Source organism: Bactrocera dorsalis, chromosome 2 (assembly GCF_023373825.1).
Source record: "Bactrocera dorsalis isolate Fly_Bdor chromosome 2, ASM2337382v1, whole genome shotgun sequence".
Lineage (NCBI taxonomy): Eukaryota > Metazoa > Arthropoda > Insecta > Diptera > Tephritidae > Bactrocera > Bactrocera dorsalis.
In genome coordinates, this window is record NC_064304.1 from 67,656,412 (window position 1) to 67,800,590 (window position 144,179).

Sequence of the window (144,179 nt, forward strand, 5' to 3'; positions counted from 1 at the left end):
TTTAGGTGGCCTTGGGGGAGGATAGTTTGGTTGCTGGTTATATGGATATCTAGAGTGGTTATAGGAGTTTTGTTGTTGGTAGCTATTGTGGGGATTCGAATTTGAATTTTGATATTGCTGGGAGCTATGAGGACTCAAATTTGGTTGGCGATAAGTTTGCTGAGGGTGAGGTATATGGGCTAATTCGGAATAGAATCTTGATTCGGGAAATCGTGAGTTTAATGGTTGTACCTGCCTTGCCATGAGGGGTTGTTGTCTAGGAATGAAAGAGTTGAAACTTTTATGTCTGGGGACTGATGGTGCATTTAACACTTGTTTGTTGACATCGTGTGCTCTAAAGCTTTGATTTTCTAGCTTTAGACAAAGGTGTAGTGCCTCTGGTAAAGTCTTGGGTTCTTTTATACCCAGAAGCCTCAGGAGGTCACCGGAAAGTCCTCTCACAAAGGTATCCAGTGCCTTGGGACGGTAGTTGTCCGTTAGTAGATGGACTGCCTCCTCGCCAATTTCCATGCATCCTATTTTGTTAAGTATTAGGGATAATCGACTATAAACCTTCTGATAAAATTCGTTTATAGACCTCCTTCCCTGAATAAGGCACGTCATTTGATATTCTAGAGTGCCTATGTCACGTTTATCGGCATAGTGGGTGGTCAGACAACGGGAGATGGCTGTCCAATCCAAGGGGGTGTTATATGATTCTAACGCTATGTCCGCTTTTCCAACAATTTTGTTCCGGATTACGTTTAGAATTCCGAAAAATTTTGGGGTGCCCTTTGAGGGTTCATATATCTTCATAATTCGCTCGACACTTTTTTTCCATGAGCTGAGAATTCTCTCAATTTCTGAGAATTCTCTCAAGGATCGTACGACATCTGGGACTTTATCCATTTCAGCCATATTATTCCTATTTTGCTGTTCTATAGTCTGATCTTATATAATAGGGTTATTGTTATTGCCTAGAGTAGTCCTGACTAGCTCTGGTCCACTGGCTTCTATAGCCTGGGAAACCATAGCTCGTATCATGTTTGCCAAGTCTGGGGAAATTTGTTGGGCAGGTGGGGGAGTTGTGTTATTCCCTAACACGGGTGGTCTGATTAAATTATTTGGATTTGCCATTTCCTTTTGTTGTTATTATCTGCTTTTTATTTTTTATAATTAATTTATCCTTTTAGATTTTTGTTTAGTTGATAAATCACTGGAGGGTCCCTTGGGTGGTGAATCGCAGTGTTTTTTTTTATGTTATAAGCTGGAGGGTCCCCCCGAGGGTGGTGAATCGCAGCCTCAGTAATATTTAATTTTATAGGCTGTACAAGCCAATTTGTTATTTCTAGATTTTAGCTATGAACCTATTTTTCAAAAACTTCCTTTATTTAGAAAAATTTTTTACTACTTATTTTTCTTTGTTTAAATTTTCCACTATTTTCTATTTTTTTCATAAAAACTTTTCTTTATTTAAATTTTTCACTTTTCTGACGTATATCTAAATTCCTTCTCTAACTATTTTTATTTCATTAAATTTAGTTAAGAATGGGGTTTATATGGTATAATTAGTACTTATAATATATTTTCTTACATTAGTAGCAGCTGCATTGTTGATAGATATGCCGGTAAGTGTGCTGATATCCTTTTTTCTTTACGGTACTCGGGAACACTTGCTTACTTTTTGCTGTTTTACTCCGGGTCGGCTGGTGTCGTGCTGTCGTTGGGGCGTCAAGGAAGTTCCACGTTCCTCTTCACGCCACTTTATGCTGATTTTATGTTGTTTTCAACAATTTCTTTGTAGTGTTATTACCTCAATTTTTGTGTGGAGCCATTTTTATTGTGGCACACTTTTTCAATGTCTTTCTTTCTTCGGTGCTTTTTTTTGTGGCACTTTTTTTAAAGTCTTTATTTGTTTTTGGCACTTTATTATGGCAAATTTCTTTTAAAGTCTTTAGTTTGTGGCACTTTATTGTTGCACGTTAAAAAAAGAAGGGTCTTTATTTATTTCTGACACTTTCAAGGCTCTTAACACTTTCAACGACTAGACTCCGCCGTGCTTATTTGACTCGGGCGCCAGTTATCGAGACTTGTATTGTACAAGTCTAAAAAAAGATTTTTTCGTTGGTCGCAAGACCTTTATTGAATCACCAAAACATTAATACTAAAACTTAATTCTACTTATTCTCTCTTAAATATACCCTATTTCTACCTGTGTCAGCAATTGGTGTTGGTCGGCGCATGCCGGATGTTGTTGCAAGTGTTTTATTTTGCTTATTCCTTTTTTAGGTCGATCCAGAATTTTGATCGGCGCATGCCGGATATTGCGCTGCTGATATTGACAATTTTGCTGAGCGCACGTCTGGGCTATTTCCCAGTTCTTTGTAATTGTTGACTTAGCGCAATAGTGTTGGTGTCAGCTTTATTTTCAACTTAGTAGTAGTAATATCTAGGTTTATATATCTGGTTAACTGCTTTATAGTTCTTCACAAATTCATCTTGTTCAGTATTTTTAAGTATCCCCTATTTTCGTTTCATTTCTGAATAATTTTTAGTTCTAAGACGGAATTCAATAAAGGAACCTAGCTTCTAAGAATATTTTTTTAATAAGAAACGAAAGAAAAGTTTTGTAACTTGCATCATATTTTTAGCATATTTTCCTTCAACTACATATATTGGGTAGACCTCTTGAATATCTAATGAAACATATTTTTTATATATTAATATTGAACTTTAATGAACCAAATTTGTACCATTTTGGTCGACCACTTTTTGCTAATTTTCCGCTAAAGATATTATTCCATCAGTGTAAAAACTTTCTGGTTTCTCGGATAGATATTATTCCATCAGTGTAAAAACTTTCTGGTTTCTCGGCGAAAAACAAGATATTTCACAGGCTTCTCTAGCCAACTTTACTCCATTAAGAGAGTTCTGTATTGACCAAAGCAAATGGTAGTCCGATGGTGCAACGGCAGGGTGGATGCATCAAAACTTCCCAGCCAAGCTCTCTCAGTTTTTGCCAAGTCATTTAAGATGTGTGTGGTCTAGCGTAGTTTTGATGGAAGACTAAGCCCTTTCTGTTTGCTTCAATCTCATCAGTTGCTGAAAGTAAAATGTAGAATCAATCGTTCGACCAGGCTGAAGCAGCTTATAGCTCATGAACTGTTGAGCTTCACCACGCTTCGATCAGAATCTTTTTCGCATATTATTGTCGACAAAAACTGGATCAACACTTTTTGTCTCCTGTTACCATTTGCTTCAAAAATGGTTCGATTTCATTTCGTTTCAGGAGAGAATCGCAAATGTTAATTCGGTCCACTGAATTTTTCACAGCGAATTCATGTCGTACCCAAACATCGGACTTCTTTTTGTAGCTAGCCTTTTTTAAATGGTTCAGAACCATTTGATGGTGAATGTGAAGCTCCTTAGCGATGTCATGGCTGCTTATGTTACGGTCCTGGTCAATCTTTCCATAATTTCATCGATTTTTTCAACGAAGAGCATCTTTCACATCAAAATTTCCAGAACTCAAACGATTGAACCATTGTTGCCGAACTGATACTGCATTGTCTCTGTAAACTTCACAAATTTGGTGGCTTGCGTGGCATTTTTCCTTTTACTTTTGCGACTACCCAATAGCTATTGGCTTTGCTCTTGATGTCGAGTATTATACCATTTAATACATTGAAGATATTTTTTCTCGATTGTCAAGCAAGGTTTCTTAGTTTCCAATACTCTCACTTTCTAAATAATTGAACTATGAAATCGTTTTAAATCTGATTAGCTTTGCCCGCTGTTAATTAGGAATAATTAATTATGTAAAAAGAGTAAAAATAATTACGAACACGACGAATATTTAATTTTATAGGCTGTACAAGCCAATTTGTTATTTCTAGATTTTAGCTATGAACCTATTTTTCAAAAACTTCCTTTATTTAAAAAAATTTTTTACTACTTATTTTTCTTTGTTTAAATTTTCCACTATTTTCTATTTTTTCACAAAAACTTTTCTTTATTTAAATTTTTCACTTTTCTGACGTATATCTAAATTCCTTCTCTAACTATTTTTATTTCATTAAATTTAGTTAAGAATGGGGTTTATATGGTATAATTAGTACTTATAATATATTTTCTTACATTAGTAGCAGCTGCATTGTTGATAGATATGCCGGTAAGTGTGCTGATATCCTTTTTTCTTTACGGTACTCGGGAACACTTGCTTACTTTTTGCTGTTTTACTCCGGGTCGGCTGGTGTCGTGCTGTCGTTGGGGCGTCAAGGAAGTTCCACGTTCCTCTTCACGCCACTTTATGCTGATTTTATGTTGTTTTCAACAATTTCTTTGTAGTGTTATTACCTCAATTTTTGTGTGGAGCCATTTTTATTGTGGCACACTTTTTCAATGTCTTTCTTTCTTCGGTGCTTTTTTTAAAGTCTTTATTTGTTTTTGGCACTTTATTATGGCAAATTTCTTTTAAAGTCTTTAGTTTGTGGCACTTTATTGTTGCACGTTAAAAAAAGAAGGGTCTTTATTTATTTCTGACACTTTCAAGGCTCTTAACACTTTCAACGACTAGACTCCGCCGTGCTTATTTGACTCGGGCGCCAGTTATCGAGACTTGTATTGTACAAGTCTAAAAAAAGATTTTTTCGTTGGTCGCAAGACCTTTATTGAATCACCAAAACATTAATACTAAAACTTAATTCTACTTATTCTCTCTTAAATATACCCTATTTCTACCTGTGTCAGCAATTGGTGTTGGTCGGCGCATGCCGGATGTTGTTGCAAGTGTTTTATTTTGCTTATTCCTTTTTTAGGTCGATCCAGAATTTTGATCGGCGCATGCCGGATATTGCGCTGCTGATATTGACAATTTTGCTGAGCGCACGTCTGGGCTATTTCCCAGTTCTTTGTAATTGTTGACTTAGCGCAATAGTGTTGGTGTCAGCTTTATTTTCAACTTAGTAGTAGTAATATCTAGGTTTATATATCTGGTTAACTGCTTTATAGTTCTTCACAAATTCATCTTGTTCAGTATTTTTAAGTATCCCCTATTTTCGTTTCATTTCTGAATAATTTTTAGTTCTAAGACGGAATTCAATAAAGGAACCTAGCTTCTAAGAATATTTTTTTAATAAGAAACGAAAGAAAAGTTTTGTAACTTGCATCATATTTTTAGCATATTTTCCTTCAACTATATTGGGTAGACCTCTTGAATATCTAATGAAACATATTTTTTATATATTAATATTGAACTTTAATGAACCAAATTTGTACCATTTTGGTCGACCACTTTTTGCTAATTTTCCGCTAAAGATATTATTCCATCAGTGTAAAAACTTTCTGGTTTCTCGGATAGATATTATTCCATCAGTGTAAAAACTTTCTGGTTTCTCGGCGAAAAACAAGATATTTCACAGGCTTCTCTAGCCAACTTTACTCCATTAAGAGAGTTCTGTATTGACCAAAGCAAATGGTAGTCCGATGGTGCAACGGCAGGGTGGATGCATCAAAACTTCCCAGCCAAGCTCTCTCAGTTTTTGCCAAGTCATTTAAGATGTGTGTGGTCTAGCGTAGTTTTGATGGAAGACTAAGCCCTTTCTGTTTGCTTCAATCTCATCAGTTGCTGAAAGTAAAATGTAGAATCAATCGTTCGACCAGGCTGAAGCAGCTTATAGCTCATGAACTGTTGAGCTTCACCACGCTTCGATCAGAATCTTTTTCGCATATTATTGTCGACAAAAACTGGATCAACACTTTTTGTCTCCTGTTACCATTTGCTTCAAAAATGGTTCGATTTCATTTCGTTTCAGGAGAGAATCGCAAATGTTAATTCGGTCCACTGAATTTTTCACAGCGAATTCATGTCGTACCCAAACATCGGACTTCTTTTTGTAGCTAGCCTTTTTTAAATGGTTCAGAACCATTTGATGGTGAATGTGAAGCTCCTTAGCGATGTCATGGCTGCTTATGTTACGGTCCTGGTCAATCTTTCCATAATTTCATCGATTTTTTCAACGAAGAGCATCTTTCACATCAAAATTTCCAGAACTCAAACGATTGAACCATTGTTGCCGAACTGATACTGCATTGTCTCTGTAAACTTCACAAATTTGGTGGCTTGCGTGGCATTTTTCCTTTTACTTTTGCGACTACCCAATAGCTATTGGCTTTGCTCTTGATGTCGAGTATTATACCATTTAATACATTGAAGATATTTTTTCTCGATTGTCAAGCAAGGTTTCTTAGTTTCCAATACTCTCACTTTCTAAATAATTGAACTATGAAATCGTTTTAAATCTGATTAGCTTTGCCCGCTGTTAATTAGGAATAATTAATTATGTAAAAAGAGTAAAAATAATTACGAACACGACGAATATTTAATTTTATAGGCTGTACAAGCCAATTTGTTATTTCTAGATTTTAGCTTTGAACCTATTTTTCAAAAACTTCCTTTATTTAAAAAAATTTTTTACTACTTATTTTTCTTTGTTTAAATTTTCCACTATTTTCTATTTTTTCACAAAAACTTTTCTTTATTTAAATTTTTCACTTTTCTGACGTATATCTAAATTCCTTCTCTAACTATTTTTATTTCATTAAATTTAGTTAAGAATGGGGTTTATATGGTATAATTAGTACTTATAATATATTTTCTTACATTAGTAGCAGCTGCATTGTTGATAGATATGCCGGTAAGTGTGCTGATATCCTTTTTTCTTTACGGTACTCGGGAACACTTGCTTACTTTTTGCTGTTTTACTCCGGGTCGGCTGGTGTCGTGCTGTCGTTGGGGCGTCAAGGAAGTTCCACGTTCCTCTTCACGCCACTTTATGCTGATTTTATGTTGTTTTCAACAATTTCTTTGTAGTGTTATTACCTCAATTTTTGTGTGGAGCCATTTTTATTGTGGCACACTTTTTCAATGTCTTTCTTTCTTCGGTGCTTTTTTTTGTGGCACTTTTTTTAAAGTCTTTATTTGTTTTTGGCACTTTATTATGGCAAATTTCTTTTAAAGTCTTTAGTTTGTGGCACTTTATTGTTGCACGTTAAAAAAAGAAGGGTCTTTATTTATTTCTGACACTTTCAAGGCTCTTAACACTTTCAACGACTAGACTCCGCCGTGCTTATTTGACTCGGGAGCCAGTTATCGAGACTTGTATTGTACAAGTCTAAAAAAAGATTTTTTCGTTGGTCGCAAGACCTTTATTGAATCACCAAAACATTAATACTAAAACTTAATTCTACTTATTCTCTCTTAAATATACCCTATTTCTACCTGTGTCAGCAATTGGTGTTGGTCGGCGCATGCCGGATGTTGTTGCAAGTGTTTTATTTTGCTTATTCCTTTTTTAGGTCGATCCAGAATTTTGATCGGCGCATGCCGGATATTGCGCTGCTGATATTGACAATTTTGCTGAGCGCACGTCTGGGCTATTTCCCAGTTCTTTGTAATTGTTGACTTAGCGCAATAGTGTTGGTGTCAGCTTTATTTTCAACTTAGTAGTAGTAATATCTAGGTTTATATATCTGGTTAACTGCTTTATAGTTCTTCACAAATTCATCTTGTTCAGTATTTTTAAGTATCCCCTATTTTCGTTTCATTTCTGAATAATTTTTAGTTCTAAGACGGAATTCAATAAAGGAACCTAGCTTCTAAGAATATTTTTTTAATAAGAAACGAAAGAAAAGTTTTGTAACTTGCATCATATTTTTAGCATATTTTCCTTCAACTATATTGGGTAGACCTCTTGAATATCTAATGAAACATATTTTTTATATATTAATATTGAACTTTAATGAACCAAATTTGTACCATTTTGGTCGACCACTTTTTGCTAATTTTCCGCTAAAGATATTATTCCATCAGTGTAAAAACTTTCTGGTTTCTCGGCGAAAAACAAGATATTTCACAGGCTTCTCTTGGAGCCAACTTTACTCCATTAAGAGAGTTCTGTATTGACCAAAGCAAATGGTAGTCCGATGGTGCAACGGCAGGGTGGATGCATCAAAACTTCCCAGCCAAGCTCTCTCAGTTTTTGCCAAGTCATTTAAGATGTGTGTGGTCTAGCGTAGTTTTGATGGAAGACTAAGCCCTTTCTGTTTGCTTCAATCTCATCAGTTGCTGAAAGTAAAATGTAGAATCAATCGTTCGACCAGGCTGAAGCAGCTTATAGCTCATGAACTGTTGAGCTTCACCACGCTTCGACCAGAATCTTTTTCGCATATTATTGTCGACAAAAACTGGATCAACACTTTTTGTCTCCTGTTACCATTTGCTTCAAAAATGGTTCGATTTCATTTCGCTTCAGGAGAGAATCGCAAATGTTAATTCGGTCCACTGAATTTTTCACAGCGAATTCATGTCGTACCCAAACATCGGACTTCTTTTTGTAGCTAGCCTTTTTTAAATGGTTCAGAACCATTTGATGGTGAATGTGAAGCTCCTTAGCGATGTCATGGCTGCTTATGTTACGGTCCTGGTCAATCTTTCCATAATTTCATCGATTTTTTCAACGAAGAGCATCTTTCACATCAAAATTTCCAGAACTCAAACGATTGAACCATTGTTGCCGAACTGATACTGCATTGTCTCTGTAAACTTCACAAATTTGGTGGCTTGCGTGGCATTTTTCCTTTTACTTTTGCGACTACCCAATAGCTATTGGCTTTGCTCTTGATGGCGAGTATTATACCATTTAATACATTGAAGATATTTTTTCTCGATTGTCAAGCAAGGTTTCTTAGTTTCCAATACTCTCACTTTCTAAATAATTGAACTATGAAATCGTTTTAAATCTGATTAGCTTTGCCCGCTGTTAATTAGGAATAATTAATTATGTAAAAAGAGTAAAAATAATTACGAACACGAAGATAACAAGTATTAACAGAAGCATATTAATTTAAATTTAAGCATCGGAAATATCAATTTACAGAAGTTGATGACTGGCAAAACGGGAGAGTTGATTATGCTTATGTAGATATTTTTTTCCCGGGGCGTAGAGAGACGGATTTAATTTTACTGCATCATATCCTGGTAAGCAACGTTGCGAGGCTTATTGTTTTCTGCGTAAATAAAAAGATTTCTTACTCTCTATACACGGCAGCAACCCACGTTCAGTTTTTCATGGGGAAAGCAAGTCGTGTCCAGGCGAATGTGGGCTACTTTTAGAATTTGTCCTTCTTATTTCTTTATTGTAATAGCGAAAGCCAATTTTATAGAAAATTGTAGGTGCTCGAACTGGAAGGGTAAGTTTTTACCGCCTCCTAGCCCATACTCTCTGAACCCTCATGTTAGTATTAAGCTGTAACCTTAACCCTCAGCGGCTAAAAGTGGAGGCAGGCGTTTATCTAATCTTACGCAGTACCTCGCTCGATCATCGGCAACGCCTGCAGAAATCAGCTTCCAGGAAGACGACCGCTCCGCCGATTAAGATAAGATTGCGCCGAAGTTCTTTCGAGCTACGATCCAGTGCTTCATTTTGCATTCATCCCACATGATCAATTTGCTCCATTGCATTAGACCACCGCGACTACTATGTAAGTTGCTGATGTTGCAAATTAACGCTTCTTCCCTTGCAAGGTTCAGCGGGAGCTTGAATACTGAGTGTAGTCACCATTTAGAAAGGTTGCGGCTATTCCTTAGAATGCGACAGCCAGAGTAACAACTTTTTCTTTGCGCAACTGTGTCATGTGCACCAAGGTGCGACCACAAAAATAGAAAGTTTGCCTTGTTCCGGTAGTAACAGGGGCTCTGTTTGACTGATTTGAAATCCCAAAGCCACAGTGTCATAATTAAGTCTCTGACTAAACCAATGAACAGCTATTCTTATTTTCTTCTTTCTTTTTAGGGCAGGCAACGCAAAAATTTTATCCTCAATAAGTTTTAGCGCAAAACCTCTCTGATGTAATCGTATTCTAGTCAACATAAACCAGAAGTAACAAAAGCACACACTTACAAACTTTCGCCTTTATAATAGTAGTGTGATTACAAGTATGGCTGTTTGGTTTCGTTAAATGAGTCTGTAAATCCTTTTCGTTTAAATATTTCTTAAAGTTGAAAGAATTATCTAAAATCATTAGTTGTAGTCGTCCTCTAATCGATATCTACTGTCTTAGTTTTACTACAATAGTTATACTGCTCCTGTCTTTATGAGTGAAAGCAATTGCTTACTATCGCAATTGTTCAATGACTGCTAAGAAGCTATGTTTCTTATTTACTTATTTATATACATATCCACATCTACAATTTGATAAACATCCTTCGGTTTCTGTTATTTAAAATTTAGGTTTCAGTGGTTTTCTCCAATATTTAGCTTTGTTACATATGTCACAGTTATTTATGTATTTTTAATTTCGGAAAGTAAATGAATTTCCTGAGTTCTTCATAAAATCCATTAATTCCTATATGACCTGTTCTTATGATATTTGCGTAACTGTTTGAGAGTTTTGTCTTCACTCTTCGTATCTTTTGATTGAATACTACATTTGACAGAATTAGTTTTTTTGCTCTGAATATTTATACTTTTTTTCTGACAATCTTTTATATTGATTATCATTTCCATTTTTTCCAGATTTAACAATTCGTTTTAAAATAAATAATTTTATTATCATTTCTTATTTCAAACTCTTTTTCTTATTGTTTGTTTCAATATTATTTGCGTCTTGAATCGATTTACAACTGCTTCAAATATGGTACAGTAGAATCCCGATTATCCGAACATCGATTATCCGAATATACGATTATCCGGACTCATTCTTCTCGGCTCTAAAATCAATCAAATCTCATTTAGTTGTTACAACTGAAACGCATTAGGGGCTTGGCCGCAATAAAACGATGTGATTCTTTACGTCAAAGACCAATAACAAGTTATTTCCAACCAAAATTTTAAACTACATAGGCATTATGTAATACATTATTTATCGTTATAGGTCGGTTTTTATATATCGTACATATTATCTAAACTACACTTGTTAAACTTATTACATAGTAAAACTTTATTATATGTAATTTAAATATTGTTTGATTTGCTTTGAGATCGATTATCCGGATTTTCGATTATACGGAATACCCCTGGTTTTATTTGATCCGAATAATCGGGATTCTACTGTAATGTCCTAATAAACATAATGGCAAGCGTTTTGTAAATTAAGATTGCAGCAAGCTTGCATAAATAAGAGTTGTCGTTGAGAATTTACTTACAAATGCAAGTGTATTGCGAACGTCGCTGACAATTTGCTTGCAAATGCAAGTGTTTAGCGAACGTCGTTGAGAATTTACTTGCAAATACAAGTGTTTCATAAATGTAAACAAAACGGAACGGTGCGACTGTAATTTCTGGAAGTATCCAGAATGAATTTGTGGAAGCGGAGGTTGTGCCTCAAGCTCAAAATAATTTCGATTCCTGCCATTCGTCGTAAGTTAAATACGTTTAATAGGTCTCTAGCAACATTTTTTTATTCATATTTAAATTCAATTGCAGAAGCTTTGGCTGAAAGTGGAGGCAAGGAAGAGGAATTTGGTTTTTGCCTGTAAGTCATATTTCCAGTACGCAAAAAATCGTATTAGAATTAAATTTACATTTAAATTTAATATTATTATATTAAAAACAAAATTAATATTAAAAATGATTTTTTAAATGTATCAATAAAAAAACATGTCCAAAACAAAGTAAATGTTTAAAACGCTTACTAATTTCATTAGAAATACGTGTTTTTTAAGCATGTAAAAAACGTGTAATTACGTCACTTAAAATCGATTATAAACCCCTTGATTTGATGTCTTTCGTAAAGGTCACATCAGCGTTTTATATTTATTATTTTTGGCCCGAATTAGATTATACGGGCTTGCACAATGCGGTTCAAACAGAACGGCGCCAAAAGCCACACGGCGAATGTCACAATCGATTTATTGAAAACCAAGTGTGGTGAACGTGTAATCTCACGAATAGCTCAGTTTTTTTCAGTAGCAGTATCCGTCGATTTAAGCTCGAAGAGTGTGCCGTGCAAAAATAGACGAGTTTCATACATAACCATAAACCATTTTTGTTATAATTTTTTTGTAGCGCTCTTATTGAAAAACTCGTTACATACGTCTGTTTTTGGATGTAACCATTTACCATGGTTGGAGATCAGATTGCCAATTGAACTGTACGCCGTAGACAAATATGTATGCTAAGAAACATGTTACTGTCGAAATAATGGCTCTTCTTCGGTGATTGAGTAATTTCTGTAGTGATCACTTAATGCCCTACTTGCATAGCAGAGTGGATGATTATTAATTCTGAAGAACCGCAGCGATTGCAAAATTACTAGCATCTGTTGTCAAATAAAATTTATTTTTGAAATTTAGTTTTTTTAAAATTGGCGCTTCATTTAGCAATAGCTTTACTTTCTCAAATGAATTTATATAACATCAGTCCTTCATGTTAACTTAGGTATCCTATTTTAAATATTGGGAGATAGATCCTTTTACTTTGGCATAATTTTTGACACATTTACGGTAATAGCTCATAGCTACTAAGAACGATTAAATTTGTTTGTATTTTTAGTAACTTAGTTTCAATACGCTTTTCCCTGGAATTACATTAAAACCTTTGGTCGTAAATATATGTCCTAAGGAGTTTGTTTCTTTCCAGAAAAAACTTCATTTATTTAACTGTTTTTTTCCAATTCAGCTTGGTGGATTATCTCTCTCCGGAATCTGGTTTTAAAGAGTTCTTTGTCATTATAAACAAAATTATGTACAAAATTTGCACTGCCTTTTATGCAACAGATTTTACAAGGACCCGCCTTCTTACGTCCTTTTCCGTACATTGCACTTCATAGAAGACGGTGATGTCAGTCTTTACTCAAACGAGGACATCAACCAGCTGGGCAGCGGCACCTACCGAATTGGCGGAGTCGACATTTCAGATACACGCCCTCAAATCATTACCCTTAAAACGTCTTCAGGGTTCATCATCAAATGAGAGCTTATCACTCTTAACACTTTCAACGACTAGACTCCGCCGTGCTTATTTGACTCGGGCGCCAGTTATCGAGACTTGTATTGTACAAGTCTAAAAAAAGATTTTTTCGTTGGTCGCAAGACCTTTATTGAATCACCAAAACATTAATACTAAAACTTAATTCTACTTATTCTCTCTTAAATATACCCTATTTCTACCTGTGTCAGCAATTGGTGTTGGTCGGCGCATGCCGGATGTTGTTGCAAGTGTTTTATTTTGCTTATTCCTTTTTTAGGTCGATCCAGAATTTTGATCGGCGCATGCCGGATATTGCGCTGCTGATATTGACAATTTTGCTGAGCGCACGTCTGGGCTATTTCCCAGTTCTTTGTAATTGTTGACTTAGCGCAATAGTGTTGGTGTCAGCTTTATTTTCAACTTAGTAGTAGTAATATCTAGGTTTATATATCTGGTTAACTGCTTTATAGTTCTTCACAAATTCATCTTGTTCAGTATTTTTAAGTATCCCCTATTTTCGTTTCATTTCTGAATAATTTTTAGTTCTAAGACGGAATTCAATAAAGGAACCTAGCTTCTAAGAATATTTTTTTAATAAGAAACGAAAGAAAAGTTTTGTAACTTGCATCATATTTTTAGCATATTTTCCTTCAACTATATTGGGTAGACCTCTTGAATATCTAATGAAACATATTTTTTATATATTAATATTGAACTTTAATGAACCAAATTTGTACCATTTTGGTCGACCACTTTTTGCTAATTTTCCGCTAAAGATATTATTCCATCAGTGTAAAAACTTTCTGGTTTCTCGGCGAAAAACAAGATATTTCACAGGCTTCTCTTGGAGCCAACTTTACTCCATTAAGAGAGTTCTGTATTGACCAAAGCAAATGGTAGTCCGATGGTGCAACGGCAGGGTGGATGCATCAAAACTTCCCAGCCAAGCTCTCTCAGTTTTTGCCAAGTCATTTAAGATGTGTGTGGTCTAGCGTAGTTTTGATGGAAGACTAAGCCCTTTCTGTTTGCTTCAATCTCATCAGTTGCTGAAAGTAAAATGTAGAATCAATCGTTCGACCAGGCTGAAGCAGCTTATAGCTCATGAACTGTTGAGCTTCACCACGCTTCGACCAGAATCTTTTTCGCATATTATTGTCGACAAAAACTGGATCAACACTTTTTGTCTCCTGTTACCATTTGCTTCAAAAATGGTTCGATTTCATTTCGCTTCAGGAGAGAATCGCAAATGTTAATTCGGTCCACTGAATTTTTCACAGCGAATTCATGTCGTACCCAAACATCGGACTTCTTTTTGTAGCTAGCCTTTTTTAAATGGTTCAGAACCATTTGATGGTGAATGTGAAGCTCCTTAGCGATGTCATGGCTGCTTATGTTACGGTCCTGGTCAATCTTTCCATAATTTCATCGATTTTTTCAACGAAGAGCATCTTTCACATCAAAATTTCCAGAACTCAAACGATTGAACCATTGTTGCCGAACTGATACTGCATTGTCTCTGTAAACTTCACAAATTTGGTGGCTTGCGTGGCATTTTTCCTTTTACTTTTGCGACTACCCAATAGCTATTGGCTTTGCTCTTGATGGCGAGTATTATACCATTTAATACATTGAAGATATTTTTTCTCGATTGTCAAGCAAGGTTTCTTAGTTTCCAATACTCTCACTTTCTAAATAATTGAACTATGAAATCGTTTTAAATCTGATTAGCTTTGCCCGCTGTTAATTAGGAATAATTAATTATGTAAAAAGAGTAAAAATAATTACGAACACGAAGATAACAAGTATTAACAGAAGCATATTAATTTAAATTTAAGCATCGGAAATATCAATTTACAGAAGTTGATGACTGGCAAAACGGGAGAGTTGATTATGCTTATGTAGATATTTTTTTTCCCGGGGCGTAGAGAGACGGATTTAATTTTACTGCATCATATCCTGGTAAGCAACGTTGCGAGGCTTATTGTTTTCTGCGTAAATAAAAAGATTTCTTACTCTCTATACACGGCAGCAACCCACGTTCAGTTTTTCATGGGGAAAGCAAGTCGTGTCCAGGCGAATGTGGGCTACTTTTAGAATTTGTCCTTCTTATTTCTTTATTGTAATAGCGAAAGCCAATTTTATAGAAAATTGTAGGTGCTCGAACTGGAAGGGTAAGTTTTTACCGCCTCCTAGCCCATACTCTCTGAACCCTCATGTTAGTATTAAGCTGTAACCTTAACCCTCAGCGGCTAAAAGTGGAGGCAGGCGTTTATCTAATCTTACGCAGTACCTCGCTCGATCATCGGCAACGCCTGCAGAAATCAGCTTCCAGGAAGACGACCGCTCCGCCGATTAAGATAAGATTGCGCCGAAGTTCTTTCGAGCTACGATCCAGTGCTTCATTTTGCATTCATCCCACATGATCAATTTGCTCCATTGCATTAGACCACCGCGACTACTATGTAAGTTGCTGATGTTGCAAATTAACGCTTCTTCCCTTGCAAGGTTCAGCGGGAGCTTGAATACTGAGTGTAGTCACCATTTAGAAAGGTTGCGGCTATTCCTTAGAATGCGACAGCCAGCGTAACAACTTTGTCTTTGCGCAACTGTGTCATGTGCACCAAGGTGCGACCACAAAAATAGAAAGTTTGCCTTGTTCCGGTAGTAACAGGGGCTCTGTTTGACTGATTTGAAATCCCAAAGCCACAGTGTCATAATTAAGTCTCTGACTAAACCAATGAACAGCTATTCTTATTTTCTTCTTTCTTTTTAGGGCAGGCAACGCAAAAATTTTATCCTCAATAAGTTTTAGCGCAAAACCTCTCTGATGTAATCGTATTCTAGTCAACATAAACCAGAAGTAACAAAAGCACACACTTACAAACTTTCGCCTTTATAATAGTAGTGTGATTACAAGTATGGCTGTTTGGTTTCGTTAAATGAGTCTGTAAATCCTTTTCGTTTAAATATTTCTTAAAGTTGAAAGAATTATCTAAAATCATTAGTTGTAGTCGTCCTCTAATCGATATCTACTGTCTTAGTTTTACTACAATAGTTATACTGCTCCTGTCTTTATGAGTGAAAGCAATTGCTTACTATCGCAATTGTTCAATGACTGCTAAGAAGCTATGTTTCTTATTTACTTATTTATATACATATCCACATCTACAATTTGATAAACATCCTTCGGTTTCTGTTATTTAAAATTTAGGTTTCAGTGGTTTTCTCCAATATTTAGCTTTGTTACATATGTCACAGTTATTTATGTATTTTTAATTTCGGAAAGTAAATGAATTTCCTGAGTTCTTCATAAAATCCATTAATTCCTATATGACCTGTTCTTATGATATTTGCGTAACTGTTTGAGAGTTTTGTCTTCACTCTTCGTATCTTTTGATTGAATACTACATTTGACAGAATTAGTTTTTTTGCTCTGAATATTTATACTTTTTTTCTGACAATCTTTTATATTGATTATCATTTCCATTTTTTCCAGATTTAACAATTCGTTTTAAAATAAATAATTTTATTATCATTTCTTATTTCAAACTCTTTTTCTTATTGTTTGTTTCAATATTATTTGCGTCTTGAATCGATTTACAACTGCTTCAAATATGGTACAGTAGAATCCCGATTATCCGAACATCGATTATCCGAATATACGATTATCCGGACTCATTCTTCTCGGCTCTAAAATCAATCAAATCTCATTTAGTTGTTACAACTGAAACGCATTAGGGGCTTGGCCGCAATAAAACGATGTGATTCTTTACGTCAAAGACCAATAACAAGTTATTTCCAACCAAAATTTTAAACTACATAGGCATTATGTAATACATTATTTATCGTTATAGGTCGGTTTTTATATATCGTACATATTATCTAAACTACACTTGTTAAACTTATTACATAATAAAACTTTATTATATGTAATTTAAATATTGTTTGATTTGCTTTGAGATCGATTATCCGGATTTTCGATTATACGGAATACCCCTGGTTTTATTTGATCCGAATAATCGGGATTCTACTGTAATGTCCTAATAAACATAATGGCAAGCGTTTTGTAAATTAAGATTGCAGCAAGCTTGCATAAATAAGAGTTGTCGTTGAGAATTTACTTACAAATGCAAGTGTATTGCGAACGTCGCTGACAATTTGCTTGCAAATGCAAGTGTTTAGCGAACGTCGTTGAGAATTTACTTGCAAATACAAGTGTTTCATAAATGTAAACAAAACGGAACGGTGCGACTGTAATTTCTGGAAGTATCCAGAATGAATTTGTGGAACCGGAGGTTGTGCCTCAAGCTCAAAATAATTTCGATTCCTGCCATTCGTCGTAAGTTAAATACGTTTAATAGGTCTCTAGCAACATTTTTTTATTCATATTTAAATTCAATTGCAGAAGCTTTGGCTGAAAGTGGAGGCAAGGAAGAGGAATTTGGTTTTTGCCTGTAAGTCATATTTCCAGTACGCAAAAAATCGTATTAGAATTAAATTTACATTTAAATTTAATATTATTATATTAAAAACAAAATTAATATTAAAAATGATTTTTTAAATGTATCAATAAAAAAACATGTCCAAAACAAAGTAAATGTTTAAAACGCTTACTAATTTCATTAGAAATACGTGTTTTTTAAGCATGTAAAAAACGTGTAATTACGTCACTTAAAATCGATTATAAACCCCTTGATTTGATGTCTTTCGTAAAGGTCACATCAGCGTTTTATATTTATTATTTTTGGCCCGAATTAGATTATACGGGCTTGCACAATGCGGTTCAAACAGAACGGCGCCAAAAGCCACACGGCGAATGTCACAATCGATTTATTGAAAACCAAGTGTGGTGAACGTGTAATCTCACGAATAGCTCAGTTTTTTTCAGTAGCAGTATCCGTCGATTTAAGCTCGAAGAGTGTGCCGTGCAAAAATAGACGAGTTTCATACATAACCATAAACCATTTTTGTTATAATTTTTTTGTAGCGCTCTTATTGAAAAACTCGTTACATACGTCTGTTTTTGGATGTAACCATTTACCATGGTTGGAGATCAGATTGCCAATTGAACTGTACGCCGTAGACAAATATGTATGCTAAGAAACATGTTACTGTCGAAATAATGGCTCTTCTTCGGTGATTGAGTAATTTCTGTAGTGATCACTTAATGCCCTACTTGCATAGCAGAGTGGATGATTATTAATTCTGAAGAACCGCAGCGATTGCAAAATTACTAGCATCTGTTGTCAAATAAAATTTATTTTTGAAATTTAGTTTTTTTAAAATTGGCGCTTCATTTAGCAATAGCTTTACTTTCTCAAATGAATTTATATAACATCAGTCCTTCATGTTAACTTAGGTATCCTATTTTAAATATTGGGAGATAGATCCTTTTACTTTGGCATAATTTTTGACACATTTACGGTAATAGCTCATAGCTACTAAGAACGATTAAATTTGTTTGTATTTTTAGTAACTTAGTTTCAATACGCTTTTCCCTGGAATTACATTAAAACCTTTGGTCGTAAATATATGTCCTAAGGAGTTTGTTTCTTTCCAGAAAAAACTTCATTTATTTAACTGTTTTTTTCCAATTCAGCTTGGTGGATTATCTCTCTCCGGAATCTGGTTTTAAAGAGTTCTTTGTCATTATAAACAAAATTATGTACAAAATTTGCACTGCCTTTTATGCAACAGATTTTACAAGGACCCGCCTTCTTACGTCCTTTTCCGTACATTGCACTTCATAGAAGACGGTGATGTCAGTCTTTACTCAAACGAGGACATCAATCAGCTGGGCAGCGGCACCTACCGAATTGGCGGAGTCGACATTTCAGATACACGCCCTCAAATCATTACCCTTAAAACGTCTTCAGGGTTCATCATCAAATGAGAGCTTATCACTCACAGTTCATTTTTACTTTTATAAATAAACACCTAAGATAAAATTTCAGTGAATGTATTATATAAAGTGTGTGTATATTTATACTCTTGCAACTAGTTGCTACAGAGTATTATAATTTTAGTTTTACCTAACGGTTGTACGTATCACCTAAAAGCAATGATGACGACAAATCCTGTTTGTCTGTCCGACCATCCGTGCAAGCTGTAACTTGACAAAAATAGAGATATCTTAATGAAACTTGGAAAGATTTCGAATTCGTAGATGGACGTAAATAACCCACGACCACGCCCACAAATCGCCATTAACCGAAAACATATAAAATGCCATAACTAAGCGCTAAATTAAGATATAAAGCTGTAATTACAATGGTACAGAGAATTGCAGTAGCAAGAATCATCTGTGGGTAAACTTTTTTGATAAAGAAGGCCCTGCCCTCTAACAAGTTTAATGTACATATCTCCTAAACCATTTAAGCTCCAAAAACCAAATTTGCTGAGTACAAATCTCATACGAAGTTTTACCGACAGTGTGAAAATGGATGAAAGAGGAGATTAACCCAGCTCACTCCCCATATAACGATACTTTTAAAAACTACTAAAAACGCGATAAGTTAGTAATTAAATACGCCAGAGACATTAAATTTTAACACCGAGCTGATATGAGAGAGCTTTATGGGAGCCGGTGTGAAAATTGGCAGTTGACTTATGATCGAAATTGTCGGTAAGTGTGTGATATTATATACACATATTACTAGAATTAGAGAATAATCGTTCTCTTTTAATGGTATGTCTGTTTGTCAAAAATGGGTTGAATCGGGCCAATACTGCCCGTAGCCCTCATATACCTAATATAAAAATTTTCAAACTTGCGGTTGGCTTCGTATCCCATATATCGGCCAATTTGTGAATTATTCTAATACAAATAAGAAAGCTTATTTTACTTATAAATGTGTATCTTTGTGCTTAAAATAGATGAATTTGAGCGAAAACTTATTCCAGCCCCTATAAGTATAACTAATATCAGAATTTTCGAACATCCGGCTGATTTTACTCTTTATGATTGGTTTTACTCCTTAAAGTATTTTCCTTCCTTACTTGTTTTAATTTATTAATATCCACGCGAAGACGTAACCATGCGTCCCTACTCGTTTGTGGTATCGGGAAAAAGAAGATAATGGGTCCCTTAAGGTGTGGTGACCTCATGTGTGATGTGATTGTGATAATACTGTATTGCTAGTGATGTGGAATGTAAGTACGACGTGGTGAATGTGAAATGTAATTAAGATGAAAATCTTACAGACTCGTGGTCACTCGTGAGTCGGATGCGTATACGCCAGAATATTCAAGCAATGCCAATGTGCTTGGGCAATTTGCTGTCATCGCAAACCCATAAAAATGCTTCAATTTTGCGAACGGTGTGGGCGATGCCATAAAGTGCCTCTTCTGCGACTTACTTCCGTAAGATTGGGCGATAACGTTGGTTTTGGCCCGTGGCACAAATACATGCGCGTGCTAGTGCAGTTCAGAGCGTTGGGGTAGGCCGGGGCGTAGCCCGTTGCTAGCCGAAATCCAATCAGATCCGGAACTAAAAGTGCTACATTTGAAACGACGCGGCTTGATAGAGAACTTGAAATAGATGTTGCATTCAGCTCCATCTGTGATCTGCTCAATTGATACATTTTTCGCGGTTTATCCTCCAAGTTTTCCAATATAAACAAATAAACACAGACTAAGTTCGGATGCGACTGAACATTTTATATTCTGGCAATTTGCAAGAATCAAAGACAGGGAAACATTTTAAGGTGTAAAAGAAGTAAGAGTGAAGTCAGCCGGATGTTCGAAAATGCAGATATTAGTTATGTAGGGGCTAGGCCAAGTTTTCGATCAGTGGTCCGATTACGCCCGTCTACGAATTCGATTTTTTTTTAAGGAATCTACGTTGCAAGTTTCATCAAGATATCTCTATTTCTACTGATGTTACAGCTTGCACTACGGACGGACGAACAGACAGGCAGACATTCAACCGGATTTCAACTTTTCTCGTCATTCTGATCATTTATATATAATAATATATAATCCAGGGTTTGCCTTCTGCATCGATGCAGCGCTGCCAGCGCGATTTTCAAGCATTGAAGGCGTCACGAAAGGCATTCGCCGGAATAGCTTTGCGCACGCGAGTCTCATTGTCGGTGTTTGTGGAAGTCGCAGGTCTCGCTTCGTGGCCTCCATCAGCGGCCCGGGCTTCAAAAAAGGCCTGGTACCACCGAAACACACCATTCCTTGCTTGATCATATCAAACGTCTCTGTCGCAGATTTACCGCGTTTCATTTAATCGCGTTCCTCTACTCCAACGAACTTGCACCACTCACAGAAACACATCGCGCGAAAATGTTTGTCCGGATTCTCCAGGTGTTCGGAAACAACTGACCAGCCGCTCGTTTGTAAGCTAGGAACACCCTCTACCGAATCCTGTCGGTGCTCGCATGATCCGAAGTATAGTCGCGGCGGAAGAAAATCAGTCTTATTACTTTCCGAACAAACCCTGAATAGACACAACAACAAATGTACGATGAGAGACGCGCATACTTCATTTGCTCTGGTTTATATACAATTCTTTGTAGACTGCAGTGGTGGTGTGCTGTAGTTCTCTGATTGGTCAATGCTCGTGGTAAAAGATAAGCATGTTATGTTAGATTATCTGAAGGTTGAGTATGACGTGTGCATAAGTCTGAAGGTTAAGTGGTTGTCACTGCCATGCCCACAAATCCGACAGTGTAAAAATGGATTAAATCGGAGTATAACCCGCTCACTCTCCACACAATGGTACTGTTAAAAACTACTAAAAGCGCGATAAAGCATTAACTAAATACGATAAGGACATTAAATTTTACCAACGAAATGGTATGAGAAAGTCTTACAGGAGCCACTGTGAAAATTGGACGTGGGTGTGGCCCCGCCCAACTTGTGGACCCCGGTACCTGTAGTTGACTTTTGATCGAAAATGTCGATGAATGTGTGATATATAATATATAGCTGAAATTAAGGGAAACCCCTTCTCTTATAATAGTATGTCTGTGTGTCAAAAATGGAATCGGACCAATACTTCCCTAGCCTCCATATACTTAATATAGAAATTTTCGAACTTTCGGATGCCTTTATATCACATAAATCGACCAATATGTGAGTTGTCTCAATGAAAATAAGAGAGCGTGTTTTATTTATTACAGTGTATCTTTGTGCTTAAAATAAATAAATTTGAGCGACAACTTGGTCTAGTCCCTACATTACTAATATCAGGGTTTTCGAATATCTGGCTGACTTTATTCTATATGATTGGTTTTACACTTTTAAGTATTTCCTTGTATATGTTTCCATTTTCCCCTCTCTAATGGATGATCAAAGGTTTGCAAGTGGTGCGAACTTTTTAATAAATTATAATTAACATCCATCAGTATCTTCTTTTTTCTTTGGGTCGACTGTAATCCTTCCGTTTTGTATTTTGTGGCCTAAAATAAGAAGAGGGATTTTTCGTTCGAGTTTTTTATATTGGTGTTGTATAGCATTGTTATTATATTGGTAATGTCTTTCATATGTTGTTCAGGTGGTTCCCGAAAGGTCTAAATATATATCTACATCTCGGGAAAATTAAGGGAGCATTCTTAAGACCAAATGGTAAACGAATGGAAACCATTAATTGAAAATGCTGTTTTCCCCTATCTTGTTTCCTAATCCTGATCTAATGAAATCTGGATTTCATCTTTCTCAAACCTTCCATTCCTAATAGAAGATCAAAATCGTTCAGTTTATCAATCTCCAAGAAATCTAGCTAGAAGGATTTTAATTTAAATCCTTTTGTCGCTGGTGCCCCACGTTAGGCCTCAGTTAAATATTCTATATCCTTTGAGAATAAAAAAACATTTTTATTTAGTTTACTTAGAGGTGAACTTTCTTTTATTAATATGTTTCTTTTTTGATACAATGTTTACAAACTTGAATATTTAGTTAAGTTTAGACACAACAGCGAATGTACGATAAAAGACGCACATTCTTCATTTGCTCTGGATTATATACAATTCCTCGTAGACTGCAGTAGTGGCGTGCTGTAGTTCTCTGATTTGTCAATGCTCGTTGTAAAAGATAAGCTTGTTATGTTAGCTTATCTGAATGTCGAGTATGACCCTGTGCATAAGTCTGAAGATTAAGTGGTTTGTTTATTGAAGAAGAATTGTTATCGTATGTCTGAAGGATGATTGAATGACGTCTGAGTGCAGATAAGATACAGTGCATCACTAAAGTAAGTATACACTATGATTAACAGCCAAATATGTGAATTTATTTCCAAAATAATTCGAAATTTTTTTATCAAAATATGTATGCAAGTTCTATGCTAGATCTCTTACAAGAATATAAAAGACACGATGCCGACAAATTGTTCCGCAGAATAATTGTACGAAAGGCACAGAAAAACCCCAAAACAAGTGCCCCTAAAATACAGGCCGAAATGGAAAAAGAAACTGGCAAGACTTCTAACCCCCAAACCATTCGTCGTGCTTTGTATACTGCTGGTTTCCATGGTCGGAACATCCGTAAAAAGACATATGTAAATATTACTAACAGAAAGAAAAGACTTGAATTTGTAAAAAACTTTTGGAATACCATTATTTTCTCTGACGAGAGTAAATTTAATATTTTTGTTTCCGACAGACGTGAAAAAGTGTGGAGAAAAGCAAATTCAGAGCTCGATCTTCAAAACATGACCGGCACAGTTAAACATGGTGGTGGCTCAATAATGGTGTGGAGCTGTATGGCGGCTTCAGGTGTAGGAAATCTGGTTGTGATTGAAAGGATAATGGATAAAACTTTTTATCTCAACATTTTGAAGGATAATTTAAAGCAAAGTGCCTTAAAATTGAGCGATCATTTGTCTTCCAACAGTACAATGACCCCAAGCATACAGCTCTAGTTGTCAAAGAATGGCTGCTGCATAACACACCTCAATCGGCAGATTTGAATGTTATTGAACACTTGTGGGAACATCTTGACAGACAAATAACGAAACATGAAATAAATGGCAAAGATGACTTAAAGAAAGCACTTATGGAGTAATGGTGAAAGATTCCAATTTCTTTATACCATCGCGGTTAAAAGCTGTCAAAAAGAGTAAAGGCTATCCAACGAAATATTAACAGTTCATCATAATTTTAAAAAATGTTCATGAATTCGGTTTTTGATTGAATGCATACTTACTTTTGTGATGTGATTTTAACACTTTTTATATTAGCCGATCTGGCTAAAATAAGAATTACTTTTGTAGTATTTTTTGTTGTAAATATGTAGATAAGACTTTGAAAAATAAAATTTTATTTTGTTTTCGTATTGTTACTTTTGACTTTTATTTCTTTTGTACCATGGTGAAATCATCGCTGCTTACTTACATGTGCATTAACTCGAGCGGTCAGTGCAAAAAGAGTTCCACACAAATATCTAGTGATTTAACCCTCTGATGCCCGAATTAAAATGGGCGTGGCTAAAATTTTTTTGAGTAGACATATAAGCTAGAGTTGATCGCAATATCAACTGACAAAAATTTCAATGTCCTAGGTGTCCTGGTTCAAGAGCTACAGGATGTTGCGTATATGCAACATTGGGCAATGCGGTTATATATTTAAAGTCAAGTTGATTTTTTTTTCAAATGCCTTTTATTTATATTTATGTATGATAGGACACGAAACAATTTTTTTGGGGATTGGAGCACAAATGCACATTACATTTGCTGCATTTACAGCTTGGAAACCCAGTGCTGCATACTCTACATCTTCCTCTTGTTCCCCATTCCGGCCAATGATTATAACCATCAAGTCGTATTGAATTTGCTGGGTCTGCAACATAAGCTCTTTTACAGTTTGATTCGGAGCCCGTAGAAGGAGCTGGTGATGATGGAACTGGTGATGATGGAGCTGGTGATGATGGAGCTGGTGATGATGGAGCTGGTGGTGATGGAGCTGGTGATGATGGGGATAAATTCATTGTCAAAAGGAGTGATGATGGACGACCTCTCTTTTTGGCGACAACTGTAGTTTGACTTGCGTTCAAAAGCTCGGAAGCAACATCCAATTGGAAATTTATGAGCGGCATATGCTTCAATTCGCCGTCTGTATGTGTGATGTCTCTGCGGTACAACCACCAACTGTTTACTAAACTTGAATTTATGCACCAGTATATTATCCGCATGTACCATTTATTTGAGCGGTGGTTGATTTTGTACAATTCAAGCAGCATGTCCGCAAGATCAACCCCTCCCATGTGTTTGTTGTAACATTCAACTATTACTGGATGAGGTATAGTTATAAACTTCTTCTCTTTGCGGCACCATCTGATGCATTCACACATGGGCTTCTTACCTGCATAATTTGAAACTAATTGTACGCTTTTATTATCATACCAACGACAAGCAATCAAGTTGTGCGTTGCTTCATATTTGAAATCGCTTGATCCTCGTCCTCGTTTTTGAAGGTCTTTCTCACTGATTAGTGCACAATTTTTCAATTGGTTGCATCTAAATCAGAAATGTATTCACAAATAATAAGTTACCTTTATATGCAATCATTTGCTCATCTATACTTTGGAATTCTTCCTGCGAAATTTCATTGAATTTTTTTTTTATGGCGACCAACAGAGGCCGAACCTTGTACAACTTGTCATATTCAGGTGTTCCCTTCTGAGGCTGTTTAGAATTATCGTTCAAATGGAAAAACTGTTTAATTTTTTCGAATCTGTTTCTCGGTAATGCATTTGCAACGGCCGCTAGTTTGAAATTAGCCGCCCACGCCATTCTATAAGCTGGTATTTTCACTACTGCAAGGTAAAGAAGTATGCCAACAAACCTTTTTATTTCTGGCACAGTGCATTTCAATTCTATGCTCTTCGTTTGTATGGAATATAAATTCGTTTCCTCGCATATTTTCTGCCACAGTTCATCCGCAAAGAAAGTACTAAAATATTCTATGGGGGTTTTCACCTCATTGTTGCATAATTCACTTTTCCAAGTGGTCTCGCTTTCCATAAACTCTGCACTCCTCCACTTCAAACTCTTCAAATCAATTTTTTCCATCACCTCCTGTACAACGTTTTCATTTTCATTCAAATCTCCATCATTTTCGCTTCTAATAAATTGGTCAATCAAACCAACTTCCACATTTTCAGCTCTTTTATCCAAATTTTTCAAAGTTTCTTCCATAATTTCGTCTATATTTCGATCTTCTTCTTCTTCATTTTCCTCGTCAGCCGAATCATCCCAATCAAAGTTGGCAAATTTTTCAATCTCAGCTTGAGTCAGACCCTTTGGGCGCATCTTAGAATGTGCATACAAAAAAGTTTTATTTTTCGAAAATTACCACAATAGACCAATGTTGCATATACGCAACACGACATTTACAAAATTATTACAGACAAACTAAATAATATTTTCATGCGGGGTTTTTTTTTAAATAGTCACTTACCTTTCTTTATTTAGTTGTTGAACTCGTTTTTAGGATGAAGTAATTATTTTAATGTTTTTTTCACTTTTTTAAAACCACGTTTTTTTGCGCAATGAATTTGTCAACTACGCTCTCGGGAGAAGAGGTACTAACTGAACGCGTGTGGAGCTGACTACCGAACAATTAGCTGTAAGCTCACTCAACACATGCAGCTATATTTCTCCGAAAGGTTCAAAACAAAAAATTTAAAATAACGGTAGTTAGAAGCTCATAAATACAATGTTGCGTATACGCAACATCGGGCATGAGAGGGTTAAAGAAACTGAATAACATATTAAGAAGAACACGTTACAACTAGAAAAAACCTGCGAATATAAGCATACTTCAAACAAAGCGTTATATAAAGCAATTGGTAAAAAAAAATTCAAAAATGTCAGCCGTAGATATCACGAAGCATTTTAAAGAATGTAATATTTTTAGCATGAAAAGACAAACAGTGCGAAATTTTTTTTTCGAATGGAGGGCTTTAAAGCTTTTACACCTAGAAGGAAACTCCTTCTAAATAAATATGTGAATCAAAATTCAATTTATTTGGGTTCGATGGACGTCGTTTTGTCTGGCGAAGAGGAGGTACAGCGCTAGAGGCGTGTAACGTTATACCCACAGCGAAACATGGTGGGGTAGTATTACGGTTGGGGTGCAATGGCAGCTAAAAGGCCAGGAACTTTGTGTATGTTGAATGAAATCTTGACTAAATAACGGTATTTACATATTTTTCCATAATTGACGCCAAAGGTAACTGTTTTTAATTTAAACTTGAGTAGTTAATTAGTTGTCCATACATTTTTTAACGTCCCCATTGAATACAAATTTGAATATATGCCAATTTAATATGAGTATAAGAGTATACGCACGTGACAAAAAATTTGTGCAAATTTTTTTGGATCTCACAAAATTGTTTCTATCGGGTTTATTATTTTTTTTTTAATCTTTCAAGTTTTAAGCTTATGCTCTCCTGTGTATATTTCATATGATTTTTGTTTGTACTATTCGGATGAACGTTTGATTTTTGAAAACCCTTCTATTTATGTTGTTGTTGCTACTGGCTGAGGATCTATTAAACTTCTATTGAGGTCGGTTTGAACGTCTTTCGTTCCAACTAGTTTTTCTACCCTTTCTGCAATTTCATATTGGGTAGTAAGGAATTCTTTCATTTGTGTTGGACATTTGCTTCGCGATGAGGGCGACTGCTCCCACAAAAGTAATAATTTTTCTGGGAATTCTGCGGTGCATATACAGTGAACCAATAAAGTTTACATACACCTAGTTCTATTAAATTACGACACGCGTATTTGTTATAAAATGAATAAATTTTTAGTTTTTTTCTATCCCTTTTAAATATGTATATTTATCATACATATGCTATATATCAAAATATTTTTTTGTTTACACAAATAAAAAAAATAAATGCTAAAGCTTAATGATTATTTATATATGTAATTTAAAAGTAATTACAATAGTTTAGCGGTTTTTGGCCTATATTTTGTTGCAATTATTGTCCCTAGACGTCAACGCATGCTCCCAACCGATCTAAGTCAGTGATCCACTTTTTTTGGCTTTATTTTGATGAAATTCGATGTTTTCGAATACGCTTTTCAAAAAAGTTCCAGATATTTAGAATAGGATTAATAGACTGTGCCAAATAAAAAAAATTTTTTTTTTCGGTCCCATATCAAAATTTCGTTCAGAGTCACGAAAACGAAATTGTGTCAAAATTTGAGCCCTTTATCTTCATTTTTCATCTAGCGCTCGCAAAAATAAGAATTTTTGTCAAAAAATGTTTTTTTTTTATTCATTTTTTGGTTATAGATAATTTAACATACCAAATATTAAAAAACCCTTGGTATGGTTTTGTAAGAAATTAAATTCTCTACAAAAATTATCCTTTCTCGAATTTATAGAATCAACACGGTTTTTTTTATTGCTCATTCAATTACAATTCGTTCTATGATTTTTATTTTCAATTATTGATAAACACTAATTAAACTTCTTTCCAACGAAAAAAACAAACTAAATCAATTTTTCTAGGAATGTTTATGATCTAAACAAGCAGTTTTTATACTTTAATTTAATGTTATATGGTACAGTAAAAGATAAAAATAATTTTATTAACAAATATAATGAAGACAAAAAGATTAATATTTTTACAATTTTTATTTATAAAGCATTTTTTTTCGTTTCCAACACCCGTCCTGCGCACCACAGTAAGCTTTTGGTCAACAGCGATCTGACGCGCCATCCACATACGCTCGTTTATGCTGGAAAAAAAATTTTCCGAAGCTGCATCAATTAAATTTCTTAGACATCAATCAATCAAGACAAAAATGGTTCAAGCAATAACAAATCAATTAAGTATGACAGAAAATACGAGGAAGTTATGTTTAAAACAAGACGATTTAAAATCATTTGGCTCAAAAGATACTAGTGATTTTATTACTCAAAAATCGATGATTTTGTTTGAGAATTTCGGTTTATCTACAAGTTTTCTAGATTTACCTGTTGATCAATGGGAGTTCGATGACGGGTACCAGACTTCTTTAGAAACTGTTCGATCAATTAAAGTCGTAAATGATATTGCCGAAAGAGCTGTAGCGTTAATTGATAAATATAATGATAATCTCACTTGTGATGAAGAACAGAAGCAGTTTTTATTACAAGTTGTTGCGGAATATCGCAAAAAATATCCAATTGTAATAAACGAAATCTATGTGAGTAATATGTTTACTTGAATTTCATAATTGACTTTAAAGTCATTCGAGTAAAGATCTTATCAGCCTCTTTTATTACAAGATCAAAAATATGTTTGCCATTATAATTTTATGTCAAAGGACATAAGATCTTTTAGAGAAAATATGTAAGATCTTAAAAATGAAACATGTGAATAAAAATAATAAAATATAATAGCTCATTATTTCTTTACTTAATGTAATCTTTTTAAGATATTTTGTTTGTAGTAACTATCTAATTCTAACATACCAATGATTTTTCATAAAATCGAAGATTTGTGGAATTCTGACTCTAAACATGAATTTAACTAAGCTTTGACACAATAATAAGTACAAAAGCAAAAAAAGATAAAATTAGCATAAAATTCATTATTTTAAAAATAAAACATATTAACAGCTTAAGAGTATTCACATTTATTAAAGTATAGAAACTGCTTGTTTAGATCATAAACATTCCTAGAAAAATTGATTTAGTTTGTTTTTTTCGTTGGAAAAAAGTTTAATTAATGTTTATCAATAATTGAAAATAAAAATCATAGAACAAATTGTAATTGAATGAGCAATAAAAAAAAACGGTGTTGATTCTATAAATTCGAGAAAGGATCATTTTTGTAGAGAATTTAATTTCCTACAAACCCATACCAAGGGTTTTTTTATATTTGGTATTTTAAATTATCTATAACCAAAAAATGAATGAAAAAAACATTTTTTGACGAAAATTCTTATTTTTGCGAGCGCTAGCTGAAAAATAAAGATAAAGGGCTCAACAATTTCTTTTTCGTGACTCTCAACGAGATTTTGATATGGGACCGAAAAAAAATTTTTTTTTTTATGTGGCACAGTCTAAGGATAATAAGGATTAATGTCTAGTGATCGTGGGATCTATGCGGTTGTTTTTAATTCCATAACAGCCATTCACGTACAAGATACAATGTGTATTTTGGTTCGGTTTCCTGTTGTAAATAGAAGCGGCTGCTATTAACAGCCGATTTAAGCACACTTAAAATTTAATTTTTTTTTTCTTAAAATGGGCAGCAGAAAGCTTCGTCGCGAGCAGATACCCTGCGAATCGTATAATATCAAGAAGGCATTTAGCACGGAAATTACAGATCTCATGTGGTTAGACAACGTGTCCAAGAAGCAAAGAAGCAGAGTCTGAGAGTAAACCACATAGGCACCAGGCGGGAGATTCGTAAGCACATAACTACACTGGCAGCCAAGGCGCACGAAGACCCGAAATACAATTCCCACGACAGCCGGTTTTACGCACCGGAATTGACTCGGATTTAATCCGTCCAAGAGCTGTTTGATCGGTGAGTGTTAATCTGTGCTTGTCGTCATTGGAGCAATGCCTTGCAGCAGGGTTGCTCCGTATCCTCCTGACTCGTGCTGGCCAACCCAGGCCCGGAGGAATTTTTCTGCTGCGTTTGCGCAAAAAGGCTCCATCCAAACTCCACCTCAGTCTGGTATAATACATGCAATGGATATAGCCATATTAAGACCTGCTCGGGCCTTAAGACTCACAGAAAGTGGACCACGAGTTACGTGGCCCCATGCTGCCTACGCAATACTGCGACATTAGCATCTACGGCCGTGCAAACTGCACATAGTTCGCGCGCCGCGCCGCCACTCGTCCCAAGTGGCCGACAGAGGACCTCCACGGTCCCCAGGACCTCAAACAGACAACATAGCTCCCACTCTGCCTTGCCAAACTAAACATTCACTCAGAGCTTCTGAGTTGTGCCGGTTTCAACGTAATACATAAAGATCGCGAGCGAGATAATGGTGGTGGCCTAGCCTTCATATTGCACAACACCGTGCAGTATCGTCTAATCGATGAAGGCATCGACCGCAGGGATACTACACTAGAATGTCAGGGTATAGCTATCCGGTTAGGCGATGTAATAGCTCGCCCGATATTACTAATGCTAGTAGTGGTTTGATAAATAGCATAACCTGGCCACATATGCTAACTCTCGCATCAGACCATCTGCCCATAATTATCTCGATCGAGAAATCTCCTGATTTTTTTCAGTGGACAACCGTACCTTCGTAACTTTAACAAAGCTAACTGGGTCGCCTTCTCAGAGTTTCCTGGGAGCACCTTCAACGCTCTACCATTCCTACGAAAGTATGCGTTAGCGAACGTCGATTCCTCAAGGTGATCGCAGCAGCTACCACTCGCTTCATCCCGGCTGGAAGAATAGCGGAAATCCGCCCCAATTTTCCAGCCGAAGCAGCCGTTTTAGCTAACGGTCGCGACATCTTACGTCGGCATGGCGGGGATCCCCGAATAAGAGAACTCAATTTGGAGATTCGGCGAATGGTAAATCATCATAAGCGACGAAATGGATAGAGCACCTGAAGCCCTGCAACCTCTCCACCGGTGTGAGTAAGCTTTGGGCTACTGTCAAGGCTTTGTCTAACCCGAAGAGACATGACGACCGAATTAAAGTTTAATTCAATGGTCATGCCTCTTTGGACCCGAAGAAGTGCGCGAGCTATTTTAGCCGGCAGTATACATGCAAATGCGCAAAATGCCAAACGACTGCGCGCCACTTACTTTCACCAATGAGGAGGTTCAGAATGTCACCAACAAATCAAAATCTTCTAAGTCCATTGGCCCTGATGGAATCAACATGCTTATGCTAAAGCATCTAGGCTCGATGGAAGTAAGCTATCTCACCAAGGTCCTCAACCTGTCGCTGACCACTCTTCAAAAACCCGATGGGTGGAAAGTGGAAGAAATCTGGGAAACCCGCTAAGAAAGGGGAGTCCTATCGTCCGGTAACTCTCCTCTCCCCAGTAGTGAAGACACTTGAGACCTTGATACTACCGACCTTCACTCACCATCTGAGCCTAGCCAGCCACCAGCATGGTTTCCGAAAAGTGCACCACTACAGCACTTAGTGTTATAAACGCTCAGATAGTTCGTAAACCTCAACCAGAAATTACCCTGTGAGAGAACGATCCTCGTAGCGTTGGACTTGTCAAAAGCTTTTGGCACAGTCAACCACAAAACGCTACTGCAGGACATTGAGAATACTACGCTTCCTCCAGGACTGAAGAGGTGGACCATGAACTACCTGAGCGGTCGTCAATCATTCGTACTATTTCGAGGTGAAACATCTAGACTGAGAAGAATTAAACGGGGGGTTCCGCAGGGTGGTGTCCTCTCCCCGTTACTGTTGAACTTCTACATCTCGAAACTCCCACAGCCACCAGGGGATGGCATATGTTGGAAAGTAAACAACTACCTCTCCGACCTTTCTCGTTTCCTCACTGCACGGAACCTAACACTTTCCCCCACCAAATCCACATCGACCATTTTTACGAACGGGACGAAGGAGTATAGACTTGAACTTATTATTGCAGTCGATGGCGTCAAAACTCCGACTGTCAATAACCATAAGACTTTAGGTGTAACTTTTGATAGTCTATGCTCCTTCACTCCTCATACGACCGCGATTATCGCCAAGGTACAGACCCGCAACAAAATCTTCAAGTCACTAGCCGACAGCACATGGGGTAAAGACAAAGAAACGCTGTTGGCAACATACAAGGCAATCGGCCGGCCCTCAATTACGCAGTACCAATATGGTCGCCTAGATGCAGTGGTACGCAGATAAGGAAACACCAGACCTGTCAAAATACTGCACTCCGGACCACGACGGAATGCCTTTTGATATCTCCCATAGAACACCAACATAGTGAGACGCTTATGCTCCTAGTTAAGAAGCATAATGAACTCCTCTCCAAGCAGTTCCTGCTGGGATGTTTTCGTAAAATCACCCTTGCAGTCACCTGCTTGGAGCGGAACCGCTTCCTGGAAGCATCAAGAGGTCTTTTCTTGACTACGTCGACGACATCGTACAGTACGCCGACCGGACTTCGGACGCAACTGACTTCCGACAGGTACTGACCGACATTCACAGTGGAGCCATCAACACCTTTACCGCCTCCCTTCCCGTGAATGGCGGTTTGGAGTCAAACCACAACCCATCGCAGACGAAGAGCTAGAGTTGCCGCGAGAAACGCGAGTGACCCTAGCGCAGCTTCGTTCTGGATATTGTAGCAGGTTAAACTCCTACTTATCCAGAATAGACCCCGACGTACCCTACTCATCTAACACCCTTTTCCCTTTGGTCCGACCCCGCCGAAACAGCACGTTTCCTGAGCCTGCCGCTAGATGACGTTGACGACAACACAGATAACCCTTACCATTCGAACGGGGATTGAGAAACCGTTAAAACAAGAACAACAAGACCCCGAAATTCAGGAAAAAATGTAAAAAGTGGAAACTGCATACAAAAGTAAGTATATTTTTTGCCAAAGCCTCTGAATTTAATGCAAAATTTAGTAATCAATAAGAAAGCTTATTAAACTGACGTCATCGTTGTATATTTAAATGTCAAAAAGCATCAACTTTATTTGTGATCCGCGAACTCTATCACTGGGCATCGACTACCAGGGTAATGTGTTAGAAAACATGATGCAATGTAACAAATATTCCGGGCCCATTACAGAACATTATACATTGTTTGTATGCATTACAATCGACTTTTTGGATGCTAGCTGATATGCCGTAATACAAAAACTCGATAATGTCGGGTTAATATTGTATATCCCCTAGCCACGGTATATGTGGTCGATCTACATATATCGATCCATATGTAAGACAACTTGGCAAATTCAGTGAACGTCTAATATTGGATATACTACAGTTTAAGGCGGAAAATGTGAAAAATCCACGAATTACCTCAGCTCCAATGTACTGCATATACATATGTATGTATGTAAATATAGGTTTTCGTTCGCTAGCAGACTTTATGCCCAATGTCTCGGTCAGAGTGTGAACTACCTTCATTAAATTGTGTAATAGAGAGTTCTTGAGTATACTTGAGTAATGCCAAGCGTTAATGTATGTTGTCACTTCGAATCTTCCCCCAGCCCCGATATACGCGATATATGTAGTTATTTCCACCAATATTTACTTTAAGGCGCTAATAACGCTGAATATGTTATTTGTGATATTTTATTGAAATTAAGTGGAACATTTTTCTTAAAAAAAAATTAAATCAATCTTGGTCTATATACCTACTGATTCACGATCTCTGGTTGATGTTATTCTCATATACCCATATCTTAAATTTAGCAATTTGGTTGATTTTATATCACAAATGTACATCATTAGTTAAAATAAAAAATTTGGTTGTAATTAATTCGGTTTCCTCAAATAATGCATGTTTATGTCTTATACCTGTGTAAGACATGTAGTAACAATACCAGAGTAAAAGTATCATGGTATTCTATTTACTATGTTGCTGACACATGACAATGTAGTAATCTCAAATACTAGCTTTGTTTCAGGCATTAAATATTTAAAAAAATTTTAAACAATAAATATGTAATTGTGTGTTATAGAGAAAATAAGTATTAAAAATAATCTAATCTAAATACATTAAATTTTCATCGCAAAAAAACGATTTGAAAGGCTCCCTACAACCTGACATAAAATAAGGCTTGCTTTTCCGGAAAAAAATTGTAAAAATGTTTTGTTTTCCATTTCATTTATTAATTTTTTAAGTAGTTTTACGGAATATTTCATAGAGCTTTTGTGTAAAAGCTTTTAGCTAAGTTTGTTACCTGTTTTTTAGCTGTGTTTATACAAACACCACAATGATATATCATAGTATTGTTACCAGCAAACATTGCTCATATGTTATTTTGCTAGTATTTGGTGACACACATACGGTATTTGTACCATATATGGTACACTACTTAATAGTTGCAACATCGAATTTGATTTTTGGAAATTGCAAAAATATAAAATGTTTGTCTACACTCGAGCCTAGCATTTCCTTAAATTTAAAACAGAATAGTAAACTGAGTATCAAGTATAAACTTTTAACAATAGAGCGGAGATCGACCGAAAAAAGATACCCTAGTGGTATAAAAGTACAGTGTGCTCAGATATTGAGTGTTGCCATGTATGATCATCATGTATATGTTGTGGTGGGTGTTGTAAGTCAGTGTTGTGCATTGTGTCGTAGGTAGTTGTGCACGGACGCACCGGGAATGACGTTAGAAAACGGCGTTTCGAATATTTTTTGATAAATAAATGATAAGGAAATAAAACAATAAAAATTTTAAGAAAACATTTTATTATTATATTATTTCTTGACCGCAGAGTGGTAATTAAATATTTTTATTTGCCGCTATTATGGAATAGAGGTAAAGATTAAGAAGAGATATGAAGCTTAAATGTAAAAGTAAAAAAAAATAAACAATTCTTAAAGCAAAATTTAAATTTGTTTTTATTTTTTAAATTCTTTTGTTTACGAATATATATCTTAAAAAAAAATAAAGTAAAATTTGTTTTACTTGAGAATACATAATTTAAATTTTATAACTTCAATATATAAATATATAATATAATTATTTATTTACATATAAATAATTATTTATACACTTATGTTATATTTATATTATATATAAATATATAATACAACCATTAATTTATACATTGATGTCATTTTTATATATTCACTTATGTATTAATTTGCTTACGTATTATGAAATTATGTACATTTGAATTTAAAAAAACGAGGATATATGAATATTAATACATATTATATATTTGGCATATATATGTACATGTGCTTGTATACATACCCACCGACATGCCTCGAATGAGGAAATTAAAAATAAACTAATCTTTCAACACTTTCTGTGCCTACATATGAAACTTTTGACTGCAGCAATTAGAGCTAATCAATTGTCTTCTATGATAGAACGTTATTGAGTGAAGTTAAGATAGCTAAGGCTGTTAATATCCTCACAAAAAGAATTTTATTGAACACCTTAAAGTTTTCAACCAGACCGTAATAGCTTAATCAACAGATGGTAAAAAGTATTTGAAATGTTTGTACATTTTGTATTTCCACCTAAAAACCTTAGTCAATATAAATTTCTGTGTGAAGCGCTCCCCTGAGAAAAAACTAAACGATTTAATAAGATAGTATATCTTATTCTAATTTATGATATAAAAATAATAATATAAAAAAGCGAAAAGCGACTTTGTACACTGATTTAACATTAATTACATGAAAATTTCTTAAAACGATTCAATTAAATACTAAATACTGCAACTGATATCTCGCCAATTAGAACCTGTATATTGTAGTTATCAGAAATTAATGAATTGACAAGTAAAAAATTGTTTTATATATCCTAATGAAAATATCGGTATTCATTATTCGGGCTACAACTTTCTAACTCTTACTACAAAAATAACATTAGAAAGTATGCAATAGCTTGAGTTCCTTTCAACCAAAACAATTTTGATCACAATAAGTTATTAAGAGATATCAGTACCCTTCAGTGTTAAAAGTAATAACTTTTAATAGTATCTTCCCCATTATTTTTCCTGTTAATAATAACGTAGGTGTGCTTTTTATTTAAACAACGTAAGCCTAACGCTATTAGTGGTATCAATAATTTAATTAAAAAAAATAGTATTACACATAACACTTCTACTGGAAATGTAAATTAGTGGACAAAATTATGTGCATTTTGGAATAAAGAAGTTTCGACTTATCCTTAAGTACTTCTCTAACTTTCTGTAAGATTTATATAAAATAAAATACATATTACATTACTTCGTAATCTAAAGATTCAATATTACTTGCCTTTCAAACTGGCTGGGCAGTGTTAGCCTTTAGTTTTATTGATTAATTTGTATTTTTAAGGTAAAGAGATCAGGCATTGTATTGCCCTCAAAGTTCTTAATAGATGAAAACGCTTTATGTTTACTATGAACTTTTAGTATCAATTTTCTAAAGATACAGATGTGCGAAAAATTCTGTATTCAAAACGCTGTTAGAATCACTGCCTACCAATATTTTATCATTAGTGGTTTCCTTGTGTTTCATAAAAATATGCATACAAGGGGGAAGACGGCATTTGATTAATTTAGATTAGGTCCCCGGCTTTCTCTTATAAACAACTATGGAAATCCATGGAAAATGTTCGAGCATTTAATTTGAGAAAGATAAGAACCCATGTTTTTTCGCTAAAGAAATTTTTCAATTGAAGGTTTGGTTGATATGGAACTTGACGTGGAAGCTAGAAACAAAAAAAATATAATCACTAAATAGGACGTCACTCATTACAGTATTAACTTTAGATAAACCTGCTTCACATTCATTAAAAGTTATATTTATAATCGAAAACAATGAATACTGCCTCACCTAAAAATCTAAATGGAATATACATATGACATATAAGTTAAATGTGTAAATGCATATAATTATTAAATATTTAATGTAAGAATGACCCCTGGTAAAATACGAAACTGAGTTTGAGAAATTCAACAATAATTACATTTTAAGTTTTAGAAAACACATAAATTTAAAATAAGGCAAATGTGAACTGAAACTCTTTTTTTTCCTATTATAAAACCAAACAATAATGTTTTTTCCTATCGTAAAACAAAACAACAAACCCATATTAGAATTAATGATATTCATAACAAATTTTCATCGCTTTCAAATCTGATTCCGACAACTATCAAATTCCAAAACAACCCTGAATGTTTTGTTGGATAAGCAGGCTTATCTACAGTAATTTAATACCTTCATTACCTTCAATGTCGTCTTTTAAATTGTTTTCTTGGCAGCTTAGGCCTGAAGAATTGGAAATGTTAGGATCTTCTAGGTTTTTTTTATTCACTAACGATGACGTCGGCGGTAATTCGTTAGATGATACTACTGGTACAGAATTATTGTGTCCCACGTCATGCTGATTCTTTAATTGTCATTTCACCAATTCAATAGTTAAAAATCTTTTAAGCCGCTCAAAGTATTGCGAATGCAATTCCACGTCATTATGGCCAGCACCCTATAAAAAATAAAGTTTATTAAATTATATGGTAGTTATTAAACAAAATTTTTGGTAAGCATACAATATAACTTTTGCCTTAACCTTTAACTGTGGATGGCATATATAGAGATACGCGGCTGATATTGATATATGCACGACCAGAACACCATAAGATAGATATTCCCGAAGGAGGAAATGACGGTAAAAGAAAAGAGCAGTAAGCATCTGCGTTGTGGCAAGATAAACTGCTCCTAAGAGGGGCCAATGTGAGTCCTTTTGCAAACGGGGAGTGCAGAACAGACCTGATCGAATTGCATACATCAATAACCATTCTATTTATATATTTATATTTTTCCAAGATGTTGGTACAGAGTATAATAATGGGTGATCCAAGTAGAGGTACTTTTTTCAATAGCCTTTTTTGAAATGTTACTGTCGATGTTTTTCGGCAATATTTTGTTTTTGGAGTATCCCTTAACAATGTCCAGCAGTCTTGGTGGAACCGTTTCCCAAGTTCGTCACTTACGGCCTCTAAATTTTCGGGGAAAAAATCCAGAAGAGTTCAGAAAGTGAATTTTAAGGGACATGTTGCAACTCATTTTTTTATTGGCAGTAAGTAGTTGCGACACAAGATTTTTGTAATTGTCAGCTTTCATATTTCCAAAAAAATCTTTAACGACGCTTTTAAAGGCACTCCAGGCTCGTATTTCAGTTTCATTGAGCATATCCTCAAATGTTTTATTTTTCATTAGTTCTCTTATTTGCGGACCCACAAATATGCCCTTTAATTTTTGCTTCACTGTCTCTTGGAAATTTTTGTTTCAAATACAAGAACCCTCTTCTGTTTCTGTCCATTGCCTTAACAAAATTCTTTATTAAACCCAATTTAATATGCAAAGGTGGTAGTAATACCTTTTGGAATCAACTAGAGGTTCATTGGTAACGTTTTTATATACCGGAGTGAGTGTCTGACGTACTGGCCACTGCTTTTGTACATAATGACAGTCTTTCGCACGGTTGTCCCATTCGCAAAGGAAGCAACAATATTTCGTATGTCCTAGTTACATTCGCAGAAGTAGGGCAATTACTATTAGGTCTCCACATATTGCCAAACCATACTCTTGATAACAGATATGAAGATCTCATGCTTTGTCTTGGTCTCCAACTTTAACACCAAAATACAAAGTTAGTTCTCCGCACACATAACAAAAACTGTTGACACTATTTACGCACTGACTTTGTATTGTACCTAAAAATCTTAAACACAGTAATTTTAAAAACGTAAAAGACAAATGGCTCAAGCAGCTCACGACATGCGGTCTTTGACCAAGTATCTTCTGGGTGACCTAAGAACATCTGTTTGAAGGCGAGCTAAAGTGAGAAGGCAAAACATCCCCTCCGCAGGGTTGTGTGCTGGGCTTGGGACCCGCCATGTAAAAAACGCCCCCATGAAAAATTATCAACTGCCTCGCATGAGAGACCTCCCTTTTGATGACGACCATGGCAAACGAAATAAGGACTACGATTTGGATTTGAGGGCATGCACCTGGAATGTCCGGTCCCTAAATTGGGAAGGTGCCGCTGCCCAGCTGGTTCAAGTCCTCGTGAAAATAAAGGCTGACATCACCGCCGTCCAAGAAATGCGATGGACGGGACAAGGACAGAGACGAGTATGTCCTTGTGACATTTATTACAGTGGCCATATAAACGAGCGCAAGTTTGGTGGGGGATTCATGGTGGGAAAGAGACTCCGTCACGGAGTACTATCATTCACTCCGGTGAATGAACGTCTAGCCACAATCCGCATCAAAGCGAGGTTCTTCAACATATCACTGAATTGCGCCCACACCCCAACGGAAAGGAAGGACAATGTGGCCAAAGATGGCTTCTATGAGCGATTGGAGCGCACCTATGAGAGCTGCCCTCACGATGTCAAAATCGTGCTAGGCGAATTTAACGCCAGGGTGGGCAGCCTCCACGAGGAAACATTCCCAAATGGGTTGAGGCTGATCGACTTTGCCGGGGTCCGAAATACGGTTATTTGTAATACATCAAACTACCTGGTTGTCTCCGGATCGAAAAGCCACCAACTAGGTAGATCATGTTGTGATAGACGGAAGACACGTCTCCAGTGTTCTAGACGTGCATACGCTCCGAGGTTCTAACATCGACTCGGACCACTAACTTGCTGCATCCAAGGTTGGCACCCGCCTTTGTGCAGCAAAAAACGCACGAAAACAAACACTAAGAAGGTTCGACGTCAAGAAGCTGCAATCACAACAGACAGCCGAAGGATTTTGCCTCGACTTGTATTCCTGATCTCTGAGAGCACTCGCCCACAATTCGGTATAAGGGAACTTAGGGACGACATTTCGAGCTCCTTACGTACAGCTGCAATCGAAACCATTGGTTTTCGGAAAATGGAAAAGAACAGCTGGGTCGACGAGGAATGCCATGTCCCAGTTGAGAGAATACAGACAGCCTACCTTGCAAGGTTACACTCGACCACAACATGTGTGGGATGGGTTATATACAGGGAAACGCCCAGGGCATATAAAATTATGGAGGGAACACTTCTCCTGCTCCTCTTCGCCTGTCCTGCCTGGCAGTGAAAGCATAACGCGTATAAGGTTTTATTGACCGTATTGTGTGAAAGATTAAAGCCCAGCCCAGTGTGGCTTTGTGTGACCTGTCAAATCAACAATTGACCAGATATTCAGCATGCGCCAAATCTTGGAACGGACCCTTGAAAAGAGAATCGACACACCAACTCTTCGACGATTTCAAAGCTGCTTTTGACAGCACGAAAAGGAGCTGCTTTTATGCTGTGATGTCTGAATTTGGTATCCCCGCAAAACTAATACGGCTGTGTAAACTGACGTTGAGCAACACCAAAAGTTCCGTCAGGATCGGGACGGACCTCTCCGAGCCGTTTGATACCAAACGAGGTTTCAGACAAAATTACTCTCCTTCGTGTGACTTCTTCAACCTGCTTCTGGAGAAAATAATTCGAGCTGCAGAATTAAACCGAGAAGGTACAATCTTCTAAAAGAGTGGACAACTGCTGGCGTGTGCTGATAATATTGTGATCATTGGCCCTAACAACCGCGCCGTTAGTTCTGCTTTCTCCAGAATGGATAAAGCAGGGAAGCAGATGGGTCTGGTGATCAACGAGGTCAAGACGAAATATCTCCTGTCCTGTTGATAGCCATAATTTCGAAGTTGTAGATAATTTCGTCTATCTTGGAACCAGGATCAACACCAACAACAACGTCAGCTACGAACGCGAATATCTCTTGTGAACAGGTGCTACTTCAGACTGAGTAGGTAATTGATAGGTAAAGTCCTCTCTCAACGAACAAATTTAAACTCTATAAGTCACTCATTATTCCCGCCCTGCTATATGGTGCAAAGGCATGGGCGATGACAACATCTGATGAGTCGACGTTGCGAGTTTTCGAGATAAAAGTTTTGCGAAAGATTTATGGTCCTTTGCGCGTTAGGCATGGCGAATATCGCGTTCGATGGAACGATGAGCTGAATGAGGTATACGACGGCATTGACATAATTCAATGAACTAAAAGACAGCGGCTACACTGACTAGGTCATGTCATATGAATGGACGAAAACACTCCGGTATTTGACGCAGTACCCGCCGGAGGAAGCAGAGGAAAAGGAAGATCTCCACTCCGTTGAAAGGACCAGGTGGAGAAGGACCTGCTATAACCGCGTAAGCGGTTTCTACGCCAGTAAAGACGAAAATAATGTGAACTCAAAAACGTTTTACTATCCAAACATAGAAGACGTAACCGTTTCGGACACCGTTAGTCTACTGATAAATTTTGTAAAATAAAATATTCGTTAACTCTGCTGTTTACACGAAATAAACAGGCAGAACCGGTATAAACCGGATAAATCCTTGATCGAATGAAAATATGAGATGATGCAATATAATGATATTTTAGGTATTGTAAAATCTAAAGCCACAGGTAACAGAATATCTATGGGTGATAGAAAAATTCTGTTTTCATATTTGACTTCATTAATTGCATTAGAAACACCTAAGAATTTTCATGTAACAAATTATGTGTCTACCAGTGTTTAATAAGCTGGTTAAAATTGGTTTAGCATGAGTAGTATATCGTCACCTGAAATGCAAAATAACGTAACAACATTTTCGGAAATTGACAGTGGCATGAATGAAACACGAAATAAAATGGAACATGAGTGAAACAAAATTTTAATATTGGTTGAAACAGGTTTATATCTGACCGCAGAACCTGATAATGTTGAACTTATGTAATATTATGTATGTAATTTGAAGTAGTGAAGCGTAATCAATAAGACACTCAATTTCAAATTTTTTGATGATGCGTTATTTTGCATTTCAGGTGACGATATGTGCAACATGTGGAGGTCATGTGCATAGATAGGGAACTCGCGTGAAGCACACTATTTAAAGTACGTGAATTTTGTAATAAAGTTGAACCAATGTTGTTCAGGCGTAAGTCTTTCCATGATGAAATTCCAAACAATACTGAACGAAGATAACATGACAGCTTGACACGACTCACGTATGATCTGTCAAAAAAAGGCTATTGAAAAAAGTAACTGTACTAGGATCACCCGTTATAAACATTCTCCATTAAATTTGAAGTTTCTATGTTTTTTCTTTAAAAAAGTATCGAGCCGCGAAATGGATCACCCTTGAATTTTGTTCACCTAACGGTTGTCTGTTTTACTTCAAACTAATTGAGTTAGATAAATTATAAGGATAAAACTCGGATGATGTCTGTTCGTCCGTGCAAGCTGTAACTTGAAATAAATGAACGAAATCGGATAAAAACCACGTCTATTTCCAAAATAATAAAATTTTAAATTCCTTTTTTCGACCATTTTCCAGTATATAGCAAGAACCAATCAATATATCCGGATAAAACTTTGCACGAATAACGCTTTTGAGGTGTACCACCTCAAAACTAAATAGTGTTCAAATCGGAGAAATATTATTTAAGCACACAGATACCGGAAACGTGGATTCTAGACCAATTTTTCCGAAAATAACAGTATGTCTGTATTGGAAAAATTAATTGAATTGAATCAATATCTCTTAGTCCCCATATACCTAATGAAAACTTCGAAAAATCGAACTTTCGGTTAACTGTATACCCTATATATCGGCCAATATGTAAGCTATGTTAATTAAATTGAGTGAACTTGTTTTTCTCCCAAAATTAATAAAATCAGGTGAAAACTTACCTATAACTAATCGGGTCAAAACTACACCTTCCTAACATATACCTCATAAAAGATTTTCTAACTACCGGCTGGCCTTATATCGGCCAATATGTACGTAAGTTGAGTGAGGACTATACGGTGAATGACTCATCAAATTGAGGCTTTGAGTACTCAGAAATGCAGTTGTTTCAGTCGATGTATGAGAGTTTGCATTATAGTGGGAAGATTGATTCGTCTTCGGTGGTTAGTTTTCCTGATTTTTTGAAAGGTAACTGGGAACAGAATGTTGTATTGCACTCAGAATTTATTGGTCTAGTGATATGGTTGCGATATATCCAGTTGTTCCAAACTTCAATTTTCTTGGAAGTGCTTCGCGCGAGTTAATTTATTTACTCGTTAAGAATAAAATAAATAAGTATATAATTTTAAGTCAGCCAATGAGATTGGTTCTGACTGATCCTTTATTTGTATAATATTTCACCCTATTCACATGTAATTCAGTATTGAATATATTACACTTAAAATGTACAAGTGTTACAAGTGGTAACTTGTTACTCGGCAGTCGATAATGATAAAGTGACCTCGAGGCTATTGTTCCAGTTGCTTATATAGGCTATGCTCATACTATTGAGATGCTGGTTGTTTACTAGTAAATAACTATTTAGGTTGTTATTGTTTGTTGTACTGATAGTGCGCTTCTATTGTTCTATAAAGTTGTTTTGATGATTTTTCTTTAATGTTTACTGAAACATAAGGTTGTGGTTAAGGGGTTATATACACTTGTGTTGGTTGGAAAAATCGATATTTTTTTATTGCATTTTCTTAAAGTATATCCCTTTAAGATTATTTCTTGTAAATTTCATAGAGATCTGAGCACTAGAACCAAAGTTACAGCTGTCAACAGCGCGCTCCTCCCATATGCCCCCAAGTACGTGCCAAAACTTTAAACGCGATTATCTCGAAATGATGTTTTTTAAAAAGTACCGTTGCGGTGAGCAAGGTTTCTAAAGAACCATGCGACCTATCGGTCTAATTTTTTGCTAGCTACTTGAAAACTACAATATCTCGTACTTGAACGAAGGATTTGGCGAAATAAACATTTTTACGCAAGTGGTGATGATTTTACTGAAAAGATCGATTTTTGTGTGTCTAAAAATTCATTTTTTTCATTCCCAAAAAAAAACTCTTGTTTCAAATAAAAAATCCTTCGTTCAAGTACGAGATATTGTAGTTTTCAAGTAGCTAGCAAAAAATTAGACCGATAGGTCGCATGGTTCTTTAGAAACCTTGCTCACCGCAACGGTACTTTTTAAAAAACATCATTTCGAGATAATCGCGTTTAAAGTTTTGGCACGTACTTGGGGGCATATGGGAGGAGCGCGCTGTTGACAGCTGTAACTTTGGTTCTAGTGCTCAGATCTCTATGAAATTTACAAGAAATAATCTTAAAGGGATATACTTTAAGAAAATGCAATAAAAAAATATCGATTTTTCCAACCAACACAAGTGTATATAACCCCTTAAAGGTTAAAGTATTAACTCTTCCCTCTCTTGTGAAAAATAGATCTCCTGATCTATACTTGAGTCTTGAGTAGATGAGTCATTCCTACACGTTCTATGGTTGCGTTGTAGTTTCTCAGATATACAGTTTTTTGATAAATTATATATAGTTTGAATATTACAAATATACTTAAAATCCTAGGACTTCAAGTACTCCTATAGTTATGAACATATTCCTGATTGGGTGTTCTTCAAATGGTATTAAAAAGTTATTTAATTTTTTAATGTTGTCAAATCGTTTTCTGATTCCAATATTTCAAAAATGTGAATTCTTTCGTTTCCATTAGTTATAATAAAATCTTTAACTTCTTGTTCCTGGTTGTGGAATACTTCTGAGTCAATAATAATTGTTTCATAAAATTGGATTAAATTCAATCCTTCAATGGATTTTTCGTTTAAAATATATTTTCCTTGTAATACGATATTACCATGTCCTAAATCTATATTCTTGGATAACATTACAATGGGCTTCGTAACCTTCGATCATTGGTATTGTACAATTGTCATTAGGTTCTTGTTTACAAATATATTTACTTAAATTATTTTTACATTTAGATGTTAATATTATTTTATCTTCACATTTACTTACGATTTCATTCATATCCAAAATGCCTTGACGGTAGGATAATGGAGTAACTTTGTATGTTGTGCATTTCTTTTCAATGACTGGATATTTATAAATTACAATGAAAGTGTCGTCTAATCTACCTACATGCGTGTCTGCATATTCGAGTATGTCAATAACCGGTATACTAGTTTGTTCTTTTTCTAATATCCTTTCAATATCGTCCGTATTTATTGTTGCTGAATAAAAATTTCCGCTCTTCGCGAAATTAAATGTCGTAGTTAAGTCCAATAACTCTTTGTATAATTCTTGCAATATAACCTTTTGTTTAATCGTCTCAATATTAAATGTTTTCATCATTATTTCAAAGTTGGAACTAATTTGTCTTTGTTTGTTATTATTTTCAATTATGTCGTTGAGTATTGTTTTAATTTCAATCAGGTCGTCGTGGTCTGGGACTCCTGTGATAAATTTCAAAATCGATCATAAGAAATCAAGAGATCGTCTTAAGCGTCTGGCTCGTTCATTATTCAGTAGTTGTTTTCTGAGGATTTCTATTCTGTTGAACAATGCTGTTTCTGTTGCGTCTTCACTAGGCATCTCTCCTTTATGTAAGGCGATCTCGTAGTATGGTTTAAGGATTTTGCTTAAGTTCGTCTTATGGAATAGGTACTCATGTTCTTGATACAAACATTATGGGTCAGTCTCGGTTAACACGTACTTGCGATCTTGTAAGTCGGTTATTTCCTGAGCAAAGGATGTTGCTAGGATTAATATTAGCGTTATCTTCATCATTCTTTCTGAGGTTGTCCTTGTGTACGACCTTCTCCTCCGTTGTTAAAATTGTGTCCCCACGATTCTCTTGTACTGTTTTCTTCAAATAGCGTGGATTTGTTTTATTTCGTCGGTTTTGTTTCACATAAACTGTTTGTCCTGTTCTATATTCCTTTTGTGTTCGTTTTTTATTGTGGTATGATAGCATATACTCCTACTTATTTTCGATCAGTTCTTTTATTCCTTCAGCCTTGCTCCTTTCAAAAAATAATTCGGCAGGTTTCCTTTTTGTGATGGAATGTATTGTCCTATTGTATTCCTTGATTGCGTTGAATAGTTCTTCAGTCGCGGTTGATTTATTTTGTTTAATGCGAATTCTAGTAATTTCCAGAATGGTTGAATGCAGCAGTTCAACTTGAGCGTTCGATGTTGAACGGTTTTCTGCGGTCACTGAATGTTCAATATATAGCCGTTGGAATAGAGCTTTTGCTGCTATGCTATTAAATAAAGTCTCCTTATCTGTCATTAGTTTATTACAAAATGGGAATATTTGTATGAGTACTTCCTCTAACATTTTGTAGAATTCTCTTTTGTCGTTTAATTTTCTCATATATGAGTATTTTGAGTGTCTATCTATGCATGAGAGATACATTGTTCCATCGATTTCAAATATGTCCATTTGTATTTGAGTGCCTATACCTTCGGTTATGGGTGTTTTTGCAAAAACTTGTTTTGTCGGGTGGCGTTCGTATTTGTTCTCTTTACAAATGCTACAATTTCTAGTTAGTCGGATTACATCATTTTTTATATTGGGTTGTCAAAAAAGTCTTGCGGTACTTTTATTGAATCAATTCGTGTGGCACCCATACATCGAGCTTCTTAGTGACTCCAAGCTTCTTCAAATGGTTTATAACGGTTTGATGACTACTATGCCGGTCTTTTTCGACTAATTCAGCGATTTTATCGCAATTTTCGACGACAGGCCTTCCGGAGCGTGGCGCATCTTCGACCACCTCTATACCAGAACGAAAAGTTGAAACCATCGTTGTGCGGTGGAAATGGAAACTGTATCGGGTCCATAAACTGCACAAATTTTATTGGCGGCTTGAGATGCATTTTTGCCTTTATCGTAGTAGTACTGTAAAATATGCCGTATTTTCTCTTTATTTTTCTCCATGTTTGCGACGCTATAACTCACGAACGACTTAAAAGAAACGACAATCAATCAAACACGTGTTAGCGCGTGAAATAAGCTTTCCAAAAAGGTATAGCATGACCCGATGCGACGAATAAAACTACGAGCTTTCAGCGCAATACCGCAAGACTTTTTTGACAACCCAATATTTGGCCAATAGCAAGTTTCTAGTATCTCTAATGTGCTATTTTTCGCGTTTCTATGTGCTCTTTCATGCGTATGTTTAATTATATTTTCTCCATCCTCACTTGTAATGTCCTTTAATAGATTTTGACAAAAAACTTTTTGTTTATATTAAACGAAGAGTTTCTAATATCATGAATTTCATACCAGGTTTCTAGTGTAGTGTGAAATGCGGTCGTGATATAAGGTTTGGTATTTTTCGTTAGTGTATCTATCAAGTTTTGTGGTGTGACGTTATTAACATAAAATCTCTCGTGGTTTGCAAAAATTGTTGCTCTTTCTAATGCAGTTTGTTCACATTTTTTTATCACAATTTGTGTTTTAAATTGGTTCAGTGGAGCGCTGACATCTTTAATTCTGATTGACGAGGATGATTCCTGCGAGTGTATTGAGTCGTTCGTAGTTACGTTTACTTGACGGTTAAGTGCGTCGGCTACTACATTTAAATTTCCTTTAATATATTTAATTTTTGCTCCGTATTCTTCTATTAAATGTTTCCATAGTTTTAATTTTGAATTTGGGTTGTCCTCTGATATTGAAAAAGGTAGAGATTGATAATCGGTGTAAATAGTATATTACTAGTGAGACCATACAGATAATTCCTAAGTTTCTTGAGTGCCCAAACGATTGCTAACATTTCTTTTTCGAAATGAAATGAATGTTATAGGTTTCTTGCCTTGTGACAATACAGCTTCAATCGCATGATTGCTTGCGTCTGTACTCAAATCAAATCCTTTTCCAAAATCTGGTTGGAATAATTCTATTTGTTCCTTTAGTTTATTTTTTAGTGTTTCAACTGCTTTTTTTTTTTGTTTCGATATCTTTTTATTTATTGAATCTATTTGTTTTGAAAGCCTAAGAATAAGTAATAAAATCTTAAACCTATTTAAAAACTAGACACGCTCAAGCAAGGGATTGAGCTGTTTTGGTGATGCATTGCTCCTCAGTACGCGGGCATATCTCTTCTTTTAAGGCGTGTTTAATCGCAGGAATGTACCAAAGCATTAGCCAAAGGGTTTGGGTGATCTCGGAGTTTAGATATATATTTAATTCTGCTGTCTTCTACTTATTTCCTTACCATAGAAATACCAAGGTCCTTATGGATATTTTCATTACGCATGTACCATGGTGAACACGTGATTGATCTAAGCATTTTTGATTGGAACCTTTGTATTATGTCTATATTAGTTGCACAGGTCGTACCCCACAGTTGAATGCCATACATCCAAATCGGTTTTATGACCGCATTATATAAAAGCACTTTGTTGTCTAGGCTAAGTTTGGAGTTTTTATTTAATAGCCAATTTAAATTTGAAGCTCTTATTTTACTAGATATATGTTTTTTCCACGTAAGTCTTCTATCTAGGTGAATACCAAGATAAGTTAAAATATTGTTAATTTTTACTGCCGGACACATTTTTGGTCTAAGCCAAAATGTAACATGCTTACACTTTTGTTCATTTACCTTTATGCGCCAGTTGGCCAGCCATTCTTCGACAAACCTTAAGTGCTCGGCTAATATTCTTGATGCTATTATGTGGCATTTGTTACGGCTCACTATAGCTGTGTCGTCCGCAAAAGTAGAAGTTAATACATTGTTAGCTGTTGGAAGATCTGCTGTATATATGATGTATAGTGTTGGGCCTAGAACACTGCCCTGGGGTACACCAGCCCTTATCTATTTTTTAAATACGATTCCAATGTTTTATATAATTCTGAAGGTAGAATATTTTTAATCTTGTATAAAGGGCCCTCATGCTATACCTTATCAAACGCCTGAGCCACGTCTAGAAATATAGCCGAAAAGTACTCTCTGTGCTCAAATGCGCTTCTTATTTCGTTAGTAATTCTATTTACTTGCTCAATCGTGCTATGTTTTTCATGAAACCCAAATTGGTGCGTTGGTATTATATTATTTTCGTGGAGGAAAGGAGTCATCTTTGATAGTAACAATTTTTCAAATATCTTAGAAAGACAGGATAGAAGACTGATTGGTCTGTATGAAGACGGCTGTGTTAAGTCTTTCCCAGGTTTGTCTATCAAGATGATCTGCGACTTTTTCCATGAATTTGGATAGTGTCCGATATTAAGAATTGCATTGAAGAGCAAAGAGAGCACTTTTACGGCAATATTTGGTAACTCAATTAGCATTTTTGGGGTAATATTATCATGTCCTGGTGATTTTTTGGGGTTAAGTTCTTTTATTATTCTAGTAACTTCAGAAGTAGAAGTCCTAATAGACACATGCGACTCGTTTGCGGTATTGGGCAAGGTTGGCAACTCAAAGTTGTTCTTTGGGCAATTGGGTTGAAATACCTTTTCTAGGTGATTTGCAAAGCAATTTGCCTTATCCTCATCACTACGTGCCCAACTACCATTCAACTTTCTTAGAGGCATGTTGGAATCTACTGGTGGCTTGAAAGACTTTTGTGCTTTCCAAAGAGAGTTTTGCTTGCGAGAATTTGGTTGTTGTTCTTTTTGGTATTGCCAATACTGCTGCATTAGTTATTACGTCATTAATTTCTCTTATATGTCTCTTCCTGTATTTATTTTGCAATCAATATTTATGTGGGTGCTGATATACTTTCTATATTTCAACCAGTTAGCATTATGTGATGTTAGAGAAACTTTCGGCTCAAATATCATGGGCTGTTCGTATAACTTTTTTAGTCCGGAGAATGATCAGATGATAAGTCTGTACTTGTATCAGATGTCATAAGCGATCTATCTATATTTTTGACTACAGCAAAATCTATTAAGTCTGGTATTTTTCTTCTATCACTGGGCCAGTACGTCGGCTTACCAGGAGATATGTATTATATCCAGCTTATTATGCTTATTCATAATAGTGTAGTACAACTGTCGTCCTTTCGGATTAATAAGACGTGAGCCCCAATACGTGTGTTTTGCGTTGTAATCTCCACCTGCTAGAAATCTTTGACCTAGTGTTCCAAAAAAGTCTTTAAATTCGCTTTCTGTAATTTTAAAACGAGGTGGACAGTATATAGCAGTAAGATTTATGTCACAACCCCGATTTTTGAGTGAAATTGTTGTAGCTTGTAATTGCGCTGTGGCATAAGATTCTAATGTGTGGTGATTTAACCGTTTTCTAACCAACACTGCTGTTCCTCCATGTGCCTTTCCATCTGGGTGGTTTGTAACATAGAGCCTAAATCCCGGTGTGAAGAAATTGTTTTTGTTCGTAAGATGAGTTTCTGACAATAGCATTACATCAATATTATTTTCATCCAGAAATTTAATAAGTTCCAGTTTATGTTGGTTAACACCGTTAGCATTCCATAAACAAATGTTCAATACACTCATTTTTTACTTAAAAAAGTTTGCAACATTTGGTTTGGACATTTGATTATCTCTTGAATCATATTTTGCATTGAAGCCATAAATTGTGTCATACATTGGGTAAGGTTGAAAATCATTGTTTCAACGCTTCCATTTGGTTGGTTTTGGGGCAATTGCATTTGTGCAGTATTGCCTTTCACCACGTTTGCATAGCTCCCTTGTGTAGCATTGTCTTTAGGATTAACTGGTTTTGAAATATGGACGGGGATTTCAATATTCTCATTAGGAGGAATATTCAACATTTGTTTACGACGTGCTTGAATGCCCTGCGACAACTTCGATTTCAAATCTTTATATACAGGGCAACCCCTGTAGTTAGCAGTGTGATTGCCGCCACAATTGCTGCATTTTTTATTTAAATCCTAAATTAAGAGTACATTTTGAAGTAGGATGTAGATCACCACACACCACACAAACACTGCGTAGAGTGCAATATGCTTTCGTGTGTCCATACTCTTGGCAGTTTGTACATTGTACTGGACCATTTCTCTTATGTGGTTCTTCAACGGTGATTCTGCGATGGAGCAGATATATTAAATTGTAAATCGGGTGTATTTCATTTTTTTTAATTGGTTACAATTTGGCATCAGTTCTATTTTGAACATTGGTTGTGGGACTTTGTTCCTGTTAAAAATATTTACTACTGATTTGATGCTAAAATCACCTTCTTCCAGTGCTTCTTTCACATCGTTAGAGTCGACCGAAGACTCTATACCTTTTATGACAGCAACTAGACCTTTTGAGCTCTTCAGTTGGTATGAATAGTAATTCTTGTTTTTATTTGATAAAAATTTAACGATTTCCATGAAATTTTTTTCAGTGTAGGACTGAATTTTTGTTTCATCTATATTGCCTTTTTTCAAAGGCACTATATAGAAATTGTTAGTACCTACAATTTCACTTAATTTCGCAACAAGAGCATTACTGCTACGCTCGCGCAAGTATATTGGAGGTGGTTTGGCATTAACGACCGTGGTGGTACGCTTCGGATCGTCGTCTGAACCATTGCTTAGTATGGCAAATCTGTTGCCATTTAGGATTTCTGGCTTTTTACCATTGGCGTGCCAGGTTGAAATTTTTTGGTATTGATGGCTGATTTAACTGGACTTAGTTTCCTTTTTACGTTAATATAGCGATCAATACCAGTCTGAGCAGACGGCCCATTTTGCTTGGTACATTCTCACCTTGCTTTTTGTTTTCCTTCGCTGTCCAGGTGCTTGCTGGTACCTGCGTACTGTTTGCTGTCAACGCATTTGTTGTTGCCCTTTTGCTGTTCTCTGCTGCTTCTGCTGGCTGCGCTTGCTTACTTGCTCTTTCAGCTGATCGCGGCACTCATTTTTTTATTTGATTATTTTTCCTTTTTGTTTCGTGCACAATTTGTTTATGTTTACTTAGAACAATTTGTGTGCACTGTTTTCTATTTGTTTATTTTCTATTTAATCGATTTTTTGGTTTTTTTTTTTAATTTTTGCTTGTTTGCGTTTTATTTAATATAATAATTTTACATGTACTGAGCTACTTTTATTCTTTGAAATATTACCATTCTCTCCTCGTAGGTAGAGTGTTAATGGTTTCGTTATGGATGCGAAGCCTTTATAAATTTTCTATAATATGAGGTCATTCCCAAGAAAGATCTTAAGTCTTTCAAATTTGTAGGGGTTTTGTACCTATCTATAGCTTCTATTTTTCCTAGATCTACAGTAATTCTACCGTTTTTAATTATATGTCCTAAAAATTCTGTCTGTCTTTGAAAAAATTTTGATTTTATGTTGGCTGCGTGTAAAGTGTGTATTATATTGGTGCCATCTTTCATACGTATTAGGACATCATCTATATGCAGGTATGCGCATATTCCTATGATTGGTCTGAGGTTGTCCTCAACGCATCTTTGAAAGATCGACGGTGCGTTTTTCAGTCCAAATGGTAGTCGTAGAAATTCATATTTGGCATTATTTATTGAAAATGCTGTTTTTTCCTGTCTTCTTGTTTTATTTTAACTTGATGAAATCCTGATTCCAAATCTAACATCGTGAAGTACTGTGCTTCTCCTAAGTTTTGGAGCATCATGGTGATGTCCGGAATGGGATATCTATCAGCGATTGTTTGCGCATTTAACTTTTGGAAGTCAATAACCATGCATCTTTTTGGGTTGCCTTGCTCGTCATTCCCTTTTTTAGAAACTGTCCATATGGGTGAATTGTACGGGCTTTTGCTTGGCTGTATTATTTCATTATCTAATAATTTTTTTATTTCAGTTTCTACAAATGCTCTATCCGCTTGGGGGATGGATACTGTCTGACCCAAATAGGATTATTTGTTTCTGTTCTGATTTCTGTCTCTACTATAGTTACGTAGGGTAATGTTTTACTCTGCTCATTTCTTCTCATTAATTCATTTATTTTATTTTTTATAAATTTCTTCTCCTATCATATAATTTATTCTTGTTAATTTATTCTTTTTCACAATTAATACATTTCTTTCTGTATCTATCATTGCTTTCATTTGCTTTAAGCCTTTAATTCCTATCAAGAAATCGAAATCTTGTGAGGTATCGAGTTTTAAAAATTCCATACTGAATCCTATTATATTCACTTCCTTTTTATATTTAATTAATGATTTACCGTGTAAAGTAGCCGCTTGTTTTTCACTTTCTACTTCTATCCTTTTTGCTATATACATTGTGGTCCTTACAAGCGTTGGTAACCCATGTCTTAGAATAAAAAAAAATATTCTTCCTGTTCATATTCTGTATTTGAATGTTAATCGTGTGTAATTTGGTTGGTCCGTTGATTCTTCGGTTGTATGTTAGCATGACTTGTATTATCTCGTTCTCGTTTATATCCCAATGCTCCTACCAGTTTCTTAGATGGATTTTGATAATTCTGTCGAAGCTGCGTATTTCCTGGTGGTTGTTGCTGATTCTTGTTGTAATCTTGTCTCGTTGGTCTACGGAATATGGTGGATGAATCGATATCCATTGGTTCAACTAGGGGTTGTTGTTGACAAGAATAATTATTCTGATGTTGATTGCTGAAATTATGATTCTGATGATGGTTGTATCGTGGAATGTACTCGAGGTTCTGATGGCATGAATCATGTTGCATTGTATGGGCGATACTGTAGGCTCGTGCATAGATGGCATTCTTGATAGCTACACTTCTCAGTCCAGTGACGAATGCTTTGATTGCTTTAGCTTGGATTTTTTGTGTCAATACTTGGACTATTCGTTCTTCTTTGTGTGTCATCTCAATCTTGGATAGCACTACATTCAATGCTTGGTTCAGATTGTCATATTATACATGCAGTGGTAGTTCTTTTTGTTGTATTTTCGTCATCTCTTCCTCCAGAACGTATATTGGTCGTTTGTCGGCATAGGAATCGTCTAGCCTATCGATGATGTCTTGGAAGTTTCTCTTTACGTTGCGGTTGATCAGGATCTGTGCTGCATTGCCAGTAATTTTTCCTCTGATCACTATTAATGCTTGGGCATATATATTATATCCTTCGAATTGTCGTATGTCTTCCATTAATGTGATTGCTACTTTCCTCCAATACCTGTATTCATTGTAATCATCATTAAATTGTGTTATTGATTTAAATATATTCATATCCACATCTTCTGGTCTGGTGTAAGAACATATTTGTTCTGTTCGTTGTGGAATGGTTGCACTTCTTCCTAATTGTAGTTCGGATAACTGTCGTAGCAGATCGGCGACTGCGTTGGATAATGCAATTAAATTTGCTCTGTCATCTTGCTGATTTATTTGTTGATTTATTTTACTAAAGATCGGTCTCCAGTTGTTTTCTTGGAGCGCATCTAGATTGGTATTCTTTCAATGAAAGCGTGTTGTTTGCCAATTTGTTGTCGTATTAGGATTTTTATGTGAATCCCTTTTGATTGACGTTGTGTGGGATGATGCACTGGTAAACTTCTTGGATGGTTTAAATTAATCTTTTTTTGTTTCCCGGGACTAGGTTCTTCCCTTTCAGGCAGACTGACTAAGGATATTATTGATGATCCTTTTTTGTTGCTGCCCCACGTTGGGCGCCAGTTATTTTATTTACTCGTTAGGAATAAAATAAATATATAATGTTAAGTCAGCCAATGAGATTGGTTCTGATTGATCCTTTATTTGTATAATATTTCACCGTATTCACATGTACTTCAATATTGAATATATTACACTTAAACTGTACGAGTGTTACAAGTGGTAACTTGTTACTCGGCAGTCGATAATGATAAAGTGACCTCGAGGCTATTGTTCCAGTTGCTTATATAGGCTATGCTCATACTATTGAGATGCTGGTTGTTTACTAGTAAATAACTATTTGGGTTATTATTGTTTGTTGTACTGAGGTTAAAGTATTAAGTCGCGCGTACTACTTTTGTCTAATGATCTTTTCTTTCGGGCGAATATTCGTAAATCCACGTTTGATCATCTCCTACGATATCTCAAACTCAACCTTACAATAGGTCATATGAGGATCTTGCAATATCAGTTTGCGCACAGCATCAATAGTTTCCGCAAAAACAATTGATTTTAGACGACCTCGAAAAATTTCTCTTGGAGTCGCCAAAACTGAATTAAGTTCATCGATGCTCAGTTGCTTAGTTAATCCACGACAAAAGATGTAAAATATAATCGAGGGTAAAATTTGCGTTTTAATTTTATTTATTGGCCGAAATGCATATTTCGAGTTTCTGTAAGCAACTCAAATATCGGTCGTATGTCAAAACGTCCCGAGTATGTATAACATAAAAAATGTCAAACTTTACGATAAAGTTGTAATTTGCCAGATTGCAACAGTAAGGTTGCCAACTTCCGAAAAATAAAAAAACAACCTAGAAAACATATCTTAGCAAAATTTACTGAATGTTTAATTTGCTTCTTCGATTAAGTGTATGTCATATATGTATATACATCTTTGAGTTGAAGGATACGCGAAATATAGTTATTAAACTAATTTAGTCTTTGACCTATAACATAACTTAATAAAATACCAAAAATGTCCAAAATATGACAGTAACATTAATTTTTGGGCAAAACCTTATATCTCAGGAACTGGTTCACTAATTTATCATTTTTATTTTACAGTAAGAAAGCGGGTGAAATCGGAAAATATAAACTTACTTACTTACTTTTAAGAAAAACTAATGTGGTAAATTAGTATAACTTTCGCGCGAAAACATATTCGTCAATTTTTTTTTTTTCTATGTTGATATGACCGTCAATAAAATCTTTGCCAAATATCACATTAAAATAATTATTAGTGTTTAGTGTACCCTTGTCTTTCCGATACCTTATACACGTGCATTGGGCGATTTTTACTGTAAGTAAAATTATTCAACAAAGAAATTTTAATAAGTTTTTAGTGTGGAATCAAATTACTGCTGCCGAAACATTCAGAATGTAGGAAAAGGCTTTCGGTGATAATTGTTTTTAGCAAGCCAATATTTTTGATTGGCAAAATTATTTAAAAATGGTTGAGGACGCGTTGGCGACGAAGCAACACGTTAATAAAAAAAAGGAATTGGTTTGAATCAATTGAACACATTAAACGTGAATCGCCAGGCGCATTGCAGGCTATTCCGGAACAACTGCTTCGAAGATTGGAAAAAACGTTGGTACAAATGTATTAGATATTTTTTCTTAAAGAAGATTATTGAGCACGTCACGATATCAAAATTGTGCTTGGGGACTTTAACGCCAGGGTGCGTTGGGAAAATTCATCTAGGTACCTGGCTGTCCCCGGATCGAAAAGCCACCAACCTGGTCGAACATGTTGTGATAGACACGTCTCTAGTTTTTAAAACGTGCGTAAAAAGGTCATAGCAATGACTCGGACTACTGTCTTGTTGCAGCGAAGATACGCATCCGCCTCTGTGCAGCAAACAAATTACGTTAACAAACACAAAGAAGGTTCGACGTCAAGAATCTGCAATCACAACAGACAACCGAAGGATTTTCCCTCGACTTGCATTCCTGCTCTCTGAAAGCACTCGCCAGCAATTCGGTATATGAGAACTGTGGAACGACATTTCAAGCTCCCTACGTACAGCTGCAAACGAAACCATTGGTTTTCGGAAAGGAGCTACCTAATGTCTGAATTTGGTATCCCCGCAAAACTAATACGGCTGTAGAAACTGACATTGAGCAATACCAAAAGCTTCGTTGGGAAGGACCTCTCCGATCCGTTCGATATCAAATGAAGTTTCAGACAAGGCGACTCCCTATAGTGCGACTTCTTCAATCTGCTGCTGGAAAAAATTATTCGAGCTGCAGAACTTAATCGAGGAGGTACAATCTTTTATAAGAGTGTACAGCTGCTGGCGTACACCAATGACATCGATTGGCCTTAACATCCTCCAGGTTGGACAAATGAGCGAAGGAAATGGGATTGCTACACGAAATATCTTCTGCCATCAAACAGCAGTTGTCGCGACTTCGCTCCCATGTCACTGTTGACATAATTTCGAACACCGTCAACCTCGAAATCCTAGCAGAGTAACTGTTGCCAACAAGTTTTACTTCGGACTGAGTAGTCAATTAAGAAGTAAAAATGGTGCAGAGGTATCCACGATGACAACATCTTACGACTCGGCGTTACGAGTTCTTGAGAGAGATTCTGCGGAAAATTTATAGTCAATTGCGTATTGGCAACGGCGAATATCTTAGTTAATGAAACGATGAACTGGACGAGATATACGACGACGTTGACATATCGCTTATTTGCTGCAAGACCGGCATAATTCAAAAAACGTGATTTTGGAGTTAATGCTGCAGAATTGTTCGTTATATCATACTTCATGTTGAGTGAAAAATTCATATGAATACCTCTTATATGCTCCGCTTGAGAAGAGGTGTAAGGTTGGAGTCACCGTGTAAGGTTGTAGTAAGTTGAAAACTTTAAACGCGTTTTCTGGCGAATCGATTTTTTTGACTTATGCCGGTCTTGCAGCAAATGAGCGATATGTAGTTCAGTGAATTAAGAGACAGCGGCTGCGACGGCAAGATCATGCCGTTCAAATGGATGAAAACACTCCAGCTCTGAGAGTATTCGACAAAGTACACGTCGGAAGAAGCACAGGAAGAGGAAGACCTCTGCTTCGTTGGAACTACCAGGTGAAAAAGGACCTGGCTACATCTGGGTTCTCCAATTGACGGCAAACAGTAAAAGGGAAGGGCTGACGCGCAGTTGTAAACTCGGCTATAACCGCGTAAGCAACGTCTACAACAATAAAGAAGTACATATATAGAAGCTGGTTAGATGTCCTGGCGTGACGAATTTAATGCACTAATGAATCACGCAATGATGCTACGTATGTTTACTGGTAAACTGTTAACATTGATTGCATCATCCGATACAGTTTTCTTAGTGATACAAATCTGAATGCTGAAAGCACTCTCTCTTTTATAAGAACTGTATTGTTGTTGGTAGCCAAATTGGCGCCGCATACTTAATGATTGAGTCATGTCAGTAGCTTTCCAGAAACCAAACTGCTTTGGGTTCAATCCACAGTCGCTTTCAGTGTATTTTTCAAGCCGCCAACATATTATAGTTTTCAAAGCTTTTCTAGCCGTATCGAGCATGTAGAAAGGTCGATGCGATGAAGATTCTTTCGGAGATTTATGAACCTTTAAAAAGAATGGTCCGCTGCATTTCCAGCAAAGGGAAAAATCCATTTCCTCAAACAGCTTGTGAACACTTGACGGAATGGTTCAAGACTTTCTTTTATGACAGTTTTAATAGCCAAGTGCTTTGCTATCTTTTTTCCCCCATGTTTATTTGAAAAACCGGAACTAATATGGGTTCACAATTTTAAAAAAGGACCCAAACTACTCACGCAACATCATCGGAGATAGAGACTTCCCGATCTTCTCAGTTGCTTATTGTCCTGTCAGACGACAGCGCTAATATGCATTAGCGGGCTTAATTTACATTTATTTGCGCATTTGACCCATTTTAATGCAAGTTTGTAATGCACAAGAATTTCGTGCATGTGGTTGAATTTACCAAATTTGAGTAGCAACACTGCTTAAAAATGGCCGATTTTTGATATTTATTGACAGATGTCGCACTTTTGCTATCCATTTTTCCAATATTCTTAACTTTTTGCACACTTTTTCCACATTACAATCAATTATTGCTATTAATTTCACTATATTATCTTTTAACGTAGATAATAATAAACGAATTTTTTCGTTAAATTTATATTGATTTTCCAAAAATACCAAAATTTCTATTAATAATTTTTGTTATTCATTTTTATTTCACTTTTTATTTTAATAAATAAACAAATTTCACTATCAGCTGTCTAAATGCACAATAGCCCTGACAGACGAGCAAAATTAATGCGCCTTAATCAACGCTAATGCGCATTGAAATTTTATGTTGACAGACGACGGACTTGTGCATTTAGACATCTGATAGTGAAATTTGTTTATTTATTAAAAAAAAGTGAGATAAAAATGAATAAGATAAATTATTAATAGAAATTTCGGTATTTTTGGAAAATCAATACAACTTTAACGAAAAAATTCGTTTATTATTAACTACGTTAAAAGATAATAGATTGAAATTAAAAGCAATAATTGATTGTAATGCGAAAAAAGTGTGTGAAAAAGTCAAGAATATTGGAAAATTTGATAGCAAACTCGTTGTTTATTTTCTGCCATCTAAAAATATTAAAATTTGTTTTTGTTAATATACTTGCACATAATTTAATTAGCAATATAAAAACTGTTTACATCTGATGCTGTAAACACAAAGAAGGCGGCAGATTTCATGCGACATCTGTCACACAATAGCAAAAACTCACCATTTTGGGCAGTGTTGCCTACTCAAATTTGTTAAATTCAGCTAAATGCACGAAATTTTTGTGCATTACTAACTTGCATTAACATGTGTCAAATGCGCAAGTTAATTTAAATTAAGCCCGCTAATTCATATTAGCGCTGTCGTCTGTCAGGGCTATTCTATCGTTCTCATAAAATGCTTATAGATCAATTCATCACTTCTATCATACCTAAGCGACGATATATTGATAATAATTATTTCATAATAGCAAATGCGCATATAAAAACATTTCCAATCTCAATGACAAGGTATTTGGCAAATGGTTAGCAAAGCCTTTTCCTGTGGAGATGCGATATAACAGTTCACTGCGATGCACTCCAGCATACCTTTTCAATTAGAAATTCTTGTCATGGTTGCTATAGCGCTCGGCTTCATACGACACACATCCGCCATTGCAGTGTTCCTGAGGACGTGGCAACAACGAGAGTAGAGTCAGAAGCTGCAACTTAAAACTATATTTCTTTTGAAGTAATAAGTGCGAGCCAATGTCAGCCAGGACTAAATGAATGACAATTATCCCATTAGTTTCCGTTGAGACACTGCGATCCAGACGTCACCAGGGCAGGACAATTTATTTGCTGTCATCATTCTTAAAAAAACTGTTGCAAAACTACACAAATTAATAAGAAATACAAAGAAACGGTATAATTACCAGAGATAATTTGAAGAAAATATAAGCAAAAAGTGCCCGTATCCGGTATTTCAACTTATTCATATTTGGTTATAAGAATAGGTTTTATAGGAAAATGTTAATGAATAGTTGTGCTCATGAAATTTGCCCGGTTATGGATCATGTCTATGGACTGTATGTAATGGAGAATCTCGCTGTTTATGATATGTTCGGAAATTTCCATTTTTTTGTATATTTTTTTATGTAATATTTAAGAAAATAGGATAAAAATTAGAATAAATGTAATGTAATGTAAATGTAATATTATATATAATGAGTTGTATTAAAAATAATACTTTTACTTTTTTATATTTACATAAAAATATTAATATGCGTTTACATTTATATCTTTTAACCGCTAAGCGGGTATTTAATAAATAATTTGTTTAGAGTATTCTCATCATACGTTTTCCCTTGTAAATATTAATAGCGGGTATTATAAATATTGTTATTCCGCATTCATGGTAATAAACATTTGCGAACATTTTGTGAAAGGAAATGACAGAAACAACAGTCGAGTTGTCCGACTCGTGTCGCTCGTGTGTATTTGTTTATATAAACCAGAATTTTTTCTCTAAAGCTAGACTTATAAATAGCGGGGTTTTCAATAAGAGCGAGTTTTAAAAAAACAAAAACGGTTTAGGTGTATCAGAGCGCTGGGCTTTTGTGAGTCTGTGTGAAAGAGGGGAAAGTAAAATAGACTTCAGATCTATTTTATAATACATCAAATAAGTTTTGTTTGATTTTGCAGTAAAGTTGAGTAAACATGATGCAGTATCGCAGCAATCATTCTGAGCGTATAGTATGACATTCTCATATGGATTTGCAAAAATTGATTGATTTGGCTTGGCGCTTTATTAACGGTCGTACAATACTTTGTATGCGTTTCATTATTTGATAACATTCGTTAATCATGACGGAAAGTGATTAACAATTTATTATTAACCTTATTAAACTGTAAAGATCGGCGTTTATTTATTCTGCAATTTCAGCGTTAGCAAACTGTAAACTGCGAAGAAATGAATTTTTTCGAAGTATGTTGACCGTGTTTTTAATAATATACATGTACACACAGTTTATGAAAAATAATAAGAAGAGTGGTCTGCAGTTAATGAAGTTAATGTGCATCCAGAAATGTGGGGAAATTAACAGCAAATAACTAATCAAATTTATTGAGAACAAATTTAATTTTTTATTTTGTTAAATAAGCTTTTTTTCAACTTCACCCATATTTTTCAAAGTTTTGAATTTTGTTTGCAATTGTTTTCAAATTTGCGATATTAACATGTGAAAAAATAAGGACACTTCGTGATTTACTATAAAAAATACAATATTAAATAAAAAAAAGTTACTCGTTTTTATTCAGATGTGATAATATTAATCTCTAATTTGTTTAATATTTTGTTCAAAATCCATGGTTGTTTAAAATTGATCGAACCGCTTTGGAATAGAATCAACTAGGTTTTGGCGGACGGAAACTGGAATTGCATTCTAGGAATTTTGAATAAGTTGAAAAAGGTCTTAATTATTACTTGAGCATTTTTCTCTTAACGACGCTTTGACTATATTCCATAAATTTTCAATGTTTTGATCCGGGGACTGCAGTGACCACTTCATTGTTGACCCTAAACCACTATTTTGTCTTTAGCCGTGTTTTTAGGGTCGTTGTTCTGCATAAATGTCAACCTAAATGGCATATATTGTCTTCTGCGTACTTTAGCATACATTCTTGTAGTATTGCAACATAATCGATTGCATTCATAGTCCTCTGTATCCTATGCAGCGGGCCCAGACCATTGTATGAAAACTATCCCCAAACCATGTTTCCGCCACCATATTTAACGGTCTTTATCGTATGTTTCAGTATTCCTACATAATGATTACCTCGATCAGAATTAAATAAGTTGACTTTGGTTTCGTCAGAGTAGAGAATGTAATGCCATTGCTCTTGAGGCCAAAGCAAACTTAAGCATTCGCTGTTTCAACATACTTAGGCACTTTTCTCAGGCTTCTGCTCTTTAGATTTTCCTTTTTAAGTACTTTGCGGATAGTTTTCTTGTTTTATTAAGTATTTAATCTGTTCTCTAGTTTTCGGATCGCAGGGCTAACCCTTTCCAATATCTATTCTATAATATTTTATATATTATTTTTGCCTTATCTCTGCAGAAAACACGTTTCTGTAAAACTATTTTAGATTATAACCTATGTTAACGTATGTATATAACTGTTTTTTTTTTTAATGGTGTATTCTAAAATATATTCTTACCTCAACCCATAAAGGTTCAACGGCTTTGGGACAGCGTTCATAAATACCTATCCCATGGGAAAAATCTATAACCTCACCCTTTCCAATATCTATTCTATAATATTTTATATATTATTTTTGCCTTATCTCTGCAGAAAACACGTTTCTGTAAAACTATTTTAGATTATAACCTATGTTAACGTATGTATATAACTGTTCTTTTTTTTAATGGTGTATTCTAAAATATATTCTTACCTCAACCCATAAAGGTTCAACGGCTTTGGGACAGCGTTCATAAATACCTATCCCATGGGAAAAATCTATAACCTCATCGTCAGTTCCATGTATTACTAAAACTGGTGATTTGACTTTTGAAACTTTATCAATACTGAAAAAAAATACATTTAAAAAAATTTATATTTATCCATCGATAGCGTACCTTGGAAATGCGTCGAAAAACCATGTTCTTTTGGTGTTACGGAAAACCACTCTTAGTCCGGACATCAGTGGAGAATGAAGAATTACTGCCCCAACTTCATGCTTTGTTGCCAAATCAACTGTTGGTACTGTACCAATACTCTGGCCGTATAAAATAATAGTTTCGGGACTGATATTAAACCTATATTGAACAAATTTTCGAAGAATACTAATTATTAGATATATCAGATATTCTATTCAGTCATTCTATATACGTAAATAATGGTAAAACGTAGAAAGATCATGCAAGTTAGAGAAATAATTTTACATAAATATTGTACAAATGTATTCATTGTAATTCTCTACCATAAATTATTACATACCATACTATTATCACACACTACGAATAATTTGGTATAAATAGGAAAGGAAATTTACAGAAATAATTTTTTTAATATCATCTATTTCATTTCAGTTAGTAAACGCTAAACTCTAAAGCTAGAGTCCCCTATTTCATTTACCATAGTTTGTCTTAATCACAATAACAATTTGATTGAGTTTTTCTACTGTTTTCTACTGCCCTCACAGCAGTCTATCTTGTTTCTTCGGTCCCAATAACACGGCGATCCTCAAACTTTTTCTGTTCTTTGAAAACGCTTACATACATCACCTTTTTATTAACATTTCAGCGTTTCTTTGCTTTATATTAAGTGTTTCAGCTTTTAACATATTTGATTATATTTTCGGTTGGCTTTCTGATGGCGTTACTCAAATTAAATGTAATGGTTTGACTAGTGACGCATGCAAAGGAGTGGCCAGTATCATGTGGAGACTCATTACAGGCAGGACATACATAAGATATGTCGGAGTAGGAGTTTAACCTGCTACAGTATCCAGAACGAAGCTGGACAAGGGTGACTCTTGTTTTCGTAGCAAATTGAGATATTCGTCTGCAATGGGTGGTGGTTTGACTCCTAGTACGCCATTCATTGAAAGTAAGTCGGTGAAAGTGTTGATGGCTCCACTGTGAAATACAGTCAGTGCTTGTAAGTTCCGAAGTCTGGTTGGATGTTTGATGTCGTTAACGTAGTTTAGGAATTATTTATTGATGCTCCAATGAGGCTGTTCTGCTCCATGCAGGTGACTGCAGGGATGATTTATGCTAAAGAACCCCAGCAGGAACTGCTTGAAGTTCATTATGCTCCTTAACTGGGAGCAGACGGGCCTCGGGGTACATCAAGTGGCATCCTGTCGTATCCGCAGTGCAGTATCCTCGAATGCATTTCACTGCATCCAGTCGACTATATTGCTGCGGCGTAGTTATGGACCGACCGGCCGATTGCCTTGCCTACTTTGTCCTTTTTCCATGTGCTGCAGGCTAGCGACTTGAGGATTTTGTTGCGCCCCTACAACCGCGGACGCTGAAGGAGTACAGACTGTCAAAATTCACACATAAAATTTTAGGATTGCTGACAGTCGGAATCTTGACGCCATCGACTGCAATATTAAGGTCAAGTCTGTACTCCTTTGTCCAGTTTGTAAATGTGGTCGCTATGGATTTAGTGGGGTAAGTATTAAGGTCCGTGCAGCGAGGAAGCGAGACATGTCGAAGATATATCCGTTTACATTTGAACACATGCCATCGATTCCATTGCCCGACATCAATATCGTGCAATCAGCGTAAGAGGTTGTAGGAGTTTCGAGATTTAGATGTTAAACAATAGCGGGGACAACAATGTCGTTGCCTTGTTTAACTCTTCTCAGTTTTGATTTTTCATCTCGAAATAGCGGGGATGATTGACGATCGCTCAGGTAATTCATGGCTCATAATGCAACTACCTACTCGCCCTTGCTATGTTCGAACATCCCGATATTCGTTATATGGGGGCTTGGTCAAGTTTTCGCCCAATTATATCTATTTCAGGCACAAAGCTACATTGTTATGCGTAAAACACGCTCTTTCATTTTAAGATAACTCACATATTGGCCGATATATGTGGTTTAAAGTCAACCGGAAGTTCGAAAATATATATGTATATATAACATACTGGAACTCAGGGAAATATTGACTCGATGCAACCCAGTTTTGCTACACAGAGATACTATTATTAGGAAAAGAATCTCCCTGAACTACACCTTTATACCCCATCCATTGACCGATATTTTCGGTCTAAAGTGACATACTGGGTATGTGGACCCAGTACCGGTACCTGGGGAATTGAACAGTTTTGGTTGAATTTGGACAATTTTTGTTCAAAAAGTGGCATACTCTAAGGGAATTATTCGTGCAAAGTTTTATCCCGTTATATTATTTGCTTGTTGATTTATGTACTGTAAAGTGAAATAATCAAATGAAATTAAAAATGTGCTACCATATATGGAAAGTAGACGTGGTTTCCGGTTTCGCCCATTTTCACCTTTTTACATAGGAATTTGAGAATAATGTTTCATTAATTACCTAATTTAATTTTACCTAAAAGTGTGCGGTGCCACTCCCATTGGCCAAATTTCATCCTGGCTTCTAAAAGGTCATACCATTCCGGGTGCAAAATTTTATTTTTGCGCATATGTAGTCATTAATTTATCGCACTATTAGTAGTTTTTAGCAGTCCGTTTATATGAGGAGTGGACGCGGTTATCTTTCGGTTTCATCGATTTTTGCAGTGGCGCTAAAGTGATTTGTTGTGAGTTTTGGTTATTTTAGTTTATGTGTTATAGGAGATATGTACATAAAACCAAATAAAGGCCGGGGCCAAACCCACTTTTTCAAAATTTTTAACTCATACTGCGATCTCTTGTACCAAATTACATTTATACGTTTTGTGGGCGTGAGTGGTCCGATTATGCCCATACAAGAACCCCGCCTTACTTTTTTGCCACGGATCATGTGTACCAAGTTTCATCAAGATATCGTAATTTTTTCTCAGGTTAAAGCTTGAACAGACGGGCGGACGGACAGACATACAGGCACCCGGATTTCAACTCGTCATCCTGATATAAGCCTCTATCTATCTCGATTAGTTTTAGGTAAACAAAATATTATATTCTGTAGGAATATGTTACAAGAGTATAAGAATTACAACCTAGTCCCTAATTAAAAATACTTCGGCTAAAAATTATATTTCTACTCAATTAACAGCAAGTGAACGGTTGCCAAAGCTAACCAATGTCAGCCAGCATAATCCGTTTAGTTTCTAGTAACCACCTTGCGATTATGATTTTGCGCACTATTCATACAAAATTCTGTTCTTAGGAACTAAACGAAGACAAAAGAGCTACGGAGTGAGTGAGCGCGATAACTGTCATTTCTGCTGAGTTGCTGCGAAAAGCGCCGAATCGACTCTCCACGGTCTTCGTGGACATTAATTGAAAGGAAGTCGATGAAAGTGTTGATGGCTCCACTGTGAAATGCAGTCAGTGCTTGTCGTAAGTTAGTTGTGTCCGAAGTCTGGTTGGTTGTTTGATGTCGTTAACGTAGTTTAGGAATGATCTTTTGATGCTCCAAGGAGGCTGTTCTGTTCCATGCAGTTGACTGCAGGGATGATTTATGCTAAAGCACACCAGAAGGGACTGCTTGTAGTTCATTATGCTCCTTAACTGGGAGCATACGGATCTTCGTGGACACTCTCAACTACGGCTGCTATATTTTCTTCTCTGCTTGCTGGACATGGACAATGATGAATGCTGGGTTTCAATATGGGTGATAAAGTTGCGAATAGTACCATCTCAGTCTATACCGACGGGTCCAAAATGGTCTGCGAAGTAGGCACGGGGGTATTCTCCGGCAATCTAAGCATATCTCTCTCTATACGTCTACCGAACTCGGCTAGCATCTTCCAAGCAGAAGTACTGGGCATAGAAAAGGCCTACGAAACTCTATTGGAAAACACCGAGAGTATACCTAAAACACCAATAGATACAAATAGCAACAGATACCTGCTAGGCGGCGTTCCTGACTTTTTCTTCGTCCATGGCAAATTCCAGTATAGTCCACAAATGCAAGAAAGCACTGAGCTCAATAAAAGACAAGCTCCACCTAGACATAATCTGGTTTGCCGGCCAAAGGAACATTTTCGGCAACGAAAAAGCAGACGAGTTGGCAAAGGCAAGAGCTTTCCTAAACGAATCCGAGGCGGAGCTAATACCGAGCCCGCTGGGATCGATCAAAAGAGAGATAAAGAGACAATTTCAACAAGTTGCAAATAACAGGTGGAAAAACATTGCAAAATGCATCATAACAAAACAATTATGGCCCACATATAACAGAAAAAGGAACAACAACTTATTAAATAGGTCAAGAAAAAGTATGTACAGAGTAACAGCTACAACAGGGCACTGGCCATTTGGGGAACATGCGTCCAAAATGGGTATGCCCTACAACGACATCTGCCGAGGCTACGGAGTAGCAGGGAACAAAGATACAATTTTTCACTTTCTCTGTGAATGCCCAGATCCGACACAAAACTCTTGGAATCCATCAAGCACCAAACCTTGAATCGATTTCTACTAAAAGCATATCAGACATGAGTAGATTCATCGAAATCTCAAAAAGGTTTGAGAGAGAAGGTGAAACGTAATAGCAGATGCAGGAGGTTCTACGAATAGTGTATGAAAATGGCACATCAAGTGCTAATCGAGCCCGATAGACAACAGGGCTGCACTCCTACCTACCTACCTACCAATGCATTATACCACGTGCTTCCAAAAGACTGACGTCATAACCTTTTCAGCGCACTTTTTCGTCTTTCCACGCCTGAGGACCACTTGATCATGTGCAGTCCACTAGAATGATTGTCGATTGGACTACAGTGGGAAATGATGGAAAGACTGTCGATTGGACTCCAGTGTCAAATAATAGAGCTATGTTTCTATTGTCACACACCGACGCAAAAATTCGGTTTTATTCCGATTGAAGAGCATTCATACACTTCTCAAAATCAGTTATTTGTTTGTTTTTGTTAGATTATGAACTTGCGATGCACCCACTTTAAACAAAGCTTTCGCCTCTTTAGGGCATCGTTGCCTCGGTGCTCATTTCGCCTGTTTCCAGCTTATCAAATATCTTTTCAACGGTGGATTTCCCTGGGCCCAAATTCAACGGTATTTTCCCCCAAAAAGCAATGCTTTTTTAACATACGAAATGTTTTATGATCCATTTTTTTGTAAACTAACACAAGTTGCTTCACAAAAATGCTATATCTCATTAACTAATAGAAATCATATAGATGGTAGTAGTAGTATTATATAAGTTTGTATCAACCACAGTGAAGCGTGGACGGGTCCTCTAGTATAAAATAAATATTAGATTGTGGCAACACTGGGCTAAACAACAAGTGCTAAATTTTGTGCTGATCATTTATTAGTTGTTTTATTTATTTTCATAAATATCTAAATTTAATTGCTTAACGATTCGTTAAGTTAGGTGAAAGTAATCGAAGTGAACAATAAGTACGCTGATTGCGCCTCCTAAAAAGTCAACCAGCAAATTTGCTTGCGGGGCTTGTCTTAATGTTATTCGTGAAGGTACCAGCAGGATTCAATGTGCTCAATGCAGCTACTGGCATCACGCTCGGTGTACCCGACTCAGCAGCGAAGAATTTAGGGCTACCGCTAATAAAGTATTAAAAAACAAATCAGTTTGGGAGTGCGACAAGTGTCTTTGCGAGGTTAGTGTAAGGATATCAGATGCCCAGCGATATTCTAAGTTAGTTGACAGTGACGTCACAGACGACGAATCCCTCGATAAATATGAAAATTTACTCATAAAACTGTCAAGCAAAATTGAATCGAAGTTCGATAAATTTAAGCAGTCGATTGAGTGTAACCTTTCAGATATAAGGAGTGAGATAAATAAACTAAACGAGGCTATCCGTGCGATTCTGTAACTTGAGACAGTCTCAAGTCTCTAAATTTGAGATTTTAAGTTAGAGACAATTTTTGAGACTTCAGATGATATTGCTATTCTGTAAGTGACAGTCACAAAATCTATTACATTTCATTATTCAGAGATGTTTTTACACTTGAATGAAAATAAATATGTCGATAACAAATATTAAATTTTCTATAACATATCACAGAGTCCTGGCTTTACTCATCTATTCAAAATAACAAATTCATCGATAACTCCTATATCACACTAAGGAAGGACAGAGATACTTCGACAGGATGCGAGAGAGGAGGTGGTGTCCTGATTGCTTTTAAACGAATAATTAAAGCTGAGCTTATATCCATTGGGAACAATAACCTAGAACAGATCTTCATAAGGATCAAAGGTGATAATGCTTGTATCATCATTGGGTGCGTATATATACCACCACAATCTAATTATGAGATATACTATGCCCATACTGAAACATTAATACATTTGAGAGAAAAATTTCCGGATTCAAGGATTATGATAGTGGGAGACTACAATTTGCCCAGCAGTACACCGCGCTTTGATTGCGAGAAGCTGCTGTACGATACCACTGCCCTTATTGAGTGTCAACAATTCGATAACATCTTAAATAAAAATAATAAACTGTTGGATTTATGTTTCAGTAATTTGGATCTCTCAATCAACGAAACTCTTGCTTTCACGATTGTGGATAAATATCACCCGCCTCTGGAGATCTCCTTGGATTTTCAGCCTAGCCTAATACCAAACTATCCTCCTTCTAATTCGTTTAAGAACGCCGACTATGTGAGTCTTAATGCTTTCTTTTTAAGATCTAACTGGATTGAGCTATACAAAATAAAAGAAGTGGATGATAAGGTTAGTTGGTTTTATAATAAAGTACAAGAAGGTATTTCTCAGTTCGTCCCTGTATATTCGAGGAAACCAAGTAAATTTCCCAGCTGGTTCTCTAAAGAACTTATAAATAAAATTAAATTGAAGAAATCTGCACATATCAGATATAGGAGGAATAAAACTAAGTCAAATTATAGATGTTTTAGCCAACTGAGGGGTTTTAACGTTATACGTAAAGATCGCGAGCGAGATAGTGGTGGTGGCCTAGCATTCATATTGCACAACACCGTGCAGTATCGTTTAATCGAAGAAGACATCGACCCCAGGGATACTACCCTAGAATGTCAGGGCATAGCTATCCGGTCAGGCGATGTCGAGCTCGAAATATTTAATATATACATCCCCCCAGTTACATGTTGCCCTACAGGATATCACCCGAATATAGGTGCGCTACTTCGTGGTGAAAACCGTATGGTACTAGGCGACTTTAACGCGCACCACGATCTTTGGCATTCCTGCCTGTCAAATGATCGTAGGGGGATGGAGCTGGCGGAACAGATTGACGATTCGACATTCTGCACAATGAATGACGAAGCCCCCACTAGAGTTATGGGCACCTGTAATAGCTCGCCCGATATTACCATTGCTAGTGGTGGTCTGATAAATAGCATAACCTGGCGACCTATGCTAACTTTCGCATCAGACCATCTGCCCATAATTATCTCGATCGAGAAGCCTCCTGATTTCGTTTCTGTGGACAACCGTACCTTCATTAACTTTAAAACAGCTAATTGGGTCGGCTTCACAGAATTTACCGAGAGCACCTTCAACGCTCTACCCATTCCTACGGACGTATGCGTTGGCGAGCGTCAATTCCGCAAGGTGATCGCAGCAGCTACCGCTCGCTTCATCCCGGCTGGAAGAATAGCGGAAATCCGCCCCAATTTTCCAGCCGAAGCAGCTGTTCTAGCTAACGAGCGCGACACCTTACGCCATGCCGATCCCAGGGATCCCCGAATAAGGGATCTCAATTTGGAGATTCGGCGTATGGTAAATCAACATAAGCGGACGAAATGGATAGAGCACCTGAAGTCCTGCAACCTCTCCACCGGTGTGAGTAAGCTTTAGGCTACTGTCAAAGCTTTGTCTAATCCGAAGAGACATGACGACCGAGTTGAAGTTCAATTCAATGGTCATGCCTCTTCGGACCCGAAGAAGTGCGCGAGCTACTTTAGACGGCAGTTTACACTGCACCCATCGGTAGACAAGGCCAAGAGATGTGTTAACCGACGGCTGCGCAAAATGCCAAACAACTGCGCGCCACTTATTTTCACCGTTGAGGAGGTTCAGGGTGTCATCAACAAGGCAAAATCCTCCAGATCCATCGGCCCAGACGGAATCAACATGCTAATGTTAAAGCATCTAGGCTCGACGGGAGTAAAATATCTCACCAAGGTCCTCAACCTGTCGCTCACCACTCTTCAAATACTCGACGTGTGGAAAGTCGGAAGAGTGGTCCCACTACTGAAACCTTATCTTATCGACCGATAACTCTCCTCTCCCCAGTAGTGAAGACACTTGAGGCCTTGTTACTCCCGACCTTCACTCACCAGCTGAGCCTAGCCAGCCACCAGCATGGTATCCGCAAAGTGCACAGCACCACCACAGCACTTAGCGTCATAAACGCCCAGATAGTTCGTGGCCTCAACCAGAAACCACCCTGCGAAAGAACGATCCTCGTAGCGTTGGACCTGTCAAAAGCTTTTGACACGGTCAACCACACAACGCTACTGCAGGACATTGAAAAAACCACTTTCCCTCCAGGGCTTAAGAGGTGGACCATGAACTATCTGAACGGTCGTCAGTCATCCGTACTATTTCGAGGTGAAACATCTAAACTTAGAAGAATTAAACAGGGGGTTCCGCAGGGTGGTGTCCTCTCCCCGTTACTGTTTAATTTCTATATCTCGAAACTTCCTCAACCACCAGAGGGGGTCTCCATAACCTCGTACGCAGATGACTGCACGATATTGACGTCGGGCAATGAATTCGATGGCATGTGTTCGAAAGTAAACAGCTTGTGGAGGATTGGTCCTTTACATTCATCAAGCGGCAGGTCTGCCGTGTCGTAAGGAAACAGAGAAAGAATTAATGTGAAACACCTAACACACGATCACATCGCTCAGCCTACTGATGTGAACGCGACAAATTACATTTTTAAACAGCCCCTTTGTGAGGGCTAATCATTAAGCTTAGTCAGCCGGAATGATTTAGTTGAGATACAAAACACAACAGGTTTGGTTCATGTATGCTCTGAATCTGTCCTTTATTGAAAATATAAGGGTATTTATACATTTTGGTTTAACTGACTCTTCCATGACTCCGCCCCGTGTATTTCCAGTCAAAACCCGGAAAAGTATAAAGGCAGCCAATCAAAGTGATTGCTGACCTTGCAGAATGCATTACAATGCGACTATACTGTTTACTCATTAGGTTGCAACACTTGTTATTTTTAGAGTGCATTGACCGTGTTGTTTGCACATATTGATTGCAACATAGAAAATATTATTATTGAATTTCGTCTCGTTTGTAATGCGAAACTCTTTTGTGTATGTCGCTTTGCTTATGTATTCTTGTGTGGTCTTTACAAATGTGACTAATTCATGAATTTGCTTATTATAATTTATGAGTGCTTGGTAAGTGGCATTTAGGTAGGACCACTACAAGCTACCTCTCCGACCTTTCTCGTTTCCTCACTGCACGAAACCTCCAACCTTCACCCACCAAATCCACAGCGCAGCACCGATATGGCCGCCTGGATGCAGGGGTACGCAGATGAGGAAACTTCAGACCTGTCAAAATACAGCACTCCGGACCACGACGAGATGCCTCTTGATGCCTCCCGTTGAACACCTCCATAGTGAGACGCACATGCTTCCTGTAAAGGAGCATAATCAACTCCTCTCCAGGCAGTTCCTGCTTGGTTGTTTCCGTAGGAATCACCCCTGCAGCCATCTGCTTGGAGCGGAACCGCCTCCCAGGAGCACCAAGAGGTCATTCCTCGACTATGTCGACGACATTGCACAGTACGCCGACCAGACTTCGGACGCAACAAACTTTCGACAGGCACTGACCGCCATTCACAGTGGAGCCATCAACACCTTCACCGACTCCCTTCCCGTGAATGGCGTTCTTGGAGTCAAACCACCACCTATTGCAGACGAAGAGCTCCAGTTGCCGCGAGAAACGCGAGTGACCCTAGCGCAACTTCGTTCTGGATACTGTAGCAGGTTAAACTCCTACTTATCCAGAATCGACCCCTACATACCTAATGTATGTCCTGCATGCAACGAGCCTCCGCATGACACTGGCCACCTCTTTGCATGCCCCACAAACCCCACCCATCTAACACCCTCTTCCCTTTGGTCCGACCCCGTCGAAACAGCACGTTTCTTGGGCCTACCGTTAGATGACCTCGACGACAACACAAACAACCCTTACCATCCTAACGGGGATTAGCTAACCGTTAAAACAACAACAACAACAACAAATTGGACCATGAGACTCTTATGGTGAAGCTAAAAAATTATGGAGTGAATTGCAATGCACTACGCTGGATCAGATTGTACCTAACAGGAAGAAGGTTGCAAGTAAGAATCGATGGACACATTTCAGATGAGTATGATGTCACATCTGGTGTTCCCCAGGGATCCCACCTTGGACCCATACTCTTCAACATATTTGTGATTGACATTGGGAGGAAACTGAAGTCTGAATACTTATTATATGCTGACGATTTAAAAAATTTTCGTAGAATTTCCACCGTTTCTGATATTCAAATCTTACAAAACGATATAGATGAGCTGTATAACTGGTGTAAGATAAATAAACTTGTTTTGAATGTGAAAAAATACGCAGTGATGTCCTTCACCCGTGCGCATACGCTGGTACCTTTAACCTACACGTTGAACGACCAAAGACTCACGGAAGTTGAAGACATCAGAGACCTGGGTATAACTATTGACAGAAGACTAAATTTCAAGAAACACATGTGTAGGAATTTGAGAACAATTGCTGGTTAACCTGCCTATTCTCAGCATTAGTGCTACCTATTCTAGAATATGGAACAGTGATTTCGTCCCCATTTACAGACTCAATGATCAACAGAGTAGAGAGAATCCAGCACAAGTTCTGCAAAGCGCTGCTATTTCATAAGACACAGAAACGATATCAATTCAACAGAAGACGTCCGAAAAATCCTGAAAATAAATGACCTGAAATCTCGAAGGCAGGTAGCAGACCTCATCTTCTTATTCAAAATCCTCAATGGATTAATTGATGCCCCAGAAATCCTCGCAGACTTTGAAATCGTACCAAATGAGCTTAACCTTAGACAGATGAGGATCCTGAAAACTATGTAATCAATGGCCCAAAGGAAAGAATCTGTAGATTGGTAAACTCTCTGCACGGTGACATCGACTTCTTCAGCGGATCTCTACAGAACCTCAGAAGGATCGTTAAAAAAGCATACGAACTAGGTTACGTGTTTAATTTCTAATTTTATATGTTTAAGCCTGTTGTCTTATTTATAATTATAATTGTTACAAAGCTTACATAATAATTAATTATTGTGTAAACTACGGCAAACGCAGCGCTAGCAGCAGAGGCTTTCGGCCGGCTGGTTGGGTCAGATACGACGGAGTAGGTCTGTGTCCTTTAGAAATTTGTAAATTTTGCTGATATTTTCTTCTATGGCGTCCATTAACAATAGGAGAGGGTCCTTGTTGTCGAAATGATGAAGTCTTTGAGAGGCAAGTTCTGGGCAGGATGCCAGTAGGTGTTGCACGCTGACTGTTGCTTGACAGAAGGGGCAGGTGTTGGATCTAATGCCCTGTAATAAGTGCGCGTTGGTAATTATGGTGTGCCCAATTCGGAGACGTGTGTAGGGGGTGATGTGGTTGGTAGGTATCGATGTTGTGTATACGGGTTTTGTTCGGTTGGGGTTAATGTCCGAATAATGGTGATTATAATCCGCCCATTCACGTAATAACTTTGTTTGCCTCTGACTATGAATTAGTCGGTATATGTCGCTAGGTAGAATGACTTCGGATGTGATTGTTGGTGTGATGGAAATATCTTTGGCGATGGTATCTGCAAGTGTGTTGCCCTTTATGCCGGAGTGTCCAGGTATCCACATGATTTTGATCTTGCGCGGAAGGGAAATAAGTATGTTTTTTATATTTTTGATGATACTGCCTGATTTGTTGTGGTTTTGTATAGCTTGGAAACATGACATACTATCGGTGCATATTATATGTTTACCCTTGTTTTTGGCAGAGTATTGAACAGCGTGGAATATAGCGGTTGCTTCGGCGGTGAAAATAGAGCAGAATGAAAAAAGGAGGCCGTACGCGACAACTTCTCGATTTTCCTTTACCACAGCATAGGAGGTGTGTGAGGCCTTCGATCCATCCGTGAAAATCAATTGCCAGCCGTTGGATTTATAATGTGCGATTGTTTCGGAAAACTTGGCTTTATAAACGGTGTTTGGTGTGCTATCTTTCCGCAAGGAGGCTAGGTCATTAATGAAGGATGTTTTGCTGGCCGCCCAGGGGGGGTGATGAGTGTACCGCGGAATGTGCAGCTTGATCGGCAGTTCAACCTGATTCGCGAGTAAGAAGCAGGTGTGTATTGAAGAGGGTTGTTTAGGAGTGGATACCCGTGAAGCGGCAGATTGGAAGTCTTTGTGGATAAGAGGATTGGGGCTCAGAGTGAGCTTTGAATAGAGCCTGAATATTTTGTCTTCCATGTTGTCGTGAAGAGCCGGCAAACCCGATTCGGCCAGAATGTTTTTTATGGGTGACGTTGGAAATGCGCGTATGGATCTTCGCACTGCGGCGTGGTAGGGAGCAGCGATCATCTTTAAATTTTGTTTAGCGTGTAATCCATAGATTTCTATGCCGTAGTTGATGGTTGATAAGATGAGAGCGTTTGTCACGTTAATCAACAGAGCCGAACTAATTAGCGAGCGTTTGCTTGATAAATACTTAATAATGTTTAACTTAACATAAAGTCTATCCTTAACATATTTACAGTGCTGTTGAAAGGAATATTTGGGATCGAATACAATACCGAGAAACTTAAGATTATCTGTACATACAATATTTACACGATTGAAGGTAAATGAAGGAGAATTGCAGGATCGTTTTTTGCATATGTGGAGCATTTTGGTTTTATTGGGACAAATTGAAGGGCCTGAGGAGAGGGACCATGTGGATAATAGGCGTAGGATTTTGGAAAAGGTCCTCATGACTTCTGTTTGATCATTGGATTTGGAAAACAACAAAACGTCGTCTGCGTATATTTGGTGTTCGATGTTTGGGAACTTGTTAAAGATGTCGCTAATTTCATTGAAGGCTATAATGAACAAGATGACTGATAAGGGGGAGCCCTGCGGGGTGCCATTATCGAGTGGAAAAATGGAAGAGCGGGTGTTGGATATAAGTACACTTAGTTTTCGGTTTGAGAGAAATGATTTTATAAAATTGAACATTTTGGGGCGGATCTTCCATTTGTCGAGTTGTCTTAGTACTACCGGAGTTCCAATCCGATCAAATGCTTTTTGAAAGTCGAGGGAAAGGAGGGAAACATGATTTTTGCTGGAGAGCGCGTTTGAGATGAAATGATCAAGGTGTAGTAGGGCATCTGTGGTGCCTTGTCCCTTCTTGAAGGCTACTTGGTTGTGGTGGATAAGTTGGTTTGAGTGGGCGTACCAGGTTAGTCTGGTAGCAATTATCTTCTCCATTAGTTTACCTAGACAGGGAAGAAGGGAAATTGGCCGATAGCTGTTAACTTCGCAAGGGGATTTGCCAGGTTTTAAGAGGGGTATTATAGCGCTGGTTTTCCACGCGTGTGGGTAGTGACCTGTGTTGAGGATATTGTTGTAATGCTTAATGAGACGGTGAAGGAGTAATCTGGGGAGATGCTTAATTATGGGATAAGATATTTTGTCGATGCCGGGTGTCTGGCCTTTTACTGCGGACAGGGCGAGTTGGAGTTCGTAAAGAGATATGTCGGCTTCTAAAAGTTTGGCTGAATGAGAGAGAGTGGTTGGTGTGATACGGTGTTGGAGGATTTGTGAGCGTTTAGAGGCGATAAATTCGGGGGGAAAGGTTTGGTCTGACGAGGCGTTGGAGAAGTGACTGGCGAATTCTTGAGCTATATCCTGGGGATATAGAAGATTGCCATGAGAGGTGTTAAGGGAGTAGATTTGGGGATTAGAGGGTAAACCGGTGAGTGTTTTTATGTCAGCCCAGATTTTTTTAGGGTCGGATGACGCACTGATGCTGCTAGTGAATTTTTGAAAACAGTCGAGCTTAGCATCTTTGATTTTCCGGCGAAATTGCGCGTTCAGCTTTTTGAATTGAATGAGAGTTGTGGTGGACCGGTTGCGTTTGAAGTTGTGCCAGGCTTGTTGTTTGGCTTGCCTAAGGGCCGCAATTTCATTGTTCCACCATAGGGGGGCTGGCTTTACTGGTTTGGTTGAGGAAAGAGGGATGGAGACGTTGGACGCACAGCGGATTGCTTTATGGATATTGGAGGTTTCTTGATTGATGTTGGAGGATGTTGGGAAGGATTTGGAATAAAACTCGCATGCGCTTTCGAATTTGTTCCAATCCGCTCTATCTGTTTTAAATTTGATCCTGGGAGAGAAGGGAATGGTGGGTCGGGATGTCAGAATTTTGATGAGGATCGGGAAGTGATCGCTGCCGTGGAGGTCATCTATAAGGTGCCATGATGAGTTGTTGGAAAGGGAGGGAGAGGAAAGCGTAAGGTCAATATGGGTAAAGGTTGAGTGGGTAGAGAAGTGGGTGGGGGAGCCGTCGTTTAGTACGATGCAGTTGGAGGTGAGGATGGCATTTTCTATAGAATGTCCTCTCTGATTATTATTGTTATTAGATGTATAGTGCCGATTGGCGTTAAATAAATGAAATGAAATTATTTGCTTGTTGATTTATGTACTGTAAAGTGAAATAATCAAATGAAATTAAAAATATGCTACCATATATGGAAAGTAGGCGTGGTTTCCGGTTTCGCCCATTTTTACCTTATTACATAGGAATTTGAGAATAATGTTTCAGATTAAATTTAGACGAAATGAGAGAGAGATATGGAATTTTACCTAAAAGTGGGCGGTGCCACTCCCATTGGCAAAATTTCATCCTGGCTTCTAAAAGGTCATACCATTCCGGGTGCATTATTTTATGTTTGCGCATATGTAGTCATTAATTTATCGCACTATTAGTAGTTTTTAGCAGTCCGTTTATATGAGGAGTGAACGCGGTTATCTTTCGGTTTCATCGATTTTTACAGTGGCGCTAAAGTTATTTGTTGTGAGTTTTGGTTATTGTAGTTTATGTGGTATAGGAGATATGTACACCAAATGAAGGCCGGGGCCAACCCACTTTTTCAAAATTTTTAACTCACAGATGCCCCTTGCTACTGCGATCCCTTGTACCAAATTACATTTATACGTTTTGTGGGCGTGAGTGGTTCGATTAAGCCCATCCAAGAACCCCGCCCTACTTTTTTGCCACGGATCATGTGTACCAAGTTTCATCAAGATATCGTAATTTTTTCTCAGGTTAAAGTTTGAACAGACGGGCGGACGGACAGACATACAGGCACCCGGATTTCAACTCGTCATCCTAATATAAGCCTCTATCTATCTCGATTAGTTTTAGGTGAACAAAATATTATATTCTGTAGCAATATGTTACAAGAATATAAGAATTACAACCTAGTCCCTAAGAATTAAAATTACTTCGACTAAAAATTATATTTCTACTCAATTAACAGCAAGTGAACGGTTGCCAAAGCTAACCAATGGCAGCCAGCATAATCCGTTTAGTTTCTAGTAACCACCTTGCGATTATGATTTTGCGCACTATTCATACAAAATTCTGTTCTTAGGAACTAAACGAAGACAAAAGAGCTACGGAGTGAGTGAGCGCGAAATCTGTCATTTCTGCTGAGTTGCTGCGAAAAGCGCCGAATCGACTCTCCACGGTCTTCGTGGACATTAATTGAAAGGAAGTCGATGAAAGTGTTGATGGCTCCACTGTGAAATGCAGTCAGTGCTTGTCGTAAGTTAGTTGTGTTCGAAGTCTGGTTGGTTGTTTGATGTCGTTAACGTAGTTTAGGAATGATCTTTTGATGCTCCAAGGAGGCTGTTCTGTTCCATGCAGTTGACTGCAGGGATGATTTATGCTAAAGCACCCCAGCAGGGACTGCTTGGAGTTCATTATGCTCCTTAACTGGGAGCATACGGATCTTCGTGGGCACTCTCAACTACGGCTGCTATATTTTCTTCTCTGCTTGCTGGACATGGACAATGATGAATGCTGAGTTTCAATATGGGTGATAAAGTTGCGAATAGTACCATCTCAGTCTATACCGACGGGTCCAAAATGGTCTGCGAAGGAGGCACGGGGGTATTCTCCGGCAATCTAAGCATATATCTCTCTATACGTCTACCGAACTCGGCTAGCATATTCCAAGCAGAAGTACTGGGCAAAGAAAAGGCCTACGAAACTCTATTGGAAAACACCGAGAGTATAACTAAAACACCAATAGATACAAATAGCAACAGATAGCTGCTAGGCGGCGCTCCTGACTTCTTCTTCGTCCATGACAAATTCCAGAATAGTCCACAATTGCAAGAAAGCACTGAGCTCAATAAAAGACAAGCTCCACCTAGACATAATCTGGTTTGCCGGCCAAATGAACATTTTCGGCAACGAAAAAGCAGACGATTTGGCAAATGCAAGAGCTTTCCTAAACGAATCCGAGGCGGAGCTAATACCGAGCCCGCTGGGATCGATCAAAAGAGAGATAAAGAGACAATTTCAACAAGTTGCAAATAACAGGTGGAAAAACATTACAAAATGCATCATAACAAAACAATTATGGCCCACAAATAATAGAAAAAGGAACAACAACTTATTAAATAGGTCAAGAAAAAGTATGTACAGAGTAACAGCTACAACAGGGCACTGGCCATTTGGGGAACATGCGTCCAAAATGGGTATGCCCTACAACGACATCTGCCGAGGCTACGGAGTAGCAGGGAACAAGGATACAATTTTTCACTTTCTCTGTGAATGCCCAGATCCGACACAAAACTCTTGGAATCCATCAAGCACCAAACCTTGAATCGATTTCTACTAAAAGCATATCAGACATGAGTAGATTCGTCGAAATCTCAAAATGGTGTGAGAGAGAAGGTGAAACGTAATAGCAGATGCGGGAGGTTCTACGAATAGTGTATGAAAATGGCACATCAAGTGCTAATCGAGCCCGATAGACAACAAGGCTGCACTCCTACCTACCTACCTACCTACCTACCAATGCATAATACCACGTGCTTCCAAAAGACTGACGTCATAACCTTTTCAGCGCACTTTTTCGTCTTTCCACGCCTGAGGACCACTTGATCATGTGCAGTCCACTAGAATGATTGTCGATTGGACTGCAGTGGGTAATGATGGAAAGAGTGTCGATTGGACTCCAGTGGCAAATAATAGAGCTATGTTTCTATTGTCACACACCGACGCAAAAATTCGGTTTTATTCCGATTGAAGAGCATTCATACACTTCTCAAAATCAGTTATTTGTTTGTTTTTGTTATATTATGAACTTGCGAGGCACCCACTTTAAACAGAGCTTTCGCCTCTTTAGGGCATCGTTGCCCTCAGTATCATTTCGCCTGTTACCAGCTTATCAAATATCTTTTCAACGGTGGATTTCCCTGGGCCCAAATTCAACGGTATTTTCCCCCAAAAAGCAATGCTTTATTAACACACAAAATGTTTTATGATCCATTTTTTTGTAAACTAACACAAGTTGCTTCACAAAAATGCTATATCTCATTAACAGTTAATGATTAACTAATAGTTATATTGCAACTAATAGAAATCATGGGTCGGCTTTAGTATACCATCCCACGATATCAGGGTTAAAAGTGGTATGGTTGGATACAGCTGCTGCTCCAGATTAAGAAAATATATAATTGTTGCCGCCGCAAATTTATAGTTTTCGAGATATTTGCATTTAAAGTTGAAAATTTTGCAAATTTTATCTTGCAATTTCTCGATTTCTAGTAATTATTTAGTTCGTATTATACTTTATTACATTGTTTCTACATATTTATGTTTTTTAGTAATTATTTAGTTATTTGCTTAAAATAAGCATTTTATATTTTACACAAATTTCATTCCATGCACAATAACAAAAGTATTCCGTGTTGACAGATAATAAGTGTTGCCATAATTACACATTTATCAAACGAATAAAAATGAATCAAAATGAATAAAAAATAGGATTATACCCCAAATACATAAATCATTGCCCCGTTTCTTCATACATCATGATTTTTGATCGGGCAGGCCGCCAACGCCAAAAAGGAGTTTTACTCAAAAAAATACCTGACACACCCCGGTGTTGGATCGGCCAGGGTTATTTTTTTTGAAGCGCGGCCGAAGACCGCCAACGCAAAAAGGAGTTTTACTCAAAAAAAAAAAAATCCGACACACCCCGGTGTTGAATCGGCCAGGGTTATTTTTTTTGAAGTGCGGCAGAAGGCCGCCAACGCAAGAAGGTCTTTTACTCAAAAAAAACCTGACACACACCGGTGTTGGATCGGCCAGGGTTATTTTTTTCAAAACGCGGCCGAAGGCCGCCAATGCAGACCGAAGTGGGGCGCGAATGGACTAATGTTTACCCTGTTTTACCTTTGTTGTATTACAAATAAACATTATGATCCTTTTATTAAATTACACTAGCCGACAATGGATTTTGCTCTGAAATAAAAATTATATATTTTGGTTCCTGTTAGTATGTATATCATTAGAAAAATAATAAAAAAAAATCCTTAGGTCCAATTACGATAATATTATTGAAGTTATACTTCTTATACGAGTTCGGAAAAGGTTGCGATAGATTCAGGTTGCGCAACCTTGCTCAATATGAATCTTTCCAACCTTGTTCGAGTAGCAAGCGAAGCGGTGACAATCGGCGATCGTTTGTTCGTTTCTTTCGGCACAGCTCGGCTTTTCTACCAAATTTGTCATTTCCATATTCATATTTTGCTGTTTTATGTGCGAATGGGATAGCAGAGCTTGAAGCAAAAACTATATCCAAAAAGAGTGGCCAAAACGAACAGACTATGTACCTAATCAGAAAAAGGTGTCCAATCTTCGTATTGTTGAACCCGAGAATATTGTATTGCCACCCCTTCATATAAAATTAGGCTTAATGAAAAATTTTGTAAAAGCAATGGATAAAACGGGAGAAGGTTTTCAATACCTTAAAAGTATATTTCCGAGACTTAGTGATGCGAAATTAAAAGAAGTGATTTTTGTGGGGCCAGACATACGACGAGTTATGAAGTTGTCTCTAAACTAAATACGCTAGAAAAAAAAGCATTGCTTTCATTTGTTGAGGTTGTAAAAAATTTTTTGGGTAACACCAAATCACCCGATTATGAAGAACTCATATGAAGCCTATTGACAGATTTTCAGACTTTAGGGTGTAACATGTCCCTGAAAACAAATTTCCTACATTGGCACTTGGATTTCTTTCCTCCCAATTTAGGTGCAGTCAGTGATGAACATGGGGAGAGATTTCACCAAAACATATTGAGTATGGAGAAAAGGTATCAAGGCAAATGGACTCCTAGCATGCTGGCAGACTATTGCTGGATATGTTTACGTGATAATCCTGACTACCAATAAAGCAGAAGTTCAAAAAAGTACAAGAAAATATAAATAGAGGGATAAAAATGTATAATACTCAATATATTTTTTGCAAAAACTTTACTTTTATTTTTCTCTTAACCTGGACCAAGCAACATAAAAAACAAGTTTGGTTTCAGAGCAGAAAAAAAATGTCAAAATTGTCGGCTAGTGTTATTAGATTAAACATATTTATAAGCCTTAAAACTTTTTTTATTACCATGGAAAATTTATTTCAGATGGTATTTGTTTTCTGCGTTTGAGTTTTTATATCCGTTCTTATTCATTTGATAAATGTGTAATTATGGCAACACTTAATATCTGTAAACACGGAATACTTTTGTTATTGTGCATGGAATGAAAATTGTGTAAAATATAAAATTCTTATTTAAGCAAATAACTAAATAATTACTAAAAAATAAATATGTAGAAACAATGTAATAAAGTATAAGTGCATAAAAAGTGCATATGAAATAAATAATTACTAGAAATCGAGAAATTGCAAGATAAAATTTGCAAAACTTTCAACTTTAAATGCAAATATCTCGAAAACTATAAGTTTGCGGCGGCAACAATTATATATTTTCTTAATCTGGAGCAGCAGCTCTATCCAACCATACCCCTTTTAACCCTGAAATCGTGGGATGGTATACTAAAGTTTCCCCAAAATGAGTTCTACGCGAAGAAGTAGCAATGTCATAGAGGGTATGTTAGTGAGGTTAGGTTAGTATGGTAACACTGATTATTTGACAATTTGTAATTTATTTGTTATTCTAAAATAATAATAATTCAACAATAATTTAAATTTATATTAAAAGCTATTTTTGCACTATATTATATAAAATAAATGTGTGCAAATGAATAAGTGATGTGTTAATGAATATAAAATTGAAAAATAAAAGTGCAAAATTATTTTTATATATCGAAAATATGTAAATAAAATACTGCAAATTTTCAACTTTAAAGGCGAATAACTCGGAAACTATAAGCTTAATGCGGCTATAACAATATACATATATCCTTGATCAGGATAGTCTCCTCTATCCGACCATATCCTTGATATCCTGGGACAGTATACTAAATTTTTCCCTACATATGCACTTAACTAGTATTTTGTTTTCTTAAACCTAAAAAGTAGTGAAGATAGATGCAAATATTATATGCATATGTACATATGTATATACATATATTACTCACCTGTTTCTCAGTGCTTGCCAAGCGGCTTCAATATCAGCATATAAATTTTTTTCTGATGGTTTACCACCACTCATTCCGTATCCAGAGTAATCGTAGCCAAATATATTACAGTTTAGTTGCGTTCCAAGAGATATATAAAAGCTACTCATTTGACCCAAGTCAACGGCATTCCCATGAGAAAAAAGTAGCGTATATTTTGCGTTTCTGCTACAACGTACATATATACATGTAATTAAATTCCCTCGAGACGTCCGCGTGAAAAATGATTCTACTTTGGACTTATCACGTTCAGAGTACTGCCACTCTGCACGATCAAATAAATGTAAATTATACTTAACATTGGCATCATCAGCGGGCGTCAACTTATAAGTAGGCTCGGGTGGTTGGAAAGCAAGCTTAGCTGCAATTGGTCCGGGACAAGGCGGACAACAGAACATACAGCAAAGTTCACTGATACTAAACATGCTATTATTTAAGATTGTCTTACTAGACAATTGTTTCTCTTGAATGATTCACAAAATTTAAAGTTTAATACGCAAATATATTCCCATAAAGTAGATCATATATATTTTCTTAATACAGGCTATTGATAATCCTTTTTATTGCTATAAAACTTAAATATGTAAAACCTCACTCTATACTTCACACAATAACTTGTCATTATAAAAAACACTGCAATACAAATGATTAAATTTGTCATCCACAAAAAACAAAATTAAAGGTTTACCAAACCTGTGAAAAGTAGCTAAAACCGTGTTGAAAATTATTTACGAGGGATCTTGACAAGCAATATACGTTATTCAAAAAACTGTATTGCTAACAATAATACCAAGGTAAACAACTTATTGCTTATGTTTAACGATATTTCTTCAAATAATTATCTTGATAACTTTCGGTGGCAATAAACTGTCAGTTCATTCACACCTTCGTTTTCAGTTCATATTTAAGCCTAGTGTCCAGCTCTCAAGAAATGTAAAAACTTCATATAAAAAACGATCAAGAAATGTACTAGAAAATTTCCTGCAGTAAATTTTTTTTGTGCTAGTATGTAGCTCTAAAGAAATCTAATTCTAATTTTTAATAACTTTTAATTAAAATGTGTATAAGGCAAACTTGGTTTGTTTGTTGAAAGAAACTCAAAGTAATCATTAAATTCATCCTACAATTAGTTAGAATCATAAATATGAAGTATAGTTACTTTTGAAATGTTGTATAAAACTTATCAATCATCAACAACTTTCTTCAAATCGCAATGGAAATATTTATGTTATTGCGCACATACATACTTACATATTACGCACAAAGTTTATTTCGGCACAATTCCGATTTCTTTGGCGCCGCGATTTGAAAGTACCGTTGGAAAAAGGAAGTCCTCCTGATTAAAAAACATATTTTGTTTCAATATTGGATATAAAGTGGTTATATTTTTTGGTTATTATGCACTCATATTGAAATAAAATTTGAGTTTTCGTTATAAAATGGATAAATTTTGATTATTATATCTGTCAGCGATTTCCACTTATTTTTGATGATACATTGGTTTGTATTTTAGGCGACGATATATATATTATTATATTTAAAATATGAGTTTCGGGTATGAACTGGTTATATTTTTTGGTTATCATGCACTCATATTGAAACAAAATTTGAGTTTTGGATATAAAGTAGTTATAATTTTGGTTATTACGCACTCAAACTCATATTTTAAATATAATAATATATATACTGTCACCTAAAATACAAACCAATGTATCATCAAAAATAAATGGAAATCGCTGATAGATATAATAACCAAAATTTACCATTTTATAACGAAAACTTAAATTTTGAGTGCATGATAACCATAAATTATAACCACTTTATACCGAAAAGCCGATATATTTTTTTTTATTTTCAACGCAGAAAGGAGTACTACGCGAAAGTACTTCAGTCACCACGGGTATTCGCTCGGCCAGGGTTATTTTTTTAGAGCGCGGCCGAAGGCCTCCAACGCAGAAAGGAGTACTACGCGAGAGTACTTCGGTCACCCCGGGTATTCGCTGATGATTTTATTATAGTATAAAATTGTAATATGTATATAAAAATGTTATATTACAATCATATGTATAATATAATATTATTTTACTTATCTGTGTTTATTAAATATAAATCACATATTATTCATATTGTTACGAATTTACTCCTTGCTAGTTTTACTTTACAAGGTTCGTACCTCTGGATTGACAAATAAAAACCGTTTAATTCACTTCAACAAAATCTCTTTACTTCACAACTCGTCGGCACTATATCAGTTCACTCTTAGCACTGGTTGATTCCGTTGGCGCTGCCACGGCTTATATAGCCACGCACTTCTCGCTAATGCCGACGTGTCCTTCTAGAATATTGCGTCTGGAAATTACCAGAACATAATGATATACGGCGCCAGACGCAAGCAGACAGCCGCGGCGCCAGACTCATCAGTTGTTTAAGTAGACAAGCAGACAGTGCGGCGCCAGATGTCTATTGTTTCGACAAGCAGACAGCCGCGGCGCCAGATGTCTACAACAAGACAAATGCTATTCCATATACCCACAACTATTGTTCATAATAAGGGATGCATATAGCAATACAAATACAACTTAATACTACTTTTGTAACACTGCCCTCCACTAAAGCCTAATCGTCCCTATTAGGCACAAATCCTCTTGAACCAAATGGGGCGAGCATCTCCAAATGTACTACTTTCATTTTACATCGTGCTTTTCCATTTTTTTGTATGCGGTATACCACGTCGTTAAGTCGTTTCATCACCATATAGGGTCCTTCCCAGGCTGTCTGCAGTTTCGGGGACAAGCCTTTCTTTCGAAGTGGATTGTACAACAGGACCAGATCACCTTCTTCAAAACCTTTTGAATTTGCCGCTTGATCGAACCGGTCCTTCATCTTATTGCTCATCAGATGCGTATGCTGTCTTACCATTAGATGCAATTCATTCATTTCTTCCTTTTAGGCAGAACAATAATCTCCATCATTTCTTACAGCTGTAGGATTCGTTCCAAACTTAAGATCAGCAGGGAGTCGCGGATCAGATCCGAAAATAATCTTTGCTGGCGTGTAACCAGTTGTCTCGTGCTTCGCTGAACGATACGCCAGCAGGAACATCTGGATGCACTTGTCCCAATTCCGTTGATCTTTATCAACGATTTTCCGCAGATGTTCTTCGAGCGTTCGGTTGAATCTCTCCACCATTCCATCTGATTGTGGATGTAACGCTGTTGTCCGTGTCTTGTGGATGCCCAATAATGTACAGACTTCTTGGAAAATGGAAAAATCGAAATTCCTGCCTTGATCTGAGTGTAATTCGACGGGCACTCTGAACCTTGTTATCCAATTTTCTACAAACGCTTCGGCTACTGTCTTCGCTTCTTGGTTTGGTAAGGCATATACTTCTGGCCATTTACTGAAATAGTCCATGACAACCAGTAGATATTTGTTTCCGGCCGTACTGGTTGGAAACGGACCTGCAACATCCATTGCGACTCGTTCAAATGGTGATCCCACGTTGTACTGTTGTAGCCTACCGCGACTTTTGGCTTTAGGCCCTTTAGCTGCCATGCACTCTACGCAATTACTTATCCATTCTGCTATGGAATCTCGACAACCGATCCAGTAGAACCGTTGTTTAATCTTCTCTATAGTTTTTGTAATTCCAAGGTGCCCTCCACTAGGTCTATTGTGATTTTCTTTCAACACTTTCGGGATCATGGACTTCGGTACTATGATCAGCAGACGAGACTGTTTGCCATCTTCGCTTTCCCAGGTACGATGAAGGTATCCATTAACGAGGTTTATGCTGTTCCATTGGGCCCAATATGCTTTTTCCGTTGGACTCTCGTTACTTATTTGTTCCTTTGGTGGTCGTACCCCATTTTCTTTGGCTATTATCAGCTTTGCAAGATCAGGGTCCTCCAGCTGATTGATTCTGATGCGGTGAGGAGTCCAATCATCTTCAGGTTCTATATTCAGTAATCGCACTTATACCTTCTTTTCCTTCTGATTTGGAGCAATGTTTACATTCCAGTGGACAAGGACGACGTGATAATGCATCCGCATTTTTGTGGTGAATTCCCTTTCGATGTTCCGTTTCGAAGTCATACTTCTGTAATCTTTCGATCCATCGTGCAATTTGGCCTTCCGGATTCTTAAACTGTAATAACCGTTTTAATGCTGCATGATCAGTCCTCAGCAAGGATCGTTGTCCATACAAATACTTGTGGAAATGTTTTACACATTCCACCACAGCTAGTAGTTCTTTTCGCGTCACACTGTAGTTTTTCTCTGGTTTCCCGAGCACTCTGCTGTAATACCCAATTACTCTTTCTTGCCCGTCGATGAGCTGAGACAGGACACCTCCAATTCCATAAGCGCTCGCATCAGTATCCAGGATGAATTTCTTTCCAGGTATTGGATAAGCCAACATCGGCGCCGTACAAAGTAGTTCTTTAAGCTGCTCAAACGCTTTTTCTTGTTCCAACTGCCATACAAACGGGCGATTCTTCTTTGTTAAATCATGTAAACTTCTAGCCACGTTCGCAAATCCAGGTACAAAACGGCGGTAATACGTGCATAAGCCAAGGAAGCTGCGGAGTTCATGCATGTTGGTGGGTCGAGGCCAATCTTTGATTGCTTTTATTTTTCCTTCCTCGGTGTGAATCCCCTCAGTTGACACTTTATGTCCGAGATATGTGACCTGCTTCTTCCATAATGAGCACTTTTTGGGATTCAAGCGTAATCCGGCTGATGCTATTCGCTGAAAGACTTCCTCTAGATTTTTCAGATGATCGTCAAAACTTTTTCCCATGATGATAATGTCATCAAGATACACCAAACATGTCTTCCAGTTGAGTCCTTTCAACACATGTTCCATCAGTCGCTCAAACGTTGCAGGCGCATTACATAACCCAAATGGCATCACAGAGAATTCCCATAGCCCGTCGCCCATACTGAAAGCGGTCTTTTCACGGTCACGTTCATCAATCTCGACTTGCCAATATCCACTTTGTAGATCTAATGTAGAAAACCATTTCGCTCCAGACAAGGTGTCTAATGTATCGTCGATTCTCGGTAGAGGATAACTGTCTTTCTTTGTGACATCATTCAACTTCCTATAATCTACGCAGAAACGGGTGCTACCATCTTTCTTTTTAACTAAGACGATAGGTGAGCTCCATGGACTTATTGAAGGTTCAATTACACCGTTTTAGTGCATGTCTTCAATAATTTTGTTAGCATCCTCACGTTTTGCTAATGGAACCCTACGCGGAGCTTGTCGGATTGGTTTAGCGTCTCCAGTATTTATGCGATGTTTGACAATGCCGGTTCTTCCTGTGTTGTTTTCTTCGTTTGCAAATATGGATGCGTATTTTTCTAATAGTTTTTCTGCTTTTAATTTTTCATTTCCATGCAGTTGGTTCAGCAAATTGTTTAGGAGTGTAGGACTTATCTGCTGTGGCTCAATAGTAGGTTTCTGTTGTGACCGTTCGCATCGTGCTATTGCACTTATATTCTGTCCAATTACCGCTCCTTTCTTCAGACTTATAGGCGTGTTGAATTCATTCACTACTCTGACCGGAATGGTGGCGTCTTCTTTAGTTTTCACAAGCGTTCTTCCTACAAATATGGGTGTATCCATTTTTGTTGGTTCCACAATCCACAATTCTTCAGTCCCACCTCCTCCATTCACTTTAGCCCATACAATTGCCTCAGATTTTGGTGGAATACTCTGATTATCATCAACAATCACCCTCTTACTTTCAACGTTGGTCACATATCCGGTGTTTATAGGCATCTCCATGTTCTGGCAAAACAGCATTTGCTTGTTTAAATCCAAAGTAACCCCGTGATCAATCATGAAATCTACTCCCATTATAATTTCATCCGTGATTTCTGCTACGATGAAGGTGTGATTAACTTCCAGGGTACCAATCATCACTTCGCAAAACACTTTTCCCAAGACAGCTGCTTTCTCCCCGGTGGCCGTTCGAAGCTTGCAACCGACTAATGGTTCAACCGTTCCTCTTACCACATCCGGTCGGATAATTGTATGTGTGGCACCAGTATCCAAAGTAAGCGTTGACAGTCGTCCATTTACGATACCGCTGATAGTAAGATTGTTGTTATGGCGGCCTATTTGTGATATCGAGATGGCGCGGCAAATAGTTGTGGGAACCAGCTCACGCCCCTTTGAACTGTTCCGTTTTAGTTTAACGACTTGTGAGATGTGGATGCTCCGTCCTCGTTATCTGTTGGTTGTTTCCGTTTTGATGGGTTTACTTTTATATTGCAATTTCGGACAAAGTGACCCGCTTTTCCACAGTTGAAACATCTTCCTGTTGTATTTACTCGCGGTGCAGCAATTGTCTTCAGAGTCTTCAATATTTCTTCCATCAGCGCCGGTTGTTCCATTTCAACCCTTTTTACTTTGTGTGCTGGTTTACTTAGTAGGGAAGCTGTTTCCTGTGTGAGGGCGTGCGAAACCGTTTCAGCAAACGTTCTTTTTGGCAATGCATATGTGGCGCGTTTGGTGTCCACATCACGAATTCCATTTATGAAACATTGAATTTTTACCCTCTCAATGTAATCCACAGGTGCATCTGCATTTACCAAATGAGCCAGTCGTTCTATTTCAGTTGCGAACTCTTGCAATGACTCGTTCATCTTCTGACCCCTATTTTGCAGTTCGATCTGGTATATTTGTTTCCGGTGCTCACTACCATATCGTCTTTCTATCGCACTCATCAATGCCTCATAGTTGTCCCGTTCACAGTCTGGAATAGTCTGAAGGATTTCTGCCGCAGGTCCTTTCAATGATACAAACAAGGACGCCACTTTATCCGCTGCATTCCAGTTATTGGCCATTGCTGTCTTTTCAAACTGAAGTTTGAAAATTTGAAATGGAATACTTCCATCGAATGTGGGTGCCTTCAGTCTTGGATTATTTGTTGATGGTGCAGGGCCGTGCAGTTGCAGTTCTCGCATACGATTACTCAGTTAAAGAAATTCTGATCTTAAATTTTCTTCGTCATTTTTTATTGTGCTTAATTCGTCTTCAAATTTTGAAAATTTCTCTTGCACTTGTGTATTATTTTCTGTAATCTGTTGTACCAAACGCTTTTCTAACTGCGTATTATTTTCAGTCATTTGTTGTGTAAGGCGAGACTCTAACTGTGATGTATTTTCAGCTATTTGCGTTATTTGCTGTGCCAGACGATTTTCTGTTTGCACTACATTTTCTGCTAAAAATCGTGCTTGGCGACTTCAAGTGTTTTAGATGTGCGTGCGCTCCGAGGTCCTAACTTCGACTCGGACCACTATATTGTTGCAGCCAAAATTCGCACCCGCCTCTGTGCAGCAAAAAACGCACGCCAACAAACACAAGGAAGGTTCGACGTCGAGAAGCTGCAATCACAACAGACAGCCGAAAGATTTTCTACTCGGCTTGCACTCCTGCTCTCTGAGAGCACTCGTCAACAACTCGGTATAAGGGAACTGTGGGACGGCATTTCAAACTCCTTACGTACAGCTGCAACCGAAACCATTGGTTTTCGAAAAGTGCAAAAGAACAGCTGGTACGACGAGGAGTGCCGTGTCGCAGCGGAGAGAAAACAGGCTGCCTACCTCGCAACGTTACGATCGACCACAACACGTGCGGGATGGGATAGGTACCGAGAGTTGAAGAGGGAAGCGAGACGCATTTGCAGACAGAAGAAGAAAGAGGCCGAAATGCGTGAGTACGAACAGCTTGATAAGCTGGCCGACAGGGGTAATGCTCGAAAATTCTATGAAACGATGCGACGGCTTACAGAAGGTTTCAAGACCGGAGCATACTCCTGTAGAACCCCCAAAGGTGATCTAGCCACCGATGCTCAGAGCATACTTAGATTATGGAGGGAACATTTCTCCAGCCTGCTGAATGGCAGTGAACACATAACACCAGGAGAAGGCGAACCCGATACCCCAATCGATGACGATGGAGCAGACGTTCCATTACCCGGCCATGAAGAAGTTCGAATAGCAGTTGCTCGCCTGAAGAACAACAAAGCGGCAGGGGCCGACGGATTGCCGGCCGAGCTATTCAAACACGGCGGCGAAGAACTGATAAGGAGCATGCATCAGCTTCTTTGCAAAATATGGTCGGATGAAAGCATGCCGAACTATTGGAATTTAAGTGTGCTATGCCCAATCCATAAAAAAGGAGACCCCACAATCTGCGCCAACTACCGTGGGATAAGCCTCCTCAACATCGCGTACAAGGTTCTATCGAGCGTATTGTGTGAAAGATTAAAGCCCACCGTCAACAAACTGATTGGACCTTATCAGTGTGGCTTCAGACCTGCTAAGTTAACAACCGACCAGATATTCACCATGCGCCAAATCTTGGAAAAGACCCGTGAAAGGAGAATCGACACACACCACCTATTCGTCGATTTCAAAGCTGCTTTCGACAGCACGAAAAGGAGCTGCCTTTATGCCGCGATGTCTGAATTTGGTATCCCCGCAAAACTAATATGGCTGTGTAAACTGACGTTGAGCAACACGAAAAGCTCCGTCAGGACCGGGAAGGACCTCTCCGAGCCGTTCGATACCAAACGAGGTTTCAGACAAGGCGACTCCCTATCGTGCGACTTTTTCAATCTGCTGCTGGAGAAAATAGCTCGAGCTGCAGAACTCAACAGAGAAGGTACCATCTTCTATAAGAGTGTACAACTGCTGGCGTATGCCGATGATATTGATATCATCGGTCTCAACACCCGCGCCGTTAGTTCTGCTTTCTCCAGACTGGACAAGGAAGCAAAAGAAATGGGTCTGGCAGTGAACGAGGGCAAGACGAAACATCTCCTGTCATCAAACAAACAGTCGTCGCACTCGCGACTTGGCACATACGTCACTGTTGACAGTCATAACTTTGAAGTTGTAGATAATTTCGTCTATCTTGGAACCAGCGTAAACACCACCAACAATGTCAGCCTGGAAATCCAACGCAGGAATACTCTTGCCAACAGGTGCTACTTCAGACTGAGTTGGCAATTGAAAAATAAAGTCCTCTCTCGACGAACAAAAACCAAACTCTATAAGTCGCTCATAATTCCCGTCCTGCTATATGGTGCAGAGGCTTGGAGGATGACAACAACCGATGAGTCGACGTTGCGAGTTTTCGAGAGAAAAGTTCTGCGAAAGATTTATGGTCCTTTGCGCGTTGGCCACGGCGAATATCGCATTCGATGGAGCGATGAGCTGTACGAGATATACGACGACATTGACATAGTTCAGCGAATTAAAAGACAGCGGCTACGCTAGCTAGGTCATGTTGTCCGGATGGATGAAAACACTCCAGCTCTGAAAGTATTCGGCGCAGTACCCGCCACGGGAAGCAGAGGAAGAGGAAGACCTCCACTCCGTTGGAAGGACCAAGTGGAGAAGGACTTGGCCTCGCTTGAAATATCCAATTGGCGCCACGTAGCGAAGAGAAGAAACGACTGGCGCGCTGTTGTTGGCTATAATCGCGTAAGCGGTGTCTACGCCAGTAAAGAAGAAGAATTTATTTTTAGGAATTCAAAATTTGAAAGAACAACACAAGAGCAGCTTCATCATTATGTAATGTTTTTGAAGCAGCATTCTGAGTTGTAACGAGGGAACCTAACTCCGACTAACCCTCAAGTACAGTAAATATTGTGGTCGGACTTAACAGAAACGTAAAATTCCACAAGAGGGCCCGCAAACAGCAACCAAATGGAAAGAGTTAAATTTAAGCCGTTCCCACGACAGTCGGGTCTATGTAACCGGAACGGACTCGGATTTTTATCCGGCCAAGGACTGTGAACTGGGCAGATTTTTGCCACTACAACAACAACAACAACAGGTAATTTTAAGTGTGTTTGTGTGTGCTTTTTCAAAAAACAATATGTTTACATCCTTTGGGCTAGCAGCGGTCGGTGGATGGGAGTTTCAGCCAACTGGTATTATTTTTTAAGACAAGACGAAGCTCTATCGTGCGACTTCTTCAATCTACTTTTAGGGAAAATAATTCAAGCTGCGGAACTAACTAGAGAAGGTACCATATTCTATAGGAGTGTACAGCTACTGGCGTAGCCTGATGATATCGATACCATTGGCCTTAACAACCGGACTGTTATTTTCGCTTTCTCTAGATCGGATAAGGAAGCGAAGCATATAGGCCTGGCAGTGACGAGGTCTAGACGAAATATCTCCTGTCATCAAACAAACAGTTGTCGCACTCGCGATTTGGCTTTCACGTCACTGCTGACAGTTATAACGCCGAAGACGTAGAGAATTTTGTTTATATAGGAACCAGCATCAATCGAATGCAGGTCCTACTCTACATGACTAAAATGTTAACAAAATAGATCACCTTATTTTAAAGTTGTCACTACGGGCATAAGTTCTACAAATTTTAGAAAGCAGTGTGTCGTCCAATAATCGCGGCATTAACCCACATCTATAGCAGAAGAGGGCACAATTTGAGAGCGTAAGAAGTTGAACGAGCTGAAAGTTAGATTTTTTCTAGCAGAAAGTAATTGCTGCCATATTAAGTCACAGCTTCTAAATACATGTAGTATGCCGCCAAATTAAAAATTCTTTTTAATTTTGCTGCCACTGATATGTGAAATGTAAGATTATTCAAATCTATTTAGTAGGGTAACAACGAAATTTTTTACATCAGCTGTTTGATATGTCGCTGCTGTCGTTAAATTGTTCATGAAGCTGGCTTCAAAATGCCATTTGCAGGAAAGATATTTTAGCTGTTGCTACGTCGCACATAGGAGCATTTGGTCTCAAAAACCCGACAAAATTACTTAAAGTGATTTTATGAATGATTGAATATAATAATGCAATATATTCAAATAAAACAAGTAAGAAAGGCCTAAGTTCGTGGTCAACCGAGCATTTTATATTGAATATATATGAGTAAGGGGTAGTATCGACCAGATTTTATCTACTTTTGCTCATCCCATATACTCAAAAAAATTTTCCCCGGGTTTCATTAAGGTACCTTACATACAACCACCAATCATATGAAGCAAAGCCAAGTGGATGTTCGACAATCTTGGTAAAAGTTATATGGGGGAGGGTCAAATTTTCGTCCAATTGTATCTATTTTAGCCGCAAAGATACACTGTTATCAATAAAACATGTTCTGAAATTTTCATTGAGATGACTCAAATATTGGCGGATGTATCCAGCATAAAGTGACCTCGAAGTTCGAAAATCTTTATATTTTGTATATGGGAGCTCAGGAAAGTACTGACTCGATTCAACCCATTTTTGATACAAAGAAATAATATTGCCAGGTAAGGACTATGTGTGAATTTCAATTTCATATGTCACACATTGAACGATATTTTCGGTCAAAAGTCAACTATAAGTACCGGGGTCCACATATTCGGTACATAGGGGCTTAAACAGTTTCGGTTGGATTTGGACAATTTTTAGTCAAAACGGTGCATACTTTAAGGGAATTATAAACGCAAAATTGTATTCCGTTAATTCAATTACTTCTTTATTTGTTTACTGTAAAGTGAAAGAATCAAGTGGAATTTTAAATTGTGTTATATGGGAAGTAGGAGTGATTATAGACCGAGATATGGGATTTTACTAAAAAGTTGGCGGTGCCACGCCGAATGTTCAATTTTCACACCAGATCCGATAGTGACCCCTTGTACCATTTATATACCGCCTGTCTAAAATAATTTGGCAGGATTCCAGTAATTAATTATAATAAATAAATAAAAGCAGCACGTTCTTTATGCAATTGACCAACCTAATTCAGAGTGCTTTTTTTAAGTGTGCGAAAAGTTGAAGTTTATATGATAAGTAGAAACTCTGTAGTTTACTAAAAAAAATCTCCCCCAACACTACAACAATCACACTAATTTCTAAAATATGAGAAAATATTTTTTCGGTTTTTTGATATTTCATTGTTTTCCCGAAAAAAACGAAATACCTTAACTAAATTAAAATTAGATACATATCATATTGTCCCGAATCCATAAATAATATTTTCCAGAATTCACTTCGCGCAACATAAAACACCAGTTACAATTTCGAAAATAGTAGAGAATATGGAGAATAAGGACGTACGTACTGAAGGAAGTCTAGGTTCCGACTACTTATGTGACAATTAGAGATGAGCGATATTTTTCGATATCAGTGATTGCGATTTTTAAATCACTGTGATTTTATATTGCAATTGCGATCAGAACTAAGTCAACGTTCAAACGGAGACGTTTTGTTGTTGTTGTTGTAGCGGCAGATTCTGTCGTGGGAATTTTTACATTTGTTTAAGATGTTCTATAAGAAATTTTGGATTTGCAAATATTGCATTTTGCATATATTTCATCTACCACTTCAAACATCTGCCACACTTCACTTCTTTTCCTTGATACATTTCCTGCCATTATTAAAAATTATAAGAACGTTACACTCAAAGCTTCAAACCGCTATGACGAAAAATAACATATACGCATATAAGTATATATATACAATACCCTGAAGAAAGCTGCTACTCTTCTGCTATTGTGATCGCATGTAATGTACTATTAAAAAATCACAGTTTCACAAGTTTATTGTGAGCTGCTATCGCAATCGCAACTCACAAAATAAAACTGATATCGCAATTTACAGGTTCGAACTGCTATCGAAATTCACAGCTTCGAACTGCTGTCGCAATCGCAGTTCATAGAAGCGTACTGCCATTTATAAAATGTGATCGCAGTTGCGATATGCGCTTTTTCAATCTTCTTCTTTTTAGTTGGCGTAGACACCGCTTACGCGAATATAGCCAAGTTACCAACAGCGCGCCAGTCGTTTCTTCTCTTCGCTACGTGGCGCCAATTGGATATTTCAAGCGAAGACAGGTCCTTCTCCACTTGGTCCTTCCAACGGAGTGGAGGTCTTCCTCTTCCTCTGCTTCCCGCGGCGGGTACTGCGTCGAATACTTTCAGAGCCGGAGTGTTTTCGTCCATTCGGACAACATGACCTAGCCAGCGTAGCCGCTGTATTTTAATTCGCTGAACTATGTCAATGTCGTCGTATATCTCGTACAGCTCATCGCTCATCCTCCAACGCGCAAAGGACCATAAATCTTTCGCAGAACTTTTCTCTCGAAAACTCGCAACATCGACTCATCGGTTGTTGTCATCGTCCAAGCCTCTGCACCATATAGCAGGACGGGAATTATGAGTGACTTATAGAGTTTGGTTTTTGTTCGTCGAGAGAGGACTCCTCCTCAATTGCCTACTCAGTTTGAAGTAGAATCTGTTGGCAAGAGCTATTCTTCGTTGGATTTCCAGGCTGACATTGTTGGTGGTGTTAATGCTGGTTCCTAAATAGACGAAATTATCTACAACTTCAAAGTTATGATATGTCAACAGTGACGTGAGAACTATAGCATATAGCTGCCATACAAACTGAATGATCGGAATCAAATGATTGCATGGGAAACTTTCTCATTTGACGATATATCTTCACGAAATTTGGTATGAGTTATTTTTCATAGAAATAATGTAATATCGGTTGAAATTGTTCAAATCAGATTACCATAGCATAGAGCTGCCATACAAACCGAACGATAGGAATCAGGGGCTTGTATGGAAAACTTTCGCATTGACGTGGTATCTTTACGAAATTTGATATGATTTACTGTTTGAGGTAATAATAAAATGCCCAAAAAATTGTTCAGATCGGATTACTATAGCATATAGCTTCCATACAAACTGAACGATCGGAGTCAAGTGCTTGCATTGGAGACTTTTTCAGTTAACGAGATATATTCTATAAATTCGTCGTGGTTTATTCCCCTACAAGAGTTAAAGAAATTTTGGAGGTCGGATAACAATGTCATACAAAACGTCTAAAAGATCGATTTTCTTTATTAAATAACCTTTATTTTTCTAGTAAACAACCTGGTTAAAAAGAACAAGTAAAATGTTTTCCTTTGGATGAAAACCACTGGCCGGTTACGTCTTTAGATTTATTTAAACACATAGCTACTAAAAGAAATGTACCTGTGAAGGGTATATTGGCTTCGTTACTGCCGAAGTTAACGTTTTTTCTTGTTTTATATTTGAGTTTTGTACTAGGCATAGCGCATATAGATGGCTGCTACCTCTGCGGTGTATACTGAGCAGTGATGGGGAAGATGTGCAGCTTTTAAGATATTTCCAACGTTATTAACAATAGTAAAAGACGTGTTGAAGTTGGCTTATTGACGCTACTATAAATGAGTTTCCAATCTACGTAGTGTTGCACAATGAGTTATTTGATCAAACCTGAAATTAGTGTTCTTTTGAAGTTGTTGCTCGAATGATGCGGCAAATTAAACAGATTTTTCTTCTGGTGTAGTTGTAATAACTAGATCTTTAGCTAATCTACTGCATTTAGAAAAAGTGGAGGAAGTACTGGGGTTTGTCTCGTCGGTCCATTTGGCTTTTACTATACCATAAAAGAGCTTGTTATTGCATAATAGTAGTTTTGGAATACGATTTTGCGAAGTATGTATAGCTCTTTCCTCGATAGATGGGAGTCCGGCTTCCGTTAATATGAGCTTTATGTTGGAAATTTCCGAATACTTCTTCTAACAGCTGCATGATACTCATATGGTCCAAAGATTTGCTTTATGTTGCTTTTGGTAGAATTGCCGTAGATAGGGAGACTATATAAAATTAAAGCTCTTGTAATATTAATGAGAGAAGAAATATGAATATCAATACTTAGGAATACTTAGGAATTTAGCATAAATAATATGCGAAATGAGTTTGTGTTAAGAGATTATCATACTGATTTCGTTAAATACGATTACAAATATAATAGTATAAGAGACAATGGTGATCCTTGTGGTATCCCGTTGTACTTATGTACAATGTTGTACGTATTAGAAAAAGTGTTATTGGATATGTGGTTTCTTTTCGATAAAGCAGTTTTCGCGAAATCGTAAAGTATAAATAGTGCCTTGCCCTACCTTAAATGCCACTTGGTTTCGGCTGAGATGGTTATTATTTAATGCGAACCAATAGATCACCGCATTTTGTCAGCTATAGGGGTAGACACCTTAACATAAAATATTGTTGTACATATCGCTCATTTGCTGCAAGACCGGTATAAGTCAAAAAAATCGATTCTCCAGAAAACGCGTTTAAAGTTTTCAACTGACTACAACCTTACACGGTGACTCCAACCTTACACCTCTTCCCAAGCGGAGCATAAAAGAGGTATTCATATGAATTTTTCACTCAACATGAAGCATGATATAACGAACAATTCTGCAGCATTAACTCAAAAATCACGTTTTTTGATTTATGCCGGTCTTGCAGCAAATGAGCGATATGCATTTAATAATTCTATTTTTGAGACTTGAGAGACAGTTTTTAAGCATAGGATATGAAATTCTGTCTCTCCAGGTGCAGACATTGAAGATAAAGTGAAATCGAATTCGCCGATGGTTATACCTGATTTGGTAATTTACATGTGGTGAGTGATCTTTGCTGCATCTACTTCTAAGAAGTTCATTTTTATATGCTAAAACGAGGAGTGGAAATTTGAGTCGCGTGAATAATCGCACTATACAGAGGCGAAATGATCAGCTATGTCTTTTGAGTTGAAAATTGATCCAATTGGAATGTTTATACATAAGTATAAGATTAACTTGGGTATAGGATCTTGAGAGCCTTTTTATGTTAGCCCATAACTTCGGTAAGTTTTTGTAAACAAGCCCTCTCAGCTTCTTTAATATTTTTCCGAAACACTGCATTGGCTTATTTGTAAGAGTAGATTTCCATCACGTAATTCGGTGATACATACAATTTTGTTGCTTATTGATTCTAAGCGAAACAAAAGTATTTGGAAAGTGTTTTGTTCAAATCTGCTTCAGATATTAGAACAAACTTGGGGCAACACTTTTTAACTTGAGGAAGTTCTGGAAAGTTTTCAAGTGGTTTGTAAGTAAGTTTTTTTCTTTTGGGGTTGGGGCTAAAGGCAAGCAAAGCAAATCTATTTTCCCCGAGGTTAGGAGGCCCTGGTTCCATAATAAATAATATATTCACTAATATGCACTACTTTTTTACACGACCAAAGCACGACGAAAGCACGTGCACTTATATGCAAGGACGATTATGAAAATAAAGCGTAAAGCACAAAAGAAAAACCGCATTCAAGAAAACACTTCCGCCCAATGAGAGAGATAATAGAGCAGCAATGAAATGCCAGCTTAGAAATCAAAATACAGCAGATCAAAGCTATGTATGTATAACTGTGCCTTAAGAGCTGAATTCTCTGGGTTTGTATTTTCCAGTTTTATTGCACTGCTCTACAACTGCAACATTATAATTCGTGATGTCAACTTGTGCGTTGATCCCTGACAGACAGCTGCCGGTTACTCCAAAACTGCTGAAATTTATTGGAGTTTAGCGTAACTGTGACTTGCTTATATGTTGTTCAGTCAGTGAATTCTGCATCCAACAACTGGTTAAGCCACTCATATCGTAAGACAACTACGGGTTACTCCTATACTACCGAAACTGTTGTGCATGTGTAATACTTATTAATATAAACTTATATAAAGAGTAAAGGCAGCAGGATGTTTCAAAATCCTGAATATCAGTTATATGAGGGTTAGAGCAAATTTTTGTCCGATTTTATCCATATTCGAAACAAAGATACACTGTTATTAGATGAGAGATCTCTCAAGCTTACATACTTGGCTGTCGTGTATCACTGGTGATCAGGAAGAAGAACCACCCCCAGGTGCAAATTTATCGCCATCCACATGAGGAAAGTTTTTTGTTGTGAAATACGGTGGAAAACGTCATGTTAACAACGGTGGATCCACAGATTGATTCCGGACAAACATTCGTGGATAGGTAGACAACTCAGTGGTCTTGGTTGCTTTAGAAGCTACCTATTCAAATATCGTCTTGACTTTATAGAAGTTTCTGAACACGTATTCTCTCATTGGCTTCGATTTTCAAGTATATGGGAAGTGCTGAAAACCACACATGGAGGTAGTATCACATGACATGGGAGATGGTTAGGTTCAGCGGATTAAAGTCCTGCCCCCAGACCTTCGATGCTTCCTCCTTCTTCTTATTTACTGGCGTAGACACCGCTTACGCGATTATAGCCGAGTTAACAACAGCGCGCCAGTCGTTTCTTCTTTTCGCTACGTGGTGCCAATTGGATATTCTAAGCGAAGCTCCACTTGTTCCTTCAAACGGAGTGGAGGTTTTCCTCTTCCTCTGCTTCCCCCGGCGGGTACTGCGTCGAATACTTTTAGAGCTAGAGTGTTTTCGTCCATCCGGACAACATGACCTAGCGAGCGTAGCCGCTGTCTTTTAATTCGCTGAACTATGTCAATGTCATCATATATCTCATACAGCTCATCGTTCCGTCGAATGCGATATTCGCCGTGGCCATGCGCAAAGAACTATAAATCTTACACAGAAATTTTCTCTCGAAAACTCGCATCATCGACTCGTCAATTGTTGTCATCGTCCAAGCCTCTGCACCATATAGTAGAACGGGAATTATGAGTGACTTATAGAGTTTGGTTTTTGTTCGTCGAGAGAGAACTTTACTTCTCAATTGCCTACTCAGTTTGAAGTAGCACCTGTTGGCCAGAGTTATCCTGTGTTGGATTTCCAGGCTGAGATGGTTGTTTATGTTTTCGCTGATTCCAAGATAGACGATTTATCTTATCTACGACTTCGAAGTTATGACTGTCAACAATGACGTGAAAGGCAAGTCGCGAGTGCGACGACAGTTTGTTAGATGACAGGAGATATTTCGTCTTGCTCTCGTTCACTGCAAGATCCATTTGTTTTGCTTCCTTGTCCAGTCTGGAGAAAGCAGAACTAACGGCGCGGGTGTTGAGGCCGATGATATCAATATCATCGGCATACCTGCTCGATTAAGTTCTGCAGCTCGAACTATTTTCTCCAGCAGCAGATTGTAGAAGTCACATGAAAGGGAGTCGCCTTGTCTGAAACCTCGTTTGGTATCGAACGGCTCGGAGAGGTCCTTCCCGATCCTGACGGAGCTTTGGTGTTGCTCAACGTCAGTTTAAATAGCCGTATTAATTTTTCGGGGATACCAAATTCAGACATCGCGGCATAAAGGCAGCTTCTTTTCGTGCTGTCAATAGCAGCTTTGAAATCGACGAAGAGGTGGTGTGTGTCGATTCTCCTTTCACGGGTCTTCTCCAAGATTTGACCTTTGGATGGAGTCATGTGTAGAATTTCACGCAAAAGAGAAAAGTTCTCTGATCGCCATTAATTTGGGAGTGGCCAGAAACGGTTATTTTACATATGGGTCAAACAGCTCACGACTTTCGGTCTTTGACCAAGTATCCTCTGGGTAGCCTAAGAACATTCGTTTGAAGGCGAGCTAAAGTGAGAAAGCGAAACATGCCCTGCATAGGGTTGTGCGCTGGGTTTGGGACCCGCAATGAAAAATTACCAACAGCCTCGGAAGAGAAATCCCCCTTACAATTCCCACGACAGCCGGTTCTACGCACCGGAATTGACTCGGATTTTATCCGACCAAGGGCTGTCCTTTCGGCGATCTAACCCCGTTTGGATCGGTAAGCATTAAAATGTGTTTGTCGTCATTAGAGCAACGCCTTGCAGCAGGGTTGCTCCGTATCCTCCTGACTCGTGCTGGCATTGAGTCCAACCCGGGCCCGGAGGAATTTTTCTGCTGCGTCTGCGCTAAAAGGCTCCATCCAAACTCCACCTCGGTCAGGTGCAATACATGCAATGGATGGAGCCATCTTAAGACCTGCTCAGGCCTTAAGACCCACAGGGAGTGGACCACGCGTTACGTGGCCCCGTGTTGTCTGCGCAATACTGCGACACAAGCCTCCACGGCTGTGCAACCTGCACACTGTTCGCGCGCCGCGCCGCCACTCAATCAGAGTGGCCAACAAAGGACCTCTACGGTCAGGAGCTCAAACAGGCAACACAGCTCCCACTCTGACTTGTCCCCCCCCCAACCTTCATCCCGCTCCAATCCTCGTGCGAGAACCAATCAGCAACTCTTGGTTCCTCGCACAGTCTGCTCCGTGTGTCAGGCTGTCATACGTCGGAACGTCGCATCAGTTAAGTGCAATTCCTGCACTGGCTGGTGCCACTTCCCGACGTGTTCCGGCCTGCGCACCACACGTGAGTGGAGTGTCACCTACGTTGCCCCATGCTGCAGGAGTCTGCCCCCGCAACTCACAACAGTGGCGTCGCCAACCAACACCCCAGTGCGACAACCGCCCCCGCGGGTTCTGCAGCTGCAACAAATACCACCAACACGTCACTCCCTCACCCCCAGGATCACCCACGGACACCCGCGACAAACCCGACTCCTTCAATTTAACTGCAACGGACTCCAGAGCAAGATCGAGGAGATAGTTGCACTTATGAATCGGGAACGTGTATCGATAGCTGCGGTCCAAGAAACCAAGCTAAACAGCCGCTCAGATCTTCTGAGTTGTGCAGGTTTCAACGTTTTACGTAAAGATCGCGAGCGAGATGGTGGTGGTGGCCTAGCCTTCATATTGCACAACACCGTGCAGTATCGTTTAATCGAAGAAGACATCGACCCCAGGGATACTACCCTAGAATGTCAGGGCATAGCTATCCGGTCAGGCGATGTCGAGCTCGAAATATTTAATATATACATCCCCCCAGTTACATGTTGCCCTACAGGATATCACCCGAATATAGGTGCGCTACTTCGTGGTGAAAACCGTATGGTACTAGGCGACTTTAACGCGCACCACGATCTTTGGCATTCCTGCCTGTCAAATGATCGTAGGGGATGGAGCTGGCGGAACAGATTGACGATTCGACATTCTGCACAATGAATGACGAAGCCCCCACCAGAGTTATGGGCACCTGTAATAGCTCGCCGGATATTACCATTGCTAGCGGTGGCCTGATAAACAGCATAACCTGGCGACCTATGCTAACTCTTGCATCAGACCATCTGCCCATAATTATCTCGATCGAGAAGCCTCCCGATTTCGTTTCTGTGGACAAACCGTACCTTCATTAACTTCAAAAAAGCTAATTGGGTCGGCTTCACAGAATTCACTGAGAGCACCTTCAACGCTCTACCCATTCCTACGGACGTATGCGTTGGCGAACGTCAATTCCGCAAGGTGATCGCAGCAGCTACTGCTCGCTTCATCCCGGCTGGAAGAATAGCGGAAATCCGCCCCAATTTCCCAGCCGAAGCAGCTGTCTTAGCTAATGAGCGCGACACCTTACGCCATGCCGATCCCGGGGATCCCCGAATAAGGGATCTCAATTTGGAGATTCGGCGAGTGGTAAATCAACATAAGCGGACGAAATGGATAGAGCACCTGAAGTCCTGCAACCTCTCCACCGGTGTGAGTAAGCTTTGGGCTACTGTCAAAGCTTTGTCTAATCCGAAGAGACACGACGACCGAGTTGAAGTTCAATTCAATGGTCGTGCCTCTTCGGACCCGAAGAAGTGCGCGAGCTATTTTAGCCGGCAGTTTACACTGCACCCTTCGGTAGACAAAGCTAAGAGATGTGTTAACCGGCGGCTGCGCAAAATGCCAAACAACTGCGCGCCACTTACTTTCACCGGCGAGGAGGTTCAGAGTGTCATCACAAAAGCTAAATCATCCAAATCCATTGGCCCTGATGGAATCAACATGCTAATGCTAAAGCATCTAGGCTCGGCGGGAGTAGGTTATCTCACCAGTGTCCTCAACTTGTCACTAACCACCCTTCAAATACCCGATGTGTGGAAAATCGGAAGGGTGGTGCCACTACTGAAACCTGGGAAACCCGCCAACAAAGGGGAATCTTATCGCCCGATAACTCTCCTCTCCCCAGTAGTGAAGACACTTGAGGCCCTGCTACTCCCGACTTTCACTCACCACCTGAGCCTAGCCAGCCACCAGCATGGATTCCGAAAAGTGCACAGCACCACCACAGCACTTAGCGTCATAAACACCCAGATAGTTCGTGGCCTCAACCAGAAGCCACCCTGTGAGAGAACGATCCTCGTAGCGTTGGACTTGTCAAAAGCCTTTGACACAGTCAACCACACAACGCTATTGCAGGACATAGAAAAAATAACGCTTCCTCCAGGGTTAAAGAGGTGGACCATGAACTACCTGAGTGGTCGCCAGTCATCCGTACTATTTCGAGGCGAAACATCTAAACTGAGAAGAATTAAACAGGGGGTTCCGCAGGGTGGTGTCCTCTCCCCACTACTGTTTAACTTCTATATCTCGAAACTCCCACAACCACCAGAGGGGGTCTCCATAACCTCATACGCTGATGACTGCACGATATTGACGTCGGGCAATGGAATCGATGGCATGTGTTCGAAAGTGAACAGCTACCTCTCCGACCTTTCTCGTTTCCTCACTGCACGGAATCTCCAACTTTCCCCCACCAAATCCACAGCGACTATATTTACAAACTGGACGAAGGAGTATAGACTTGAGCTTGATATTGCAGTCGATGGCGTCAAAATTCCGACTGTCAATAACCCTAAAATTTTAGGCGTAACCTTTGATAGTCTATGCTCCTTCACTCCCCATACGACCGCGATTATCGCCAAAGTACAGAGCCGCAACAAGATCCTCAAGTCGCTAGCCGGCAGCACATGGGGAAAAGACAAAGAAACGTTGTTGGCAACTTACAAGGCAATCGGCCGGCCGGTCCTCAACTACGCAGCACCGATATGGTCGCCTGGATGCAGTGGCACGCAGATGAGGAAACTACAGACCTGCCAGAACACAGCACTCCGGACTACGACGGGATGTCTCTTGATGTCTCCCATCGAACACCTCCATAGTGAGACGCGCATGCTTCCTGTAAAGGAGCATAATGAACTTCTCTCCAGGCAGTTCCTGCTGGGATGTTTCCGTAGGAATCACCCTTGCAGCCATCTGCTTGGAGCGGAGCCGCCTCCTAGGAGCATCAAGAGGTCATTCCTCGACTACGTCGACGACGTCGTACAGTACGCCGACCGAACTTCGGACGCTACAGACTTCAGACAGGTACTGACCGCCATTCACAGTGGAGCCATTAACACCTTCACCGACTCCCTTCCCGTGAATGGCGTTCTTGGAGTCAAAGCACCACCTATTGCAGATGAAGAGCTCCAGTTGCCGCGAGAAACGCGAGTGACCCTAGCGCAACTTCGTTCTGGGTATTGTAGCAGGTTAAACTCCTACTTATCCAGAATCGACCCCGACATATCCAATATATGTCCTGCATGCAACGAGTCTCCGCATGACACTGGCCACCTCTTTGCATGCCCCACAAACCCAACTCATCTAACACCTTCCTCCCTTTGGTCCGACCCCGTCGAAACAGCGCGTTTCCTGGGCCTACCGTTAGATGACCTCGACGACAACACAGATGACCCTTACCACCCTAACGGGGACTAGCATATCCGTTAAAACAACAACAACAGAAATCCCCCTTTAGATGACGACCATGGCAAACGAAATAAGGACTACGAATTGAGGGCATGCACCTGGAATGTCCGGTCCCTTAATTGGGAAGGTGCCGCTGCCCAGCTGGTTGTGGTATCCTCAGGAAAATAAAGATTGACTTCACCGCCGTCCAAGAAATGCGATGGACTGGACAAGGACAGAGACAAGTAGGTCCTTGTGGCATTTAATACAGTCGCCATATAAAGGAGCGCAAGGTTGGTATGGGTGTCAGAGAGACTCCGTCGCTGAGTATTATCATACACTCCGGTGAATGAACGTCTAGCCACAATCCGCATCAAAGCGAGGTTCTGCAACATATCGCTGATTTGCGCCCACACCCCGACGGAAGAGAAGGACGATGTGACTAAAGATGCCTTCTATGAGCGCTTGATGGGTTGAGGCTGATCGACTTCGCCGGGGCCCGATACCAGATTACAGCACAAGGAAATACATCAAGCTACCGGGCTGTCTCCCGATCGGAAAGGCACCAACGAAATCGATCATGTTGTGATAGACGGAAGACACGTCTGCAGTGTTTTAGATGTGCGTGCGCTCCGAGGTCCTAACATCGACTCGGACCACTATCTTGTTGCAGCAAAGATACGCGCCCGCCTCTGTGCAGCAAAAAACACACGCCAACAAACACAAAGAAGGTTCGACATCGAGAAGCCGCAATCACAACAGATAGCCGAACGATTTTCTACTCGGCTTGCACTCCTGCTCTCTGAGAGCACTCGTCAATAACTCGGAATAAGGGAACTGTGGGACGGCATTTCAAACTCCTTACGTACAGCTGCAACCGAAACCATTGGTTTTCGGAAAGTGCAAAAGAACAGCTGGTACGACGAGGAGTGCCGTGTCGCAGCGGAGAGAAAACAGGCTGCCTACCTCGCAACGTTACGATCAACCACAACACGTGTGGGATGGGATAGATACCGAGAGTTGAAGAGCGAAGCGAGACGCATTTGTAGACAGAAAAAGAAAGAGGCAGAAATGCGTGAGTACGAAGAGCTTGATAAGCTGGTCGACAGGGGTAATGCTCGAAAATTCTACGAAACGATGCGGCGGCTTACAGAAGGTTTCAAGACCCCAGCATACTCCTGTAGAACCCCCAAAGGTGATTTAGCCACCGATGCCCAGAGCATACTTAGATTATGTCTGTTAGTAAGAATTGATTTATTACTAATGTATTTTGCTGTATGTTCTCGGGAAAAGCACTTTCAGGATTACTCCCTTCTGTTAAGAGGAGTGGTGATATTAACTGCATAGTTTCCTTTATTCGGGAGTATGAAAAACAATAACATACAAAAATAAATATCACATAAATAATGTAAATGAGAGAATATTATATGCAATTAAATTTCAATAACCAAAATTAAAATATAATACATACCTTAGCTGCTGGAGTCGACATTGTTGATTTATTTGATAACTGTCGTGTTTACTATCTACAGTACGAATATAACTCCATTAACACAAAATTTGATTATGCGTCAAACTATTTTTAAACAATAATCCAATGAGAACGATGTTTGTTTAATCAAACCTTTCATGGAAATAAACATGTGACGACAGGTACAAGAACGGTTTGCATATACGAGTAGTAAACACCGTTAGGTCAAGCAGTCATGTCGGTTGCGATAACAAGTATTGTCGCTTGCACGACATGAAATTGTGCGCAAGACACTTAAGATAAAAACGCTAGGTGTCGCTTACGTTAAGGTTTTAAAAATGTATGTATTTACGATAATTTTAGCACTTGCTTCAACTTTATAACGGTTTCTTTTTGGAGATAAACATCAACAGGGATAGGTCCGTTACGTCTTAAATTACTAGTTTCTATAAAAAACTTATTTTCGAAAAAATTGTCGCTTACGATAATTTGACGGTATTGGCTCGATATGATGACATTGACATAGTTCAGCGAATTAAAAGACAGCGGCTACGCTCGCTAGGTCATGTTGTCCGGATGGACGAAAACACTCTAGCTCTAAAAGTATTCGACGCAGTACCCGCCGGGGGAAGCAGAGGAAGAGGAAAACCTCCACTCCGTTTGAAGGAACAAGTGGAGCTTCGCTTAGAATATCCAATTGGCACCACGTAGCGAAAAGAAGAAACGACTGGCGCGCTGTTGTTAACTCGGCTATAATCGCGTAAGCGGTGTCTACGCCAGTAAAGAAGAAGAAGGAGGAAGCATCGAAGGTCTGGGGGCAGGACTTTAATCCGCTGAACCTAACCATCTCCCATGTCATGTGATACTACCTCCATGTGTGGTTTTCAGCACTTCCCATATACTTGAAAATCGAAGCCAATGAGAGAATACGTGTTCAGAGACTTCTATAAAGTCAAGACGATATTTGAATAGGTAGCTTCTAAAGCAACCAAGACCACTGAGTTGTCTATCTATCCACGAATGTTTGTCCGGAATCAATCTGTGGATCCACCGTTCTTAACATGACGTTTTCCACCGTATTTCACAACAAAAAACTTTCCTCATGTGGATGGCGATAAATTTGCACCTGGGGGTGGTTCTTCTTCCTGATCACCAGTGATACACGACAGCCAAGTATGTAAGCTTGAGAGATCTCTCATCTAATAACAGTGTATCTTTGTTTCGAATATGGATAAAATCGGACAAAAATTTGCTCTAACCCTCATATAACTGATATTCAGAATTTTGAAACATCCTGCTGCCTTTACTCTTTATATAAGTTTATATTAATAAGTATTACACATGCACAACAGTTTCGGTAGTATAGGAGTAACCCGTAGTTGTCTTACGATATGAGTGGCTTAACCAGTTGTTGGATGCAGAATTCACTGACTGAACAACATATAAGCAAGTCACAGTTACGCTAAACTCCAATAAATTTCAGCAGTTTTGGAGTAACCGGCAGCTGTCTGTCAGGGATCAACGCACAAGTTGACATCACGAATTATAATGTTGCAGTTGTAGAGCAGTGCAATAAAACTGGAAAATACAAACCCAGAGAATTCAGCTCTTAAGGCACAGTTATACATACATAGCTTTGATCTGCTGTATTTTGATTTCTAAGCTGGCATTTCATTGCTGCTCTATTATCTCTCTCATTGGGCGGAAGTGTTTTCTTGAATGCGGTTTTTCTTTTGTGCTTTACGCTTTATTTTCATAATCGTCCTTGCATATAAGTGCACGTGCTTTCGTCGTGCTTTGGTCGTGTAAAAAAGTAGTGCATATTAGTGAATATATTATTTATTATGGAACCAGGGCCTCCTAACCTCGGGGAAAATAGATTTGCTTTGCTTGCCTTTAGCCCCAACCCCAAAAGAAAAAAACTTACTTACAAACCACTTGAAAACTTTCCAGAACTTCCTCAAGTTAAAAAGTGTTGCCCCAAGTTTGTTCTAATATCTGAAGCAGATTTGAACAAAACACTTTCCAAATACTTTTGTTTCGCTTAGAATCAATAAGCAACAAAATTGTATGTATCACCGAATTACGTGATGGAAATCCACTCTTACAAATAAGCCAATGCAGTGTTTCGGAAAAATATTAAAGAAGCTGAGAGGGCTTGCTTACAAAAACTTACCGAAGTTATGGGCTAACATAAAAAGGCTCTCAAGATCCTATACCCAAGTTAATCTTATACTTATGTATAAACATTCCAATTGGATCAATTTTCAACTCAAAAGACATAGCTGATCATTTCGCCTCTGTATAGTGCGATTATTCACGCGACTCAAATTTCCACTCCTCGTTTTAGCATATAAAAATGAACTTCTTAGAAGTAGATGCAGCAAAGATCACTCACCACATGTAAATTACCAAATCAGGCATAACCATCATCGAACTCGATTTCACTTTATCTTCAATGTCTGCACCTGGAGAGACAGAATTTCATATCCTATGCTTAAAAACTGTCTCTCAAGTCTCAAAAATAGAATTATTAAATGCATATCGCTCATTTGCTGCAAGACCGGCATAAATCAAAAAACGTGATTTTTGAGTTAATGCTGCAGAATTGTTCGTTATATCATGCTTCATGTTGAGTGAAAAATTCATATGAATACCTCTTATATGCTCCGCTTGGGAAGAGGTGTAAGGTTGGAGTCACCGTGTAAGGTTGTAGTCAGTTGAAAACTTTAAACGCGTTTTCTGGAGAATCGATTTTTTTGACTTATACCGGTCTTGCAGCAAATGAGCGATATGTACAACAATATTTTATGTTAAGGTGTCTACCCCTATAGCTGACAAAATGCGGTGATCTATTGGTTCGCATTAAATAATAACCATCTCAGCCGAAACCAAGTGGCATTTAAGGTAGGGCAAGGCACTATTTATACTTTACTCTATGTCGACGATTTCGCGAAAACTGCTTTATCGAAAAGAAACCACATATCCAATAACACTTTTTCTAATACGTACAACATTGTACATAAGTACAACGGGATACCACAAGGATCACCATTGTCTCTTATACTATTATATTTGTAATCGTATTTAACGAAATCAGTACGATAATCTCTTAACACAAACTCATTTCGCATATTATTTATGCTAAATTCCTAAGTATTCCTAAGTATTGATATTCATATTTCTTCTCTCATTAATATTACAAGAGCTTTAATTTTATATAGTCTCCCTATCTACGGCAATTCTACCAAAAGCAACATAAAGCAAATCTTTGGACCATATGAGTATCATGCAGCTGTTAGAAGAAGTATTCGGAAATTTCCAACATAAAGCTCATATTAACGGAAGTCGGACTCCCATCTATCGAGGAAAGAGCTATACATACTTCGCAAAATCGTATTCCAAAACTACTATTATGCAATAACAAGCTCTTTTATGGTATAGTAAAAGCCAAATGGACCGACGAGACAAACCCCAGTACTTCCTCCACTTTTTCTAAATGCAGTAGATTAGCTAAAGATCTAGTTATTACAACTACACCAGAAGAAAAATCTGTTTAATTTGCCGCATCATGGCCGCATCATTCGAGCTACAACTTCAAAAACATTAAAAAAGAACACTAATTTCAGGTTTGATCAAATAACTCATTGTGCAACACTATGTAGATTGGAAACTCATTTATAGTAGCGTCAATAAGTCAACTTCAACACGTCTTTTACTATTGTTAATAACGTTGGAAATATCTTAAAAGCTGCACATCTGCCCAATTACTGCTCAGTATACACCGCAGAAGTAGCAGCCATCTATAATGCGCTATGCCCAGTACAAAACTCAAATATAAAACAAGAAAAAACGTTAACTTCGGCAGTAACGAAGCCAATATACCCTTCACAGGTGAATTTCTTTTAGTAGCTATGTGTTTAAATAAATCTAAAGACGTAACCGGCCAGTGGTTTTCATCCAAAGGAAAACATTTTACTTGTTCTTTTTAACCAGGTTGTTTACTAGAAAAATAAAGGTTATTTAATAAAGAAAATGGATCTTTTAGACATTTTGTATGACATTGTTATCCGACCTCCAAAATTTCTTTAACTCTTGTAGGGGAATAAACCACGACGAATTTATAGAATATGTCTCGTTAACAGAAAAAGTCTCCAATGCAAGCACTTGACTCCGATCGTTCAGTTTGTATGGAAGCTATATGCTATAGTAATCCGATCTGAACAATTTTTTTGGGCATTTTATTATTACCTCAAACAGTAAATCATGTCAAATTTCGTAAAGATACCACGTCAATGCGAAAGTTTTCCATACAAGCCCTTGATTCCTATCGTTCGGTTTGAATGGCAGCTATATGCTATAGTTAGCCGATCTGAACAATTTTTTCTGATATTACATTATTTCTATTAGCAATAACTCATACCAAATTTCGTGAAGATATATCGTCAAATGAGGAAGTTTCCCATGCAAGCATTTGATTCCGATCTGAACAATTTCTTCGTATATTACATTATTGTCTTAGAAAATAACTTGTGACAACTTTTGTAAAGATAAGATGTCAAATATCAAAATTTTCCATACATGAACTTGATTCCGATCGTTCAGTTTGTATGGCAGCTATATATTATAATGGCCCGATAACGCCAGTTCCGACAAATGATCAGCTTTTTGAAGAAAAAAAATGACGTTTTCAAAATTTCAAAAACTGAGGGACTAGTTCGTATATATACAGACAGAAAGACAGACTGACATGGCTAAATCGATTCGGGTCAACATACTGATCATTAAAAATACTTTATAGGGTCTCCGGCAAATTTAATTTATGTACATTATACAGTACATAATATGTACTGATAGCAAGTCTACAATCTCAGCTCTCCTAAATGCATCCAACAAATCCTACCTCATTACGCAAATTAAAAACATACTAATCGGTAACACAAATATGAAAATTATGTGGAGCCCTGGACACGCCGGTATTACCGGAAGTGAAACGCCAAATTGACGGCAAAACATACATTGATCGACTACATCGAAAAAAATGAGATAATCCATAATCGTTTCAAAACAAAAATACATAAAAGTTAATGCTTGGAATAATGTGCAACACCACTAGGCTATCTGCAACCAAGAGGGGAAAAACCTGCTTATCCACCAATAGGCCGATGTCAAAATATAAAGGCCTTCACCTTTGTCATACGTCATTAAAGCATTCCCACTTATTAAATGGAAAACGAATTTAACCCTGCTTATAATGTAATAGTACGTTCACATATAAGCAGGTTATGGTTAACAAAAATTAACCTTGAAGCTAACCTTGTTTCGTTCACATATGGCAAAGATAACCCAATTAAATGAGAGAAATTGACAGCTGTATCCATTTGTGTTTTTTTTTTTGTTTACATATTTTCTTCTTGTAAAAAATAAGTTAATAAATGAGTGATGGATTCAAAATTGAAAAAAATTTTACTTTTGTTTGCTGCAAACCAAGAAGAAAGCAATAAATATCTAGCTGCATTAAATTCCTGTAGCCGAGAATATAAAGTTGCTATCCAACAAAGTGAGCAGGAATTACGGATACGAAGAGCTCGAGTAATATCGATTTATTATGAAATACTAATGTTGACAACAATACCTCTTTGTAAGAAAATAAACCCAAGAAGTATTTGGGCATACGTAAGTAAAAAAAGCACAATAAATTATATACACATTTAAATACATACATATGTATACTTTAGAAGCGACATGGGAACTTCTGGGAAAAGGATGTTCCATCAATGAACGACCGCGTTTTTAAGGAAACCTTTCGCATGAGCAGGGCAACCTTTGAAATATTGTGTGAATATGTCAAAGGTATTACCAAACAGGATTCATGCTATAGGAAGTGCATCCCATTGCAGAAAAGGGTAGCTGTTGCCGTCTACACATTAAAATCATCGGCGGAGTATGAAACTGTTGCACGACTATTCGGTGTTTCGAAGGCAATCGTCAGCGAAATATTTCTTGCTTTTTGCCAAGAAGTGTGGCAATCATTGCGTCCCATTTATTTGGCAGAACAATTAAGCAATAGTGAAAAAGTGGATGAGTGTGTTCATGGGTTTGAGAAGCTTGGCTTTCCGCAATGTCTTGGTGCCATAGACGGTTGCCACATTAAAGTTCGGCCACCTGGGAAGGATTGCACGGACTATTACAATTATAAGGGGTGGTACTCCACAGTTTTATTTGCCCTTGTAGATTATAGGTTAGAGGTATAATGAATTTTCACTGGATATTTTCATTAATTTCTTTTTTATCCAGATATCGCTTCCTCTACATTAATGTTGGCTGCCCAGGTCGATGCAATGACTCAAAAATTTTTCAATGTAGCAAACTAAATACTGCATTGAAGGACCCAATCTTCACTGCAAAAAGCAAAACTATTAATGGCGTGAACGTTCCTGTGGGCGTTATGGGTGATTCGGCTTTCCGATTTGCCAACAATCTAATGAAGCCCTATCCATTCCAAGTACATCCTCCAGAGCATGAAAAAATTTTTAATTACCAATTGTCCAAATGCCGAAGAGTGGTGGGAAATGCTTTTGGACACCTAAAGGCTCGATTTAGGAGAATAGGGAAAGGAGTCGACAACCACATCAAAAATGTTCCTCTTATAATTAAAGCAGCCTGTACATTGCATAACTTTTTAAATTGTCATAATGATGTCATCAACCAAAAATGGATAGAAGAACAAACCACTTACGAAAATAGTGTACGCCTGGAACAGCCCGAGCACACAGATGCTGTAGCAGATTTTGAAGCAGAACCTGAAATAATTAGAAGAGCGATTGCGAATTCATTTTGTAAGTTTGTTCTACATTTGTATTTATTTTTATTTTTCATTTAACAAATTAATAAGGTCTTTATAAAATTTTTTTGTATTTTCACTCATTTCTTTTAAAATGTCATTCCTTTTCTCTTCCGAACGAACTGCTTTTTCGGTTAGTTCTACCATTCTTTCTTGCACCCCTCTCATGGACTCCATTTCCTTCTCAAACATATCTGAAGTTTTTTCCAAATTTTCTAGTAAACGCTCATGGGTTAATTTCCTTCTTTTTGCAGATTCCGGAGTCGTCGACAGTCCTGCAAGCTCATCGCTCGAAATGAATTGGGATTGGCTGCTCGTCGAAGGGTAGATAGCAGCGCAACCAATGTTCTCTTCTGGTTCCACATCTTGAATTAAAATAAAATAATAAATAAAAGAGCAAACAAAAATTCCATTTTTTTATTACCTATACTCTCTTGCATGAGTTCTTTGAAATTTACTGCCTTATTACCACTGAGAATTTCTTCCACCTCCTTGTAGTGGATCCAAGAGGAAGGCGAACCACCAGTCATACCCACAGCATTCTTTTCTAATCTATAAAATAAAATACATATTATAATGCTGTGAGTATGCAGCAAAATATACTTTTTTAATTTTAAATGTACTTACTTGTATCGATTGGTAAAATTATGGACTTTTTCCTTTATTTCAGCTGCACTGTAGTTCATCTGCCTTTTTGAAAATTCCTTTTCCAAACGCGCAAAGATATGCAAATTTTTTTTCGCGCTTCGTAATTCCTCTATACTTTCTGCCCAGTGCAATAGCAGCAATCTCTCTGCATCTAGTGTCCATTTAACACGGGTTTTCCTTTTGCTAATTACAATTTAATAAAATTATTATATATAAGTATATTTGTATGCAAAAAAATAAAAATATATAAATTCCAATTTATACTTACCGGTTTATTTGATCCATTTTTTAAATTCCTGCGAATTTTTTGGCAGTTGCTGTCAAATTTAAGCAAAAATATTCACAATAGATACTGAAGTGTCGCAATTTCGAGTATATTTCGACTGCTTTCCAATGCAACAATGCATATTTTAGTAGGTTATAAAATAACCGCGTAGGTTATAGAGCAGACCGAGGTTATCTTTTCATACAAATTATATGGCTAACCTCGCATTTTATGGGTAGGTTACAAGATAACCTAGTTAACCTAGCTAACCTGGCTAACCTGCTTATATGTGAACATAGTATAACTCGTCGTCCTTAACTATAACACGTCTACTAGCCCTGCAAAACGGAGGTAACAGATTGCACAAACATATTACAGAAATCATTTGGAGAATTGGAGAATTCAAATAAATTGCGTATAACAAACAAATAAGGGAGTAAGTTTTAAATTATTAAAGTTAAATAGTGCATGTTTAATTCAAATAGTTATTGTAGATTGCGCATTTTTTTTTGAAATATGTAATTTGTGCCTTATATCGACATATATATATACATTCATACAAATGTAAATGTAAACAAATTTAAAATCTAAATTGAAACGAATTCTGCGGTTACAATTCTAATTGTGTCGACTTTAGAATACCGTCCCAGGATTTCGGGAATAAAATGGGTATGGTCGGATAGAGGAGGTTCTTCAAATCATTATTGCAATCCTTTAGTTGTTCATAAAGATATGAACATGAAAGTTTTGTAACCTTAAGATAGAATTATATATACAAAATTATATTTTTGACACAACATTGCACATAAAAGAAAACTCATAAATTAGAGTATACATAATACTAATATTAAAATACAAAATATACATACTCGAAATATTAATGCATTCAAGCAACAGATAAGAAAGTATCAAGCGTGTGTACGTATGTGTATAAGTGCGTTTGATGCACTAATCTAAAAAACTATAAAATATCAATGCGTTGGTATCTGAAAAATGCAATAAAAATATAATACATATTTACACATGTGTATGCACACTAAGCATACACACATATAGTTACGTATATACATAGTTAAGAAATTAGAATTAAGAAATGTATTGAGGGAAGAAATTTTAATAAAGAAAATCAGAGTCAAAAGTGAACTCTCACAGTACAGACTTAAGCAAAGACTGTTTTTTCTGTACATTTGGTCCTTCGATCCTCTTTTTGAAAAAGAATCGAGCAAGTGCAAGTACTAGAAGCCTCTTAAAAGAAAAAGAGCATTATTTAGCCAACTAAAAATAAATGTAAGCCGGAATTGCAAAGACTAACCGCATTTATAAAAATTACTTTTAGTAAAAGTTAAAAAAAATTTTTAAAAGCGTCCTTGTGGCTATAACAACAAGAACAGTGCAAAAAAAATATATATATATACAAAACCATCTATAAAGAAGCAAATATGAAGAATTTGCTAACACGACAGAAGGAGTTGGGAGATCTAGCTGCGTTGGAGGAGCAGAAAATCCTGAGCGGAAAAATAAGAAAGGCTTCATGTCTGGAATATATGGATCATATTCAGACTATTATGAAAGAGTTTACTGCAAATCATAATAAAATAATGGCTAAGAAGAGTCAAGAAGCTGAGGAATACATTGCGAAGAACTACTTCGAGCATGTAATGCAAACAATGGAGAATTCTATTCAGAATTTAAGAATTCAAAGTACTGCCGAAGGTGTTTCAGCAGTGAGCAGCATGTGGCAAATAGAATCTACGCCACAAACTATTCAGGTCGCACCACCTGAAGCCGCGTCTGGCGTTGAAAGAAAATATCAACGTCGAGCAAAAATGCTCAAAAGCACGATGGATGAAATACGAAGAAATGCATTGGATTCTCTCGAGCAAATGAGAGAATTCAAAACCAAGCTTCAAATACAATTTGAAAATGTTGAAGAATCATATTTTGAAACTCAAAATATCAAATTAGTTGAAACAACTGAAGAATCTATTGAGGAACAAATAGATGTATTTCGTCAAGAATACAAAATCATCATCGAAAGGATAACGGAGAAATTAAATAATTATAATTCACCACAAACAATGTATTCCAATATAAAACTGCAGGAAATTAAAATTCCGATGTTTTACGGTAAAATGAAACAATGGTCCTCATTCCACGATCTTTTTAAAAGTTTGGTGCATGATTCGAAGCACTTTACAGAAGTGGAAAAGATGTTCCGATTGAAGACATCATTAGGTGGAGAAGCTGGTAGATTAATTCAACATCTACCAGTAACAGCAACAAATTATGAAGCTGCTTGGCAAATTCTCAAGGAAAGGTATGAGAATAGAAGGCTACAATTTACAGCACAAGTAGACAGATTACTTGATCAACCGACAGCAAATGGAGAAAGTGCATGAAGCAGCTGTTAGATACCACCAAAGAATGAATGTATGCTTTAAAAGGGCTAAATCTAAATTTAAATGACGAACAAGCCATCATAGCTCGGATAGTGGTTCGAAAACTAGGCATAGAAAGTCTACGTTTATACGAGCAAAACATAAAAAAAAGTAGGGATATACAAAGCCTAGATGACGTCTTCAGTTTTCTGGAACAGCAATATCAATCTCTAGAAGCAATACGCGACAGAAAAGCAACTAAATGGAACAATCAAAAGCAGCCACAGCGAACACCTACATTTTATACAGCGGCACAAAATAATTGTGTATACTGCAAGGTTCCTGGGCATCAAATTGGTGAATGCAGAAAGTTTCAGACATTGACTACGATGAATCGAAGAAGATTCATAACAAACAACAAGTTATGCTACATTTGCCTTGATCACGTATACGAAGGAAAATGTAATAATAAAAAGAAGTGCAATAAGTGTGAAAGAAATCATCATAATTTATTGCACTTCAATGAATTCCAAAAAGGAAAAGGAGGAAGTGAAGAAAATGTCACAAAAACATCTTCCACAATGATGACGAAACATTCGGAAATGGCGATACTCCTAGCAACAGCACAGATAAGGGTGAAGGCAGCAAATGGAGAGTATGTGACATTGCGAGCTCTAATCGATCAAGGATCCCAAAAAACTACTATTTCCGAAGAAGCATCTCAAATACTTCATTTACCAAGAAGAAGAGAAGTAACTGAACTACAAGGTTTAGGAAATACCACAGTGGGAATGTCCAAATTTAAAATCAACATTAAAATCAAGCCGAGATTCCTAAGCAACGAGGCGTACAATGTCGAAGCACTAATTTTGCCGAAATTAGCGAGTGCTCAACCAGACAAAACGTTTAAATGGGATGTAGAACAATTGAAAAACTACACTTTAGCTGATCCCAATTTCAATAAATCAGATCGAATCGATATTGTCATTGGAAGTGACATATATGCCGACATACTAGAAGAAGGTATATTTAAAAAGGATCGAATACTAGGTCAAGCTACGAAATTGGGCTGGATATTGTCGGGAGTTTTACAACAACCGAGAAAAAACAATACAATTTTAGCAGCGGTTACTACAACATTGGAGAAGTTTTGGGAAATAGAAGACACTACAACTCCAGCAGATACAGCAGATGATGATGAATGCCTAAGAATTTTTGAAAAAACAACAGTAAGAAATGGAAATAATCGATTTGTCGTCAATCTACCTTTTAAACAAGAAAAAGAATTGGGCGATTCTCGCAAACAAGCTATGGCGAGGTTTCTTAATCTCGAGAAAAGGTTCGCTACAAATAACGAGTTAAAACAACAATATGTGCAATTTATGAAAGAATATTCAGAAATGGGCCACATGGAAAAAGCAAGTGAAAATAAATGCGGAAAATACTATTTGCCACATCAAGCAGTGATTCGAGAAGACAGTAGAACGACTAAACTACGAGTAGTTTTCGATGCGTCTGCAAAAACTACAAATGGAAGTAGTTTAAATGACATCCTCTTCATAGGACCGAGACTTCAAAGAGATATATTTGACATTATAATCAAATGGAGACTTTGGCAATATGTATTAACTAGTGATATTGAAAAGATGTTTCGACAAATTAAAATAACAGATAGTGATCAAGATTACCAACGTATATTGTGGAGAGAAACAAAAGGAGAGCCGATAGAAGAATACAAACTACAAACAGTTACATATGGGACAGCATCAGCTCCTTTTTTGGCAACGAGAACTTTACAAGAAATTGCCAAACTATGCGAGCCCCACAACTATTTGCTTTCAAACATCATTAAAAACGACTTCTACATGGACGATTTAATGACAGGAGCAGATTCAATAGATGAATGTAAAGCCATTCAGTATGAAATATCGAAACAACTACAAAAATATGGATTTCACTTAAGGAAGTGGATGTCAAACAACAGTGAAATCATAGCAACAATTCCGGTAAATAACGCGAATGAAGTAATAAAAATAGCAGAAGACGAAACAATAAAGACATTGGGTATTCAATGGGATCCTACCTAAGACATGTTTGGATTTAATACGAATCTTTCAACGCAAAAGCTGGTTACAAAAAGACAAGCTTTGTCTGATTTAGCGCGAATTTTCGACCCAATGGGATGGCTTTCACCAACAACCGTTACAGCAAAGTTATTTATACAGAAACTTTGGTTGATGAAACTCAACTGGGACGAGTTACTTGACGAGAATTTAACAAAAGAATGGCAAGAGTTTATGCAGCATATACCAGAGATAAAACGAATAAAAATTCCTAGATGGTTTGAAACTAAAAACAATTTTAAATTTGAACTACATGGATTCGCAGATGCTTCAGAGAAAGCTTATGCAGCAGTTGTATATGCTAAAGTTGGATCAGTTATAACAATTGTTGCTGGTAAAACTAAAGTGAATCCAATTAAAAATAAGAAAACGTTACCAAAACTGGAACTATGCGCGGCTCACCTACTTGCTAAATTGCTGCAAAGGATAAAAACAGTCATCAACAGAGAAATGAAAATATTTGCTTGGAGCAATTCAACTATAACGTTAGCATGGATAAATAATTGCCAAAGTAAAGACAGATTTATTAGAACACGAATAGAAGAAATCAAATTACTTGTTTCCAATGCGAAATGGCAACACGTTGGAACAAAGGACAATCCAGCTGATGTAGCAACCAGAGGGGTACTGGCGAACAAACTAATAGAACACGATCTATGGTGGAAGGCACCAAAATGGTTGCGAGAAGAGGAACATCATTGGCCAATAAAAAAGATTATTCAAATCGATGCAACGTATGTGACAACCTCAGAGGAATTACATTTCTTGGATAAGGTAATACTTAGTTAAATCTGAAATGAAGGAAGCTGAAGAAATGTTAAAGATATCAGCAAAAATTACAATTTAGAGAGGAAATTCAGAGTTTAGAAATAAAAAAAGAAATTAATCATAAAAGTAGCATTGCAAGCTTAAATCCAATTTTGGATAATAAGGGAATCCTTCGTGTAGGAGGTAGATTGGGTAATTCAAATCTTCAATTTAATCAAAAGCACCCAATAATATTAAATAAGTCACATTGGTCATCATTGATAATTGAAAATATTCATAAAATAACTTTACATGGAGGAAACAAGTTAATGGAATCAATGATTAGAAGGAATTACTGGATTGTTGGATTGAAGAATTCTATAAAAAAGACAATTCGAACTTGTAGTAGATGCGTACGTTACCGCAAAGAAGTAGCAAAACAATTAATGGGAAATCTTCCAGAATTCCGAGTATCTATGTCAATTCCATTTACACACGTTGGTATAGACTATGCAGGACCGATTCATATGAAATGTTCAAAAGGACGAGGACAAAAAACATTTAAAGGATATATAGCTGTATTTGTTTGTATGGCAACAAAAGCTATTCATTTAGAAGCAGTAAGTGATTTAACAACCGAAGCGTTCCTAGCTGCTTTGAAAAGATTTTTTGCTAGAAGAGGTAAAAGTCAACATATATATTCGGACAATGGAACAAATTTTGTCGGAGCTTGTAGAAGATTAGACCGAGATTTTAAAATGGCAATCAAAAATAATTCAGTCGTAGCTCCCATATTAGAAGCAGATAAAATTCAATGGCATTTCGGGCCCCCGGCAGCTCCTCACTTCGGAGGAATTTGGGAGGCAGGAGTGAAGTCGGTGAAGTATCATTTAAAAAGAGTGATAGGCGAAACTAAATTGACATTTAAAGAAATGATTACTTTGCTATCACAGATTGAAGCAGTACTGAATTCACGACCTTTATGTGCGATAGATAGTGAAAGCGATATAGACGTTTTACCGCCTGGCCATTTTTTAATAGGATGTCCAATAATAGATTGTCCTGAAGCAATTAATGATAACCAAATAGGTTCATTAGATAGATGGAAATTAATACAAAAACTTAAAAAAGACTTTTGGAAACGATGGGAAAGCGAATATGTTGTAATGTTGCAACAACGCATGAAGTGGAAAACCAAACAAGCTAATCTCAAGGACAAATAGTTATTATTAAAGATGAAGAAACTCATCCAGCCAAATGGCCATTAGGAAAAATTATTGAAACTCATCCGGGAAAGGATGGAAATATAAGAGTTGTAACCCAAAAATACAAAATGGCATACTTAAACGGCCCATTCACAAATTATGCCCACTGGAGGTAACAAACAGCAGTAGAGCAGAGGAAGCAAATCATGTGACAAGTTTGCTGACTTCGAGAATAACAAAAAATACTGCAACCTCAGAACGACCGAGTAAATCAAACAAATTGATGATGTGGTTCTTAACGATACTCATGCTAGCAACACAAACTAAGTCATTATACATTAATGATACATCTAAATCAGGAGCTTCAGTGACTAAACTAAAAAATAATACAGCAATATATTTGGAACCGATTAGTAAAATGGACATAATAAATTCAAAATGGAATTTAATAGTCTATTACGAATTAGGTACTTATTATGATCGGATGCATAAAATACAAGAATTTATTAACAGACTTGAAAATCAATGCAAAATATTGACCTATTACGAAGATGCCTGCATAATGATTACTGCAACTTTAAATGACAAATATAATAGTCTTAAAGCAAATAATGAATAGTTTATGAAAAAACAAAATAGAAAAAAGCGAGCACCATTCGAATTCGTTGGTTCAATTTACCACATATTATTCGGAATTATGGATGCTGATGACCGAGAAAATATGGAATCAAATATTAGAAATATTTTCGACAACCAAAAAGATATAGCAAAATTGTTTAAAAGGCAGACATCGGTAGTTGATTCTACCATAAATATATTAAAAAAGACAACAGATGAAGTTAACCGTAATTTTGAGAAAATGAATCAACAACTTAATAAATTTTATAACGAACTAATAAAAGATCAAAATGCTGAACGAATGACCTTGATGTTTCAAATATTAACCATTTCAATAGGAATAGTTATGGACGAATGTGAAGAAATCCAAACTTCAATAATTAATCTTCTAATTGACATAAATCATGGTCGCATAAATCCAAAACTATTAAAGCCTTCGCAACTTAATAAAGAAATTGAATTTATTAGAAACAAACTACCACACAAATTAATACTACCTGGAAGACAATCGGGTAACGAATTAAAAGAAATTTATAAATCGATGACTGCTAAAGGTTTAATTGTTGATTCACGGCTAGTCATAAACCTAGAAATTCCCTTAATATCGTATGAACCGTCAAACGTATATAAATTAAATCCACTTCCAATAAATTACAAAGGGAATATGATTATTCCAGAAATAAAGGCAGAATATTTAATATACAAGTTTGATTTGAATCAATATTCACTTATAAACCAAGTAGATCTAGATAAATGTTCTACTAACTCAGAGAATCATTACCAATGTCCTGGAAATTTAGCTTGGAAATCAGCGACGGATAATTCATGTGAAGTAGCAGCTTTAAAACAATTAGAAAATGAAGCATGTGATTTCAAACCTTCTACAAATAAAAACGTTTGGATAAAATTATCTTCTCAAAATCGGTGGCTTTACAAATTATTTAGCAAAGCAATGATATATCTAGAATGTGATAATAAATGCATATGGAAATCCCTAGTCAAGGCATTATGACAATAAGAGAAGGATGCACAGTCCGGCATGAAGGAGTAACTGTAACAGCATCTCATCACGTACAATCTGAAATTAAAAAAGAATTGCTATCCTCTTCTTGGGTTAAAGATATTGAAGATATTCCAGAACTACAAATAAAACCTTTTGATTCAACATTAATAAACAATACCAAAGATATCGTACATCTTAAACAACAAATAGAACTCCTCAAAACAGAAAATATAAAATTAAAAAGTATAAATTTTCATCACGTAAGTGGTCACGTTTCGCCAACATTAGTTTTGATAATAGCATTAATCATTACTATTTTATATATAAGATCCAAATGTGTAACAAGAACTGTGACTGTTCCATTTGAACTTCCAGTTAGACATAATTAAAAAATATTAATAATAAAACATAATATACAAGTAAAGTTAAGATACAACTTTGGCCCCTGGCAGAATGTTCATAAAGATATGAACATGAAAGTTTTGTAACCTTAAGATAGAATTATATATACAAAATTATATTTTTGACACAACTACATTAATACATAAAAATATACATGTAAACAATAAATTAAATAAAAAGTATATACAGTCCACTGAATGTCAAGTGCAATGATAAGCAACAAAATTGTAATATGAGACTTGCTCATAAAAATGTGAAAATCATTGCACATAAAAGAAAACTCATAAATTAGAGTATACATAATACTAATATTAAAATACAAAATATACATACTCGAAATATTAATGCACACAAGCAACAGATAAGAAAGTATCAAGCGTGTGTACGTATGTGTATAAGTGCGTTAGATGCACTAATCTAAAAAACTATAAAATATCAATGCGTTGGTATCTGAAAAATGCAATAAAAATATAATACATATTTACACATGTGTATGCACACTAAGCATACACACATATACATATATACATAGTTAAGAAATTAGAATTAAGAAATGTATTGAGGGAAGAAATTTTAATAAAGAAAATCAGAGTCAAAAGTGAACTCTCACAGTACAGACTTAAGCAAAGACTGTTTTTTCTGTACATTAGTTGATGTTAAAAAAATATAGTTGAACAATAAGTTTAATATTAAAAAAAAATTCACACGAATTAGTGAAGTGATAGTGGACATAAAAGTGTGGAATATAAGTGTAAATTAAATTAAATCGAAAAATGCGTTCTTCAAATGAGGAGTGTCTTTTCAAAAAAGGATATTTACATTTTAATTTTTGTAAACTATTTATATAGTCTGCAGATTTAGGCTAACTTGCAGGTAAAGTTTCAGAAAATGAGGTAGTTTTAAGTAGGTTAGATATTAAATATAAGTACTTTTCCATACCTATAGATGATAAAATTCTTTTAGTTCCACTCATTCATCACCTTTTTTATGATTTTTCATAGAATGAATTTCGATGACCTCGTGGAAGAAAAGAATTCCGAAGTGGAATGCTCACAACCGTTGAGCCCCAGATAAAGTTTTTAAAAAAATGTTTTACAATCTCGTTTGCGCTCCTCCAGTAAAATCTTCACAAATTATGGTACCGTCACCATCGTCTGGCGGCCATGTAGGTATAATGTATTAATATATAAATATACAATATTAGTATTTACTTTATAAAAATACATTTATGTTTTTCAGATATAATCCACAAGCTTGATGACATTTAGTTCGTGTCGGGGTTGAGCGACGCGGCGGGGGAGGCATACTGCGTTAACTGTGTGAAACCGACGCTCTCACTTGTTTCTATTCAGTATAACTCGTGACTCCGACTAATTAACGCGGTGATTCTTTCGTGTGTTTGTCAAGTTTATTTAAACCGATTGATTTATACAAAAATAAGTGAAATTTGGACAGTATTTATATTTAAAATAACCAGAAAGTGGTAATAAATATATACAAATTTTGGTATATCGGCCTCAGCTCGTGCAAGAGCCAACCAGAAATATAAACTACGGCTATCGTTACAAAGAGGGGGTTATGGGCCACGCATAGGTACCCCAATGTTCGGCCTCGAGCGAAAGAGACGGTTTCGGGAACGTCGCAAATCTGCTGCTGCCGACCTCGCGAGTACCTCTACCACTGGAATACCTATACTTATGGACATAAGGAATGAACAGACGATAGATACATCTATTGGATCTGTCACCGAACTGAGAGATATCAATATTACTAGAAGTGATGTAATGCAAAATCATTGGCGTTCAGCAGACAAACGCTTCAAAACGGCATTTGAGCTGCCATATAAACTGAACGATCGGAATCAAGTTCTTGTATGGAAAACTTTCACATTTGACAAGATATATTCACGAAATTTGGTATGAATTATTTATTAAAATACTTAAAACAGCGTCCATCTTGTTTTCATTTCAATCTTTTACTCTAAAAGCGATTCGCTAACCGTGTGCCCCGGCACAGCCCCACCCGATATTTTTTAATACCTAAGTAACCGTACTACAATAATCCGATTAAATGACTGACCTTCAGCCCGCTATATTGCCACTAGTGATGAGCGATATTTCACTACCGGTGATTTTTTTCAATGTGATTGGAGGATGTAGTTATGTGTAGAAGTTCACGCAAGTGAAGAAAGTTCTCTGATCGCCATTCACTTGGGAATGGCCAGAAACAATTCTTTTCCATATGACTCAAGCAGCTCACGACTTCCGGTCTTTGACCAAGTATCCTCTGGGTAGCCTAAGAACATTTGTTTGAAGGCGAGCTAAAGTGAGAAAGCGAAACATCCCCTGCATAGGGTTGTGCGCTGGGTTTGGGACCCGCCATGTAAAAAAACACCCCCAATGAAAAATTACCAACAGCCTCGGATGAGAGACCCCTTTTTGATGACGACCATGGCAAACGAAATAAGGACTACGAATTGAGGGCATGCACCTGGAACGTCCGGTCCCTGAATTGGAAAGGTACCGCTGCCCAGCTGGTTGATGTCCTCGTGAAAATAAAGGCTGACATCAAGAAATGCCATGGACGGGACGAGAACAGAGACGAGTAGGTCCTTGTGGCATTTAAAACAATGGCTATATAAAGGAGCGCAAGTTTGTGTGGGGTTCGTGGTGGGAGAGAGACTCCGTCGCCGAGTACTATCATTCAGTCCGGTAAATGAACGTCTAGCCACAATCCGCATCAAAGCGAGGCTCTTTAACATATCGCTGGTTTTCGCCCACACTCCGACGGAAGAGAAGGACGATGTGACCAAAGATGACTTTTATGAGCGCTTGGAGCGCACTTATGAGAGATGACCCCGGCACGATGTCAAAATCGTGCTTGGCGACTTCAACGCCAGGGTGGGCAAAGAAGGTATCTTTGGCACTACGGTCGGTAAATTCAGCCTCCACGAGGAAACATCCCCAAATGGGTTGAGGCTGATCGACTTCGCCGGGGCCAGAAATATGGTTATCTGTAGTACTAGATTCCAGCATAAGAAGATACATCAAGCTACCACCAAACGTTTTTCGATCCGAAGACAGCCAGGTAGCTTGATGTATCTTGTTGTGATCGATCATGTTGTGATAGACGGAAGACACGTCTCCAGTGTTTTAGATGTGCGTGCGCTCCGAGGTCCTAACATCGACTCGGACCACTATCTTGTTGCAGCCAAAATTCGCACCCGCCTCTGTGCAGCAAAAAACACAAGGAAGGTTCGACATCGAGAAGTTACAATCACAACAGACAGCCGAACGATTTTCTACTCGGCTTGCACTCCTGCTCTCTGAGAGCACTCGTCAACAACTCGGTATAAGGGAACTGTGGAACGGCATTTCAAACTCCTTACGTACAGCTGCAACCGAAACCATTGGTTTTCGGAAAGTGCAAAAAAAGAGCTGGTACGACGAGGAGTACCGTGTCGCAGCGGAGAGAAAACAGGCTGCCTACCTCGCAAGATTACGATCGACCACAACACGTGTGGGATGGGATAGATACCGAGAGTTGAAGAGCGAAGCGAGACCCATTTGTAGACAGAAAAAGAAAGAGGCAGAAATGCGTGAGTACGAAGAGCTTGATAAGCTGGCCGACAGGGGTAATGCTCGAAAATTCTACGAAACGATGCGGCGGCTTACAGAAGGTTTCAAGACCGGAGCATACTCTTGTAGAACCCCCCAAGGTGATTTAACCAGAGATGCACAGAGCATACTTAAATTATGGAGGGAACACTTCACCATCCTGCTGAATGGCAGTGGACGCACAACACCAGTAGAAGGCGAACCCGATACCCCAATCGATGACGATGGAGCAGACGTTCCATTGCTCGACCATGAAGAAGTTCGAATAGCAATTGTCCGCCTGAAAAACAACAAAGCAGCAGGGGCCGATGGATTGCCGGCCGAGCTATTCAAACACGGCGGCGAAGAGCTGATAAGGTGCATGCATCAGGTTCATTGAAAAATATGGTCGGACGAAAGTATGCCCAACGATTGGAATTTAAGTGTGCTATGCCAATCCATAAAAAAGGAGACCCCACAATCTGCGCCAACTACCGTCGGATTAGCCTCCTCAACATCGCATATAAGGTTCTGTCGAGCGTATTGTGAGAAAGATTAAAGCCCACCGTCAACAAACTTATTGGACCTTATCAGTGTGGCTTTAGACCTGTGAAATCAACAACCGACCAGATATTCACCATGCGCCAAATCTTGGAAAAGACCCGTGAAAGGAGAATCGACACACACCACCTCTTCGTCGATTTCAAAGCTGCTTTCGACAGCACGAAAAGAAGGTGCCTTTATGCCGCGATGTCTGAATTTGGTATCCCTCCAAAACTAATACGGCTGTGTAAACTGACGTTAAGCAGCACCAAAAGCTCCATCAGGATCGGGAAGGACCTCTCCGAGCCGTTCGATACCAAACGAGGTTTCAGACAAGGCGTTTCCCTATCTGCTTCTGGAGAAAATAGTTCGAGCTGCAGAACTTATTCGAGCAGGTGTCTACGCCAGTAAAGAAGAAGATGTCAATGTCGTCGTATATCTTATACAGCTCATCGTTCCATCGAATGCGATATTTGCCATGGCCAACGCGCAAAGGACCGTAAATCTTTCGCAGAACCTTTCTCTCGAAAACTCGCATCGTAGACTCGTCAGTTGTTGTCATCGTCCAAGCCTCTGCACCATATAGCAGAACGGGAACGATGAGTGACTTATAAAGTTTGGTTTTGTTCGTCGAGAGAGGATTTTACTTCTCAATTGCCAGCTCAGTCCGAAGTAGCACCTGTTGACAAGAGTTATCTTGCGTTGCATTTCCAGGCTGACAATGTTGGTGGTGTCTATACTGGTTCCAAGATAGACGAAATTATCTACGACTTTAAAGTTATGATATGTCAACAGTGACGTGAGAACCAAGTCCCGATTTTTTTTTATTTCTTTATTTCATTGCCATTGTAACTAGTTAACATAAAATAATCTAACGAACAATTTGTTGTGCTTATTGCATAATACAAAATAATTAAAAGTGCTCTGCGTGTATAAATTGCAGGGAGTCTGGTTTCTGTATAAGGTGATACGGATTTTTGCGCTTAAGCCTTTCTTTCCATTTGCTTGGAGTGACAAGAGCTTTAGTGTTCACATGGCCTTTCCATATGAGACTTTGCACGTTTGTTGATTGATGCAGCAGCTGAGCCAATTCCGAGATCGCGTTCAAGATCGACTGCGAACATACCAATGCGCATTGACGGCGCATTTTAAAACTTTGTTTTGGAATCGCTGAATTTGTGCAACAATGCTAGGGCTTGAGCAGCCCCAAAGTTGTAACCCATAAGTGCTAACTGGTCTGAACACATGCTTGTAGACTAGAATTTTTTTTTATGAGGATAATGCAGTTTCTACCCAATAGCCAATTTATGTTTCTTAATTTTATCATGCAGTATTGAGATATGGTATTTGCTTTAAGTACAGAGAGATATATCTAGTATTGTTGTATATAAAATCAATATGTACTGATTTAGTCTCGTTTAATTTTATTCGCCATTTAGCTGTCCATACAAATATTTTGTTTGAATTTTTCTGCAATCTTGCAATTAATGCAGAACCGCAGTATCATCTGCAAATGTTGCTGTAATAAAATTCCCAACGACCGCACGTAAAGAGTAGGTAAAGAATGGGTCCTAATACACTACCCTGAGGAACACCAGCTTTAATTTCCTTTAAATCAGGGTACATATCTCCATGTTTAGTTAGAATAAAACGGTCCGAAAGGTATGTTTAAAAATGTACAGAATGTGTGTGACTATTTGTCAATAAATTTTTGGTGGGTTGTGACGGCTCCTGCATATAGGGGAGATTGACTTTTTCAGAAGCACAGCATTTGGTTCATCGGCTCAACAGCAGATCCTATTCATGGCTATTGGCGATTTGGACGGAAGACTGTTGAGCATAATCAATCTGTGGATCGTACTTTAATGTCAATATGTTACTATTAGCTAAAACTTGATTACGACCTCTAGCCGTTGATGTCTGTTGTTTTTCTCTCTGATCATGAAGGCGTTGGGAACGCTCAGAGCTCGACTCCCTAGGCCTAGATTGTATATTTCTTATATTTTGCTCCTCAAGTCGCTGCACACGCTCCGTACTCGACTGTCGAGCGCGTACTTGGAAGGTTCTGAAATTTTGTCGTTCGATTCTCGAGTCCTTATATATTGTTGAGCAAGCCTCTGCGAGCGCTCGATACTCGACTCCCCGGCATGAGATTACGATGCTTATTTTCTTCGACTTGCAACACGATTTTCAATTTATTCCTAGAAAGTTGAAATCTAGATCTTTCGGGAATTTTGAAATGAAAAAAATTAAACTGTCAGATCTGGGGAATACGGTGGATGCGGCATCATTAGTGTGTTGTTTTTGGCCAAAAAGTCGCGCACAAGCAACGATGTGGTGCAATTTTTTTGATAGGTAAAAACCGAAGACGATCCGACACACGTGCAAACAAAGCAGCTGTCAACAATTAAATGAACATTCAAAATGGCCGAGCTTATTCAAAAAAGAATGAAATGTCCAGTTTTAATAATTCAGTGGTTTATATAATGGTATTGATTAATTCCAAAGGATAAATAAAAAAGCTTTTATAGCAGTAGCATTTATGATACTGTGGTCAAATTGAAATTTTTAATTTATACTTCGCGTGCTTTTCGAATCGCAAATTTTTTTTTGTATAAGTTGATAGTACTGTTAGTGGTATCTATGCTAAATTTCACGTCAAAATATTTATTTGCATTAAAGAAACGCGTCGTTTTGTGAAGCTCTAAAAGTGAATTCTTCGATTTTTACTGAATTATGTTATGGTTCCGCCTAACCTAGTAGCGACCATGCGACATTTTTCAATTAACTTACAATTTTAAATAATTTTATACTTCGCGTGTTTTTCGAATCGGTTAATTTTTTTCTGTAAGTTGTTTTCTTGTAAGTCTGTATTCGTGATCATTTCGCATATTTTTAACTAATATCGTGCCGCAACCACCGCATTCGCCTAATTTACCATCGTGTAACTTCTTTCTATTCAGCAAATTCACGTGACCACTCCAAGGACACCGTTTTGACTCAATTGTGAATATAAAAGCTGAATCGAAGAAAGCTCTGATGGCCATCACGACGGAGGATTTTTCTAAGTGTGAATGACTGGAAAATTCGTTGGTATAAATATAAATGTATTGCAGCGCGAGGGGATTACTTTGAAGGAGATGAAATGGACAAAATTCACCTTTGAATTTGAGACTATGGTATGGTATATATTTTTTAAAATGATAAAAACACTTATTGTAACAAAACTTATACATAGAGTTAGACATGTCGCGACATTTTTTGTAGATAACACGACTCTACAAAAAAATTTTCGTTCTTTGTCCTAAAGTTTATTTTATGATTTTCTGATTAATTATGAACAAAAACGATACAAAATATCTTTTTTTCGTATAAAGTTTGCTTTTGTAAAAGTTATAGTAATAATACTATATAATAATTATATGTAATTATACTATCCGTTAAAGCGGTTTCCTAAATAAAAAAGTAAACTTTTTCATTGCATATATTTTTTTTCGTCTAATTACGATCTAAAACGTGGAAATTTACTGCTTTAAAGTTATAGTTAAATTTTGTGTTGACCCGTGTAATTATATGATCTGCAAATGTGTATTCGATTATTTTGTTCTATATATAATCAGAGGTTTTCGAAGCAGACGCGATTTTAGAATTGTTTTTGGTCATTTTTTTGACACCTTGGGTTATATTATTGGATTGTATGGATTCCTAACGGTTTTGAAAATTTAATGTAACCTATGTTCATCACAGATTGTGTAGCTTCCCAACAGTGAATTTTTCAAATCGATTAAGTGGTTTTGAAGTCTATTCAATGCAAAAAAAAAAATTTCTTCTTTATACATAAGTAAATATATGCGCGCCAATTGCTTCTTCTTTTCAGCTAGGTACAGCCAGGTCCTTTTCCACCTTGTCTCTACAACGGAGTGGAGGTCTTTCTTTTCCTCTGATATTTCTGGCGGGTACTGCGTCGAATACTTTCAAAGCTGGAGTGTTTTCATCCATTCGGACAACAGGACCTATACGACGAAATTGGCTTAGTTTAGCGAATTAGAAGACAGCGGCCAGTACCCGCCGGGGGAAGCAGGGGAAGAGGAAGACCTTCAACCCGTTAGAAGGACCAGTTGAAGAAGGACCTGGCCTCGTTTGGAATATCCAATTGGCGCTTGCGCTCGTCCATCGTTTATCGCCTGCTCAGACTGGTCGTATATTTTTTCGAGTCCCATTGCCACTATCTCAAGTGGTATGATGCTCGCTTTAATTGCAACCGCTTCGTACAATACCGTCGAAATGCGCTCGTTACCTTAATGGCGCTAGTCGTTGCAATCTTCGCTTTCTTAGCATAGGTCTATTGCTGTAGTACTGATCACCATATGGGCGCCGCGTACATCAGAATTGATTGGCTTACCTTGGCCAGTAACGCACGTCTTTTTTGGCTTGGTCCACGAATGTTGGTCATTATTCTTGCTAGAGCGGCCGTTATCCGTGCGGCTTCTCACATACCATTTCGATGTCTACTTTGTAGCCAAGTTTATTGTCTATCGGTACTCCTAAGTTCTTCAGCGTTTTCTGATACTATGGCCGTCGATATTTATTTTGATGTCGTCAAGTTTTTTCCTACTTATGATCAGCACAGCCTCGGCCCACCGAGTTTAAGGTTTGTTGCCGTGAACCATTGTTTGGTCGTTTCCGGCTCATGATTGCAGAGGTGCTCAAGTTGGCCAAGTTCTTTTGCCACTACAGTCATGGTAACCGCGTCTCCGATTATCTGTAGCTGCTTCGGAAGTGGGAGACGCAGCACCCCGTCATACAATATGTTCCACAACAATGGGCCAAACACAGAACCTTATGAAAGTGGGTCCCGTTACCGCATATTTTCTTTGTACATCAGGCGTACCATACAGTAACAGACATTCCGACTGGACGGAATTCATATTGGACCTTTGTTCTCCTCCTTTTCTAAATCCAGCTCTAATCGTACACAGATTATCCGCTCTAGTATTTTGAAATCGAATCCAGCAAACAGAGTGGTCAATATGATCTGGAATCTTCGGCTGTTTCTGTTTTTTCCAAGTTATCGGAAGTACACCTTTTTGTAAACTTAACGTAAACAGTTTAGTAAATGGTCTCGCATTGTGCTTAGTGGTAATTTTTAAGGCTTTATTTGAAATACCATCCACGCCTGGTGCTTAGGCATTGCCAAATCTCTCTGCCTTTTCTGTTACCTCCACATCAGTAATTATTGTGTCTTCTGTTTCGAAAGATTTTTCCGCTCGAACCGTTAGATTCTCAAAAGGCTGGGTAGGGAATAGAGTTTTTATAACGGTTTTAAAAAGCATTGGGCACGTTGGTTACCCAACCTATTTTTATCTTGTGCGCAGAAGTATCCTTGCCTCTATTGCGGGTAGGCTTACCACAGCAGTTTGAATTTTAAGTATGCCGCTCTGACACTCTTAATCGCATTTTTATCAAAATGGCTCAACTCATTTACATGTAGGTGTATAATATCCGCAATGTCTTTTTTAGTTGTGATTTCGTCGAGGTCACGTATTTCTACCATGACCTCGTAGATTAGAGCACTTTACCTATTTCGATCTTGAAGATCTCCATGTCCTTATCAGTGTAACTTTCAGCTCTAACAGAATTTTTTCTTTGGCCGTCTTTCTGATCTTTGACACGTTTTCTCCTAGTTTATGCAAAGTATCATTTTTCTTTACGATCCTTAGGATGTCGCTATAACATGTTACCATTTTTTTCTATGACTATTGCATCAGGTCGAGATGGCGGCTTATGTAGGGTGTTCTTTGGTGGCTTACGTTAGACCGCGATCCAACCATCTTGTTTTCCCCATTTCTTTCTCATTACCTTTGACGGAGTTAATACAATTTGCTTCTTTGTTCAGGGGAGGCCTCTTTGGTGTGTTCTCACCACTGGTGGGTATCACGAGAAAACTTCGTCGTGCTTCCTTATTTGCAATGTGCTCCTCCTGAGCACTTGTGTGTAATTTGCTATCATACCGAGAAGATCACTCATGGTGTTGTAGACCGCTGCGGTGGGTGCATTGTTTCGATCAGCTTCTTAACCGCATTCACATTCAGTCATACAATCTCCACGGGGTTGTAATGCCTTTGCTAGGGAAGTGCTGTTGCCCAACACTTTCAAAAGTTTGTCAAAACCAAGGTTTTCGAATGGGGACTTACCTAGTTTTGGTGGCCTCTCAAAGGGGTCTGTTTCGGCAATCGTCGTCTTTGGGCAAGAGTTTTGCACTTTATTATCAACAAGATCCGAAAGGGCTGGTTCCTGATACACACCGCAGAGGACAGAACATGTTCATATCACCCTCTCCATTCCACCACCAGAGAAGTCGCGACAATACTTTGAGGAACTCACAACAATACTTTGATGAGAGCCGTCCCTAAAACATTGCAATCTTAAATAAAATATTCAACATTACCCAAGGTATAATATGCATGCCTTTCATTAAGCTTGGTAGAAGATGACAATCATTGAACGTTGTGCTTGCTGGTGCAGTATTCATCTGCACAGAACACAAATTCGTCGACTGTGTGCTATAGTACTGAAAACATGTTTCCCGGACTGATCTAAAATGTTGTGGGATAATTACAAAGATTCGATGATTTATGATCTATTATATCGACATCGGATGCATATTGAATTAGTAAAATATTCCATGTTCTGTTACTTCTTGCAATGAAGTATATATAATAGATGGTGGTAGAACATCTCTTCAAATGCTGCTCTTCCATTATCATTGACAATAACCCAAATGCAGTGTTTTTTTCGAAGAGGAATCTTCCAAAAATGCTGCCAGGGTGAAACTGGCAGCATGTACGAATCATATTGTCTGCTGGAGTACAACCCAGGCAGTATTAACTAACTATGCTGCACATGCTGAACAGTATGCGTTGGGAAAAGCGTCTTCACCATCTTTTTAAGTGGGTTAGACAGGTCAGTGCTTAACTTTAACCACTCTGATTGAAGGTCAGCGTCACTAGGTTTTCATCCCACAAAAAATAGTCTAAAGGCGTTAAATCGCATGATCTTGGTGGCCAACTTACGGGTCCATTTCTTGAGATGAATTGTTGTCCGAAGTTTTCCCTCAAAATGGCCATAGAATCGCGAGCTGTGTGGCATGTAGCGCCATCTTGTTGAAACCACATGTCAACCAAGTTCAGTTCTTCCATTTTTGGCAACAAAAAGTTTGTTAGCATCGAACGATAGCGATCGCCATTCACCGTAACGTTGCGTCCAACAGCATCTTTGAAAAAATACGGTCCAATGATTCCACCAGCGTACAAACCACACCAAACAGTGCATTTTTCGGGATGCATGGGCAGTTCTTGAACGGCTTCTGGTTGCTCTTCACCCCAAATGCGGCAATTTTGCTTATTTACGTAGCCATTCAACCAGAAATGAGCCTCATCGCTGAACAAAATTTGTCGATAAAACACATTTCGAACCGAACACTGATTTTGGTAATAAAATTCAATGATTTGCAAGCGTTGCTCGTTAGTAAGTCTATTCATGATGAAATGTCAAAGCATACTGAGCATCTTTCTCTTTGACACCATGTCTGAAATCCCACGTGATCTGTCAAATACTAATGCATGAAAATCCTAACCTCAAAAAAATCACCCGTTATATGCGCGCCAATTGCTTCTTCTTTTCAGCTAGGTACAGCCAGGTCCTTTTCCACCTTGTCTCTACAACGGAGTGGAGGTCTTTCTTTTCCTCTGATATTTCTGGCGGGTACTGCGTCGAATACTTTCAAAGCTGGAGTGTTTTCATCCATTCGGACAACAGGACCTATACGACGAAATTGGCTTAGTTTAGCGAATTAGAAGACAGCGGCCAGTACCCGCCGGGGGAAGCAGGGGAAGAGGAAGACCTTCAACCCGTTAGAAGGACCAGTTGAAGAAGGACCTGGCCTCGCTTGGAATATCCAATTGGCGCTTGCGCTCGTCCATCGTTTATCGCCTGCTCAGACTGGTCGTATATTTTTTCGAGTCCCATTGCCACTATCTCAAGTGGTATGATGCTCGCTTTAATTGCAACCGCTTCGTACAATACCGTCGAAATGCGCTCGTTACCTTAATGGCGCTAGTCGTTGCAATCTTCGCTTTCTTAGCATAGGTCTATTGCTGTAGTACTGATCACCATATGGGCGCCGCGTACATCAGAATTGATTGGCTTACCTTGGCCAGTAACGCACGTCTTTTTTGGCTTGGTCCACGAATGTTGGTCATTATTCTTGCTAGAGCGGCCGTTATCCGTGCGGCTTCTCACATACCATTTCGATGTCTACTTTGTAGCCAAGTTTATTGTCTATCGGTACTCCTAAGTTCTTCAGCGTTTTCTGATACTATGGCCGTCGATATTTATTTTGATGTCGTCAAGTTTTTTCCTACTTATGATCAGCACAGCCTCGGCCCACCGAGTTTAAGGTTTGTTGCCGTGAACCATTGTTTGGTCGTTTCCGGCTCATGATTGCAGAGGTGCTCAAGTTGGCCAAGTTCTTTTGCCACTACAGTCATGGTAACCGCGTCTCCGATTATCTGTAGCTGCTTCGGAAGTGGGAGACGCAGCACCCCGTCATACAATATGTTCCACAACAATGGGCCAAACACAGAACCTTATGAAAGTGGGTCCCGTTACCGCATATTTTCTTTGTACATCAGGCGTACCATACAGTAACAGACATTCCGACTGGACGGAATTCATATTGGACCTTTGTTCTCCTCCTTTTCTAAATCCAGCTCTAATCGTACACAGATTATCCGCTCTAGTATTTTGAAATCGAATCCAGCAAACAGAGTGGTCAATATGATCTGGAATCTTCGGCTGTTTCTGTTTTTTCCAAGTTATCGGAAGTACACCTTTTTGTAAACTTAACGTAAACAGTTTAGTAAATGGTCTCGCATTGTGCTTAGTGGTAATTTTTAAGGCTTTATTTGAAATACCATCCACGCCTGGTGCTTAGGCATTGCCAAATCTCTCTGCCTTTTCTGTTACCTCCACATCAGTAATTATTGTGTCTTCTGTTTCGAAAGATTTTTCCGCTCGAACCGTTAGATTCTCAAAAGGCTGGGTAGGGAATAGAGTTTTTATAACGGTTTTAAAAAGCATTGGGCACGTTGGTTACCCAACCTATTTTTATCTTGTGCGCAGAAGTATCCTTGCCTCTATTGCGGGTAGGCTTACCACAGCAGTTTGAATTTTTAAGTATGCCGCTCTGACACTCTTAATCGCATTTTTATCAAAATGGCTCAACTCATTTACATGTAGGTGTATAATATCCGCAATGTCTTTTTTAGTTGTGATTTCGTCGAGGTCACGTATTTCTACCATGACCTCGTAGATTAGAGCACTTTACCTATTTCGATCTTGAAGATCTCCATGTCCTTATCAGTGTAACTTTCAGCTCTAACAGAATTTTTTCTTTGGCCGTCTTTCTGATCTTTGACACGTTTTCTCCTAGTTTATGCAAAGTATCATTTTTCTTTACGGTCCTTAGGATGTCGCTATAACATGTTACCATTTTTTTCTATGACTATTGCATCAGGTCGAGATGGCGGCTTATGTAGGGTGTTCTTTGGTGGCTTACGTTAGACCGCGATCCAACCATCTTGTTTTCCCCATTTCTTTCTCATTACCTTTGACGGAGTTAATACAATTTGCTTCTTTGTTCAGGGGAGGCCTCTTTGGTGTGTTCTCACCACTGGTGGGTATCACGAGAAAACTTCGTCGTGCTTCCTTATTTGCAATGTGCTCCTCCTGAGCACTTGTGTGTAATTTGCTATCATACCGAGAAGATCACTCATGGTGTTGTAGACCGCTGCGGTGGGTGCATTGTTTCGATCAGCTTCTTAACCGCATTCACATTCAGTCATACAATCTCCACGGGGTTGTAATGCCTTTGCTAGGGAAGTGCTGTTGCCCAACACTTTCAAAAGTTTGTCAAAACCAAGGTTTTCGAATGGGGACTTACCTAGTTTTGGTGGCCTCTCAAAGGGGTCTGTTTCGGCAATCGTCGTCTTTGGGCAAGAGTTTTGCACTTTATTATCAACAAGATCCGAAAGGGCTGGTTCCTGATACACACCGCAGAGGACAGAACATGTTCATATCACCCTCTCCATTCCACCACCAGAGAAGTCGCGACAATACTTTGAGGAACTCACAACAATACTTTGATGAGAGCCGTCCCTAAAACATTGCAATCTTAAATAAAATATTCAACATTACCCAAGGTATAATATGCATGCCTTTCATTAAGCTTGGTAGAAGATGACAATCATTGAACGTTGTGCTTGCTGGTGCAGTATTCATCTGCACAGAACACAAATTCGTCGACTGTGTGCTATAGTACTGAAAACATGTTTCCCGGACTGATCTAAAATGTTGTGGGATAATTACAAAGATTCGATGATTTATGATCTATTATATCGACATCGGATGCATATTGAATTAGTAAAATATTCCATGTTCTGTTACTTCTTGCAATGAAGTATATATAATAGATGGTGGTAGAACATCTCTTCAAATGCTGCTCTTCCATTATCATTGACAATAACCCAAATGCAGTGTTTTTTTCGAAGAGGAATCTTCCAAAAATGCTGCCAGGGTGAAACTGGCAGCATGTACGAATCATATTGTCTGCTGGAGTACAACCCAGGCAGTATTAACTAACTATGCTGCACATGCTGAACAGTATGCGTTGGGAAAAGCGTCTTCACCATCTTTTTTAAGTGGGTTAGACAGGTCAGTGCTTAACTTTAACCACTCTGATTGAAGGTCAGCGTCACTAGGTTTTCATCCCACAAAAAATAGTCTAAAGGCGTTAAATCGCATGATCTTGGTGGCCAACTTACGGGTCCATTTCTTGAGATGAATTGTTGTCCGAAGTTTTCCCTCAAAATGGCCATAGAATCGCGAGCTGTGTGGCATGTAGCGCCATCTTGTTGAAACCACATGTCAACCAAGTTCAGTTCTTCCATTTTTGGCAACAAAAAGTTTGTTAGCATCGAACGATAGCGATCGCCATTCACCGTAACGTTGCGTCCAACAGCATCTTTGAAAAAATACGGTCCAATGATTCCACCAGCGTACAAACCACACCAAACAGTGCATTTTTCGGGATGCATGGGCAGTTCTTGAACGGCTTCTGGTTGCTCTTCACCCCAAATGCGGCAATTTTGCTTATTTACGTAGCCATTCAACCAGAAATGAGCCTCATCGCTGAACAAAATTTGTCGATAAAACACATTTCGAACCGAACACTGATTTTGGTAATAAAATTCAATGATTTGCAAGCGTTGCTCGTTAGTAAGTCTATTCATGATGAAATGTCAAAGCATACTGAGCATCTTTCTCTTTGACACCATGTCTGAAATCCCACGTGATCTGTCAAATACTAATGCATGAAAATCCTAACCTCAAAAAAATCACCCGTTATATGCGCGCCAATTGCTTCTTCTTTTCAGCTAGGTACAGCCAGGTCCTTTTCCACCTTGTCTCTACAACGGAGTGGAGGTCTTTCTTTTCCTCTGATATTTCTGGCGGGTACTGCGTCGAATACTTTCAAAGCTGGAGTGTTTTCATCCATTCGGACAACAGGACCTATACGACGAAATTGGCTTAGTTTAGCGAATTAGAAGACAGCGGCCAGTACCCGCCGGGGGAAGCAGGGGAAGAGGAAGACCTTCAACCCGTTAGAAGGACCAGTTGAAGAAGGACCTGGCCTCGCTTGGAATATCCAATTGGCGCTTGCGCTCGTCCATCGTTTATCGCCTGCTCAGACTGGTCGTATATTTTTTCGAGTCCCATTGCCACTATCTCAAGTGGTATGATGCTCGCTTTAATTGCAACCGCTTCGTACAATACCGTCGAAATGCGCTCGTTACCTTAATGGCGCTAGTCGTTGCAATCTTCGCTTTCTTAGCATAGGTCTATTGCTGTAGTACTGATCACCATATGGGCGCCGCGTACATCAGAATTGATTGGCTTACCTTGGCCAGTAACGCACGTCTTTTTTGGCTTGGTCCACGAATGTTGGTCATTATTCTTGCTAGAGCGGCCGTTATCCGTGCGGCTTCTCACATACCATTTCGATGTCTACTTTGTAGCCAAGTTTATTGTCTATCGGTACTCCTAAGTTCTTCAGCGTTTTCTGATACTATGGCCGTCGATATTTATTTTGATGTCGTCAAGTTTTTTCCTACTTATGATCAGCACAGCCTCGGCCCACCGAGTTTAAGGTTTGTTGCCGTGAACCATTGTTTGGTCGTTTCCGGCTCATGATTGCAGAGGTGCTCAAGTTGGCCAAGTTCTTTTGCCACTACAGTCATGGTAACCGCGTCTCCGATTATCTGTAGCTGCTTCGGAAGTGGGAGACGCAGCACCCCGTCATACAATATGTTCCACAACAATGGGCCAAACACAGAACCTTATGAAAGTGGGTCCCGTTACCGCATATTTTCTTTGTACATCAGGCGTACCATACAGTAACAGACATTCCGACTGGACGGAATTCATATTGGACCTTTGTTCTCCTCCTTTTCTAAATCCAGCTCTAATCGTACACAGATTATCCGCTCTAGTATTTTGAAATCGAATCCAGCAAACAGAGTGGTCAATATGATCTGGAATCTTCGGCTGTTTCTGTTTTTTCCAAGTTATCGGAAGTACACCTTTTTGTAAACTTAACGTAAACAGTTTAGTAAATGGTCTCGCATTGTGCTTAGTGGTAATTTTTAAGGCTTTATTTGAAATACCATCCACGCCTGGTGCTTAGGCATTGCCAAATCTCTCTGCCTTTTCTGTTACCTCCACATCAGTAATTATTGTGTCTTCTGTTTCGAAAGATTTTTCCGCTCGAACCGTTAGATTCTCAAAAGGCTGGGTAGGGAATAGAGTTTTTATAACGGTTTTAAAAAGCATTGGGCACGTTGGTTACCCAACCTATTTTTATCTTGTGCGCAGAAGTATCCTTGCCTCTATTGCGGGTAGGCTTACCACAGCAGTTTGAATTTTTAAGTATGCCGCTCTGACACTCTTAATCGCATTTTTATCAAAATGGCTCAACTCATTTACATGTAGGTGTATAATATCCGCAATGTCTTTTTTAGTTGTGATTTCGTCGAGGTCACGTATTTCTACCATGACCTCGTAGATTAGAGCACTTTACCTATTTCGATCTTGAAGATCTCCATGTCCTTATCAGTGTAACTTTCAGCTCTAACAGAATTTTTTCTTTGGCCGTCTTTCTGATCTTTGACACGTTTTCTCCTAGTTTATGCAAAGTATCATTTTTCTTTACGGTCCTTAGGATGTCGCTATAACATGTTACCATTTTTTTCTATGACTATTGCATCAGGTCGAGATGGCGGCTTATGTAGGGTGTTCTTTGGTGGCTTACGTTAGACCGCGATCCAACCATCTTGTTTTCCCCATTTCTTTCTCATTACCTTTGACGGAGTTAATACAATTTGCTTCTTTGTTCAGGGGAGGCCTCTTTGGTGTGTTCTCACCACTGGTGGGTATCACGAGAAAACTTCGTCGTGCTTCCTTATTTGCAATGTGCTCCTCCTGAGCACTTGTGTGTAATTTGCTATCATACCGAGAAGATCACTCATGGTGTTGTAGACCGCTGCGGTGGGTGCATTGTTTCGATCAGCTTCTTAACCGCATTCACATTCAGTCATACAATCTCCACGGGGTTGTAATGCCTTTGCTAGGGAAGTGCTGTTGCCCAACACTTTCAAAAGTTTGTCAAAACCAAGGTTTTCGAATGGGGACTTACCTAGTTTTGGTGGCCTCTCAAAGGGGTCTGTTTCGGCAATCGTCGTCTTTGGGCAAGAGTTTTGCACTTTATTATCAACAAGATCCGAAAGGGCTGGTTCCTGATACACACCGCAGAGGACAGAACATGTTCATATCACCCTCTCCATTCCACCACCAGAGAAGTCGCGACAATACTTTGAGGAACTCACAACAATACTTTGATGAGAGCCGTCCCTAAAACATTGCAATCTTAAATAAAATATTCAACATTACCCAAGGTATAATATGCATGCCTTTCATTAAGCTTGGTAGAAGATGACAATCATTGAACGTTGTGCTTGCTGGTGCAGTATTCATCTGCACAGAACACAAATTCGTCGACTGTGTGCTATAGTACTGAAAACATGTTTCCCGGACTGATCTAAAATGTTGTGGGATAATTACAAAGATTCGATGATTTATGATCTATTATATCGACATCGGATGCATATTGAATTAGTAAAATATTCCATGTTCTGTTACTTCTTGCAATGAAGTATATATAATAGATGGTGGTAGAACATCTCTTCAAATGCTGCTCTTCCATTATCATTGACAATAACCCAAATGCAGTGTTTTTTTCGAAGAGGAATCTTCCAAAAATGCTGCCAGGGTGAAACTGGCAGCATGTACGAATCATATTGTCTGCTGGAGTACAACCCAGGCAGTATTAACTAACTATGCTGCACATGCTGAACAGTATGCGTTGGGAAAAGCGTCTTCACCATCTTTTTTAAGTGGGTTAGACAGGTCAGTGCTTAACTTTAACCACTCTGATTGAAGGTCAGCGTCACTAGGTTTTCATCCAATATGAGTTTGAATATTTCTTCATCCAACGTTTTCACCTTGCATCCTTTTTTCTGCAATTTTTTCAAGCTGGATCGAGTTTGAATTTGTTTGCGGATTTCGAGCAAGTTGCTATGTGTGTAACAACGAGAACGCCTAATGCAGAACATTGCCCCGCCTGTTTGTGTAGCTATTATCCCATTCAATGGCTTATGCGTTGAAAACGCCTACTATCGCGTTTAGCATGGTAGTGAGGGCATCTCCAACTAGTTTAACGAGAACTCTTTCGTAATCTCCTTGCAGCTCTGTTTTCTTTGTCAGAGATCCATGTACTAGCGTTTGTGTTTTTATACTGCTCACTCATTATCCCCAAATCTGCTTTTCTTCGAAGATTAGTTTCCTCAGCAGCTCTTATGCAGCTTTGTAATGGTTCCTGTTGATTTGGACAACTCGCATTTTGACTTTTTACACGCTGCTTGATACTGGGGACATTTTCAATTTCCGATCTGGTGGCACGTGCCCTTTTTCCCGCTGTTTTTGCATGCTGCAAACGATTCCTTTGCGAAGCGCCCCTTTTCACCAAACTTAGCACAGCTTTTCCTTCGGTCATCCTCACTTGTATACGTCCTCTCCAGATGGACATTTCTAATTTGCGATCCGGTGGCACGTATCCTTTTTCTCGCTGTTTGGGCTTTTGTCATCCTCACTCGTATACGCCCTCTCCAGATGGCCGTATTCCAGGCACCGGAAGTACTTTCTGAGATTCGACTTTTCTCTTATTCTGCAGACTACCCCTCCAATCTTGATCTTATGAACGCCAAACAGCCGTTTGCGTGACCGCGTACGCTTGTCTGATGTTTTTTATCACATTTTCGCCGAAGGAACTTAGTTCTTTAATCTGCGATCGGATCTCCCGTCTAGAACCTCTCTATGCTCGGGTACACTATACCATATATTTCCCGAGCGACCTACCTCTAACTACTTAAAGTCAATTAGTAAATTTAAAATTTTTCCTTTTTGTTACCTCTACAAAGTTGCGACCACATAAAATCTGCATATCATATTTAAAAATAAACTAGGACACTTTCGAGTGTAATTCTAAACAAGCTCACTATTAATAAATCACACTACATTCTCCCAAAGCTGGATTTCAATAAACACTTCCAGGTGAGGATACCATCTAGACGAGAATGGAGAGGAGGTTCAATAGGAGAGGCGGATACCACCTCAGTCTATACCGACGGGTCCAAAATGGACTGCGGAGTAGGCACGGGGGTATTCTTCGCTGATTTAGGCATAGAAAAGGCCTACGAAGCTCTATTGGAAAACCACGAGAGGATACGTAAAGCAGCAATAGATACAGCACTAACCAAAGTGCACTGGCGGCTAAAAGAGAAGCGCAAGAAGTCCCAGAATCAGCTAAAAAAAAAACGGTACCAGAGAGAAGTCTTCATACTGGGTAAGATCGCCGAAGACCAGGCAGCC

At 38.1% G+C, this 144,179-nt stretch overlaps 2 protein-coding genes across 7 annotated transcripts; one reads left to right on the top strand and one right to left on the bottom strand.

The window, feature by feature from the left end:
* Nucleotides 1-22,183: 22,183 nt before the first annotated feature.
* LOC105226347 (alpha/beta hydrolase domain-containing protein 17B) lies at nt 22,184-84,525 on the bottom strand. Of its 6 annotated transcripts, XM_049450211.1 has the most exons (6): nt 83,786-84,504; nt 63,087-63,266; nt 62,903-63,035; nt 37,761-38,016; nt 28,886-37,242; nt 28,405-28,647 (listed from the first exon to the last, which is right to left on the bottom strand). In XM_049450211.1, exons 1-4 carry the CDS (start codon nt 84,247-84,249, stop codon nt 37,933-37,935), a joined length of 861 nt encoding a protein of 286 aa, XP_049306168.1. In that variant the 5' UTR covers nt 84,250-84,504; the 3' UTR covers nt 28,405-28,647; nt 28,886-37,242; nt 37,761-37,932. The 6 variants fall into 6 exon arrangements, with proteins under 6 accessions (XP_049306165.1, XP_049306166.1, XP_049306168.1 ...); XM_049450210.1 differs by lacking the exon at nt 28,886-37,242 and having other exon boundaries at nt 63,087-63,293; nt 83,786-84,505; XM_049450208.1 differs by lacking the exons at nt 28,405-28,647; nt 28,886-37,242; nt 37,761-38,016 and adding an exon at nt 22,184-22,357 and having other exon boundaries at nt 63,087-63,293; nt 83,786-84,525.
* A 28,057-nt stretch (nt 84,526-112,582) lies between these two features.
* LOC125776633 (uncharacterized) lies at nt 112,583-115,100 on the top strand. Its single transcript, XM_049450073.1, has 4 exons — nt 112,583-113,379; nt 113,442-113,944; nt 114,001-114,542; nt 114,802-115,100. The coding sequence occupies exons 1-4, from the start codon at nt 113,146-113,148 to the stop codon at nt 114,873-114,875; spliced, it is 1,353 nt and encodes a 450-aa protein (XP_049306030.1). The 5' UTR covers nt 112,583-113,145; the 3' UTR covers nt 114,876-115,100.
* Nucleotides 115,101-144,179: the final 29,079 nt, after the last annotated feature.

Coding starts and splice junctions, on each gene's coding strand:
- LOC105226347 (XM_049450208.1), bottom strand. CDS start 84,249: ATGTTTAGTATCAGTGAACTTTGCTGTATGTTCTGTTGTCCGCCTTGT. Junction 63,036..63,086: donor TTTTTCGACGCATTTCCAAG/GTACGCTATCGA, acceptor ATTTTTTTTCAG/TATTGATAAAGTTTCAAAAG. Junction 22,358..62,902: donor TTGAACCTTTATGGGTTGAG/GTAAGAATATAT, acceptor TTCTTATTTTAG/GCCACAAAATACAAAACGGA.
- LOC125776633 (XM_049450073.1), top strand. CDS start 113,146: ATGGATTCAAAATTGAAAAAAATTTTACTTTTGTTTGCTGCAAACCAA. Junction 113,380..113,441: donor CAAGAAGTATTTGGGCATAC/GTAAGTAAAAAA, acceptor TGTATACTTTAG/AAGCGACATGGGAACTTCTG. Junction 114,543..114,801: donor AGCGATTGCGAATTCATTTT/GTAAGTTTGTTC, acceptor TTCTTTTTGCAG/ATTCCGGAGTCGTCGACAGT.